Raw genomic sequence first — 142,419 nt, forward strand, 5'->3', positions numbered from 1 at the left:
GCTCAATGCCACTGCCTCCCTGGAGCAGGAAAAGGTTGAGGCTCCACATGCTCCCAGACCTCAGGCTAATCCCAACGCTGGACCAAGTGCTGGGGAAGCAACCACTTCAGAGCCACGGGCCCCTCATGCCAGCAGCCGAGAAGGAGTACACAGAGCTGGTAAGGGGTTAGGGCCAGGAAGGCCTGCAGTCCTCAGCCCACAGCAACCTGGGGAAGCAGGATGGACACATGGCTGGGTTCCTTAAGTTCCTCAAGTAGTGGGACTGTAGCATGCCAAGTGCATGTGGATGTCAATTGTATGACTAACCCTTCAGTCAGCATCTTTCTCCCTTGGACAGCAGCCTCACTTACAGGTGGACCACATGGCTCAGAGATGCTCACAGCCACACCTGCAGTCTCTGTGGTCCTACTTGGACCCCCCAGCTCTCAGAAGGGCTTGAGTGCATAGTGGTTCAGCCCTGTGTTCTTACCTCTGGCTTGTCACCTATTCCTCCCCGCACCTTAAGGTCATTCTGCATCCTTCAGATTGGCCCTCATGGTCTCTCACCTCCTTTTTGCCCACTGAGAACCCCTGCTCCCTGCCCCCAAAGTGCTCTGCTCGCCTCATCTTTTGGGATGCCATTTGCTCATGAGGTCACCTGCCTTTGCAACCTCTTTCCAGTCTCAGCTCATGGGAAGAACCACATATTCTATTGGCGCCTGTGGGGTGCAAGCGTGCCTGTGCGCGTGCACATGCTCCCTCCCTCCTTCCGTCCCTCCCTCCCTCCCTCCCTCCTCTCTCTCTCTCTCTCTCTGGGAAAAGACGTTTCCAAAGAAATATCCTCCTTATTCTGTAGTGCAGTCTGATGTTCTCTTCCTGGTTTTTTAATTAAAAAATATTTCTTCTGGGAAGCATTAAAATTGACCTCATGGGCCTCTGCTGGGTGAAAACTGAGCCTTGGGAATAGTCGCGACTTGCCCCTTAGAAGTGTCCTGAAATACAAGAGGTCAGTTATGGGCTGAGTGTGGGACTCTGTGCCTCACAGGAGCTAGCCTATGTGATCATATAGGGGCATCTTGTCAACCTCTGGCCTCCCCAAGTTCTTGTGCCTCCAGGCAGCATGTGCCCTTCTCCTGTGTCAGATGCCAAGCGGGGATGATTGTGGGAGGATGTGGGGGCGGGGTAAGCATCAAGTTAAATGAATGAGAGCCCAGGCACACTATCTGCAGAGGCTGGAGTCCAGCAGTGCAGGACAGGGTCAATCCTGCAAGGATTGCCCTGGGGGGCAGAGGATGGGAGCCTGTCAGGAAGGAGCACCCAAGGACCATGTGTGGAGAGTGGACGTGGGCTGTCATGATGCAGGAGGACAATGCTGCCTGTTGGTGGCAGCTGACTAGCATCGACTCCGGCTCTGCATCCTGTGTACTCGGCCCGTCCCCTCCAGTTAGTCCTGCCACCCTGGCATTTGTGTGACTCCACAGTATCACTTGACACTGTGTTCCAGCGTGTGATGTCATCCACCGGACCTTTGCCTCTTGGGGTGGGTAGACACAGAGTGGGGCTGTATCTTTGGGCAAAGGTTTGTGTTAAATTACTTCTCTCCATGACTGTAAAGAGGTGGTGTCTTTGTGGCCTCGGCTGCTGCCATGCAGATGCTGAGACTATCTCTTGCTATACCTGGGGGGTTAGTGCGAGGTTCCTTTTGGTCCCTGGGTGATAGGTCTGAGTGATGGGGTACCACCTCCAGTCCTGGTCAGTTTGTTCTGTAACAGACTTTCTCAGACCACCAGCCCCCAAATCATGACACGAAGACTTCTCATTAATTATGAAAACCCAGCCTTTAGCTTATGCTTGTCCCACTAGCCCTTATAACTTCATTTAACCTGTTTCTCTTCATCTACATTTTGCCTTGGGACTTTTTACCTTTCTTTCATTCTGTATGTCCTACTTTTCCTGCTGCTTCTGTGTCTGGTTGGCTGGTGGCTGACTAGGTGTCTCCCTCTGGTTCTCCCTGGAGCCTAGATTTCTCTCCTACTTATTCTCTCTGCCCACCAGTCCTGCCTATCCCTCTACTGCCTAGCTATTGGCTGTTCAGCTTTTTATGAGACCAATCAGTGCCTTAGGCAGGCAAGGTGAAACAGCAACACATCTTTACATAGTTAAACAAATGCAACATAAAAGAATGCAGCACAAACAAATATATCTTTACATAGTGAAACAAATGCAGCAGAAACAAATGCAACACACCTTTACACAGTTAAACAAATGCAGCAGAAACAAATGCAACACATCTTTACACAGTTAAACAAATGCAGCAGAAACAAATGCAACACACCTTTACACATAGTGAAACAAATGCAGCAGAAACAAATGCAACACACTTTTACATAGTGAAACAAATGCAACAGAAATAAATGCAACACACTTTACATAGTTAAACAAATGCAGCAGAAACAAATGCAACACACCTTTGCACAGTTAAAGTCATATTCCACAACATTGTTCTGCCACCTTGCTGCAGCTGTTGGCATTTTCTGTTTTTTTCTGAGAAAGGCCAGCAGTCCTCAGTGACCGCTCTAACCCAGCAGCACCCCCCCCCAGCACCTGCTGAGTCCCTTGATTAGTGGCACGCACCCCCGTGTCTACCACTGTCTGCCAGCCTGTCCACAGATCGCAGCCTGGTGTTTTAGTTCCTGAATCAAGGGACCAGATCTTCTGGCTGCCTCCCTGGCAGAGCTGAAGGGCTTCCAGCCTGCTTGACTGGGGCTAAGGCTCCTGGGTAGCTAACACTGCCTGGCCAATGTCACCTTCAGCTGTCCTGTGCTCTGGCTCTTTGCTTTATAAGTCCTCTTAAGAGATCACTGTGTCCCTCAGCTTTGCCTCCAAGGCAGTCAAGGCCTGGCCCCAGATCCAAGCCCAGCGCCAAATGCCACCCACCCCTTCTCCCTGATATCGTGTGACTCTGGGGGCAGAGGCCATGGCCGGAAAGCTGGGTTTCAGTGTGGGTATCTGAGTAAAAGGCCCAGATCGCTGTTTCAGATACCACCAGGAAGCAGGTGTCAGCCATGTTTGCTCTGCCCACAGTGGCACTGGGAACAGCCAGCCAGGAGGGACAGCAGTCTGGAGGTTCCAGTTCTTAAAAGTTCAAGCTTCAACTCTCCTGTCCCTGGTCACCGATGTTGGACAATAGACCCCACCCTGCTGGCAGGGGCATTGGGGCCTAGAGTTCCTGCCAGGGAGAGTTCAGCTAGTTGGCTAACATGTCTTCAGGTTCACTGAGCATCTGCTAAGATACAGATGTGTAACTACAACATGAGGCTTTACCTAGTAACTCTTTAGGCCTGGACTGCATCGGCCCCTCCCCCACTACAAGCCTGGGGTCGGGCACTCACCTACTGCCGTCTCCTTTCTCAGATGAGAAAGCAGATGGAGAAAGAAGCTGTGGCCCCGGGCCCCACCCAGCTGGGGTAGGAGACATGGGAATTAGGAGTAGTTTGATTTTATACTTACCAGTGGGCTACCAGGGACTTGGTAGCCAAGGACAGAGGACATACTGTGTGCCTGCTGAATTGAGTGCATTGTGCCAAGGGAACATTCACCAAGTCAGTCATCTGTCCCCAGAGTGGAGCCTGCCAGGCTTTGGTGACAGGGTCCAAGGCTCATGACTGCCCTGTAGGACCCTTCCCAAACCTGTGCTGCATGGTGACAAATGAGGGATGGCATCCTTGGCGTTGATCTCAGTGCTGGGGACTTTGGTTGTAGCCCCTGAGGGAACCTGGGGTAAAGGTATCATCTGAATTGCCTTTCAAAACCTGGGGCATGGCCCAGCGCTCTTAGGGGTCCCCACTCTCCAGCTCTCCTCCAGATTCCCTTCTGGTTCATAGAACTCTGCTAGAACACTCACACTCCTGGCCCTGCTGGTAGTCCTGGCAAGCCACCTGCCATATGAGAAGGTGCCCTGCCGGTGCTCATGGCTGGTCTGGGAGGCTCTGGGGGTGCCTAGGGACTTCTGAACAGAGATGTGTCAATTCTGAAGGTTGAGTTTTGCCCCAGCAGTGTGTCCAGGTCACATACGACTTGTGTCCAGCTGTGCCCAGCCAGTCAGTCAGCAGGAGCTCATAGCCACATAGCCCATAGGTCAGCACAGGAGCCCAGCGCCTCTTCCATAGGTGTCCTGGGCTTCAGGCCTCAAGGGTCAGTCCTAACACTCGCTTCAGCAGAAGCCTAGAGCCTGGTCCTAATGACCTAGGTGGCCTAAGCGACTCAGTGGACACAGAGGGCCGGGGACTCAGTGTGGTCTGCCGATGCTATCTGTAACCCTGCCCGTGTGCCCCTCTGGTGGCAGAACTGAATAGACTTGCTCCTGGGTTGGGTTAAGCGACACTGGTCTGGGCCTGTTGGAGACTTCGGACTGTCATGCTGCCTAAGGCCCCTGGCCTGGTGTGACAGGAGGAAGGAAAGTAGACTGCATGGACCTGCAGCCCTGGCCCAGGTGCACCCGGGGTCAGACGCAGACCTCTAGGACAGAGGCCATCTCGGTCCCAGCCTGGTTACAGCCCTTTCTCTTCACCCCTCTGGGCCTCTTCTCAGAAGCCCCTGGGCCTCACAGGGCTTCTGGTAGAACCATGGCTATTTAGGTGTGAGGAGCCAATGTAGAATTGGGTGTGGGACCCTGCTTCCCTTAGGTCACACAACTGAGCTCTGGTCTCAGAGTCTCATAGTTTAGGAAGCAGCAAAGCCTCTGTTCCTCCTGGCCCGGCCCACGGCCTTGAGTACACACTGACCCTGTGCTTCAGTGGCCGTGTCGTGTCGTGAGGCCACCCCCGATGGTCCCTGTGTCTTCTGGAAAGCTGGCAGCGTGCCTCTGTTTGTTACTTCCAGTCTCTGGTTGCATTCCAAGCCTCTCATGTCAGCCTCTCCAGGGAGTCTCTCCAGGCAGGGCTGTTGTCTCCAGTGATCATGTCACCTGAGCTGACAACATGGCTGTTCTCCATGGCTCTCCTCACTGGCTCTCAGAGTGAGCTGTGACCATGGCTCCTTGGCTTAGTAACGTCCGCTGGGTGGGTGACAGGGGCCAAGTGCCTTAGCCTGTTCAGGCCACCAAACAATAGTTGTCTTTGTGCCTTTCCTATGGCTCTGCCAGATAGAAGGATGGCGTCGCTGCTGTCCCACATATGCTGAAGAACCCCTCCTCCCAGAGTGATCCTGATTGCCCCATTGGGAGACTCTATCAGTTCTTTGTATCCCCATATCCCTATGGGAGACTCCTCAACCTGGCTATCCTACATGGGAAAGAGACTCCATTGGTCTAGGGTGTCCCCAGCTACCCTCTTTGTTGTGGAGCCCCCACATACCCAGGTAGCCTTGACTGTCCAGTGTGGGAAAACCCTAGTATACATGATCCTCTGCTCTGGCCACAAGGGTGATGTGACCCCAGTGCCTTTGCCATTCTTCTCGCCCATCAACATAACCCCTTCTGATGGATGGACAGAGAAATGCTGGAGGCCAAAGACCCAGGACCCATGATGAGGAAGTGTGACATGTTAGAGACAGGATGCTGTCTCGGATTTATTGGTCGTGTGTTTATAATTGTGTTCTTCTAAGGGTGTTTAACATGCTATAGGAGGTTTAAGCAATATTAGGTATAAGATGACTCGGTGGTGTGGAAACAGAGGTTGCCTCTGGGAGTGCTTGGTGTACAGTCAAGGTTGGGTAGAGAAAAATGTCTGAGGCTGTTTGGCAGGCAGCACCACAGTCTCCAGACCGTGAGTGCTGGGCGGGTGTGCTGAGACGTGTAGGCCAGAACACTGCAGACCTACACGCACCTACTCCCTTTGTCGGCCCGGTGCACTTAGCCCTGTTTGTTCTGAGTTCGCTGAGCTGTACTGCTGGAAGCTGGGGCATGGAGACCAGTCAGACCTAGTGCAGCGGACCACACCATTGCACTGCTGGGGACTGGGATGGATGAAGGAGCTGGGGCCAGCAGAAAGGACAGTGTACCACGGGGGTTCTCCTCCCCAAGATGGTCAGCAGGACTGCCAAGTTTGCATGCCGTGCAGGACTCTTTCAAGTACATGGAGCCTGTGGAAGAGCAGCAGCTGAAGAGAGGGCAGGGCCCTGTCCGTGGGCTCACAGAGGTCAGGACCTTCACAGAATTGTATGAGCTACTCATGACTGATTACCTATGACTAGACAATTGGAGTTAGTTAGGAACCTCTCAGTTGCAGAGGACAGAAACCCAGCACGCACTGGCAGGAACAAGAGTGGGGGACAATGGCAAGGACCCCTTCCTACCTCCCTCCCTCCCTCCCTCCCTCCCTCCCTCCCTCCCTCCCTCCCTCCCTCACACCCACCAACCCACCCAACAACCCAACCAACAATCCTTCCTTTTCTCCTCCTTCCCGCCCTCCCTCCTTCCTTCCTTCCTTTGTCCTCCCTCCCTCCCTTCCTTCTTTCCTTCCATCCTTCCTGAGTATGTGGAGTGTGGCATGATGTGTGTGTATGGGGGGGGGATTGTGTTGAGTGTGTGCATGTGATTGTGCAGATGTGCACACAAGAGGCCAGAGGAAGATGTTGGGCGCCCTCCTCTATTGCTCTAATTCCCATGAGACAGGTTCCCTCATTGAATTAGAAGCTTCATGTTTTGGCTAGATTGGCTGGCTGGCTGGCCAGGATCCCTCTTCCTCTGGTCTCTAGTTCTGGGGTTGCTGGCATTCACAGCCATGATTAGCTTTTTCATGTGGGTGCTAAGGATTTAAACTCAAGTCCTCACTGCTTGTAGGGCAAGTACTCTGAACTTAACCCTCTGCACTATCTCCCCGCCCCGGACCATATACCATAGAGACTCTAGCTTTCTACTCCAGGTGTTCATGTACTGTCACTAGGAGGTATCCTCCCCTTTACTCCCCTCTCCACTCTGCTCTGCCTTCCTGTGGTGTCCTCTCTCTCAGGTAGGCTCTTTCCATAGGGTACCCCACCACAGAGCCGATCTGGCATGAGAGGAAGGCTGTTCTTACAGACCCAGTACAAGACACCATTGGCTTGACACTGTCCATCCCTGAACCATGCACTTGTTTGGGGATGGGAAGCGCCAGGTGGACTTGCACGCATTTCTCTACAGCCCCTGACGAGGTTGCTGCTTATTTCTTATTGGAGTGTGATGAGATCATGAGGGTAGAGTCTGATAAATAAGATTGGTGCCCTTATTAAATAAGTCCAAGAGCTATCTTGCTCCTTCCAGACAGGGCAAGGTGCCACCATGAGCTATAAACCAGATCCTGAGATCTGTCAACTGGCACCATGAACTCGGACTTCTCAACCCCCAGAACCCTAAACGATAAACTCCAGATTGTAAATCCTCAGCTCACAGCATTTTTCGGGGCAGCCTTGACAGTGAAGACACCCACCCTTCAGAATAAAAGTGCCCGTCAAAGGTGTCCTCCAAAGCCGCGCTGCCTGCTGAGCACAGGTGTGCATTCTCTTTAAGGCCTCTCAGACTGCAGCCCTGTGAGTGGATTGGAGCTGAAGGGCGAAAGTGGGACTCAGGTCTGCACCCCACTCCCAGTCCTCACACCCACAGAGCTCCTAGTGACAAACACCCCTGGTACAGAACAGCAGCGTCGGAAGGCAACCCGCTGTCTCCCAGGCTCCCTCTCTGTCCCAGCCTCATCTCCTGCCTCACTGAGAATCAGTGGCAGAACTCCTGAAGCCTGGTCCCGCCGTCCCTCATTCCACTGGCGGGTGTAAGGTCTGGCTGTGTGACATTCTGATTTCTCCTCATGTTCAAGGTCCTGTGAAAGCAGATGTGGAGATCCCCTTTGAAGAAGTCCTGGAGAAAGCCAAGGCTGGAGACCCCAAAGCACAGACAGAGGTGAGGACCAGCATCTGGGGTGGGGAGAATCTTAGAATGTGACCCCAGCACAGTGAGCCTGACTTGGTGCCCTGTAGCTCATAGAGCAGGGTTTTCTGTGGGGAACTAGTGTGGTTATGTAACCCTCCATATTGGTTAGTTTGGGGTGGTTTTTGTTTGTTTTTGTTCCTTCAGTACCTTCTTGGTGCACCTATGTTCCCCACTCTCATCCAGCACACACATCCTGACTTGGGCATGCACTTCTCCAGGGCACCCTCTCTCCTTCTTCTTCCAGCTGTCTGCAGCAGGCTTGCTCCTAAGGAGGGCTTGCCTCAGCTGTAGACTCACCATGTCCAGGGCACGGGACAGGAACGTCGTAAGCAGAGGAACACAGACAGGACAAGCTTCCTGAGTCTCAGAGACCCAGGTGACAGGCCATCATTTCTGTCCTCAAGATGCCCTGGCATGTGGAAATCAGATGTCTCACGCTTTGGCTGCAGTGGAGGCCAAAACAGTTTTGTCCCCTCCTGTCGGTCTTTTTGCACTGTGCAGGCAGCCAGACCAGTCCATGCTCCCTGCTATTTCCCATCCCTGGGTCTAGGGTGCCCCACTCTGCCTTCAGCCTCACCTCAGCTAACCCTACAGGGAGGTCACTGTGATGTAAGGGACCGAGAGTGACCTCTGACCACCTGACTTCCATGTTGTAGCTCAAGCAAGTGACTCCTGGAGTCTCCCACCCTACTACCCTCAAAGAAGAGTGAAAGTCTCTATATAGAGGCACAAGGAAAATTTTCTGTTTGTATCTGAGGGGCCAGTTGGACTGTGAAGTCATCTCCAGCCCGTGCCCCGTGCCTCCAGAGGCTAGTGAGCATCCATGGAGCTGGTTGGGTTGTGAAGTCCTCCCCAGCCTCCTGAACTCAGGGAGCATGCCCAGTTCTTTCCTGGACTATCTGTGGTTTTGGCTTCCCTTTGCCCATCTGTAGAGTAGGACGATTGGACTGGGTTAGTGAGCATTTTTGCATAGGGCCAGAGAGTAAATATTTTGGACTCCTCAATCTGTCTAAACTAATCAACATTTCCATGACAAACAGAAAACCTGTCATGTCAGCATGTAAGCAAGCAGCCATGGTTATATTCCAGTAAATCTGTCAGGGCTGGCGAGATGGCTCAGCAGGTAAAGGTGCTTGCAGCCCCAAGCCTGGTGTCCTGAGTTCGAGTCCCAGAACCCACATAGTGGGAGGAGAGAAACAATTCCCACGAGTTGTCCTCTCACCTCCACGTGTGTGCTCTGGCATCCATGCACACACATGTGCATATGCAATAAATGAATAAATGTAATGTTTTTTATTTTAAAATTCTATATAAAAATAAGTAGTAATCTGGCCTAGGACCAGGGCTTCTCCTGGCTGCTTTTCTCCAGCTTGAGCTGCTGGAGAGGCAGGAAATGGACTCAGCCATTTTCTGCCTCTAGTTTTCCGACCATAATGGGGTTCCAGCACCCAGCAGGCGTGGAGCAAGGGAAGGAGCTAGGCACAGTGGAGAGCCCACATCCTGTCATCCTGCCCCATAGTGAGGAGAGCAGGGTCCTGGAAGCTGGAGGGTGACGGATGTCTCTGCTCTCAGGTGGGCAAACACTACCTGCGGCTTGCCAATGACGTTGACGAAGAACTCAACAGCTGCTCGGCCGTGGCCTGGCTAATCCTGGCAGCCAAGCAGGGTAGGCGGGAAGCTGTGAAGCTGCTGAGACGCTGCCTGGCCGACAGGAAAGGTGAGACTGTGTGGGGCCTTCAGCCCCTGCACGCCGGGTATGTGGTGTGCCGTGTTGGCCATGTTATTGGGAAAGAGAGGTCTTTTTGTTGCCTCCTTGCCCTGAGAGGTTTTTGAAATCTGCCAGGTACTTCACAAGCCAGGCCAATTCCTTGTCCTTCGTCCTGTGCTTGGTGTCTGCAGGTAATTAGTAATCAATTATTCTCACTTCCCTTCTGGGTTCTAGTCCAAATCGGGAAGTAAATCTTAGAGTCAGGAGGAGGCAACTGTCCCAAGTGCCCCGGAGTGTGAGTGTCCTGTAGCCTCCGAGTCTGTGGAAGGTGACATGGGGGTTTCACTGAGTTTCTGTTGTGGTTGCATAGTTCGATATTTGTTTTTAATTGTAGATTTTTATGCTTGCTGTATAAAACTTGCAATATATAGAAGCCACAAGGGTACAAATTACTCATAACCAAAGTCTAGGGAGGCACTCTGTATTTTTTCTTCTGGTATAGATCAGTGTTTTCAAAGTTACATTTGGTATGTAATTTTTTCTCTTTGGCAACTAGACTGGTCATTTGTGGGAAAAACAAAATAAAACAAGAATGGTTTCCCCATTAAGTTCTGTCAGCCAGGGTGTTCTGCCCAGGCCACTGCAGGCAGAATAACCTAGAGCTGTTCATGTTAGACTGTGGCCTGGAGCCAGTGGTTCCCAGGGCTGCCTAGGAGCAGGGGCAGGCACACAGCCCTGGAAAGTGGGAAGGGGAGGCAGCACAGGCTCACCCACTCTGCCCTGCTCTGCAATCCTGCCCGAGATTCCTGGGCAGGTAAAAAGTCCAGTCCTCCTGAAGAGAGGCCATATCATTTTGCCACTGCTGCCCATGTTTCTGCTCACCTCACTCCCCTGGGCCATCTGGAATTCTTTCTTTGTTCTGTGTGGAAGAATCCATGTTCCCAGCTACCCTAGGTAGAGTCCCAGCCCAGGAAACACTGTCGGCACAGGGATGCCCCTTCATGCCACAGTTCCACTGGTAATTGCAGAGGTTCTAACCCAGATTCTAGGTGACTTGTTCCTCTTCAGACTTGGGCCTGCAGCACCTTTCTTTGTACCTTGTTCCTGCTGTAGTCCCTGCTGAGGGTCCCCTGAGGACAAGATGTGAGAGGGAACAAGCCAGGAAGGGCTGGCAGCTCTGTGCTGCAGTGGACACTCAGGCATTGCCAGACCAGTCTGGCCTCCAACCTGGAGCATGGGTGCCATCAGGGATAGGCTCAGATACACTTTGGGGACAGGTATCCACTCTACCCTGAGTCAAAGAAGCCAGTCAGATCCCTCATGACCCTGTGCCCAGCCTCCTGGGAGTGCCTTTGGGAGGTGCTATGGGGCATGGCTTTGCCTAATGCTTCTGTCTGTTTGTCTGTCTGTCTGTCAGGCATCACTTCTGAGAATGAGGCCGAGGTGAAGCAGCTGTCCTCTGAGACTGACCTAGAGAGGGCCGTGCGCAAGGCTGCCCTGGTCATGTATTGGAAACTCAACCCCAAGAAGAAGAAGCAGGTGGCTGTGTCCGAGCTGCTGGAAAATGTCGGGCAGGTCAACGAGCAGGGTAGGCCAGCCACATCACCAACAACTCCATTTGCCTTTCCTATGGGGGTTGGGGCCTATGGTTAGGAGGTGACTGGCATGTTGGCAAAGACTGTAAATACCGTCTATTGTTCACTTATTCATCGGAGGTATCTTGGTCTGCTTCTGGTTTAAGGATCAGAGATACAGAGAGTGACAGAAGCTTGGTCCTTACCCCAGGGTGAGGACTAGTATATGATATTGGCTAAAGGTTGTCAAGAGCTGGCAGTGCCAGCCAAAGAGGGGAAGGGTGGGTAGGGTGTGTTTATCATTGAGTAGAAACAGCCCCGAGCACGCTGGTCCTCCTTGTGAGATGGTCCAGAGATAACTACCTAGGGATATGGCCCTGGCATATGATGGGACCCCAAGCCCTGTGGTCCCTGAGCATATAATAGCTCAGGATCCTGAGTACATGTGTTTGGTGGGCTATGGGGCATGAAGGGACAACTTGGCAACCCCAGCTTCCAATCCTCTCTGATCCTGCAGATGGAGGGGCACAGCCAGGCCCGGTCCCCAAGTCCCTGCAGAAGCAGAGGCGCATGCTGGAGCGGCTTGTCAGCAGTGAATGTGAGTATGGTTGCCCATCCTGCTATCCACTGTCTGCTTCCCGTCCACCACCCAGATCACCTTCTGCCTTTCCTGTGCATCCTAGCCTGGCTTGCCTGTCAGGGTCTCTAACTTAAATGGACTTTCATTCAGTCACTTTGAGGGACAGTGTTTTTGTCCCTGGGACTTGAGCCTTGTACACTGAGAGCTCAGACTACAGTGGGAAACAGATTACAGGGTGACAGTCCTCAACCCGGTGAAGGCCAGAGTCGGGGCTGGAACCCGAGTGAGCAGAAAGTTCAGTGAGGGAAACAGGAAGGAGAAGGGGACCAGGGAGTGTGTGGGGGATGTGTCCCATGTGGGCACTTATGATGAGGCAGAAGTAGAGTGTTACAGCATCCATGTAGGAGAGAGGCTGGGGACACACAGAGCTGGAGGTACTCTTGGAATGTCTAGGATCAGAATTTGAAGGCACCAGACCATCCCTCCATGTGTGGTGGTGGTGGTGGGGGGTTTGAAATCTGTAGTTCAAGGGCCCCAGGCTCCCATCCTTGAGAAGATGGACATGTCAGGGAGGGTGCTTATGGCTTCTCATCGCTGAGAGGAGAGCCCAGTGGGTGGGACAGGGGCTCACAATTGTGACTTGTCATTATTAACTCAGAAGCTAGCCTAGTGGGAGCTTCCAACATGGCCATGGCTCTTTCTGACTCCCTGCCAGCATCTAGCCTTTGTCTTCCCTGAAGGCTGGGAGCCCAGCCTTTGACACAGGCTGCATTTCTTTCACCTGCCCCCAGTGTTTCCCAGAGCTTAGGAAAGCAACCAGTGCCTAGCAGGCTCTTGGCAGACACAGGTGGGTCCTCGGGGGATCCCGGTGGGGGTGGGGCAAAAGGCAAACTTAGATCCTGTGAGATGAGAGCTTGGTGGACGCATGGTAGGCCTTGTTGGGTGGAGGAGTTATTGGGTGTATAGTAGGTCTTTTGGGGGGTCATGATGGACAGGGGTCAGAGAGTCACAGGCCCCCGGATCCTGGGAGTGGCTAGTCCTCAGCACCTTGAGGCCCCGCCGGGTGGAAAGGATGGAAGGACATCAGAGGGTACCAGGGATGCAGGCTGACGGTTTAGCAGTAGAGCTTGGCTTGAGGGGCTAGGGGGACTTCAGGCATTAAGGACTGGGAAGGCAAGTCACTTCACATAGGAAGTCACCTAGGTCAGAGACAGAGGTGGGGTAACAGAGGGTAGACCCACCACTTCCTCCCCACCACCTTTTTCCCTGTGCCCTTGCCCCAGGAATGGTCCTATGCCTAAACCCATCTGGGCCCCAAGTTGCTATCCGGCATCACCTGTTATCAGGGTCACAGTGATGCGGTTTGCAGAACTTGGTATCTTTTCCCCTTGCTTCAGCCAAGAACTATATTGCTCTGGATGACTTCGTGGAGCTCACCAAGAAGTATGCCAAGGGCATCATCCCCACCAACCTGTTCCTGCAGGATGAGGATGAAGATGAGGATGAGCTGGCAGGGAAGAGCCCCGAGGACCTGCCACTGCGCCAGAAAGTAAGTGCGGCTCCTGCCCAGCCAATGGCTCCCCTCCCAGAAGGCGGGGTCATGCAAATATGCTGGGGTGGTCTTCACCGGGTGCTTGTGGCTCTTCACAGTCCTCGTGTCTGGGCAGATGTGCGTGGGCAGCAGGCCGAGGCACTGGAGCCGCACTTTCACTTAGAGTCACTCTGTAGCGATGTCGGTGGCCCAGGACAGAGGCCACATTCTAAATATGCCTTCCCAAAGCCCAGTGTGCTAGGGTCTGGGGCCAGCTGAGTCAGGGACACTAAGAATGAACTGGGAGAGCAGACACACTGGAGGGAGACATGAGGATAAGAGGGACATAGAAATGCACCCTGCTCTGACAAGACCATTGCAGAGTTGCCCCAAGTCAGCTTATGAAGCTGGGCCAGATGTCTCCATATCTTAATCTGCAGGAATACAAGCATCACTGGGTACTGGGCAGTTTGATCCAGGTAAATGGTTTAGTACAGTGTGGCCACAAACCCAAGGCCCACACAAGGACCTGTCACCAGAGGAATTGTCACGTAGCAAATAGCTTATGCGTGCCGCAGTCCAGTGTTTATGACCAAGAAGAGATGAACCACGCGTGATGAGTAAGATGGGGCAAATAGGTCAGAATGGGGACAACAACATGACATGGCTTAGCTGGATGAGCTGGCATGAAGTAACTGGAAAGTCTCCACAGGGAGCTGGAGTGCGGAGCAGGTCGCCGCAGGGGACAGGGAGACAGGACAGACAGAAAGATAGAAAGCTGGGAGCAGCTCAGTGCATTCCAGAGAGATGAGACCCATGTGTGAGCCATGGCCCCGGGTTGTTGACAGGGAAAGCCTTACTCTCGCCACTGAGGACAGGTAGCGGTAAGAGCAGAAAGGACTGTTACCCTGGAGGTGCTGAGCATCAGTGTGGCACAGAGGCTCATTGCTGAGAGGAAGGTCCACCCAGAGCTGGACCGGATTGAGCATGTTCACAGACAGGATGCTCAGATGGCACTGCTACCATGAGAGGAGGTGGCTGGGGTACATATGGTTATTGGCAAAGAGGAGCCCCCCCCCCCATAACACTCTTGCTAGTGAGGTCAAGCTGAAAGGATGAATTGGAGAAGACCCTCAGGCCAGAGCGACCCAGCTTGCACTGCAATGCCTCCTTCTGCTGCTTCCTAGTCTGAGTGTATGTCCTGTCACTTCCCAGTGACCCGAGTCTGAACTGTGTGAGGTCAAGAAGTCCTTTTAAGGAGAGAGAGATTTAAAGTCTGTGACGAGATACTCCATGTCGTAGTGTTTGGAGCCATCCCGGCCCTTTTGTCTCTTCCCACCATGTCACTGGGAGTCTTGTACAGAAAAAAAGCAGTGAGCCCTCACGCGATTCTCCATACGCAGGCTGCCTCAGCCCTCAGGGCCTTGCCTTGCAGGGGAGCAAGAGATTCCTGAGAGAGTAACAGGAGCCTTAAACCGATGACTCCCACAAAGAATGTTCTAGCTGCCGAGCAGCTTTCCTCAAGACTGAGGAAGCAGAGTAGCCTCTTAAAAGCAAACTTAATGTTTTAAAATCCTAATATGTTTTACATTAACTTGTGGAAATTCTGACATGGACATTTTCTCTCAGATTTCAGCTTCCTCCCTCTTGCCTCGGGCATGCCGGTTAAAGGCGGCCATGCTCCGTGCCAGCTTGGGTTGCGGCCCTCTACTTTGGTTTACAGTCTCAGTGGGAGGACTGGGTGCTGAGCTCTCCAGAGCTCACCATCCTTCCTCACTGCTCATGCTGCCATCTCTAGTGTGTGGTGTAGCCTGGTGAACTCATGGTTATTGTCCCTTTGACAACTGAGGAAACAGACTCAGGGAGTTGACATCCATACCCAGGAGAGTGACACACCTCTGACGGGCGGCTCAGTGCTGTTGTATATCAAAGCAGGAGGCCTGAGGAAGAGGGGGAGCTAGGGACCCATGTGCCTTCCCCTAGATATGGTAGGCATGTGCAAATAAATCCCTGATCACCCTAGCAGAAGGTGGGTGTCTCAGTTACTGTTCTACTGCTGTGAAGAGACACCATAACCAAGGCAACTTACAACAGAAAGCATTTAATTGCTTACAGTTTCAGAGGGTAAGCCCGTTCTCACAATGGCAGGAAGCATGGCATCAGGCAGGTAAGCCTGGCACCAGAGCAGAGCAGTAACTGAGAACTTATATCCTGATCTGCAAGTTGCAGGCAGAGACAGAGAGCAAGACTGGCTCTGATGTGGGCTTTGGAAACCTTAAAGCCCACCTCCAATGACATACTTCCTCCAACAAGGCTGCACTTCCTCCAACAGTGCCACACCTCCCTTCCTAAACAATTCCCTTATTGGGAACAAGCCACCCAAATATGTGAGCCTATGGGGTCCATTCTCATTTCAAACAACACAGTGGGAAGGTGTACCTCAGCATGGAGGTCTAGGGCTCAGAAGAAAGTAGACCCCTAGGCACTGGAGCATGGGGAGCACTAGAGAGTGTCCATGTCGGATGGCAAGGGGCTCTTGTCCTGGTTAGTTCCAACTGCCTATCTCGCCCTAGGTGATGAAGTACCCTTTACACGCCATCATGGAGATCAAAGAGTACCTGATCGACTTGGCCTCCAAAGCAGGCATGCACTGGCTGTCCACCATCGTGCCCACACATCACATCAATGCCCTCATCTTCTTCTTCATCATCAGCAACCTAACCATCGACTTCTTCGCCTTCTTCATCCCCCTGGTGGTCTTCTACTTGTCCTTTGTGTCCATGGTCATCTGCACCCTCAAGGTGTTCCAGGACAGCAAGGCCTGGGAGAACTTCCGCACTCTCACCGACCTGCTGCTGCGCTTCGAGCCCAACCTAGACGTGGAGCAGGCGGAAGTCAACTTCGGCTGGAACCACCTGGAGCCCTATGTCCACTTCCTGCTGTCGGTCGTCTTCGTCATCTTCTCCTTCCCCCTGGCCAGCAAGGACTGCATCCCCTGCTCGGAGCTGGCCGTCATCTCCATCTTCTTCACGGTGACCAGCTACATGAGCCTGAGCAGCTCTGCCGAGCCCTATACCAGGCGGGCCCTGGTCACGGAGGTGGCTGCTGGCTTGTTGTCCCTTCTGCCCACCATGCCCGTGGACTGGCACTTCCTGAAAGTGCTTGGCCAGACATTCTTTACCGTGCCCATTGGCCACTTCATCGTCCTCAATGTCAGCCTCCCCTGCCTGCTCTATGTCTACCTCTTCTACCTCTTCTTCCGAATGGCTCAGCTGAGGAACTTCAAGGGCACTTATTGCTACCTGGTGCCCTACCTGGTGTGCTTCATGTGGTGTGAACTGTCCGTGGTCATTCTGCTCCAGTCAACCAGCCTGGGCCTGGTCCGCGCCTCTATTGGCTACTTCCTCTTCCTCTTTGCCCTCCCTATCCTGGTGGCTGGCCTTGTCCTCATGGGCATGGTGCAGTTTGCCCGATGGTTCCTGTCACTGGACCTCACCAAGATCATGGTCACCACGGTGATCTGTGGCGTGCCCCTGCTTGTCCGATGGTGGACCAAAGCCAACTTCTCAGTGGTGGAGATGGTCAAGTCCCTGACTCGGAGTTCCATGGTCAAGCTCATCCTGGTGTGGCTCACGGCTATCCTGCTCTTCTGCTGGTTCTACGTGTACCGCTCAGAAGGCATGAAGGTCTACAACTCCACACTTACCTGGCAGCAGTACGGCTTCCTGTGCGGGCCACGGGCCTGGAAGGAGACCAACATGGCACGGACCCAGATTCTCTGCAGCCATCTGGAGGGCCACAGGGTCACGTGGACAGGCCGCTTCAAGTATGTCCGAGTGACCGAGATCGACAACAGTGCTGAGTCGGCCATCAACATGCTCCCGTTCTTCTTGGGTGACTGGATGCGCTGTCTGTATGGCGAGGCCTACCCATCTTGCAACCCCGGCAACACATCCACAGCCGAGGAGGAGCTCTGCCGCCTCAAGCAGCTAGCTAAGCACCCCTGCCACATCAAGAGGTTTGACAGGTACAAGTTTGAAATCACGGTGGGGATGCCATTTGGGACCAATGGCAACCGCGGCCACGAAGAAGACGACATCACCAAGGACATCGTTCTGCGGGCCAGCAGCGAGTTCAAGGATGTGCTGCTGAACCTACGCCAGGGCAGCCTCATTGAGTTCAGCACTATCCTCGAGGGCCGCCTGGGCAGCAAGTGGCCCGTCTTCGAGCTCAAGGCCATCAGCTGCCTCAACTGCATGGCACAGCTGTCCCCAGCCCGGCGCCACGTAAAGATCGAGCAGGACTGGCGTAGCACGGTGCACGGTGCCCTCAAGTTTGCCTTCGACTTCTTCTTCTTCCCATTCCTGTCCGCCGCCTGAGAAGTGTCCGCTCCTGGAGGAGGCTTCAACGCATGTTGCCGTGGGGCCCTCCCCGCGTGGCCACCCAGCCAGCTGGAGCAGTGCTGTGCTGAGCATGTGCCTGAGTGTGTGTGTATGTGTGTATGCGTCTCTACTCTGCTCTCATGTGGGTAGATCCCACGTGCAGGGGCCTTGTGCCCACCTGTAGACTGCAGACCCTGCTGGAGAGTGGCTCTCTTTAGCTCTGTCCACTTTGAATGCCAGGTGTCAAGAAATTGCATGCTTTTCTTCTCTCAAATCCTGCCCTTTTCCCACAAAGCTGGAGCTCTGGGCCTGGCCCCAAAGAGCCTCCGCCCCCAAGAGCACTTTACAGATAAGAGTCTCCCCCTCAGCTCTTCATGCCTTCCTGCCCTCCCTTTTTGTGTGTGTGTGTGTTGGATTTGTTTTTCAAAGAACCAAATACGTGTCTGTGTAGACTTCATGGTAGTTTCCTTATTTATTTGGTTGCTGCTAATCCTTGACAGTAGCTGTCCCCAGTGGTCACGTCCTGCCTGGCTTCCTGCCTGGGGATAGCATGTCCACACTGGGCTCTGAACACTACAGCCTGCCTTGGAGCTCTTCCGGCCCTGGAGCGTGGTAGGGAGTTTGTGAGGTCACCTCTTCCGCATCTCCCAGCACCTGGGAAACGGTGCAGGAGTGTCCCTTTCTGTACACAGGTAAACTTGGCCATGTTTGGTATGGCAGAGCTGAAAGCAAGGTTCTAAGGCAGCCGAAATAAAAAAGCTTTGAAACCCACGCCCCTTCCTCCTGGTTTGCTTTCAAGGAGTTTTATTCGCTGTGTGTGTATCGGAAGATGTCTGATTGGGTGAGATAGTGCCCCTTGGGTTTCTGAGGGCAGAACTGTTGTCCACATAGTTGACCCCATCTGCTGAGTAGCAGGCTGGACCTACACAGGTGTGAGTCCCCGAGGTCTTAGCCACAATCCCAGACACCTGGTATCAGCATGTGGGCGTCAGCTCAGCTGTTGACCGACTTTTGGGTGAAAAGTGCTTTGTAGCAATGGTCACTGAAACCCAGGTTGCACCACTGACAGTATGCAGTCATGAACAATAATTCCACAGGAGCATAGTCAGAATTTGTCATGGGGCTTGGACAAGTTAGGACGCTGTGCTGGTTTCATTGCTGTGGCAAACACCGTGACCAAAAGCAACGTAGGGGAGGACAGGGGTTATTTACCTTATATTTGCAAGTCATAGTCCGTTGCTGAGGAAGGGCAGGGCAGGAACTCAAGGTTGGCCTGTTTGGTATTCCTCACTCACAGCCAAGGAAGCAGGAACCATGGAGGAACTGTACTTGGTGGCTGGCTCTCTGGCTCACTCACAGACCCACACTTAGCTCATTTTCTTATATAGCCCTGCACCACCTGTCCAGGGAATGGCGCTGCCCACCATGGGCTGGGCCCTCCTACATCTGTTGACAGTCTGGACAAACCCCGTAGACATGCCACGGAGCACTCGACCTGGGCGATCAGTGGAGACTCCCCCTCAGGTGACTCAAACCTGTGTTAAGCTGACAGGGAAAGCTAACTAGGATATGCTCCGTGTAGACATGGGCCCCTCTTCGATGCTGTGTTTTGTTTTGTTTACCTTAATAGGATCTCACTGTGTACATATCTCAGAATGGCCTGAAATCCACTGTTAGCCTAGGCTGGCCCCAAAGTCAGTGATCCTGCTACCTCAAACCTCCCAATTCCTGAAAGTACAAGGATGAGCCACCAAGCTGCCATTTGATTCCTATGACGTCATCACGCCACTGATTGTATGAGACTCTAGGACCAAAGCACAGATAACCTCCATTCATCTTTGCCTGGATGGGAGTTGTTGAGAAAGGCAAGGGTCAGAGAGCCAGGAGGTTCAAATAGGCTTGCCCCTAGCCACCACATTGCTGCCGTCACCTCATGACTGGTATCCTCTGGGAGAACCCCAGCCAGTCATGGATTCTGGGTACCACTTCTCATTCCTGTGTGGCCAAGAGTCCTGCCAGGGCAGCTGCCCACAGCCTCTATGTCCCACACCTTAGCAATGAACACTGTACAGAAATGGAATGTCATTCAGCACCCTGCTGTATAGCTAGAAGCATTGCCTTCCAGTCTGGAGGCAATGTTCCCAGCCCGTGGGCAGCTGCTGAGCCACATGCTTGCTCCCTCCCAGTGGAGCAACCTGAGCAAATCCCTGCAGCATCGACCTCATAGGCTGCTTTGAAGGGGGAGAAAAGTTGATTGTCTGGGAAGGTGATCACAAAACCTCAATAAACCCTCATAAACAGGGATCCTCTTTGAAAAGGAGAACATTCCTGAATAGCTAAACCTTGGGCCAGAGGCACTGTGCCGTCCTTGCTGGCTCCCTATTTAAAGCTGAAAACAGCAATGTTTAGATTGGAGCTGAGCTAAATGACAAGATCCAAACAGAGGACCTGGCTCCCAGCTGTCTGCACGCAAGCAGCCCTCCTTCCTCCTGGCCACGTATCTGTGTCTTACTGTCTGAAATATTCCTTGTCGGCATTAGCTAGATGCCTGAATGCATCCCATCAACATTAGGGAGCCCTGAGAAGAGGTGGGGCTCATGGCAGGGTCCCCTATCCCCAGCTCTTGCCCTCCCCACTCTAAAACATCTTTGGTTCTCTTCTTTGCCTGCTGTCCTTGGATGTGGGTTCTGACCCCAGTGTGCGGCCTGAGGACCCCCAGCCAAAGCAGGGTCTCTGGCCCAGGCCTCATTCCTCTTGTTTGGGAGTGCAGTCTCCTTCACTCAGACCTGCACAGCCCTGGTCCTGCTGCCCAACAATCCAACGGCCCCACACCCACGGGCAGATCGACTGTAGAGCTGTCACGGGAGGACTGTCATCAGGATGCTCACTCTTGGCCCAGAAGCTGACGCATGCTCCATCCCGAGGATCAGAGTTGTCAGGGGCAGAGCTTGGGTCCTGCAAGCCCTCACTACCCAGGCCTAGGCACCACCCTCCATAGGCCGATTAAACACACAAGGAATAGAAAGCAGAGAAAGGGGGTTATTTTATGTGGCCACATTGGAAAGAGATGATGCCTAGTGACACTCCTCCCTAAGTAACTCTAAGGGAGTAGTAGTTCTCAACTCGTGGATTGTGACCCTTTTGGAGGCTGAATGGCCCTTTCACGGAGGTCCTCTAAGACCATTGGAAAACACAGAGATTTACATTACGATTCATAACAGTAGCAAAATTATAGTTATGAAGTAGCAACAAAAATAGTTTTATGGTTGGGGGTCAGCACAACATGAATTGTATTAAGTAGAGGGACAGAGCTATGCATAAGTCCTGGTCAGGGTGCCCCACTCCTTGTCTCAGCTCCAGTTTCTCTTGCAAGGCGATCCGACAAATCATCAGAATCTTTCTGGGGAGACAAGCGCTCCCTCAGGCTGGCATCATGGCCCTGGCCTTTCGTTCTTCCTATTTCTCCAGGCCCGTTGACTCCGTAGTCTGTGTCTCTCCCAAGCAGGCATCACAGCTCTGACTGCCCTCTAGCATTTGGTCATAAACCACGGGGATTGAATCTGCCTTCCCCAAACATCCTGCTGCAGCTGCTGGGATCCAGCTTGAAATCCAAGATTTGTGGGAGTCCTGGGGTGCAGCACCCTAGTGAACAGAACCATTGGCCTGTCAGAGGCAGGAACAGTGGGGTAGGTGACCCCAAGGGCCCCTTCTTCCATGGTTGTGAGGACCTGGTTTTAAGTCAGCTTTATTGTTGCCCAAGAATAATCTCATAACCCAGTTGCCCCCGTGTCGATGTAAAACCCAGCTCTTTCTTGCTTCAAAAGGAATCAAAGAGAGTTTATTATGAGCTCAATATGAGTAACTGGGCCTGGGGCTATGACCATTTCAGGGTGTCCTCAAAGACCTATTCTACCTGGAAGTGGTCACTTGAGATTGAGTTAGTTGCAGAACAAAGTCAGAAACAAAGGCATTGTGTGTGGGACGGGAGATAGGCAGCCCACAGCCAATGGGGAAATCTGCTACAGGCTTCAGATTGCAATCTGATGAAATGCTTGGCTTCCTGGTTGATGGAAGCTAGCAGTCTGCTAAGCATGTGTTCTGAAGGATTTATCTGGCAGTCATAAGGATGTTAGGTAGGGCACCGAGGTGGGCCATGAACAGCCAGTAAGGGAACTTCAAACATTCCATGATAATTTGGTTCGGAGCTGCAACATTCTAACGCTCCACAATCATAGAGTTCTAATTGCTCAGCCAACCCTGTAGAAATGTCAGCTCAGGCCTGTGCCTATCCCCCACCTCAGGGACCTTTACACCTGCAGCTCCCTGTGACCAGGGAACTAGTGGGAATGGACAGAGTCAGTGTCTAGGTCATACTGCTGAGGGACAGAGGACCTTATGCTCACACATCGTTACGGACCAACTGTCGGGACGAAGACAAACCTCAGCAGCAGCAAAGAGCTGAGTCACAGGGCTGACGTGGTGTCTCACAACCAACAGCACTCATCTTCCAGCCCTGGGAGACGCCTCACACCCCCAGTCCAGACCCAGCAGAGCGGGGACATAGTGGCAATGACCAACAAATACCCGTGGCCAGATCCTGCATTGGCAGATGCATATGGACGCCGTAGGCCATTTTCAGTTGGCACTGGCTCCAGGCTCCAAGTCAAATCCCCTCTCCCCTGTCCTGTACCCTCTTCCTGAGTCCCCCCCGCCACACACACACACACACACACACACACACACACACACACACACACACACTGTCCGCAGCCTCCAAATCCCAGCGTGCACTACAGACGGTCTCACTTTTTTCTGGGACAGTTGGGACCTACGTGGTGAGATTACAGGGGTCAGGCACAAGGTAGGGGGAGCAGCAGCCCCTCAAGGCAAGGTTTTGAGGTCTGCAGACAGGAACAAGAAATGGTAGAACTCAGCAGGTCAGAGTGACACCCTTCAGGTCCACAGCTAGTGTTGACCCAAGTTCCCTCCCTGTGTTGCGCTCAGTAGGCCCCGAGGACAGGTGTTGGATGAACAGCTGGGTAGTGGCAGACAGACACGTCCCCAAGGGCACTGCCCATCGTCCATCCCTTCATAGTGTTTCAGACGATACCACGAACACTCACTGCTCTGACCACCCTGTCCATTTCCCAAGTCTGGACTTTGGGGATTCGGATTTGATAGTTGAGCTTCCCACCACTCTTTTTAATACAGACTCCCAGCTTTCTCTCTGAGACCCGTCAAGTCCTGGCCATGTGGCTGACTAATCCTGACAGTGACGGGAAAAGATAGCTGTTCCAGGGACGTCATGGAAACAGTCATTCTGCACTCCAGTGATGATTCCCCGCTCTGAACGCTTGGGTTGCTAGGAAACAGTGCCGGAGGCCCGGAAGCTTTGTTTCGTCTGTGCGTCAAGTGGTTGAACTTGAGTAGTGTTGCTTTGAAAGGTAGACTGGGTGAAAAGGAACCAAACTAGGGAAGGGCTCGGGTGAGCAGGAAAGGAAGGAACCAAACGCAATGGACTTGGGCTTCATTCTGACTAGAGGATTTTTTTTCAGATAGTAACAGAGGTTCATTTCTTCCTATTTTAATATATGTGTGCATATATACATATATGTGTATGTATAACATATACATGCAGGTATATATATATACATCCACACATACATATATATAATTTGTGTGTTTTGCCTCCATCTGTGTATCTACAGTGCATGTGAGCCTGGTGTCTGCAGAGGCTAGAAGAGGGCACTGGGTCCCCTGGACCTGCAGTTACAGATGCTTGTGAGCCACTATGTGTCTGCTAGGAACTGAACCTGTGCCCTCTGGAAGAGCAGCTAGTACTCTTAACTGCTGAGCCATCTTTCTAGCCCCCATCTTCCTATTTAATCATCAGAACTAGCTACTATGTGGGACACTGTAGCCCAGGGGTTTTCTTCCATATCCCTGGGCTGATCTCATCCTGGAACACCAAGTAGCTTGGTGCTGGGTCTTGAAGGCTCCTAACAGAATCAAATGTGTCCTGCGGCTGGTGTCATATGCCACCATCCTTGCAGAGATGAAGTCATTCTAGAGAGACCCTTAGCACCCCTCCTTCTGCTATGAGATTCTTGAAACAATGGTTTCCAAGCTATGGGAACTGCCCAGGAATCTCATGTTGGGAGAAGGAAAAGACTGGAGCCTGGTGCCAGGCGGAGGGGAAATTTGTCTCCCGGAAAGAGATCTTACACGGTTCTGACAACTTGTCAGACCGTGATGCAGAAGATACTGGAGCTGAGACAATGATGGTACAGCGATGGGCAGGACCACACCTTGACCAGGACGGTTCCGTTATGCAGACCTCTTTCTCTCTACTTAAAACTAACTTCATGACAGAACCCTGAACATGGACTCGGTGGAGGGGGATGTCACTGGACACCTTTGTTCCTCTGTCCAGTGTGGCCACCGTGAAACATCAATCTCCTTTCTCTGCTTTTTACTGTGCTTATATGTAAAATTGCCCCATAAAGGTGGGTGGCCGCCAGGGCCCACGTTGAGTGTACTAACTTGGGGCCATATGACTTGTCTCTTCTTGCTGAGGACCTGGGGTGGCCTCCAGGATGGTCCATAGTCTCCACACACCCGCAGCAATCGCGCTAGTGCAGTGGGCTGGTCTCTGAGCAGCAGAACATGACAAGGAGAGCAGACCCTTTCTAAGGGGCGGGGGCTCTGAGCAAGGCTCTGGATGACTCTATGGAGAGGCCTGCATGCTGATGGACTGAGCCCTCCAGCCAGCAGTCAGCCAAGCAAATGGAACAGCCTCCATCCATGTAATCTCCCACTCCAGAAATGCCGATTGGCTGTGACTCCCTCTGACCAGGGCCTGTCTTCTCCTGGAGCCTGGCTTTAGAACCTGGGAGGTGATGACTGGTGATACCTTTATGCTGCTTGGGGACAGTTTGTTACGCAGCAGCTAAGGACAGACTCTCCAGCGCTCCCCAGGGAGCAGCCACAGTCCTCTGGGTTCTTTTCCTCACCCCTTAGAAGTCCCCACAAAGGCTGGAGAGAAGGCTCAATGTTAAGGGCACTGGCTCACAACTGGCCATAACTCCAGTTCCTGAGAGTGCTGATGGCCCTCTTGTGGCCTCCGCGGGTACTGCACACACACGGTCCACAGGTAAATGCCGACAAGCCCCAGGAGCCTTGAATGCTTTGACCCCACAGCTGCCAACAAAGGTGAGTACCTCACCTTTTTTTTTTTTCTGGATAAATTTTGTTTTTCTAGATGTTTCCATCACTCTTGGCTCAGAGTTTGTTTATTGAAGTTTAAGGAGGCAACATTCCTGACTGCCAGCACTTGGCAGTTTTCAGACATCCTAAGGTGAAGCCACAGAATAGAGATGTGGAAGTCGTCAGTCATGTGTCCCTTACTTATCCTCCTGCTCTGACACCCCTTCAATGGGGACGGAGGTCTGGGCTTTGTCTGTCGGGGTCAGATGTGGCCTTCCCACAAGCATTCTTGTGCCTCGGAAACTGAAGTTCCCAGAGGGGAAACAGGGTTGGTTGATTAGGACTTGCGGAGTGTGGGGGCCAAGGAGGAAGCCCAGTCAGCAAAGGGCTTGCTGAGTGAGCATGGGGACCCGAGTTCAGTACCCAGCACCACTGTGGTGTGGTGGTGTAGACTTGTAATCCCAGTGCAGGGGAGGCAAAAACAGGAGCATCTTGGAGCACTCAGGGCTGACTGTGATCTACACACACACACACACACACACATATACATTAAGCCATTTGGGTTTTAGCAACAGTGGTTTTCATCAGAGTGGCCGTAGGCACTGTGCAGCAACCTTTTATGATATACAGATACGGGAAGCCGGTATACGCCCACAGAAATGGAAACACTCCCTTTGGCTCGTGCAGCTGGCTGAGCATCATCCTGCAGCTGGCAAGTGTCAGAGCAGAAAGATCAAGGTTCTGAAACAGGGAGAACATTCCTCCCATGCTCATCTCAGTTCTAGAACGTGTGCTTGCACAGGTGTCAGAGATGCAGCTTCCAGTCTGGCTGTGCTTTGCTGTGTGGCTATGGGCAGACCCCTAGGTCTCTCTGAGCCTCAAGCTCCTCCTCTCTGTAGTGTGAGGACTAACAGTACCAAGGGCAGGTTTACTCTAAGAAGAAATAAGGAGTGTACAGTGACCGGGCCCTCGGGTCTCCATCAGTGGGCACGACCGCATAGCTCCAGGCATGGCAGAAGTTTGGACAGTGGCTAAAACTTCCACCACTACACCTGCAGGCCCCATGCTGCTGGGGCAGCTGCAAAGTCCCAGAGCACAGTATGGGCATTCTGACCAGGGGCTCTGGGGGCAGAGTCTGGCACCAACATGGCAGTGAGTAGCCTTGAACAACTTTACCATCTTCTGTAGGATTGACATGTTGGTGATTGAGATATGCACACAGCCGTTAGTACTACACATGGTTCAGAGGCATCCCGCACTCTGTGTGTGTGTGCGTGTGTGTGCTCACATAAATGCACATGTGTGCCTGTGCATGTGGAGGCCAGAGGTCAACCTTGGATACTGTCCCTCAGAAGCTGCCGCCTTATTTTTTGAGCATCTCTCATTGGCTTGGGGCCAATGATCCCAGTAGCTGGCCCAGGGTGGGAACTAGCCCCAGGAATCCTCCCCGGTGCCAGGTTTATAAGCGTGTGCCACCATTATCGGCTTTTCCCCCCGGTGGGTTCCAGGCTTGCACAGCATCCATCAGATGTCAGATCCATCTCCCCAGACCCAGAGGAGTCCCTATTCTTACTGGTGACACGGAGTGAAGGGGCTGACAGGTGCAGGGATCGCCGGGGCTCACAGGGCTGTGCAGAGATTAACACACAAGCTTCTTTTCAAAGGGCAGATGGCCCTGAAAGGCTCTGGAACCCGAGTCTGAACCTGAGCACTGCTTCATGAAGGCCTGGAAAGCTCCTCCCCAGGGCATCAGAGGGCCCTGTCTGCTGTCCAGGGTGCAGTGTTACGGTAGGTCTGGCCGGCTGCCCCTCTACTGTTCAAGTTCTGGCCCTGGGATCCATTTCTCTCCAACTATGACCACTCAGCTCTTCAGGGGAGCTCCACCATCTTCCCCTTTAGGAAGGCCTCGGCGTGGTCTGGGTGGATCCAGTTCCCACCCTTGCTGCCTGCTCTGTGCTCTGCAACTTGGGCAAGTCCTGGGACCCCCCCCCCCAGCATCCTGTCTGTGAGGGAGGTGGGAATGTTCCTACGTGACCTGAGGGAAGGTTCTAGTGTGCTGGCCTGGGGCTTCTGTGACAAGGGCCACAAACTCCGTGTTTTAAAAGGAACACATATTCATTGCTGCACAGCTGGGAGGCCTTGAGTCCAATGTGGCTCTCAGTAGGAGAAGTCAAGATTGGCAGGGCTTAACTGGGGTTAGCCAGTCCTCTGGAGGCTCCAGCGGCGACACAGCTCAGTCAGTAATGCTTGCTGGACAAGCATGAGGACCAGAGTTAGATTCCTGGAACCCAAGGAAACCAAGGTGAAGCCATCGGAGGAGAAAGGAGGATTCCTGGCTGGCTACCGGGATTGGCAAGTCTCAGGCCAATGAGAGACTAGAGGCCTCCTAGAGTGGCTGAGGCTCCTTCTCCATCTCTACAGCCAGCCATGCTACCCCATCTTCACATGGTGCCTTTCTGAAGCTTTCCTTGATGTCACAGAGGGACAGATAGTCCCCCACTATAGAGAGCTCAGGAGATCTGATGGGACCACCTGGGTCATCCAGGATCGTCTCTCTACCTCAAGGGCATGGGAGCAGCCGCCGACACCAGTGACGGTGCTCTGCCACTATAGCTGAAGTTGGACTTGGTGGACCGAGGTCACAGCATCTGATGCCAGCTTCCAGGAGCATCCGCACCGTGCTAGCACTGTGGCTGTGACAGTTTGAATCCTGACCCACCACCTACTAGTTTTATCAATTCAGACATGATCCTTAGTCGCCTCTGAGCCTCAGTGTTTCCATATAGGAAATGGGTGTAGTAGTGACAGTACTCTATCCACACTCTAGAGTAGCATCCTATGGAGCCTAGGCTAGCCGATCCTGTATCACAGTCTGCACAGGGGCACCGAGCTTCCATGACAGAGCTTTTTATCTCATTAGTCAGCCAGAGGTCCTGAGGAGCCATGCTCTGTTTACACGTGTGGGTCAGAGGTCAGCCAAATGACACATGGCCAGGAAGTGACCTCATCTTGACGCCGACATGTGGACAGATGGCGATCTTAGTCCTGCCGCCCTCCTGAACCTAAAGGAGGTCTGGGCTGCAAGGAATACAGGGAGCTGGGAGCTCTGACTTCCTCCATCCAGCTGTCCATCCCCAAAGCCTCTGCAGGGTGCGGCCCACCAAGGGACTCTAGAGTTGAGGCCAACCCCAGAGAGCACACACAGCCGGGATACTAGGCTAATGCTCCTCTCCGAGCCTCAGTTTCCTTCCCTGTGTTTGTACTGAGTCATACACAGCTGCTACACGGGGAGGCAGGCTGCCTGTCATGGAACACACCTGTCATGGAACACACCTGTCATGGAACACATGCCCGGCAGAGGCTCTGGGGGCTGCATCTGGGGACCCCTCGCCCAGGCACATATATAATTGGTGTCCCTACTGACTATTTCCTCCACCTGGGTTAGGATCAGGGCCAAAAGAACGCCGCCAGGTGTGACCCCACCCCACTAGCCCCCCTCCTGGACCAGCTGTCTAATCAGCAGCCTTCTGAGCCTCGTCTTAGATGTAACATTTGTTATTTTATTGGAAAAAGCTGGTATTAACATATTTATAATTTTATTCAACAGTTGGATAGTTTGTGAGACACCGAAGAAGAAAACAAGAATGCACCTATGAGCCACGGAACCCCAAATGATTGGGCCTGACTATGTTACCAGCACGGACAAACCCAACACCCTCCAAGGGCTTTGCCCTCAGAGAAGAACCAAAGCAGAAGAGACAAACTTAAAACCCCCAACGATGTCGCGATGATTATGGGAATGCCACATATTCAAGACCAGAGAACTTAAGCAGAGTCAGGTAGCAAAGTCTGTGGCTTGCCTCTGGTCCCTCTTTCTCACACTGCCCCTCCCCCCTCCGCAGTTCTGTCCTCAATCAAGACATGCAGCAGCAGCAGCAGCGCTATCTGCAGTCTGCTCTGGACCTGGGCGATGTCCTGGGGTCCCAAAGACGTGCTTTTCTTCTGAGATCGTGTTCTGTCTCTTTTTCCTTCCTACTTTGGTACCCAACATTTCTAACATAAGTCTAGAAACGAGGGGCATATGAAAGACCCCTCCTTTTGAAGACCGTGTGAGATGGAACTTTGAAGACAGCGCGCGTGACACCTGCGATCTCACGGCAGCAACCAGCTCCCAAGACAAGAATCCTTTCTAACGCCGAACTGCAAAGGCAGGTGGGTGTGCCAGAGATCCAGGCCTGCGTGCAAGGCCCCTCTCACCTGGATTTTGGCTTCAACGAGATTTTTGTACAACTGGCCACATTCTTCAACTTCCTTTACAAGAGGGGAAAGTCGCCCGATCTTTTGATTGCTCTTTTTAATCAGGGTCAATATGTACATATAATACTGTCCAGAGTGCCTGGATTTTACAGTGATGGATAAACATTCTTCATTCACGTTGATTTAAAAATAAACTAAAAAAAAATGTAATGGACCCAGTTTCTGTGTAAAAATACATGGCCGGAAGTGAGTGTGCATGCGGCTGTGCTTTGACACACACAAGGATACCTTGATCCACTGAGGAAAAAAAGCTCCGTTGCATCTGTTTCCTGGTCGGCAGTTCAATCCATGTTGTAAAAACAAAAGCCCCTCTGCTCGCTGCTTCCAGAGTCAAAATGCCAAGTCCTGCAGTTCTGGGATTCCAGGAGGGAGGATGGGGGAGGGGTCACCAAGTGGCCACTGACCTGTGGCTCTGGGGAGGGCTGCCTGGCTGCATGCAACCTCCTCGGGGAGCAGCTGGGAGGGCGAGGAGAAAGCTGCAGGAACAATGGAGGCGAAGTGCATCTGGGAGGCATGCCCGGATGCCACTAAGCAGAGCGGGGAGCCACTACCGATCTTCTCTCCGGTGTCATCTCGTCACCGGTGTACCTGCTCGGGCTTCACCAAGTACAGATGCTTCCCTTCCAGAACCTTCCATTGGGACGCTGCTTGAACACCAGTCACCAATGTGGTGGGCCGGAAAGAGCCCATGGAAAGACCTGCATGGGACTCTAACTCAGCCCTTGGGGTGTGACTCCTTAGGCACCCCGTTTCTCTGCTTTAGTTTCCTCCTATGTACAAAGGGGATGGTAACCAAACCCCATGCCTCATGGCTTGAGGATTCTGCAGTCAGGGACAGGACCCACTGTCAGCTGCGGGAAGATGACTGGCTAGCATGGGAGGGTGACAGCAAAACCACCACAGAGTGGGCTGTGGGGATCCATCCACAGCCACTATGGACTGAGCACCATGCCCAGCGTGCAGTGGGCACTCACAAACGGACGGCAGTGAGGTAAGGGCTACAGCCACACAGGGTCCCCAGTCCTGCCTCTCAGGACCTGCCCCAACCTGGAAAAGCCACACAAGGAACCTATCCCTGCCTCAAGATTAACCCTAGGACTTCAGCTCTGCCTCTCAGGACCTGCCCTGGCCTGGCACCTAGGATACGGAATGACATCCCAAACACCCCAGTGTGGAGCTGGCATTGCCAGCACTCAGTGAAAATGCATCGTCCAAAATCCAACATGAGCCAGCAGCTCCGAGCCAGGGCACGTGGCTGGCTCCTTTGAGGACCCACACACAGATCTTGCCTGGCTTGGGAGCTTCACTCTTTCTCTGGAGCCCCATCAGGGACCAACATGACTTTCCCTGATAGGAACTGACCCACTGCAGTAAAAATCACCCCTGGACCCGAATCAAGTCCTGATAATAAACAAAGGCCCAGCCTGAGGCAGAAGGACCCTAAACAAAGGAACCCTGGACCAAGGCCTACCAGACACATCCATTTCATCACCTGCGACTGAGGCTCCTTCCTTTCCTTTGTTTAAACCGGCAATTGCCATCCAAGGCAACTCCAGCCGAGGGACTCACGTCCCCACAGTGGCCACCATGCTCATCTTGCCCTCCTACAGAGGTGGCCAGGAGGGCCACTGAGGCCAGCTAGTGCATGTCAGAATTGACCTTATCCTGGAAGATGTACAGGTTGTTGGTGGCCGCAATGGCAATGATATTCTCCGCTGGGTGCCAGGCCGTGTGCAGGATCTTCTTGGTGAAGTCCAAGCTGTCCACACTGATGTCATCACGCCGCCGCTTGCCACCCACACACACGCGCCGGGGCTTGAGCACTGCCCTGGGTTTGCTGCTCTCCCTGGAGGCCTCCAAGGTCACGTCCCGCTTGGTGTTGCGGTCAAACATGCGGAAGAAGTTGTTGTAGGCCCCCGTCATGATGACACTGGGGAGAGAAGAGGACTCGGTGTGGGAAGACCGAGGGGACACGGGCGCCCTGGAGCTATGATGTTGCCCCAACACTATGGTACCTTCCCATCATTTGTACACGGCCTAAGAGACACAAGGCTTGCTTGTAGCCCCAGGGGGCAGCAGAGACAGGGATGACACTGAGGTGTGACCGTGGCTGTCCCAGGGCCTCTGTACCTGCCAGGCCTATGTCCCCTCCACAACCTGAGTGGCTAAGCCAATGGATAGATTAGGGCTCACCACCATGGATGATACGGAGTGAGGCACATACCACGGCAGACAAGGGACCCTGGAAGCAGACTTCTGCTCCATGGACGTGGTGCTCCAATGAGACGTGGTGTAGATGCATGTGGAAAGCAGGCCTGGGCCTAGAGGAAGGATTTGGGCTTGGGCCTATGGGAGGCTGGAAAAGCTATGGGGAGAGAAGGAGGAAAAGCCCAGGGCGGGGGGGGGGGGGAGGGGGGAAGCTGTTTACCACAGAGGGCTCCACAGAGGAGGAAATAGCCACTGTTTCAGAGACTGATGAAAAACATAGGCCTACACCAGTTTTGTTTATACAGGTCGCAGAACACCACTTCCTTGTGTGTATGCATGAGTGTGTGTGTGTGGGGGGTGGTCATTCAGCCTAAGAAATTGGCAAAGGCTACATAAAGTCACTTTCCAGGGGGCTGATTCAGATGAATTCATCTGGTCCCGGTTAGGGAGTGAAATCAGTACTAGAACCGAAGCTGGGTCCCGTGCCCCGACTCAGCGATGCTGGAGGGGAATGAAGGTGCCACCTTCACTCAGGGAGCGACACAGCAGCCCTCTATGGGCCCATTTACTAAGGGGTGTACGCCCTCTTTGAGTCTAGCTGAGCTGACTGTGGTCCTCAGGCTTGCCTTAAAGGGATGGGCAATTTGTTTCTCCTCTTAGCCCTGGGCCCCTAGAATGTAGGCACTGCGGTTCCTGTCCACAGACAGACCAGGCTCGGAGGAAGGCAGAGGCAGAAGGAAGGGGCGGATTGCTCTTTACTGCCCAGAAATATGGATAGCTGTTGACTGGGCACTCTCCTGAGGTCCCTCCCACCAGACATCTCTTCCAGTGGTGGTGGGGGAAACAAGTACAGAGGTGACGAGGATTTGTCACTTCATAAATGGCGAGCTACAGGAAGAAAGCCCAGGATTCTGTGGGGCAAGGCAGAGAGCCCCAGGACAGCTTCCTGGAGGAGACGGCAGTGGAGCAAGCCTAGGTAGCATGTGCTTCAGCAGGATCCCAGAGTCAGGGAGAGTGTGTGTGAAGGAAGAAAAGGAGGCGTGGGGCACATCTATGCGAAGTATCAGGCAGAAGTGGGCTGTTGCCGGGCTTCCATCAGTCAGAGAGGCTTGCTGGGTTTTGTGCTGGGCTTAGGGACTGTCTGGTTACATGCGCCCCCTGGTGGCAACATGAAATGCAGGCAGTGGGTGGTAACTTCAGCCATCTACCCTAATATCCTGCCTTAGCATTGTCTTTCAGTGGACGCTCTGGACCACCACACGCGCGCTCTGTTCAGCACGGTTATGTCACCAGCCCCTGCAGAACTGGTGGACCCTTGCGATGACAGCAGCTCCCATGTGGGTCCTGGCCTGCTCAGACTGGCTTCCTCAGAGTGGTTCACTCGTTGTCACCACCACCCCTACTTGAGCACCACTCAGCCTTGAACACAGCCACCCTTAAGGGCCAACTCAGAAGCTCTGAAGCATCCTGCCCACCCAGGCGCAGGGCAAAGCAGATGCCACCTGTGTGGATCCATCCCCTGGATGGAGGGGAGTTTGGGCTGAGGCTCTCCTGCCACCGCTTCTCACCTGCCTGCCGATGGAGGGACAGGGAACGCGGGGAGGGAGGTGATGCCTCAGAGGCTCCAATACAAACACATGCTGGGTACTATGCTGCCCTGGTCACCTGGAGCCTCTCTCTTTCATCTGGGCGGGAGGCTATGCAGCTGTCCATCCACAGGAGACCCGGACAGGCTCACCTACCAGCCGCAGGTAACTAACTGGGCCTGAGGCCTGTGGGGCCTAAAGAAGCATGAGGGGGGACAGGGAAGCAATGTCCCCTCTCCAACAGAAAAGCTTCTGACCTGGGGGGGGGCGGGCACACAAGAGGGCAGACTCGTGGGTACGGGAGGGGAATGAGGTGGGGTGAAGGATGCAATGGGCCCATCCACATCACTGTGCTGGGTCCAGGCTGTGGTAACACAGGAGCCTGTGCCATGTACTAGGGGCTGGGTTCCAGGCTGTGGGATGGGAGGGATGCATCAATACTAGGTCACCAGTTCAAGTTGTGAGCCCCAGAGGACCTGTGTGAGGCTGCCAGCGCGATGTTAGGAGGAAAGTGTGGGTGGCCCAATGCCTTTCTGTCTCCTGGGGATGGAGATACTGGGCTACAGCCCTCCCCCGAGGGCCCGGGGTGTGGGAGGCACTTGGCTGATCCTGACCCAAAGTCCCACAGCACCCTAGGTCAGGGGGTTAAAGTGGGTGGGTGTCAGCATCAGTCACAGGGGTGAAGCAAAGCTCACTTCTTAGCCCTGAACTTGAGTCGGAGAGCTCTGCCTGCTAGGGAGGAGACCTCCCACACTGCAACCTGGCAAAGTGCAGCTCTGTGATCACAGATGACAGAAAAGACCCCTCCCGGGGTGAAGGGTGAGGGGCATGGCAGGGTGGCTGAGGCTGGGTGCCTGCAGCTGGCTCACCTGTCACTCCCATTCCACGCACACTCAAACTTGTCAAAGATGCAGTCACTCTCATACAGGGAGCAGAGCTTACTCCGCAGGTAGTCGTGGACCTGGAGAGAAGAGGGGAGAGGCTGAGCAATGGGCACCAAATAGCCCTGACACCTCCATGGGACCGATGGTCTTGGCATAGCCCTGAACACACAGCTGACCTAGAGCTGTGGAACACGGAGACTACACCAGGGAGCCGCATCCACAGAGGAAAGGGAGCGTTCGCAGCTCAGAGACCATAGAGCCTGTCACTGGGGTGGTGGCAAAGGGTGGACACTGCTGTCTACAGTCTAAGGGGCCACTCCTCCTGCTCTAGACTTTGGCTCACGGCCCTACCGTGCTGTGTCACCATCCCCATGGTCCCACCTGCCTGGGACCCCAGAGGACCAAGCCAAAGCTCTACATCTCTCTGATCCCCTGAGGCCAGCACCCAGCAGTACACTGACCAAAACCAAAGGGCCCCACGGTGCTGCCAACCCCGCCAGCAGGAGGGGTCCTTAAGTTCCCTTCCGCTCACACAGGCCCATCAGTCAGTAGCAGGTCCAAGCACAGGTGTGGCAGATTCTCCTGCGTGCCAAGCCTGGTTTGCTCCCCAGGGGAAGGAGGAGAGGCTTCAGCTACAGGGAAAGAGTGAGTACCAGACTTCCTGGGCCTGCCGTGAAGGATGTTCCATGCCTATGGACCCAGCGTCTTCAAGAACCATGGGCTGAGGGGGATGGTGAAGTCCTGGGACAACCCCACGCCATGCAGCCCATCCCAAGACTCTTTTTGATGGATGGATTAGCTCTCGCGTGTCAAGTACTGCAAGCTGGCCAAGCACAGTCCCACTATCTACAGTTTCCAGGACACAAGAGTCACCTCCAAAGACACGAGTGGGAGTAGCCATTAATCATGGCTATTTTAGAATCTGTAGGTCAGCTGTACAGAAAGCCAGGCACCGAGCTTCAGCGCTGCTGAAAACAGTAATGCTGCCACTATATGGGTCCCCCAGGCTTTCAGAGGCTCAGAGGCTCCACACTCACCCCTCCCTAAGAAAACATGTATACACGTAGGCCTGTGCTGTCTGCAGTGTTGTGATGGCCCCAGGGGGCTGGGAAGGCGCTGGTTCAGTCAGCTCACACCTCACAGGAGGTCATTTCCGACCTCAGTCTTGGGCTGCTGACACTTTCACAGGGGACACAAGAGGGCCTGTCCCTATCTAGAGTGTACAGGGCAGGACCTAGGGAAGCGGGGAGCCACAGGCCCTGCCCACTGCTAACAAAGGGGCGGATGGGTCAATGGGAGAATGTGGCTTCTAGGAGTCCCTGCCGGAAGCTTTTCCTCTTGGGTGCACCTCCTCAGCTTTGGTAGGAGAGGAAAAGGGCTGAGCTTTGGGCATGCCACCACTGGGCTGAGATGCCTCGGTCACCCTCCAACTTCCCAGTGTCCCTGTCTGCAGAACGGGCAGTCAGTATCGTCTTTGCTGGAGCAGGACAAAACACACACACAGCCCTGTGGGTGCGGGTGGGATTTCTGGTTGATTCCCTTATCTGCCAATCCAAATTCCAGGCGACCTTCAAGGCCCAGTGCAAATGCAGTTGCCTCCAGAAAGCCCTGTCCTGCCCCCCGCCACATGTGCCAGACACCAACAAGCTACACTACACATGTGTTGTTTTAACAGCAAGTCAGCTTTATCCCGTGCTCCACCAAGAGACCTGGCAGGATGAGGAATGAAGGAAGCTTCCCCAGAAGTGCTCAGAGGTCTACCCTGCACACTGACTCAAAAGACTACCCTGAGGGTCTAGAAACATCTCCCACGTGGCCACTGAACACAGTCCACACCCAGATGTTTCTGGCGGAGTCACGCTTACCTACTTAGTGATAAGGCTGTGCGTGGCATCTGCACTCTGACTTCAGGCCTGGCTTCATGCCTTTCTTTGCCTCTCCCTCCCCTCCTTTCCCAGAAACTGGGGTTCTAGATGCAGGTGGCAGTCCCATGCAGGAGCCTCCTCAGCACCAGTGTCTGTGCTGGAAGATTCTCTGCGGCTTCATCTACAATGCAGCAGAGGAAGCCCCTGTAGCTGGGCAGCCCCCTGTGGGGGTGTCAGCACAAGGAACAGGGTGTTCCTGGGAGATCTCACCCCACACAGAGGGCCCCGAGGCTGCTAGACCGCCACACACACCTGGTAGGTCTCTATGGGCCTCGCCTCCATGTTCAAGTCCCAGACCTTGACCGTGAGGTAATCCCTCGTGAGCATGTAGCGCCCACTGTGGCTGAACTTCACGTCGGACACCGAGGAGATGATCTCTGAGAAGAAAGAGCGGTTGCTGGGGTCCTCGGGCTCTTCAAAGACTGTGGAGAGAGAATCAGCGGCTGTCATCGACTGCCTTGCTCACAGTCAGAACCACACAGCCCACTGTATCAGGCTTAGCTGCCTGTCTATACCATCATCATTCATTCACTTGTCAAGCCTTTCCCTAAACACCTACCAAAGCCCTTGGCTCTAAGAACCCTCCAAAGAGGAAGAGCCCTGAAAGGGCTTCCTTGTGGAATTATACTAATTGAGTATTTATTGTACTGTGAAGGACTTCATCTAATCCCCTAATAAAAACGGCAGGGTGGTAGCCTAGTTATCCCCATTTTATATCCAAGAAAACTGAGGCTGAGAGCAGATCCACGGGCAGCTCTCAGAGGCAGATGAAAGTGGGGTATTTGAACCCAGAGCTACACCAGCTGCAATGCTCTGCTGCCCCCTACTGGCAGTGCAGAGCGGAAAGGTTCTTGGCAGTCTCTAGGCTGGGTCTGATGTGGTTCTGGTCCCAGGTCTTCAAGTCAGAAGCTGCCTCTGGACATGCACAGTGGATGCCTGAGGTCACGCCCCTAAGTAGCCCTGGTGGCAGAGCAGATAGGGACCAGGATTGCTGTGGGGCTGGCTTTAACTCCCTGGGCTCTGTGGGCAGACGGGGGTGGGGTAGAAGTGGGGTGCTGGCTGGCAGCCAGCCATGATCTAAGCATCTCCAACCTATAGAGCCAGCCTCAGGAAGCCACTGAGTGACAGCCCTGGCCACTGCCTCACTGGAAGAAGAGGGCTGGCCACAGCTCCCAAGAGACTTGGGACAGACCCTTCCTTCCAGTGGGCCCCTGGGGAATCACAGGTGGATGGCCGGCCTCCTAGGTCCCACCCCTTTGCCTCTCATCCGGGACCTACCATTGCCCTCTTGTTCAACACACATATCATTGCTGCCCTAAGCTGTCCAGAGCCCCCACGCCGAGTGCCTGTGATGCCCTGGGCTCTGTTCGAGGTACTAGGTGAGTGACACAAAGCTCTGCTCCCCGAAGCCAACAGGACAGGCTGTGCCAGGAGGCTGTGCCAAGAGCAAGGGAAAAGATGGAGGCAATCCACCCTGGAGCCTGGCCCAGTCCTGTCACCCCTCCTGAGCCTTTCCAGGACACAGGTTCTCAAGGGTCAGGGAAAGGGTTGAGAGGGAAGAAGCAGGCACCCTGGGAAGGGAAAGCCATGTCAGGAGAAAGAGGCTGCACACCTTCTTCTCCAAGCCCAGCCCCGGCATTAACTCCCAAGCAGTGGCCCAGCCCATAAGGGACGGAAGCACTCAGAAGCTGATGTAGCAAAGCTCTCTGACTACTGACAACTGTCCATACCCTGAGCAGCTTCATACAACTGGTCCCCATGAGACGAAATCTGTCCCTAGTTGGGGCCCCTCAAGAACTGACATGATTTGGCACCCATTTCTGAGTCCCACTGTCCTCATCTACTCCTGTCCCTTATACTGTAGCATGCAAAGGGCACCCCTGGGAAGATCTGGGCCTCACCCACCATGCTGCTTAAGAACACTATATTGAGAATCTTGAAGATTCTCCTGAATCTTGAGATGGGATGGGGATTTGTACTGACTGCCTAGGGGCTGGAGTGACAGCCTTGAGCTGAGAGGCATGGTGGCTTTAGCTGAAAAGGTCAAAGGAACAGCTGCTCTTAAAGGTAGCCTTGCCCACACCCGACTAGATCTCTAACCTCCACAGCTATACAGAACACGCATGTGCTGTTTTAAACCACAGGGAAGAAAGCTCTCTCACGGCTCCAGGGTGACAACTTCAGGAAGCAGAGGAAGAGCACGTGCCCTTCATGGGTTAAGGGGTATCCATGGCTCTACCCTGGGAGGCTCTGAGCGTTTGACGGTGTGCCATCCTCTGTTAGCTGCAAGTGTCCCAGCCATTTGCCATTCACGTTACTGGAGTCCCATGACGGTGAACCATCATCCCCACCCATCCTGACCAAGCGCATGCTCAGTGCTCAACCCCTCCTTCTCACAGACTCTGCTGTCAAAAGCAGAAATAACTGTCTATTCTGAAGACTCATGGATGGCTGTTTCTATGGTTACCCTGTCACGGTGCCTAGCTGACAACAACCTGGGTTTCGTCTAGAATTTCTGAGAGAGCTGAAGCCATGGATGGGAGTACAGGATAGCCAGTATACCCCAGCCTGACCTGGTTCAGACAGGTCTGAGGAGCTCCTGTGCTCCTTTGACCTTTGGCCTCCTCATCTGCTCGGTGCCAGGTATGTTGAGCACACAGTGGTCCGCAATGCTTCTCACTAAGTGAGAAGAAAGCCACAGAGTCATCCCGTTAGGAAAGGAGACTGTGGGCAGGACCCTGGGGGAGTCGCTGACAGCCTCACCCTGGCTTTTGAACATAGGAGTGGGAGGCAGAGAACCAGCCAAAGCTCCAGACTTCTTAGACAAATTCAGCTGGAATGATGGTCATGGCTAATTAAGAACGACATGTGCCTGGCCACTGGGAATCAGCTGCTCAACTTCTCGTGAACACTGAGAACAAACACTATGGATGAGACACACAGTTTAGGGACAGTTGCCCTTGTAGCAGCATCAAAATGTAAGATGTTGTGGCAAAGGGCGTGGTTTGGTGTCAGAGTGTTATCTAGAATGCTCTTGGCTTGGGTTCCATCCACTCTGGGGTTGGGAGGCAAGCAGGTGAAGATTGAGTCTGGATTCTGGATTCTGGATCCTACACAGGTGACTTAGAGGGTGAGAAAAAATCCATAAGAATGTAAAATATAGAATTAACTGCAAGAGAAAATCTGTATGAGCCTGGTCTACAAGAGCTAGTTCCAGGACAGGCTCCAAAGCTACAGAGAAACCCTGTCTTGAAAAACCAAAACCAAGCCAAACCAAACCAAACCAAAACACAAAAACAAAACCCCAAAACCAACAACAACAACAAAAAAGCCATATGATCTGGGAAGTGGTGGCATTTACCTTTAATCCCAGCACTTGAGAGGTAGAGGCAGGCAGATCTCTGTAAGTTCAAGGCCAGCCTGGTCTACAGAGCAAGTTCTAGAATAGGCTCCAAAACTACGTAGAGAAACCCTGTCTTAAAAAAACCAAAACAAAACAAAAAAACCCCAATGGAAAAACAAACCAAAACCCCTGTGTGAGGCACCGTGTTGGCTAATACTCAGGCCTAGGCTTACCTAGTAAACAAGCACTCAGGCACTGGTGAGAACCTGGCTGGCTGGGCTGGCTGGGCTGGCTTCTGGGCTATCTTAAGTTCTCCAAGGCAGGAAGACTCACCCTAACAGTGGGAGGCACCATTCCCTGAGCTCGAATCCTGAGCGGCCACAGACACCTCTCTGCGTCCTGACTGTGGATGCAATGTGGGCAGCCCCCTCAGGCTCCTGCTGCCATGCTTTCCTCGCCACCACAGACTGCAGCCCCGACCTGTGAGCCAACATGAACCCTTCTCCCGCAAACAGGTGCTTTAACCACAGCTACAGGAACATAACTAATCCAGAAAGCTGGCACCAGGGAGCCGGGCTGTTGCTGTGATGAACCTGACCTCTCGGCCCTTAGGCCTCTAGAGATGTAAAGGAGGAATGTGGAAAGCTTGGAGGTTTGGGCTGGACAAGCCCTTCAATGCTGTAAGCAGAGCTTAAGCTATTCTCAAAAGACAAGAACTCTAAGATAAATTTGGATGGTGGAGGCCCCGGCTCATGAAGTTACAAAGAGAACAAGGGCTCCATCAGGGGATGGGCTGGGGGACATCCACGTAGATTTGGCAAAGAATCTGGCTTTATATATAAATGTCTGTTGGGAGCTGCAGACCCTCAGACCCTGAACTTTCTATGACCTCTTGCCTGCGGAATAAACAATTTACTTTTCTGTGCTTGCAGCTGCTCTGAGCACGGAACCCTCATGAGTTCCTGATAACAAGGAAGTGGTTTCTGGTGGGCTTGCAGTGGGAGATCTGAGAGCTAGGGCATGGCCACTGATTAAGCTGCCTGGGAACACAATAAAATTGGCATTCTTGTCTCTGTATGCTCTTTAATCCCCAGGTCCTTGCCCGACCACTTTCCAGGTGGTGCAGGCACCACAAAGGTCAAAGTTTAAAGGTCATGAACTAATTTGTTTGGTGGAGGACATTCCAAGACAGAAAAGCATGTATGCTTAGTATGATTGTTTACTGCATTTATATAGGTTCACAATTTTAAAAAAAAACTAACAATTTGAGCATAAATATATTTATTTTTAAATGTGCAGTTTGTCAAGAAGAGAAAGAGTCCAAGGAAGCTAAAAGGTGCATCCGAGGCAGGAGCTGAAAGGTGACTAGGGCTGCTACAGAGACTGCCCCAGCTTTGCACTGGGAAAATAGAAAAATCTTCCCTAGGGCAAGACCTATCCGTCAAAGGCTCAAACTCATGAAAATGCAGAGTGTCTGATAGGAGAGTGCAACTGGAGGGGTTCCCTGCTCACTGCCAAGAGACCTTCCCCCTCTCCCACAAGGATCAGCCTACAGAATCTGATACAGCTGTGGTCCAAGGAGGCCAGGCTATACCTCACACAGGCAGCAGAACTTGGCAGCATCATCCACCAGGTACTGGTTTTGTAGGCATGAAATATTTGAGAGGTGGTCATGGAAGCTGGTGCCAAGATTCCAGAAAGCCACTGAAGTCAGACTGTGTGGTAGCATAACCTCCCCTACAAGGAGCCCCTGTAGGTCACTGTGTAAGCTCACAAGGTAAAGACAACATTGCAATGGAGACCCAAGGATACTGGAGATGCCAGGACCATGGGGCATCCACCAAGGAAAGCTATAGGCACGTAGTAGACCTGTCCTGAGAAAGAGGCTATGTGTACTGTGGGCAACAGATGAGTAGTTATGGCTATCTAAGCTCTTTGCTGCCCTGTTGAGTCCATCAAGGGTCCCAGGTACTGGGCATGGAGTGGACAGATTTGGTATTTACCCTGATAGTTTGGTCTTCCAAGAGATATCCTAACTTGCAAGGGATAGTTAGCTATCCCTTGCTATGTATGACTACACTCTTTCCCTCATTTCTCTGTGTCATTGTATGTTGGGAGCATTGGCTTATTTTTTATTTTACAGGTTCACAATTAAGAGATTACCTTGCATCTTAGATAAGACTTGGGCTTTAGACTTTTAAATGATGGCGGAATGTTAAAAAGACTATGGGAACTTTTGAAGTTGGACTAAACATAGCTTGTATTATGAGATGGTTATGAGCCTATGGAGATGAGAGATTTGTTTAAAAAAAAAAAAAGAATAGGCATACCTGTGAGGGATTACATGATAAAGTTAATAGCAATGTGAAGCCCCATCCTAAAAGTGGGTGGCACCATTCCCCAGGCTTCAGTCCTGGACTGCATAAAAAGGAGAAAGCTAACTGAACAAATGGCATTTATCTCTCTCTGCTTCTTGATTGTGGATGCAATTTGACTGGCCACCTCTTGTTTCCTCTGCCACGACTTCTCCAGTGTCAGGTCCCAAAGAAATCCAGGACAAACGTGTGGCAGACTTTGCCAGAGGTTTCAGAAATGACTCTTACTGTTTTCGTCTCTATCCTGGGCCTTGCAGACGCCCCCTGGCGAGGGTGAGCATTATATATCCTTCCTCTAAGGAGCTCTTCAGCAGCTAAAACAACCTCCCCCAACCCATGCTGGTACACCCACTTGCCAGTCCCAATATATCTAGTCCCTACCCACCCACTCCAGTGCAGAAACTTACGCTTAGAGTGCTTGTCACACAGGGCAGCTGCCCGCATGTCACAGAGCCGCAGGGAACCCTTGCTGCTGCTGTAGACAAAGAGGTTGCAATGGTGGGGATGGAACTCGGATGCTGTGATCACCTCCGTGAGGTCTTCCATGTTGGCTGGCTTGATGTCGACGATATCTGGGTTGGCGAGGTCAAGGGCAACAGTGAGGGCACTTTTGCTCTCTCCCTCCATAAGGCCCAGGGCAAGCCCAATCTGGTTTTTAAGACCCCCTACCCCAGCAACCAACACACCAGTCCCTGGTCCCCCAAATCACGCGTACTCACGTGGAAGACTACTGCCCAGCGCCCCTTCCCAATACCTGCCCACTGGCCCTGCAGAGCTGAACTCATACCCTCTCAGAGAAGAGTGACTGCCCAGCCCTGCAGTCACCATGGCCCTCTCCTGACAGCCCACCTCTCTCAACAACCAAAGAGAAAGGGTGCTGAGTGTGCGCTGTCACGGTGAGCTGTCCCCCACAGGCTTGTCCCCCACCAGATGATTGCCCTCCAGTCGCTGCTGCTTGGGGAGGGTCACTGGGGACAGGCCTTTGAAGGTAACACCTGCCCCTGGTTCCTGCCTTACTCTCCATCTCCTGGGCCACCCTAATATAAGCAGTCTCTGGCACACACTCCCACGGTCATGGACTATGCTCCTCCACCATGCCTTCCTTGCCCAGGTCAAACTGTGAACCCAAACCAACCCTTTCCTTCCATCAGGGGCTGTGGTCATGGAGACTCAGCAGGTGATGAACAGACACACCCACTACATGCTGGGCCATGGGCACCTTTGGTGAGTAATTTCACATCACTGCCCCACTGAACTGTGTCTGGACCATGTGCATAGGTTTGTTGCCCCAGCAGCTACTCTCCTTCTACCCACAGTATCAAGACTCTCCAGTGGAAAAATGTTCTCTGATCTCAGCCAGCCCCACATAGCTCTGACCTATGCCTTGGAGACTCCAGAACCTGGAATACAGGAATGCTGGGATATGGGTTCCTTGGGGTTGGGTGGGAACAGAGGAGAGGATTCTGGGGCCTGGAGTCACACCCCAGTCTCTGCCTGCAGGGCAAAAGAGCATTCCACAGTATTCAGGCTGTGGGCATTTAGCTGGCTACACGATAGTGGAGCCTAAGATTGGCCAGTACCTGTTGGGCATCAAAGTGGCCTACAGGCTGTAGGTGTCCGGCTAAGTGCATGGCTCTAGGACTCAAGGACTGGCCAGTGCCACTGCCTGGCTGCTGTCATGTGTCACTGGGATGGACATTATTATGTACTGAGGGTCTGTGCATTACTTCCCTCTCTCATAGCTTCAACAAAACACCTGGCAAGAGTAACTTGCGAGAGGAACATGAAGAGAACGCTGATATCACAGGCACAACAAACAACAGTTAATAAACTGGACCTCATGAGACTGAAAGGCTCCTGCAAGGCAAAGGACAGCATCAATAGACAAGATGGCAGCCTACACACTGGGAAAAGGATCTTCACCAACTCCACATCTGACAGAAGGCTAATATCCAAAAGACATAAAGAACTCAACAAACTAGACAGCAACAAACCAAACAATCCAGTTAAAAAATGGGGTGCAGAACTAAACAGAGAATTCTCAATAGAGGAACCTAAAATGGTTGAGAAACACTTAAATGGTCAACATCCCTAGCCAACAGGGAAATGCAAATCAAAACTACTTTGAGATTCCATCTTACACCTGTCAGAATGGCTAAGATCAATAACACGAGTGACAGCTCATGCTGGCGAGGATTTGAGCAAAAAAAGTGCAAACTTGTATCGCCACCATGAAAATCAATACGGCAATTCCTCAGAAAATTGGGAATTGATCTACCTCAAGAGCCAGCTATACCACTCTTGGGCATACACCCAAAAGATGCTCCATCCTATCAAGAGTATTCTCATCACTTTAAAAAAATGACATGAAATTTGCAGGCAAATGGACAGAACTAGATAAAAATCATGATGAGTGAGGTCACCCAGACCCAGAAAGACAAACATGATAAGTACTCACTTTTAGGTGGATATTAACTGTTAAGTAACTGATAATCATGCCACAATCCATAGACCCAGAGAGGCTAAGTAACAAGGAGAGCTCAAGGAGGGAATGGACAAATCTTCCTGGGAAGTGGAATAGATTCACAGGTGGACTGGGGGCAGTTGGGAATGGGAATAGGAGGGATCAGGTTGGGGGAGGGATGGAGAAAGAGAGTACTGGGAGAGATTACAGGAATTGGGGGGCACTTGGGGCTCAATGTGGAAACCTAGTGCAGTGGGAATTCGCTGGAATCTACAAGGGTGACCCTTGTGATGACTCCTAGTAATGGAGGACACGGAGCCTGAACCGCCTACCTTCTGCAACCAGGCAAGTCTTCCAGGGGTAGGACTGGGACACCAACCCAGGCACAAAACCTTTGACAATCTGCCTTGTTTGTAAGATCTGCTGGGGCAATGGTGGTACAGAATTTGTGGGAGTGACCAACCAACCAATGGATGATCTAATTTAAGGCTCACACCACAAGAGAGAGTCCATGCCCAACACTGCCTGGATGACCAGGAACTGGAGGCTAGATAGCCCAGAGACACAGGATAGAACCAAACACAACTGGCAGGAAAAAAAATCAATGAAAAGATTCCTAAGATATTATGCTATACTCATAGATCAGTGCCTAGTCCAGCTGTCCAGCTGTCATCAGATACTGCCTCCAGCAGATGATGGGAGCAGACGCAAAGACCCACAGTCAAGAGCGAGCCCATGTCAGAGGTCTCCATCAGGTCCCTCACCCAGAGCCCAATGAACCATGTGGAAGGAGGAATTGTGGGAACCAGAAGGGTTGAGGATACTGAGAGAGCACAGCCCATGGAATCAACTAAGCAGGGCTCATAGGGGCTCACAGAGACTGAAGCAGCAGTCACTGAGTCTGCATGGGTCCTCACTAGGACCTCTGCGTATGTTATAGTTGTTGGTTTGGTTTTTTTTTTGGGGGGGGACTCCTGATAGTTTTTAGGACCCCTTTCCTCTACTGGGCTGCCTGTCCAGCTTGAAGCAAGGGTTTGTAGCACTTCAGAGGCAGTTGTAGGCTCTGTTAATTTGAGGTCAGCCTGGTCTGCACAGCTCCAGGCTAGCCAGGGCGACATAGTGAGACCTTGTCTCAAAAGGGGAGAGGGAGTTCTGACTTTGTCCTTTTCACTCTTTCCAGGACCTGAGCCCAAGGAATGGTGTCACCTACATTTGAGATGCCTATTCCCCACCACCTCAACAGATGTACTCAGGGATTGGTTTCCATGGTGATCCTAAATCCAATCAAGTAGACAATCAAGATTAATCATTACAACATATCCCACTAACAAATGCACTGTGCACACTCTCCTTGCAGGTCGTGTCAGCGGGGCCTTCCAGATACCCTCAACTAGGACCCCTCCATGTGACAGCACTCCTGGCTTCCCCTGGTGGTCTGGAGTGCAACCCAAGTGTCCATATTAGACGCATACAAAAGAAAAACTGGCACAGAGTGCTGGGGGTGGGAGACAGGCACACACCGAGTGACTCAGTGATGGGAACAGCAGCTGCCACCAGGGACTAGAAGAGATGGTAGAGGGTAGACCACCAGAGACAGCCCTGAAAGGCAGGTGGAGCTGCAGATCAGGCGAGGGACCATCAGGCTACTGCAGAGCCAGGCTCCAGAATGACATCTGTGGTCCTTGGTCAAGGACACAGGAAATATGAGCCACACGGGCCTCCGCAGCATTGTCAGGCTGTAGGGACTTTTATAGGCTGTCCTTCATCTCCTGTCACCAAAGACACTGCCTGATCTCCCGAAGCTCAGCCTGGGTCATGTTATCACTTTGGACGGGTGAGTTGCGAAAAGAAGGGGCTGGGTGTCCCATGGCTTCCATTCACTGAGTCTCAGCATCCATGCTATGCAGTGATGGGGACTGAGGGCCACTCCTCCTTCACAGGAGAGTCTCTGCTAACCATCCACTGAGTCTGAACTGCAAGCTGGAGAATCATTGACTTGTCTAACAAAATACCAAGCAAGAAGTAGGCACACTGACCAGAGAACCAACACCAACCCCCTTCACATGGGCATTCATGGAGACACTGGGAAAGAAGCTAGGCTGGCAACGATGAACTGGGCCTCCAGACATAGCCCTGGGTATATAACAGCATGGAGCCCATCCCTGAAGAAAGCAGGGGGCTGGGGTGAGCAGAGCCACACCCAGAGCCACACGTGGAGCTGTAGAGGAAGGAGCCGGCTGCCAAACATCAGGGCAGGGCAAACCTCCCAGCAGCCTCAGCATGCCAAGGGCCCTGAGGTTGTGGCTATGGCTGTGACACCAAGGTGGATGCCAAGCACAAGCGGAGGTTTCATGGGGCTCCCAGACTGCACCAGGAAAAGCATGAGGCTCATCCGCATGTCTTCCCAGGAGCCTGCTCTCAAGACCAGATGTTGTCATGGCAACCAAGTAGTGACTGGAGTGAGACAAGAGGCAGCTCTGCCAAAACCCTGCAGAAGGGCCTCCTTTGTGGAGCGCCCCCAAGGCCTTCTGCACATAGAAGTGGTCTAAAAATAGAATCGGTTTTTCTCTCCAAATGTTCTTCAGCAGATGACCGGGCTGCAAACAAGAGCTGAGGGCACTCAAGACACAGCCTGTCAAATCCAGACCCAGGTCCTGGCTGCCACGGCTCAATGCCAAAGGTGAGTGCGTCAAGACTCAGGCATCTGGCTCTCAGAATTTTGGAAGCTAGAAGTTCACTGCTAAGGTAAGGACAGAGAGTAAGTCCCCCAAGGTCCCACTGCTGGCATTTCCAGGGGTCACCTGCTCTGTTCCCTGTGTCCTTACCCTGCTGGTGTGAGGTTTCAGCATCTCCATCACCTCTTCAGCTAAGACCACCAGCTACACTGGACCCCTAGAGCTTGATTATAAACTAACAACCCCTGAACACACTGATGGCAGATCAGCGTCATCTTGGGATTCTGGACAGGGCTTCAGAACACCAATGAGGGCCACAGTGTGACGTCAGCAGCATCATAAGTCCCTGTGCAGAATAGCTCTCTGACTTACCAAGGATCACCAGCAACCACTGAGGAGCACAGAGCAGCCTCAGAAGCCAAAGGAACCCCTGCGAGCTTGACAAGAGCAAGAAAGAAAGGGATGCAAGACCCTGGCCCTGGTCTAGCCCCAGCCCAGCTCCCTGCACTCGGTATGGCCTCCAACCCTGACCTCAGCTTCCTCCTCAGGATGAATGAGCCAGAATCCTCCAGGTGACCCCTGCTCAGAGGGTATCTCATAAGCTCAGAGCCAAACCAGCTCAGCATGAGGTCACACATCTTCTGGCCCCATCCATGCCGGAAGTGAGACATCTCCAATGACTCAGCTGCCATCAGATCTGTGGAAACACCTGCAGCCCAGAGTCCAGACCCTTTTCTGCTAAGGGAGGCTCACCAGAGCTCTGCCCCAGGTGTCTGAATCTCATCCCTCTGTGGCCTGGCATCAGTAGCCACAGGGAGGCAGCATGGTTCCCCAGTGAACCTGTCCGTCAGAGAGGAGGCTGCTTTAAATACTAGTTTTCCCTAAGCTACCTCTGGGTCTTTAGCACATGACACACACCCCTTCCTCCAGAGAACAAGCCAGGCATCTCTTGTCACCGGCTTACCAGGCACTTTCAAAATAGAGCCACACACAAGTTGGATACAGTTCCACAACAACCACGTTAGTTCCCTAGTTCCCACAGGGCCACCAGTCCACTGACTGCTCCCTGTCCACTCGAGTTCCCACAGGCCCACCAGTCCACTGCTCCCTTCCACTCGAGTTCCCACAGGCCCACCAGTCCACTGCTCCCTTCCACTCGAGTTCCCACAGGCCCACCAGTCCACTGACAAGCTCCCCTTCCACTCCCTCTCAGCAGCCCAGGTTCTCTGGTCAATAATCCCATTCACTTTCACACATGTCATCTGCTCCAGGCCCACGGATTCACATGGCAAAGGCCCCCCTTGGTTTCTTCTCTGCCAACCTGCTGCCTATGACCCACGGCATATGCTGGTCTGTGTCCAAGACCCCAGTACTGGTCACGAAAGACTCCTGCATGCCAGGGCCTTGCGTACCCAGTGCCAGTTTCAAGCATGTCAGTGGGTATTTGATAAACACCTGCGGGTGAGTGCTGTGCTCTTCAGCAAGGGTGAGCATAATTCCTGTATTCTGTGGAAAGGAAGCCAGTGACAAAGAGACAGGTCTCAGTGCTGGAGTCACTAACACTTTCCTCATTCATGACTAACTTGTTCTAATGTCCTGTGGCCACACAGGTTCAAAGACAGTTACAACTCAGCCCAAAACGATGAAGTCAACATTTTTTACTGTCTCCATTCCATAGCAGCTATGGCCTTCCTTGACCCTCACTCTCTCCCAGGAGATACTTGTCATCTATGAGCTCAGACGCTATGACTCAGGTCCCTTACTGGAAAGGTCTGGTGACAGTGTCTGCCTCACTGAGTGAGCCCAGCACGTAAAACTTGACTTTGCATGGCTGTCATTAGTAGTCCCCACAACAGTGAAAAGGTAGCAACCTGCCCTTCCTAGACTGGCCCTGACCTTCCCCAGCTTGGTGCATCCTGTAGGTGGCCCTCTCCTTAGCAGGCCGCAGGAGGGGCAGTGCTCAGTCCTTAGCTTGTTCTGACACCAGGACTCCATTTCTGCCTGGCTTCAGACACCCAAGTCTCTGATACCCCAGTTGTCACTCTACATCCAGGGTGACACACATTGGACCAACACAAGGGAATGCAACCTCTAGGCAGCTGTCCTGGGGGGGTCAGCCTCCTCTCCTCCAGGGCATGGTGTCTCTAGCTCTCTTGCTCCTTCATGGTTCTTATGGGAGACCACTGCTACCCTAAGGAGGCATGGGGTGTGACGGAGCCTTCACAGAAGCCATGTCCTTTAAGTGTTCATAAACAGACACCTTGTGATCCCACACCTTGCCTCCTTTACACTCTAGGTGGGACAGTTCTTCAGTGAGGAAGTCGCCAAGCCTGAAGCCCCAGAAGTCAGTATGCTTATAAACCAGGTCAAGCCAAGGATACTAAAGCTCCTATCAGTGATGGCCAGGTGCCAGAGGTTGATGCGCAGGTCATCCGCCGACATGTATGTCTCACAGTCGCTGTTGACTGAGATGGAGTTGATATGGTAAGTGTGGCCATTGGCAAAGATCCTCCTCGGGCTCACCTCTACCATCAGGTCCATGGGCTTCAGCACAGGCACCTGCAGAGCAGAGGCAGGCAGAGTCACGTGGGACAAGTGTCGGGAGACACATAATCTTTTTTCTCTCAAGGCAGGGTTTCTCTATGTAGCCCTGCCTGTTCTGGAACTCGTTCTGTAGATCAGGGTGGCCTTGGACTCATAGAGATCCTCCTGCTTCTGCCTCTCGAGTGCTGGAATTAAAGGTGTGTGCCACCACTGCCTGGCAGAGGACTCACTATCTTCACGGGAGACTGGATCACTCATTCGGGAGCCGGGTGCGAAATAAACAGTCACGGTGTGAGATAAGTGATCACAGATGGCAAATGGCCTTCACCTGCCCGGCTCATGCAGCATGTTCTATCTATATAGCTGTTCAACTGTGAGGTTTTCAAAGTTTCCTGGCCTGTACAAGGGGCTCAGGTGGTAAACCTGACCCACCTCACATGAACTGAAGTGCCTAGCAAGTGTGCACGCACAAGTGTACACGGACACACTCTCTCTCTCTCTCTCTCTCTCTCTCTCTCTCTCTCTCTCTCTCTCTCTCTGTCTCTCTCTCTCTTTCTCTCTCCTCTTCTCTTTCTCATTCCTTTTATATTTTATGTGTATGAGCATGTTGAGTGCATGTATGCATATACACTATGTGTGTGCCTGGTACCCAGGGAGGTCAGAAGAGGGCATCGAATCCCTTAGGACTAGAGTTATAGAGAGCTGTAACCTATAAGCTGCGGTGTAGGTGCTGGGAGCCAACCCAGGTCCTCTGCAAGAAGAGCAAGTGCTCTTAACCACTGAGCTATCGCTCCAGCCCTCAGAACTCTTTCTTGCGAGTTCCACATTCTGCTGAAGGATGCAAGCTCTAATGCCTTTTAATTAAGCAGGACAAACATCTACTTTGGCACAACTCTACAGCGCCACCTTCTGGACTTCACCGCACCAAAGATCTAGCCCAACTCCCTCCCCCCAATAATAGCCCAGGGCTGGGGAGCACTGAGCTCAATTTAGTAACTGTAGGAGAAGTGTGGCGATACACTGGGCCTCCGTTTCTCCTTTCTGTGTGGGCATTTTCTGACTTGCTATCCCCCTCAACCGCAGGTGAAGAGCCCTTCACAGACAAAGCCCACCACACCAGGCCAGTAAGGAAGCAGCCAGGGTGTATGCTGTATAGTGGATTAAAATTTTTCATCTTGGGGAGAATTCTGAAGACATAGGATATAAAAGGGAAGTGAAACAACAGGCTATTTTAGGACAGGATGCTTACAAGGAGGTGAAAGAACAGGATGTTCTAAGTTCTCGACCTCTGGGTCGACACCCCTCTGGGGGTCACATGGCCCTCTCACAGGATCACCTCAGATCTCCTGTATATCATGTATTTACATTATGATTCATAACAGTTGTGAATTACAAAATTACAGTTATGAAGTAGCAACAAAAATTAGTTTATGGTTGGAGGTCACTACAACGTGAGGAACTGTACTAAAGGTCACAGTGTGGGGAAAGTTGAGAACTCCTGGTCTAAGGGGAGGTGAAACACTTCCATCCTGCAGGAAAGCTCCTTCTGGACAGTAGATAAACAACCCATGATAGCTTCAGGAAGTCCCTGAAACTGACCAGGTTCGCCGAGTCCCTCCCTTTCCAGGAGCATATAAACAGGAAAGCCTGCCAAGAGTCGCTCTCCAACGAGCTGAGCTGCTCGGCCCAGAAAAGGCTTGGGCTGGCAGCCTGAAGAGGCTCAGACCAGCCGAGTCACCTGGAAAGGGCACCTGTCGAGCTGCCTGCAGGCTGTGTAGTGTGCTCCAGGTCCCCAGCTTTGTGAGCTGTCACCATGCTGGGGTAGACTTTGCTGAGGTATCTGTTTATCACTCATTTCTGCTCCTGGAAGTAATCCCAATAAAACTCATTGATATGGTTAGGTGTGGGGGCACATGCCTTCAACCCCAGCACTTGGGAGACAGAGGCGGGAGGATCTACGTGAGTTTGGGACCAGTCTGGCTCATAAAGCGAGCTCCAGGACAGTCAGAGCTGTTACACAGAGAAACCCTGTCTCCAAAAGCAAAACAAACAAACAAAACCAATAATAATAATAATAATCTCGTTGTTACACCATGGTGGACTTGGTAATATCGGTACTTTGGTCTGTCTTTGGTTCGCCATCTGGATATGTAGATGTTTGCTCATCACCCCAGGAAGAACGTCACAACAGTATGGCTCTGGCCCTGGCACCGAGAGTCCTAAACATCTCATGGCTTAGGAGGACATAAATGCCAAACATTCTGTTCATGAAGCTCACCTGCAGCGATGTCACCGTGGACAGGTCTTTTAATTTCCCCTCCTCATCCTTCAGGTTGTAGCCCTCTGGCCTCTTGTCTCGTTCGGTGATCTTCCATAATTTAATAGTTTTATCTTTAAGAATAGAACAGGAAGAATAAGGCACCCTGTCACAGCCAGGTCAGCCCAGCCCAGGTCTGTCACAGCCAGAGGGACAGTGACATATATGTACCTCAGGAGTCACCCCACAGCCCTGCTCTCACACAGCCAGGCTCTCCCTCCCAACGCCTTACACAGAATACCTCTGCTCTATCCTCAGCCCATCTTTCCGAGTCCCTGGCAGGGGATGTTGCTAGGTCAAAGGGCACGGTCCTTGCAAGGATCACTACTGACCTCTACATTGAGTCTGTACCACTGTGTCTTCCTGAGAGGAGGGCAGCCTCCCTGCCATTGCTAGCTCAGTGGTACCTGCCACCCAGAAGCCAGTTCCAGGAGCCTCTCTTTTCTGCACTCCTCTTACACCTCACAGGAGGAAGCGCAGGTGATGGTAACCTTATGGCTCACCTTGGCTGTGCCAGACACCATCCAAAATACATTGTCTCTTGCTAGGAAGGGTCTTTCAGATGCAACTAAAATTTAAATCCGGCAAGCAGATACGCTGCCATCAGGAGATGGGCCTTTTGTCACTGCCTCTGTCAGCAGACATCCTCCAGGTTTGAGCTGTGCGCTGCTGGCCTCACAATCACAGGGGCAAGTTCCTCTCCATCTCCCTCGTTCCCTCTCTCCTCTCTCTGGCTTCTCCAGAGAACCCTGATAACCTCAGCAGTCAAAAGAAACAACAGTTTAAGCATGGGAAGGATTGAGAGGTTTCAGACGGGGCCTTCTATAAGGGTCTTCAGTCTTCTGTAAGGACAGGGCGGAACTGGGGTATAGGGGATCTATAAGTTTTGTGGGGCTAAGAAGTGGGTGACTCCCATGGCTGGCCTTTCTTCCAGAATGGCAGGACGTTATTTTTGAAGACATATATGCATGCATGGGTGCTCACATGTGTGCATACACATGTGCGTGAGGGTACACACACACACACAAGCTTAGTACCATCTTTGCATGCGCCCGGTCCCATGTCACTATCCACCCACTCTCACACAGGACAAAGACCCCAGAGTACAGGTGTGCTGAGCTGATCCCAGCCAGGCCTCCGGGAGGCCAGCTAGATCCTGTTCTCTCAAAGCCCGGCAGAGATGCACAGACAGAATGACAAGTGTCCTGTCAAGGGATGGTCCAGCAGAGGTGAGACATCAGGACAGGCTTCACGGGGACGGAGAGGAGAGGAGGAGGGAAGTCACCACGTGAGAGACTGTGGTGGGGGTAGAAGCTGAGTCATTCTCAGGAAGCCATTGAAGCCCCCTCAGTATTAAGACTTCCTCAAGGAACGCAGAGGTGACGCCATCTTGCCAGCCCCCCTCAGGCTCACACACACAGCTTTACTCTTCTCAGAGCCGGATGGATATAAAATCTCATAGCCCCAGAAGGGAGCTGAGACCCCTGGGCAGTGCAGACCAAGGCTGATGAAGGTAAGACCACATGTCCCAGTCCACAGAGCTGGCCTGGACCCAAGTCTGCCCCACCAGACTCCTGGCCCGGGCTCATGGACTAAGGAGGGGAAGGAGGATAGCAGGGCAAGTGTGGGAACTAGGTGGTCAGGAGGGGCTGGGAGGCCTAGACCCTATCTAGAGGTGGCAGTCAGAGCTGGCATGTAGCAACAGCTTTCTGACATCACAGCATGTCTTGAAGCATGACAAAGGCCAGCCACCTGTCTATTCTCCCCACCACTCAGGGCAGCTCCAGGCTGATTTGTGGCTCTGAATGAGAATTCAGTTTGTATCTGGTGGTCTCTGGTTTCTGGCTCTGGTCCCTGTTTCTGGAATATTCAACTTCACCTCTACCTTGAAAAAAATCCTTGACCATTGTATTTACAATGAGGGGAGATTCGTGATCAGCCAGGGAAAGCTGAAGAGAATGGCCTGGTCGTCACTAAAGCTACAGAGAAAGCAGGAAGCCTGTGTGAGGTCAGGCTGGCCCCACCGCCAGGCCTCACCATTGGTGGACAGCAGCGAGTGCGCGGCATTCTGCTGCGGGAGCCATTTGATCTTGTTGATCTTCTCCTCGATCTCCAAGCTCTTCAGGTAGTCAAACTCGGGCTCGTGGCTCTGGAAGGTGCTGTATACATCGTACTCACCCTGGCTGTGAGGCGCGTTCTTACTCTGCAGGGAAACCCAAAGGTGGATGAGCCACAGGAGCAGCCAGGGCGATGGAGGCAGACATGAAACGGGGCTGAATTCGCCTTGCAGTGAGGGTGCTATCCACACCACCAAAGGAATATGCTAGTGCAAGTGTACTCGTATTGCAGGTGTGTGTGTGTGTGTGTATAGGGTGGGTATGTGCAGGTGTGTGTGTGTACACAGGGTGGGTGTGCAGGTGTGTGTGTGTGTGTGTGCAGGGATATGTGTACAGGCTGTATTGCAGGGGTGTGTGTTTGTGTATAGGGGACATGCAGGCAGGTGTATATGTGTGTATAAGGACGTAGGTATGCATGCATGTGTGTGAGCACGCATACAGGGACAAGAGACAACCTTAGATGTCATCCTTGGAACACTGTCCACCCTCTTTGAGGCAGGGTTTCTCATTATCCTAGACCTCACCAATCAGACCAGCAAGCCTTGGGGGGCCTGCCTGTCTCCGCCTCTCCAAAACTGGAATCACAGGCACATGTATTTTTTATGTCAGTTCTGGGGATCAAACTTAGGTCTTCATGCTTGTGAGGCTAGGGTTCACCCAATGCATCCACGACATGGCCACCATTCACCCTGATGAGACCAGATGCTAATGTCAAGGCTCTACCTACCCTCATCTGTCTGGCCCTAACCCTGCTCCCCATGATGGCATTTTGGGCTGCAGAGTTCCTGCTATGAATCTCCTTTCAGTGGAGAAACCCAAACGCTGAGTGTTAGACCTGCCATAAACACCGGGGATCACTTTTCCAGCAGACAAGTCAAGTTTCTATGACAACATGAAATCACAGCTGGGAACAAGTGAAAATGGCCAGCCAAGCCCGGCGTCAGGCTTTTCTGTTCATTTTGAAAGTGTCTATTTTTAGGTCCCCATCTCTGTCTTGCGTTAGGATCTGTTTGAAAATCCTTCCACGTCTTTTGCCTCCTCTTCCCATGAGCGCGAGTTGCGAAAATGTCAGCAGGACCAGCGGGAGGAGACAAACGGAAGGAGAAAAGCCAGAACCTCTGAGCTCATTTCTCTTTGCAGCGGGCAGCACCATGGCTGACGCTGATGTGGGACGGTCGCTCTGCCTTGCGACACCTGTGCGCATCAGGCTGTCCCTCGCCTGCCCTTGCTGAGCTATTTTAAGCCCTCTGTGCTGCGCTTCTTGAGCTGTCAGAGGAAGGGTGACAGCGGGTCTCTGCCTGGAGGGGTGGCAATGCGGGGTTGCATGCGCTATGAAGCACGGGGACGGCGCTCAAGGGGACAAAGATGGCTTCAGCTCCTCTCTCTAGCCTTGCCTCCCTTGAGCTTCTCCTTTCTCCCCTCCCTGGTTTCTCAACATTCAGTGGTGAGAGGCCCCTGGCTGGGGTGGTACATGACCAGGCAGCAAGAGCCTGGCAGGTTTCCATGGGGCTGGCTGCTGATTGGCCTGTCTGTAAATGGGTGTGCATCTGTACCCTCGGGGACCAGCAAGAAGGAGCCAAGGCAGAAACCATATGGAAATGGACCGCTCAGCCCAGTGTCTGCCTGAAGTGTTTCAGAAATGACCTCCTGGGGGGATGGTCTCAGGTTGTTCTTGGCATATTCAGAATGCTACTGCATAGCAACCGGGGAGGACAGAGGCACAGATGGAGACTTGCTTGAAGGGTGGAGGCCTGCGCAAAACGTGCCAGGGTCAGCAGAGTGCTGGATGGGGTGGTGGTGGTGGTTTCCCCTCCTAACACAGGCAGGGTAGGTTCTCCTGGGGGCTCGTTGGTTTGCCTGGAACTGCAGCCTTGTCAGTGAACAGTCAACAAACTCCTGTTGAGTGGGGCGGGGGTGGGGGGACTCAGAGCATAACTTTAGGAGCTGACCCAGTCCAACTGCCAGGTCCATCCTTTTCCCCGCAGCCCCAGGGACCTTGTGACAGAGGGGAGCCAGTGAGGGACTGGATGGAACACTGGGCAAGGTGGACCAGAAATTCTACTCAGAAAATGGTCTGCACCCTGCCACACCTACACCTGCCTGACCCCACCCTCACGCCCGCATTCTAGCCATCTGCCCGTCCTCTTCCGACCTCCCTCGTGACCCCTCCACACACGTACCTCAGGTTCCCGCTGGAAGATAACCACGCGGCCACCCTTGTCGCCTGTGGCCAGCAGTTCCCCAGTGTGGTTGAACTCGACAGTGGAGATGATGTCAGCTTGAGGGAGCAACACAGAAAGCATCTTCAGACCACCGCGTTATCCCACAGAGGCATCAGTACAGGGCTCTGCAGACCCCACAACCCTGGGGGCCCATGGAGCAGGCGGGAGCCCAGGTGAACAGAGCATGCTGAGGATCTCCACCCTCCTGCAGGAGTGTGTGACTCTTCCCTATACCCTGTCCCTCACACGGCATCAGGCAGGCTTCCTCCTGTGCTCAGCAGGTAACTAGTACACATCTGACACTTAGGCTGGGTTCCAGGCCCAGGGGACAGGACTGGGGACAGTGTGGGGCCTTGCTGAGGGCCTTGCTGAGGGCCTGGGGCCTGTTGGGTATCAGAGCACGGAGGCCACCACTCCACAGCCCTGGATGCCATCGGGGCCTTCCACAAGTCAGGCTTGTTCAGCCTTGGAAGGCAGGCAAGGGAGAGCAATTTGTCTATGGGGACAGTAGGGACCAGGGGTCAAGACACGATGGCTTGCTTGTGTCTCTAATGGGCACCTTTGGGGAAACTAAGGTCTAGGCCTAAAGTCAAAGCCATTGCACTGGGACAGATAAGGAATGGGTGCAAAGTTGGGGACCACCATGGCTAGCAGACTGCCTACAAACTGGGGACAGAAGGTGACATTGAAAGCCACCTGGGTTTCTTGAACCAGGCCTCATGTTCACTCCTAACACCCGTGGCAGGCAAAAAAAAAAAAAAAAGGAGCCACTCCCCCATCAGCACAGCACAGTACCTGGTAGGGGTTGGAGTGAACTGTCTGCTCTACCTCAGAGCCTCACCTCCAGGCAGGCCTCTAGAAGGCTGAACTCAGCTTGAGACCTAGAGGCCTTCCTCATGGAGTCACCCCAGTAACTGGAGTGTCTGACCCACCTATGTGTGCAGATGTCTGATTAGAGCCCACAGTGCTCAACCCAGACTCCAGCCTCAGTATCTGGGAACGAGGGAAACACCCAGTCTATTCCCCAGCCTTCTCAGACTCTATGAAAATGGAAAATGGAGTGAAAACTGGCTTGAACATCTCAGGCAGCCAGCCACAGGGCTAGGGCCATGCTTGGAAAGGCTAGCCCCTGGCCTGGCAGAAGGAAAGTTCATCATTCTAGAAAAAGCTCCAGAGTTCACCAGCCCCAAACCCAAGACTACCCTACCACCAGGCTTTACTGGAACCCCAAAATGATCTTTGTTTTTAATTTAAACATATTACTAATATTGAAAAGATGGAAGTATCTCTGTTTTTTTAAAAAAGTGTTTCCTATATATTATGAAGCACAGAAAGTCCTGCAACATTGACCCATATGCCCAAGCAGCAACTGTTGGCAGGGCAGAGCAGAGCCTACTCCTGTGAATGGGCTCCTGGTCATTCTTCACATTCCTGGCCTGGACTTTCTCAGCACCAAAATCTCTGGCCCGAACTGTGGTAACAGGACCATCTGTGACAGCCCTCCAGGGACCCCAGTGGGGCACCAGCAGGCCTCCCTGCCTATTCTACTCTTCAGATAGTCACCAGGGAGATGCCTACACCCTTGAATCTTGGCATCTTTCCTCATGCTCCATCCACGGCAGTTCCCAAACTTGGTTTTCTTCTCTAGCTATTAGCAGTAGCAAACAGCCCCTCCCTATCCCCACAGCCAGGTCTCAGCTCAGCTTCCATGACACCCACGTCCCTGTGCTGTTCCCTGTCGGTTGCAGAATATTCGTTTAACTGTGCAAAGATGTGTTGTTTTCATTTATGCTGTGGAATATTTGTTTAACTGTGTAAAGATGTGTTGCTGTTTTACCTTGTGTTCCTAAGACACCTGATTGGTCTAATAAAAAGCTAAATAGCCAATAGCAAGGGAGGAGGTACAGGCAGGACTCCTGGGCAGGGAGATAAGGAGGAGGAAGAATTTAGGCTAGGGGGTGGGGATAAAGAAAAAGAGATGCCAGGGAGATGCTGGAGACACAAAGGAAGCAGGAAAGTAGGATAGAATGAAACAAAGGTAAAAAGCACCAAGGCAAGACATAGAAACAGGCTAAATTAAGTTAGAAGAGCTAGTGGGACAAGCCTAAGCTAAGACCGAGCATTCATTATTAATAATAAGTCTCTGTGTCTTTATTTGCGAGCTGGTTGGTGACTCAAAGAAAATGGCAATCACACCTGTCATTCAAAGGAGGGCCCGGGCCCCTCCTAAATGTTCACCTACCTCACTGTGCCCCACAGGCCGCAGGGAAACAACAGGCAGGGCCCAGCAACACCATGACTGACACTCTGATGTGTCACTTCCCTGCCCAAGGCTTCCAGCAGCCTTGTACCCCACATTCAGAGCCGTCTGCAATTGTGCACGTCAGGACCCCAGACCTTCATGTCCCCTGTGCCTGCTCCCCTCTTCAGAACTCACATGCCTCCCACCTGGACGGTAAACCCCACCTGCCCTGGCCTCTGGGCTGGTCCCTGGGATTTGCTTGGGCCTCTGAGACAATAGCCGGCGAGCTGCAGCAGGGCCAAGAGGGCCTTATACACTCAGCTCTGGCCTGCTGCCTCTGCTTTTGCCAGCAGAGGGACCTGCCCAGGCCAGTCTGCCAGTCCCCACAGGAGCAGGTGCAACAGAGCTGCTGGCCAAGCCCAGCCTGGAGCAGGCCACATACAAACCCAAACTCAGCTCTCTGCAGATGCATGACAAACTGTTTGCCAGTGATAGACACCCTCTACGCCTTATCCTGTTCTACCTCACCATCATTCCATGCCTGTCCAGAAGCCTCTTCATCCCAGCTGACATCAGTGCCCAGTCTGGACACTGGGCCTGGGTGTCCTCCCTTGACATCAGTACTGCACAGTCGCCTAGAGACTTTCTTCTCATCTTGCATATGGGCAGCCTGCTCAGTGAGCCAGCGTGCCCACCTTGTTGAACCTCTCATCCTGTGCCCTCTTTCCCTGGCCCAGGCTGTATGCAGTGTCCTTGTCTGTGTCTGGTGCCTGGCTCCATGATGGCCGAGCTCTGAGATGTACTTCAAAACCTCAGTGGCACCTGTGTCCGGTATAGTGTGTGTGTCTACCTAATACGAACCTTTTGCTTATCAAAACCTTTAATTTGAGGGTGCCGGGCTAGGACCTAGGGTTTTTACAGCCCATCATTGAGCTGTATGCCCAGCTCTAATGTGTGCCCTCCAGAGGGAGCCCCTGATGCACACTAGGCCTCTGAGATAAATGTCAGTCGTGGTAGCAACCAATTAGGGCATAGACACAGGCTGTTAGCGGAACACACCCCCTTTACATTTAAATAGAGGGGACCAGGCAAGCGCCTGCTACACTGCCCACTGACCCCATCCCTCCACACAGCACCTGCCCCGGCGCAGGGATACTCTGGGCTGACCTCAACCCTGCAGTATTGGGCTCCCAGATGAAGCAGTGGCTATTGCTACTTCACGTTAAAACTCCCTAAGGGGGAAAGAGCAGAATATAAAATTGTATATAAAATGTCTTAATTATATAGACCAGTGATCACAGCCTTGTTTTAAACAAGCAAACAAGCTGAAGTGGGGGGGGGGGTTGGAATTTCCCAGAATGTCAACAAAGCTTTATGTAGGATGGATGTAACAAAATAAATTTCCCTTCCTGATTTTGTAGATGTTCTGCAATGCAGCGACATTATTTTAATAACTTTATTAGGATGTAATCAGTACATCAAACCCGGCATATTTAATGTAGACAACTTGATGAGTTTCGGTATATACATAACGCTCGTTATTTTTATGATGGGAAAATAATGCAATTAAATTAAAATGCTGACATAACCTCACTATCCAGAGCAATTGAGGTCCACCGAGGCCGGACGGTTACCACAGTAACAGACACTAATGTCTGTGGGCAATTTACAATTTGTATGTCATTTTCATGTCCACTGCTTCCTTGGCGCCTCAAAAGCGTCCCCCACCCTACCCGGGGGAGAGATTAGTGTGACTTACAGTTGGTGGCAGGAAGACAGTGCTCCTTCCACAGGCAAAGCCGTGGGAGCTCTCCATGGACCACTCAGAAGTCTGGGTTAGCATCCTAGCTCACACAGTCAGCTGTGTGGCCTAGGTGGGGATCCCTGGCTCCTCATCTGTGCCTAGGCTGTAATGTGTGGTCTTTCTTGGAACAGAGGATAGTGAGGCAACTGCAGTGGGGAGACCAGGGAAGGAGGAGCAACGAGGGTTCTGAGAAATAATGGAAGAAGAATCTGCCTCTCAGAGAGCCACAGCCTTCTGCCATCACTGCCTCTGGCTCCTAGAAAGCACAGTAGTGCTTAGAAATGTAGGCCTACAGCCCAGCCCCTCCAGTCTCTTCCCTAGATGCGGGCTCAGGATCAATGCGTGCCCCTTAGAAGGCCTAAGCTCATGCTCCCTAGCAGTCTGTGTCCGCATTACCTCTAGTCCTGACCATGGAGGGCAGCAGGGCCTGCAGCCAATCCCATCCACTTCTCCTGGGAGCCATCTGTCTCCAGGTAGTGCTGACCTAGCCCAGGAACCCTTAATAAAGCTGGGCTTTCAAGGTGACAACTGCAAGGTCTAAACCCATGACCAAATAACAAAACCAAACTATCTGTGGTCACTGGAGGGGAACCACACACTAGGAAACCTTTGGGTCAGCAACAGTAAAAAGCTCAAGGCTTAGCCTCAGAGTGGGGACCATCTATGCCTTGAGGGCAGCCACAGACATGTGGAATGCCACTAGCCCTTGGCTATTCTGCAGAGTTGGCAGGCATGCAGGAGCGAGCAACAGGGATGGGGGACAAGGGGCCACTGGTCAGCACCCTGAGCCAGCCCAGGGTCTACCTGAGAACACCTGAGAAGTGAGAGGTGTTATCTCTGGTGGCCATACAATGATAGACTATTGCACACCACAGGCAAAGATGAGCAAAGATAGTGGCATGGGTTGGATTGCATCCCCTAGAAAGATATGGCAAAGGCTTGAACTTGGGCCCTGCAGGGAGCAGACTGCTCTGAAGGGGAGTCTTTGTAGACAGTCAAGATAAAGATATCAAGCTCTAGGAAGACCAGTTCTAAGCACAAAGACCTAACATGAAGATGGAGTAGGACACAGAGGTACAAAGACATGGGGAAGGGACCACATGATGAGAAGCAGCAGGCAGACCCTAATCTACAAGCTAAAGACTAGCAACAGCACCAGAGTTAGGAAGGGGCCCAGTGGAGTCTAGCCTGGGGCCTATAGGGGGAGCACCAATGCCACCTTGTGGATACCTGGACTTCAGCCTTCTGGCCTCTAGTGCTCAGAGGGTATGTGTCATTTGTTTTAAACTGTATAGTTGGAGATGCTGGTCCTAGAATTCATTACATTCAGGCTGTGGTGAGGTTATGTAGCCACAAGCTCTGGAAAACATAGGAATCAGCATCTGTGCCCAGGTTGGTCTTCCACATCACGCCATGTGGACCTGAGATGCCCACTGAAGTTCATCAAGGCGTGGCAACCCAGCCTGAGCTCCATTACTCCCGAGCTGTGTCTCCCCCATCTCAGCTTAGACCACGCAGGTATAAAAAGAGAAACTGTCATCCTCACTTGGCCACCATGTACCTAAGGTTTACAAACAATTCAGATGTCTGGGGCTGAGTACGGTAGGCACACCTTTAATCCCAGCACTTGGGAGGCAGAGGCAGGCAAATCTCTGCAAGTTCAAGGCCAGTCTGATCTACATAGTGAGCTCCAGGACAGCCAGGGCTATATAGAAAGACCCCAACTCTAACAAAAACAAAAGAAATTTTTTAAAAAAAAAGCCAAAACAGGGATGCAAAGGAGGCCCTACAACATGGAAACCTCAGTTCACAACTGACGGCTGGCCACAGCTATGACTCCTGGGCAAGCGTCTGTTGGACAGTAGGGAACTGACAAAACACAAGAGAAGGGATTTGTGACAGAAACGGCATCCGTATCCACCTGTCAGAATGACCAGAGCAGGCAAAGTCCCTGCAGGTAGGATGTAGCCTATCATCCTTCTCACCTTCCCCAGCCTGGACTCTTGCCCACATCCTTCATGGTGGGATCCTGTAAGCATGGTAATCTTGTGCTGAGGTCAGCATGTTCTCTGCTAATTCAAAGCCCCCCTTTCTGAAGTGTGCCTCCCCCTCTGTGGTTTCCACACACTGGGAAGCCAAGAGTGCCATCTGACTCACACTCCCATCTCCCAGAAGGTTCTAGACCCCAGCAGCATCCTAGTCCAGCCCGGGAACCACACATCTACTTCGTCCCTGTGGGATCTGACTACCGCCGTTCTACATAAATAGCATCTCACGGTGCATGTGGTCTGTGAGGTCCGAGCATACTGTACTCGTTAGTACCCAGTTGCCTTTGAGACTGTAACGCTCCACTGCCATTGTGATGGTTTTAAGACACATTCCTTATCCCTCAGGGGTTTGAGACTCTGAAAGCCACCAAACCTTGATCAGGGCTGCAGTTGCTGAGGGAGCTGGTGGGAAGTCAGAACCTACTGCCCCTTCCACTTCATAAGGACAGGGTGGAGGTGGCTGGGACCCAGACAGCCAGTTCCTCCTACCCAGGCCAGATGACTTGACCCCCGCCCATGGCATGTCTGCTGGCCAGACTGGTTCAACAACAGATGGGTCTGGAAGGCAGACAGGCAGCTGTGGATTTGCCTGTGGTCAGCACCATGTGGTCACCCTGCTGTGCCTTGAGGCCAGGCTGGATGGTGCTCAAAGCAGGAGGACACCCAGCTCTGGTTCCAGCCTCATGGCCAGGTAGACTGAGGCCAGCCTCTGGCCTCGGGACAGAACAGGGTGAAGGAGATGGAGAGAACACCCTCCGCTCACCGCCTGCTTCCCTGAACTTCCAGCCCTGGGAGGGTTTCCATGGTACCCAGCTTCTCTACCAAAGAAGATCCCAGAGTCCTTCTTGACCTGGAAGGTCTGATGGGGCGTGGAATCTGCAGAGGGACAACTCTTCCCTGTGTGCTGAGACTGGAGGGGGATCATCTGGCCAGAAGCCATCGTTAGGTACAATTAGCATGCCACCACCATCACCACTGTGCTGGCTAGGTTTATGTCAGCTTGGTAGAAGTCAGAGTTACCTAAGAGGGAACCTCAACCGAAAAAACGCCCCCATAATGTCGGGCATTTTCTTAATTCGTGATTAAGGGGGAGGGGCCCATTGTGAATGAGAACACCCTTGGGTGAGGTCCTGGGTGCTATAAGAAGGCAGGCTGAGCAAAGCCATGCCGAGTAGGGAGTGAGCAGCATCCCTCCAAGGCCTCCGCATCAGCTCCTGTTTGAGTTCCCATCCTGATTTCCTCGGTTCCATGGTCCTGGTAGACCATGATGTGGAACTGGAAGACATATAAACCCTTTCTTCTACGACTTGAGTTTTGGTCAAGGATGTTTCATTGCAGTGACAGAAACCCTAAGCTAAGACAGGCACCATCAGCATCACCACATTTCTGAGCATAAACCCTACCCCATGGCCCCCATGATACTGACACACGAATAACAGACATCTGGAGAGAGATGATGTGGGATGCTGTGCTCTGCTGGGGACCTGGGTTTGAATCTAACCTGGCCCTGAGGCATGGTTTCGGTAGTCCCAGTGACTCTGTAAAGTGGTGACAACGGCGGTGGAGGATGAGGACGCCGCCCTGTGCTGTGCCAGAGGGAGGGGCTCTGGCACTGATTTGGGCTGACCACCCAGAGAGCTGATGCTGGTTGGCTGGGGCCGGCTTTAGCCCTTCCAGCACCTGCAGTCCCCACTCAGGCTGCAGCTGTCAGGAAGGAAGTGGGGACCATGCCAATCTGGCACCATCAAGTCTCATCCCATCACTGTGTCCACCAGACCTTCCCAAGGCCTGTCTGCTCCAGGGTGGATCAGGCGCTGAGCTGTGGAGCCCTGAGTGCTGAGGTCACAGTTGGCAGGACCAGCCCATCTCTTCTACGTTTCCTGCTCCAGCTCTGGTTCAAGCCGTGACCATCAGCACCCTATCCCGACTTTCCTACAGCCTTCTGTGGATCCGATTGCCTCTAGGATACAGCCCCACCCTCTCATCACCTCCCACAATGAGCTCTGTCCTATAGCCAGGTGTCCCTTGGTGCTCTAAAAGAGACAGGCCTCTACTGATCACCCACTAAGCATCCATCGCTCACCTACTAAGCGCCAGACCTTATGCTACACAAGGATTCAGAAGTGTGCCAGGTGAGTCTGACAAGCGAGGGGCTGTCCTCACATGCTGTAAGCATTCACACAGCCCGGAACAATGCTGGCCTCTGCCCAGTTCCTCCTCTTTCCCTGCTGACGCAGCCTGGCCTGACAGATAGCAATGGAGATAGTGGCTTTGGAGAGGTCCCTCACCTGGACACCAAAGGGCCTTACACAGATGCATTGCACAATACGAGCTAACCCAGGAGCGGGTGGCTACTCCCCACCTGCTGACCTCCAGGGCCAGTACCCTCAACACCACCATGCAGGCAGGTCCCCGAGCCTTTCACCATAACATGGCCCTGCACCTTCACGGAGCTCCACCACAGCACTGGGCTTCTCAAGCCTCGTCTGTGGCTGATGACCTGGAAGGCCAAGCACGACCTTTAAAACTGGTTCCAAGCCACTGTGGTTTAACAATTGCCTTTGAAAAACTGAAACAACACAGGTGGCTTCCACAGCCAGAATAAGCGGCGAGGCCCACCCAGAACATCAACCCATACTAGCTCATGGTCAGCCCTGAATGCCAGTGTCACTCTGAGTTCAGATTCTCACCATTGCAGCACCGTGCCCTACCTATGTGGCTATCGCATGACCATTACAAAGTCCCCAGGGAGCAGCCAACACCACAGACACCAGAACCAGGGAACTGGGCTGAAGGACAGTCAGACCCCCACTCCCTGCTCCTGCTATGGTCAATGGCCTGGATAATGAGGCTCAACCATGGCCAGGGTCTGGTTGGCTATGGAGGGTTCAGCTGCTTAGTGTAGAGGTACTGCTTCTGCAGTGTGGGTCTGCCAGCCTTGGGTGCAGGGCGAGGGGCCTCAGGGATCCCCTGGAGAATTCCTTCTCCATGGCTACTTTGGCTAGGGTGGATGGACAAGAGCCAGACACACACACACACACACACACACACACACACACACACACACACACACATTGCTTGTGCTGATTAATTTTATGTTAACTCGAAACAGGCTAGAGTCATCCGAGAGGACGGAACAAACTGAGAAAATGCCTCCATAGGATTGGGCTGTAGGCAAACCTGTAGGACATTTTCTTAACTAGTGACTGATGGCGGAGGGCCCAGCCCATGGTGGGTGGTGCCATCCCTGGGCAGGTGTTCCTGGGTTCTCTAAGAAAGCAAGCTGAACAAGTAAGCCATGGGAAGCAAGCCACTAAGCAGCACCCCTCCAGGACCTTTGCCTGAGCTCCTGGCTCCAGAGTCCTGCCCGGCTTGAGTTCCTGCCTGGCTTCCTTCAGTGGCGAGTTACAACATGGAAGTGTAAGGGACATGAACCCTTTCCTCCCCGAGTTGCTTTTGGTCATGGTGTTTCATCATGGCAACAGAAACCCTAACTAAGACTCTGTCCCTAACCAGCTGTGTGGATTGGGGACAGCAAGTGATCCTCTCTGAACACGGGCACTCCCCTGTCAGAGAACAGTGTCCCCTGGGCATGGCTGTGACCGTCTTCGCCTGAGCAGCTGTGGTTAACACAGGACAGAGACCCTCCCAGGATCAGGCCCCTTGGCAGTCCAGCATAGGAGGGTGCAGAGGCCCCTCAGGCTCTCACCTGAGATCCCACCTACTTCCCCCTGGCCCTTGCTCCCAGCCCTCTGTAATCCTGCCCCGGTGATAGGATTATACATGATTACACAGGATTAGTGACCGCCTCTAAAGGTGCTAGAGAGTATAGCGGGTGGGGGGGGGGAGATTAAGTGAAGGGACACGCTATTTACTCAGCTTTTGGGAGGCACTGCCCACACTGGGGTGCGTGGAACTCTGAGGTTCCACCTGTTCCAGCTGTTTTAAGGTGGCCTGTGATCGGGTTTCTTTGGTACATAGTCAGTGTCCTCTCTGGGGTTATCAGACATTTGTTCACACCTCCCAGGAAACGTTAGTTAACACAGCCCCTTCACATTAGGGTTCATGACAGGGTGAGTGACAGCGTCCATTCCTGGGGTCCTTTGAGGCTGTGATAACACAGGAAAGGATCTGGAATTCCAAGGGGTGGTGCTTGCTGCTCTCATTCCAACCGGTAGCCCGGGGAGGGAGTGGGAAAGCCAAGGTTGCCAGGCTGATGTCCTGGCCAAGGCTGTAGAGCAGGCTGGCGCGGCACACACCTCCCTGGTCTCTAACTACCTTACTGAGACTCCTCACGCTCTCCTCCCTCTGTCAGCACATCAGATTCGCCCTGTTTGTGCTACAGGGAAAGCACGGGAACCTGGAAGTGTCTCTGTGTCCTCACCTGCAGCATGGACAAGGCCTATCAACCCATAGGAGCAGAAATGCTGCAGGTGGAGGACCACAGACGGGTGTGCATGTGTGCAACCATTAGGAGGGAGCCAGGGCCCCATTAGATCCTGGAATACCAGCTGCTTGCAAACCCAAATAACCACCAGGGAAGCCCACCCCACCCTCAACTAGGCAGCCTAGCACTCTAGGCCCTTATTTTAGGCAGCTAGCAAAGCCAGGAGGCAGGAGGGCGCCTCTGAGCTAATTAGAATAACCGAACAGCCAAGGACTTCAATTATGGTGCCTGGCAGGATGGTGCCTCCCATGCAGGTGAAGATTAGGCCCACCAGGCTGGCACTCTCTGGGCAGCTAAAGGCAGGCCAGACAAGAGCAGCTTCCTAGCTAAGGTGGGTGGGGCATTCAGCGCCGCAGATGGGAGCCTGCTCAGAAACGGTCCAGAGGCAAGAGTCACAGAAGCTCTTCCTCGGGCTCTGTCTGCTGCCTCCCAAGAGTCTTGTCTGATTGAGCAAATGAATTAAAACAATATAACTCTCAGGCGCCCTGTGTGGAGGCAAAGGAGGACCTTGACAGCAACAGGGCTGCAACAGGATCCCCAGGCTAGAGGGATGTCCTGCCAAGGGTGTTACTGTCCTTGTCTAGGGAGCATCCTTTCCCCTGGCCTGGATGCTGCCTCTCCGAGCATGAGAACACAAGCCCTCTGTCTACGGCTATACCACCCTGAATGTGCCTGGTCTCATCAGGTCTACAGGATGAGAACATGCGCCCTCCCTGTTGACAGAGGGCGCCTGCCAAAAGAGCTGAGGCTGCTTCTGACCCTGCCGCTCACCAGGCCTCCGCAAATGGGGACGTTTTCACTTCTTGTGTTTGGTGCAGTGTTTGTGCCGTCGGTTGCGAAGCACCTGGGAAGCACACTTAGTCTCCTGAGGACTTGAAGGGACAGTCAGAAGTATCCTAGAGAGAGGGGGTTCTATCCAGCCAGCAAGTCAGAAGCATCTCCAGGGTCTGCCAGGAAATAAAGGACTCCGAGATCTCCAGCTGGGGAGACGGGGCAATGGGAATGGTAATTAGGAAGGGTTCCTCTTGAGGCAGGTGCGTGTGGGAGGGCCACACCCTGTAGCAAAGGTGGAAGACACAGAAAAGCCAGGTGGAGCCAAGCCCAAGTACTGAGGACGTGGGTATGACCAGAAAAAGACTCCTCCTGAGCCTCAGTCTTGCACCTGGAAGATGTCTGTGGCCAAGGATTGCTGTGCCAGAATACCTTACATAAGCCGTGGCCTTTAAATAAGCCGTTGCCTTTAAAAGGATGAAAGTCCAGGGTGGGGGAGTGTCTGCCTAAATTAAAGCCAACCAACACCGTGCCTTAAAACTGGCTGCCTCAACCCCCTTGCAGACATCACGGTCCCCACAGCAATGCCCTGCCGCTCTCAGATGCTAACGAGTGGAGGGCCTTTCTCTGTGCTATTTAATGTGCCGGGACAATTTTGGTCGTCTGGTCTGTGTGGGACGCCCAGATGAGCAGGAGTTCCAGGAGAGCTGCGAGCAGGCAGAGGCGTGCCAACCATAGACAGGACTCCCATTCTGCATGTGTCACCTTGAGCGAACCCCCGTCCTTTCCGGATCCCAACTGCCACAGCAGCCCAATATGAAGGATGCTTGCAAGATCCTCCAGAGGGCTGCTAGAAGGACTAAAAGAGGAAACAGAGGAGGTGCGCAGAGGAGCATGGGCACAAGCCAAGTGCAGCATGAAAGCCCTGTGGCAGACTGGGTGGGAGGTCACCTCTGTCCGTACCTTGGATTCTTTTAAGTCAATTGTTTAGCAACTGTTGTTACGTAAACAACATCATCTCACAGCTGAGAAAACCAAGTCAGGATGCTAAAGGGACCCCCCAGATTGAGCACAGGCTTGGTGGCCCTTCTTTCCTTCCACTCAGAACTGGTTTTCAGCAGGCAACCAGCTGGGATTTGGGGAACGAATAAATGAATGGCGGTTGATGCCTAACAAATGCCACGGGGAAGCCTACCGTTCCTTCCACCCCAAAGCAGGAGGATCCCCGATTTAATTATGAGGAAGGAAGCCGCGGGCAGCCCCATGCTGAGCCTCATCTCCAGCGCTTTCATTACAGCTCACAGCTTCCTGGGCCCATTAGCACATCCCCAGGTTCCCTGGGAGTGATCAGCTGGGGGAGGGGCCAAGCCTGCTACTCCCACCACCCCCACCCCCAGAGCCTGGGGTCCAGGAAGCGGCCACCTTCAATCCAGATACTGACTTAACATCCCAAGAACCTCGTTTGCAAATGCAAATAGTGCCATCCTGGTGGTCGTGGAAGGATGGCAGACACTGGAGCCATGAGCAAGCATGACTGTGGATGGCAGGGTCAAGAGGAGCGGGCCGAGCTCATAAAGGCTGCCAGCACGGCGACCCAGCTGTTGGCTTACTGACTGGGCTGTGCTATGTTTTCCGGCAGGGGCGCTTTGAGCTTCGTTTATCTATTATGGCCTATTGTTGTTCATCTGTTATCATCTATTATTGAGTTGATGGATACACAGGCAGTATTTAGCTACGCGGTGAAACCGGGAGGGATTTGGAGTACCTGAGGGACAGGGGTGTGGCTGTTTGGGACAGTGACAGGCTTTCTCAGTTTCCTAAATGTTCATCAAATGACCTTCTCCCCCACCCTGCCCTTTGCTGGCCTTGCTGGGAAAAGTAGCCTAGCCCCAGCCAAGGAGGGCAGTGGTATCCACTAGATAGGTGACCTGCGGTCATTTGCACATTTCCTGGATTAAAAGAACAAATTGAGAATTCCTTGCATCTCGGTCCAAAACAGAGGCTGAATGACGTCTACCCACTGAGCCCCTGAACCTGTGTGTGTGGCTTCATTTAAAAGGGGTCTTTGCAGATATAATTGAACAGAGGACCATCCAAGGAGTTTATCCTGGGTCACCCTGGTGGACCTTAAAGCATCCGGTGAATAATCTTACAGAAGACACGGAGTAGAGAGGAACAGGACGTGATGGGAAACCAGAGGAACATGGCTGCAAGTCAAGGAATGCTAGCAGCCCCGCACGGCCTTCTCTGCAGAACCAGAGAGAAGAGATTCTGGGGTTTTTAGCCACCCAATGAGCACTGACATTACCACCGTCACTGTGGAGGAATGGGCTTACTTGCGGCATATGAACGGTGATGGTGCCAGGACACGGCAAGCCAGAATGGCGAGCCTTCATCCTGCAGGCGCCCCCTGCATGTATGAGGATGTGGAACCTTACACTTTAACGTCAAATAGAAGACCTAGACAAGTGCACTGAAGACTCCTTCGATTATTCTGAGGTGAGGAAAGATGCATCCTTAAGGAAGCTGTGGTGTACATGGTGGGTAGTGGCACTAAACCTGGCAATCAAACTAGAGGTGACCTTCCTGCCTCTGCCTCCCGAGTGCTGGGATTTGGGGTATGAGCCACCATGCCCAGGGACTGCTAGATCTTCAATTCCATATGTGGTCTCAGTGCATTCCCATTGCCTAGCACACTCACACAGGCTGCTGGAAATTGATAAGCACAGCACAGGGGATTTAAATAAAAAGCTATGTGACCTCAGATTAGTTTACACATACATATCCACTATTCAGACGAAAGGAACTCCAATAAGGAGGCCGACATGCAAAGAGCCATCAACAATTTCTTCCTATAGAAAACACTATCCTGAGTGAGGTAAGCCAGACCCAAAAAGAGGAACATGGGATGTACTCACTCATATTTGGTTTCTAGCCATAAATAAAGGACATTGAGCCTATAATTCGTGATCCTAGGGAAGCTAAATAAGAAAGAGAACCCAAAGAAAAACATATAGGCATCCTCCTGAATATTAACCTTCATCAGGCGATGAAAGGAGACAGAGACAGAGACCCACATTGGAGCACCGGACTGAAATCTCAAGGTCCAAATCAGGAGCAGAAGGAGAGAGAGCACGAGCAAGGAACTCAGGACCGCGAGGGGTGCACCCACACACTGAGACAATGGGGATGTTCTATCGGGAACTCACCAAGGCCAGCTGGCCTGGGTCTGAAAAACCATGGGATAAAACCGGACTCGCTGAACATAGCGGACAATGAGGACTACTGAGAACTCAAGAACAATGGCAATGGGTTTTTGATCCTACTGCACGTATTGGCTTTGTGGGAGCCTAGGCAGTTTGGATGCTCACCTTATTAGACCTGGATGGAGGTGGGTGGTCCTTGGACTTCCCACAGGGCAGGGAACCCTGATTGCTCTTTGGGCTGAGGAAGAAGGGGGGCTTAATTGGGGGAGGGGGAGGGAAATGGGAGGTGGTGGCGGGGAAGAGACAGAAATCTTTAATAAATAAATTAAAAAAAAAAAAAAACAATTTCTTCCTGCTGTTTCCTCCAGAAGGTCAGCTCAGCCTGGACATAGCTTTTCACTGGCCACTCCCAAGCTGCCTTCAGATGATTGAATCAAGAGGTAGTGATGGGGGAGAGTCTTCTGTTTTGTGTTAATTGTATTGGTTAAATAAACAGACTGCCTCAGCCCTTTAATAGGACAGAAAATTAGGTAGGCGGAGTAAACAGAACAGAATTCTGGGAGAAAGAAGCTGAGTCAGGGAGTTGCCATGATTCTCCCACCCGACACAGCCGCAGGTTAAGATCTTCCCTGGTAAGCCACCCTTGGGCTACACAGATTATTAGAAATGGGTTAGATCAATATGTAAGAGCTAGCCAATAAGAGGCTAGAACTAATGGGCCAGGCAGTGTTTGTAAAGCTAGCCGTGTGGGTGGCTGGGCGCCAGATACGCAGCCCCACCACTCCTATTACAACAAGGTAGTCACACCCTTCTACAAATAGCCAGTCACCAGGCTTCCCAGAGATCTGAACCAATCACATTGCTCTTCTAGGAATCCAAATGCGAGGCGTGATAGCCAGGCAGGGTGGGTCTCCCTGGAGAATCAAAAAATAACATTGCCAACATAAAGAAATGGGGCTACTGTAGCCAAGGCTGATCACTGGCCAGAGGCTGCCACCAAGTGGGACATGAGGTGAGGCACCCCAAGATTCACCCCATGGATAGAACAGGGTGGAAACAAGTAGGGGTCATGTCTCTGGCCTCCATGAGCATGCTGTTTTCCCACTCTGGGACCCTCATCTCCCAAGTCCTTGCCGCCCTGGTCCCCTTCCTCAGATCCTATCTGCCTATCTGTCTTGGTCTGTTTAATGAAAGTTCCAGTTTCACTGCCACCTGAGGACTTGCCTGGTGTGAGGGTTTACAGAGACTTCGAAGGAAGTAGATATAAGCCGGGAGCCACGCCAGTGTCGAATCTACCTGACAGTCCCCGGATGCCCTTAATCTCACTGGGCTAAACTCCGCACAGCTCAGCAAGCAGGCCACGCCCACCTTGAAGCAGATTCCAGTGGGTTCATGGACCCCCCCAGGCCAAGCCCTCCCTGGGCACGGAGCTAATGAGGCTGAGACTGAGCTGTAATTACATGAGCTCACGGGCGCTCAGGGCCTGGGCAGGCGTGCGTGCTTGTTCACTCAGGGCCTAATGAGGCATCCCGTGTTCTACAAGGCTTTACCTCGGGATTTAATTAGCCCTCTGCTCTGGTTTTGCCCTCGTCGCCCACCACTCATGGAGCAGACTCCCCAGTCCTGATGGGGGAGTGGGGCAAGGAGTGAGCATTTGGATATGCTCTAGACGCTGGCATGGCCGGGGTCTCTGTGCCTGCCATGTGCCAGGGGGCTTTGGGCTCAGATTTATATAGAAGGTAGTCTTGGAATGATACTCTGGAGCGGGGGGTGCAGAGAGGTACACCTGTTGGCAAAGTCAGTGTAGGGGAAAGAGCGGAGGCTGTTTGTGCTTGGAGTGTGATATTGGGCCTTACAGGTCACTCTGGATGGTCTGCCCCGTGGAACAAACACAGCTGAGCACATGGCGGTGAGAACTGGGCAGAATCGGTGAGCCACAGCTCTACCCGGTCACATCTCAGCGAGTAAGAGGATGTCACCCCTTCAGAAGTGTAAAGCCACCCTGATGTCCTTATGAACCAAACCCATTTCGTATTTGCTACTCTTGAAATGGCATCCAAGAGGATCAGTAGCATGCCTGCAGTCACTCAGCCAGGTGTGCCCAGGTCTCCAGCCTCGGCTTTCTCACTGTTTGCTACTGTAGTCCTCACCCCCTAGGCCCACGAGGTCAGCTCTGGAGTGCAGAGGTGACTACCGGAGCTGGTGAGAGGCTGCGGAGTGACACCATCTGCTGTCCCTCCCTTCAGTGCCTGGTGATCTTCTGAAGTGTTTGCTGCACTGTGGTGTGGCTTGCATGTGCTTCCCAAGAGGTTCTGTGTTAGAAATTTAATCCCTAAACTCATGGTCAATGAGTGGACACCACCACTCACCACTCCCTCCGCTCCCTGGCTGTGGATGCAAGGTGAGCTACATTAAGGTCCTGCCACCATGCCTTCCCAGACACAGTGGACTGTACCCTAAGACTGTGAGCCCAAAAAACCCTTCCTCCCTTAAGCTGCCAGGTACACCACTGGTGCCTCATACACATTCACCTCAGCCTGAGATTGCATGTGTCAGGTGTGTGTGCATGGTAAGTGTGAGGGTGTGTTCCTGGAGTGACCATCAGAGTTTTCCCTTCAGCCTCTCAGGCAGCAAGAGTGCTACCATATTCCACTGAGAAGCCAAGACCTGTGTCTTTTATATCTAGGTACTCCAACAGCCCTGCTTTGGGCAGATGGAGATGCTAAGGGCCGAGGAAGCAGGGTGACCATAACTCTGGCCTTCTAGGTTGCCCCCAGGCTGACAATCAGAGACAGCAACCTTGCTAGCCCACCAAGGTCACCTACAGCCTCTCCCTATTCTCCCATGAGTTCTTGGTTATGATCAGGACCAGCATGCCTCTGGAGCTCCACAGGCAGCGCCAAGACAACGCCATCTACCAGATAAAAATGGTCCAGATCTACTGAGTGATGTGCAGGCATTAATATAGATCGCACACTTGTGTATGCGTGCATGTGTGCATGTGTGTGTGTGTGTAAGTGTGCTCAAATGTTGGGTGCTCCAATGAAACTAACAAAGAAACTTTCTACCTTAGGCAACTGAAGCACAATTAATAAAAACTCAGAGAAAGAAACTGGGGTTCAACCTGAAGGTCTGAAAAGCAAAACAGCCAGCCACTGGCTCTTACCTCCACCTCAGTCCGAAATGGCGATCCTGCCTCCAGGAATCTCGGAATGAGACTGTGTCTGAGAGCTGTCTTCTCCTGTTTTATAATCTCTCTAGAGCTTGGATAAAAGGCATGTATTGTCCGTTTTCTATGGCAACTAGTGTGACTACTGGGATTAAAGGTGTGTGTTACCACTGCCTGGTCTGTAAGGCTGACCAACGGGGCTGTTTAACTCTCTGCTCTTCAGGCAGGTTTTATTTACTAAAAGACAAAAGAAATATCACTACACGCTCACTACCATTTCCACAGCTTACCCATTTAAAGACCTCTCCGAGGGTTTAAACAACACTCCACAAGCCTCTAAACTATAAGATTCCCTAACTGGTCCAGCCCTGCCAACCAGGCCTAGACAGAGCATTCAACTCATGTCTCTATCCATATGAGTGATGGAGATCCCCAACACCAGTTTCTTGTCCTAAATTTCTAGCCATTTCTTCTTACCACAGATCTCTTTGATCTGCTACCAGCAATCTACACAACATGCCTAGGATCCAGTTGACCATATTACAAACAAACCCCTCCTCCACTACTCCCACCCCTCAGCCAGTTGGAGGGCTGGGTAAGGAACACTCCTCTCCTCAGCATGGGCAGTACTGACATGACGACTCCTGTGTGCTCTTGCTTGGAGTAGAAGCATTATATAAACGACTTTCTAGGGGCCCTCCCCACACTGAGGTAAGGAACTCAAGGCTCAGAGAGGTCATACAACTGAGTCAAATCACAGAGACCAAACATGGGAGCTGGGACTCGAGCAGAGGTCTGTCTCAAAGCCCCTTTACTAACCCTGAAGCCCTTAGCCTGTACATCAATTTGCCACCTGAAGCTGCCCTGCAGCTATTCCTGAGACTCCCCACATCTCCTTCCAGATGCCCATACCTGGCCCTGGGAGGGCTCTTTTGCCTCTTTCTCTTCCCCACATTCTCCTAGGAGTGATTTTTCTTTTACAAAGGAGATCCATCACCCTCCTCTTGGAAGTCACTCTGCTCTGCCCCTCCCACTGCCGGCATCCAGCACAGGGTGGATGTACCATACCAGCTGGGGGTAATAGGTCTCAAGGGTTCCCCTTGGTCACCATGCCCAGGCCAAGTACCCAGGAACAGCAATAACATGGTGACAAGGGCGACACTAGGCTCCTCTAGTTCTACTTCTCTAGTTGTTCTTCTAAGTGAAGAGAGTCATTTCCCAGAACTCTGGTAGACCCTACTAACGGAGTTGAGGGGCAGGGAGGGGTAGTGAGGATAGAAGGATAGGTAGCCTAGCTTTGGTGTCACAGAGCACAGGCTCGCTGTGGCTGGATAGCATAGCGCCTGAAGTCATTACCTCCAGTTCCATGACCTTGGGTTTGGAAATCTTCCACTGAGCCCAAGCAGCCAAGGGACCTATTGCTTTTCCCTGGGGTGACCATGCTCTGCCTTCTCCAAGGAACCACCCTCTTCTTGCCTCATGCTGAGACTGAGCCAGGCTCCGTGAATCCCAAGGGAATCCACTGATGTGTTGCCTGCCTGGCCCAGCTCCCTCTGGATGCTCCTGTTCTGGGTCTTAGTAAACACGATCACCTGCTGAGGCCCACAGAGGCTCTGAGGACCCACATCTATGGCCACACCCTAGAGCCACTGTTCTCAGGCCTCCCACTGAGCATCAGACCCGGGATGAACAGGGATACCAAGGACACCCCATCCACACTTCACTCCACCCTCATGGTAGAGTCTGGCCAAGTCACCTTGCCGGCTCTGCACATGAGGAAAGTCTGAATTCATGACTCCAATCCAGGATGGCAAACTGAAGCTCACAGGTGTGGCTCAAGAGCAGAGAATACTTTTTGAAAGGGTTGTGGGACAGCAAAACAGAAAAGTATGTCCAAGGAACTCCAGCTCCGAGTCATGATCATGGCTCAGGACAAGCCTCAACCTGCAGTTGGGAGACCAGGGATGGACAGGCAGGTCTGCACACCACCAACCTGTGGCAGGGGACAGCAAGTCCAGTGTCTCAACACAGCAGTAACCAATACTCCTCCAGCTCTGGGAATAGAGAAGCAGGGTGGCGCAGGGCAGTCCCTCTGCACATGCGGGTGGTTCCAGGCTTTCTCAAAGCTTGTTGAGTGGAGCAATTCTGTTGTAGATGCTTTGCTCTAACCTCTGCCTCTGTGCTCACATACCTTCTCATCTCTATCCTTTTCCTCTCCTCCCCTCCTTTCATAGGGATCCCAACCATAGGGTCCATCTAGCCCACTGTAGCCTCATTCTAACTGGCAACATCACTAGGAAGCCATCGCAAATAGAGTCCCATCCTTGGGAATCTGGAGAAGATCTGTAAAATGGAACACATTCTACACTGAACCTCCTATTTCTGTCTCCTCTGCAGGACTGTGTTCTCAGGATGTGGACACCTCCCCCTCCTTTCATCCACTCCCCTTACACACACACACACACACACACACACACACACACACTACTCCAAATGACAGGTGAGCAAGACTTCCCAAAGACAGGCTGTAGGGCAACCTGCAGGCTGGCATGCAGCCATGACTGTCTCCTGCTAAGTCCCACTGGCAGTATATCCTTGCACTGGGCTGACCCAGTGGCAATGAAGGTGGGAATAAGACCTCCACTGTGTGTGGCCCACCAGCATCCCGTCTGCTGTGGGGCCAGCTGCCAGCAGCTTACATAGTGTTCAGAGATGGCGCTCAGAGTCTTGTAGGCTTCTGGTTCTAAAGAGACAGCGACACTTTTTCTGCAGAACATCAGCCCTGCCCCAGCCCTAGGGTCCAAGCAGGTCCCCTCCCAGCTTCTCTGTCTGCCTCTCCATCTGATACGCTTAAATCTAGAAAAGGAATTGCCCTCTGTGGAGCTCTTGTGTGCTTGGGACGCCCCTCTAGGACTTCATATGACCTGCTCACTAGCCTGCTGCAGGAAACACTGAAGAAAAGGGTGGAGTTGGGTCCAGCACTTTTCAAAAGTGCCCACTAGCACAGTTTGAGGGTGTACCTCAGAACTCATCAGTTGGAAACATAGTCCTCAGAGCAATGACACTGACAGCTGAGGGCATCTGGATGGCTGGGTCACCAGGCTCTGCCTTCAGGAACAAATGGCTCACTAGTTAGTTACCAGGAGAGTATGCTTGTTATAAAGCAAGACCTGCCATTCTCCGTCACCCACGGGCCGCCTTCTGCTGTGTTGTGACACAGCAGGAAGGCCCTCACCAAAGAAATCTGCCAAATAAATGCATAGTGGATGCTGGCCTCTGGGTCTCCAGAACTGAGAACTGTATTTATTTTCTTTATAAGTTATTCAGTCGACAGTGTTCTGCTAAAGTACAGAAAATGGACTAAGACACGTGTGATGGTTAGCTTTAGTTATCAACTTGACACAATTTAGAATCATCTGGGAAGGGTCTCTATAGGAATTGCCTATGTTGAGTTGGCCTATGGACATGTCTGTGGGAGATTATCTTAATTGCGTCAATCGATGCGGGAAGACCCAACCCACTGTGGGCAGCGCCATTCCCTAAGCAGAGGATTCTGAGATGTAAGCATGGAGAAACCAAGCCAGGTACATATGCATTTATTTCTGTCTGTTCTTGACTATGCTTGTGATATGATTAGCTGTTTGAAGTTCTTGAGCCCGTCAGATATTCCCACCCAGCCTGGTGAACAAAAAAACTTCCAAAAAGGGTTGATAAGTGGAAATTCAGCTGCGGGCACCATGGCTGATCCTGGGAGCCATGGTAGGGCTAGATATCATGTCTGTGCTGCTGGACCTCCTGCTCTGGGGCTTCCAGGCTGACATTTTCACAGAATGCTTTTCCAGCCCTCCCTGAGTCTACGAGTCCCAGATGGAGCCAGGGTGCATCCCTCTTTCTGGCAGCTCAAATCACCCTAATGGTACCTAGGTGTGGAGTGTTTATGGGTACATGACGAACAGCTCCAGACCCTTTGCACCAGGTGTTCTGATAGCAGTCAGACACAACCATGACTGCCACATCTCCAGACCTGGCTCTACTTGGTCACTGGTAGGTGGGCCATATGGCACCAAGCTAACAGACTGACCTCAGTGGGAGCTGAGAGGAAAGGGGAAGGGTGCACAGCTGAGGACTGTACCTCCACATCTTCCCTTCTTTTTTTGAGATAGTCTCCGATAGCCCCGGGTTATCTTGAACTGGTTATGTAGCAGGAGCTGGCCTGGAACTGATCCTCCTGCCTCCGTTTCTCAAGTGCTGGGATTACAGGTCTGTGCCACCACATTGAGCTGCACCCCCACTTCTTAAAGATGGGAGAAGTCTTCCAGATTGAGGCTCTCCGGAGCAGCTCTAACCAAATAAGGCAGACACTTGTCTTCTACTGATGAGGTTGGGAACTGAGCTCAAGGTATTAGCAAGCCAGTTTCTGGGGCTTCTGTGAGGCCACTGTCCTAGGCTTGCAGATGGTGCCTTCTCTGTGTGTCTACACTTGGAGTTCCCTCAGTGTCTGGGTCCTGATCTGGACATGGAAGGAAAGCTGCCAGCCGGAACAGGGCTCATCATAGGGACCTCATTTCTCTGTGATTGTTCCTCTTTAAGAACCTGTTTCTAACCAGTTACATTCTGAGATCCTGGGAGACTAAGACTTCAACATAGGGTGTGTGTGTGTGTGTGTGTGTGTGTGTGTGTGTGTGTGTGTGATTTATATATGGTAATAATGTATAAAGTTTCACACACACACAGTGGAATCCCAATAGATGTCACACCTTCAACAACTGGCAACCACCAAGCACCTAGTCATTTCCACTTGCTGGGTATTTGATAGGCTTTATTGTTACTCACTCCTAGAACATCCCAGAAGATGCTCTGCCTCCTCCCCGGCAGGTACAGAGGAGCTGTAGAGCACCTGCACGGCCCCAGGTCCTGCCTGGGTGGTCAGCAGGAAATACAGCAAGAAACTACAGTCCAATGGCACCAGCCTCTGGGGAGGAGACCATTGCAGTAATTGTTAGGATGCTAGGGGCCCAGGATGAAGCTGAGGAGATGTTCATGAAGACTTGAAGCACCAAGGAGGCCCCCTGGGAGGAGATGGCAGAAGGAAAAGTATAGTGAGCTGACCTAGGACAAGGGACAGAAGGGAGAGGGCACACAGTTGGAAGGACAGTGGATGGTTTCACAAGGCAAGGATGAGAGCCTATGTTAAAAATTGATACTTAATGTCTTTCAAATAATTCACCGGGGAGGGGCAGAGATGCATGGGAGTATGTTGATACCTCCTACCCCCAGAGGATAGCAGAGCAGCCCCGGATTCTTTGGGCAGTGCCAATTCATTAAATACACGCCAGGGCCTCAGCAGAGGACCATCCACAGTGGTCCGCTTTGGATCAGCCGACTCAGCTGTGGATCACACCCTAGGACAGATCATGACCTCACCCTGCCTGGAATGGGCTGTCAAGCCTGGATAGGGGAAGCTTCTTCAGTATCCGGAAGGGCCAGGTGGGCCAGGCAGCACCAGCAAGTATGGGAGCCACTTACCTGGGGACATGGAGAAAGTTCTGCTCCACTGAGATCCTTGAACCAAGGAAGAGCCAAATGAGAGTCAGAGGCTTGAAAAAGTAGTGCCTCTTTATGTGACACTCCTGTCCCCAGACACTGGGGAGAACTGGTCCCCAGAATCTCCCCTCTACATGAAGAAAGGAAGACCCAGGGCCGGGTGTCTCTCTTCGTTGTGCTGACCCTCAGAAAAGACAGCCGGCCCCAGGCAGGCTGGGACAATAGTGGCCTGTTGCCAGCTCACTGAGAGCTGATGGGTTGACATGCCTACTTAGAGAAATCAAGCCAAGTCCAGGAGCCGCTGGCTCCTGCTTTCCACAAATAATGATTTTAGAGATAAGTGATCTTGCTTGCTCCCACATAAAGCACAGCAGAGGTTGAGGAGACTTCCCATGGTCCTGAAGTGCTCTGATGTCCACTGTCCACCCACTTTAAGGCCTTGGGGGAACGTACTTGGGGGTCAGATGACAGAGGTTTGTGAGCTCAAAGGACTGCCTGGCTTGGGCATGAAGCCTGGAGACAAGGCTCTAAACTTCAGCACTTACTGGCCTCCAGTGTGTGTGTGTGTGTGTGTGTGTGTGTGTGTGCTGTATATGTGTGTGTGCTTGCACATATGTATATATGTGTATATACTTGCACATGTGTGTGCTTACATATATGTATATATGTGTATGTGTGTGTACTTGCATATATGTATATATGTGTATATGACTGTGATTGCACATATGTATATATATGTGTGTGTGTATGTGTGTGTGTGTGTATGCATGTGTGTATCCCTGCCCTGCTGACCAACCACAGACCCACCTTACCTATTGGCTCATACCAAACAGTCAGCACACAGGAGCTCAAGTGAGCCAAGTGCCAACTGCTGGTAGCAGAACCATACCTCTGAGAGTGAAGTACTAGATGGAGTGCCAGCAGCTACGACCAGAACTCCAGAGAGCTCGGGGTTAGGTACTCAACCACCTAGTTAACTGGAATTCAGTCCCACATACCCTGTAACCCTGAGGGGCTGGGAAGAGATTCATGGAGAGTCTGGAGCATGTGTCCGAGGCAGGCTGGAGAGCTTTAGGAACAGATATTCCACTGGAGCCCCCAGAACAGGCCCTAAGACAAGGATCAGGGTGCAAGCAATTAATAAGGAAAGTGCCCAGAGATGCCCAGGGAGAGGATATCCTGCCCTGCAAGAGGCTCCATGGACAAGTAGGTCTCACCCAGGCCAAGGCAAGTCAGGAGCCTCTGCTCTTCTGCACCAGGAGCTGGGCATTAAGCTCCCAGCTCCCTGCAGGGAAAGTGAAGCAGCTCTCGTGCTCTGGTGCCATAGAGAGTCCCGGGTCAGGTGGAGAGCCCCACAGCCCTTGGGCTGAACCCAGCATTTCAGAGCAGAGAATGTTCCAGATGGGGGAAAGTAATAATACAGTATGTGACTACCCGCTGGATCCATCAGCCCCAGGAGATCTGGGATAGAACTCAAGTATCAAACATACAATTCACACTCCTGCGAGAAACAAAGACCATAAATAGCCTTGCGTCAATTTAGGTCGGTTTCTCTGCCAAGCATGTTCAGCAGAGCCCACGGCTGGCAGAGACTCTAGTTCCCTGACTCCCTAGAGATGGAATGGAGATGCAGGGGCTGCAGGCCTAGGACCTTCTGACATTTCCCTCTGTGATATTGATGAGTGCACCAAGCGACTCTCAATGGCCCTTTGCTTCTCCAGCCTCCCTACTCAAGGTAACGGGAGCGACACAGACCATGCCAGCCAGGGACACAGACCATGCCAGCCAGGGTGCTGCAAGGCCCCACTTCATAACAAACATACCCCCCCCCCTGTTCTTATGCCTGCCAGCAACTGCAGAAGCACACCTGGGTCACAGTGGTCTGAAGAGGAGGTCACAGTCCTTCTGCCATTACCCATGACCCTTCAAGGCCGCCTTCTGCAAAACAGCCTGATGACGTGATTGGTGGATGGGGGTGCGATCAGTACCTAGTCAAGGTCGGGTTGAATCCCACAGTTTTTCGGAAGCTGCCCCTGTCTTTCAGCAGTCCAGGGAAAAGCTTACAACAAATGCCATCCCTTACTCAGCAGCTCCTCTTTCTACAGCCCCTTCCATCTAGCTGCCGTTCTTCCCTCAAGATTAAACTCTCTAATTACTGCCCCATCTCCTTATTGGGAATTAAACAGCCTTTTATAAACTGGGCCAGATCTCCAAAGGATTCATGCTTTTGTCCCTGCCAGGTGAAATACGGTGTAGGCTTCCAGGGCTCTAAGCCAACCTTAGTCGCGCCTTGGTCCCCAGGCCAATTGCTTGTGAACTCGGGGAAGCCAGTGCCTGGTTACAGACAAGACCCGCAGCTGTTTAGACAGATACCCAAATGATCTTTTGCTGCTTCCATTTGTACGCTTATTTTCCCTTAATTGGAGAGGGCCGCGTACCAAGAAAACAGAAGGTGACTAATATATACAGGGTATTTAGGTGGCTTTTGGCTGACTAGTGTTTAGGAGTAAGAATCGTGACGGTGAAGGCACACAGAGAGAAGCTAGTTAGTTATGAGTTCAGGTGGGCCAAAGGACCTCCTGACATGCTGGGCAGATTCCGTGTAGATAAAGGATTCTCTCCTTCCGGGACTGCGCACAGGGATGTGGAAAGAGCCCAAGAAATGCCACATGTTGCTATTTTGCAGTGCCCGTTTCTAGAAAGGCCAGAATGCAGTCACAGAACACTTCTCCCTGCATGATGCAGGCAGCAGAGGCAGTTTTACGTAACGGCAAAAGCGGTCCAGAGAAATGTGCTTCGCCCGACGTGTTGGTGCTTCTCTGCTAAGATCAGCAGAAAAGACTAATTCCTGCACTCCGAGGCTCGCGAAGACAAAGTTAGACCCATCATCAATGCACGGTGTGCACACAAGTCGACCTGGCTGGCTTTGCAGCTGGTGGCGGGCACGATTCATGGTTCTCCATTTGGACGGTGGTGATTTTATTTCCTAGTGCTCTAAATGAGCCACAGATTGAACGAAAATTGGAAGTGTAACCTCAGCATGGCTCAGAAGCTCGTTCTCATCCCAGAGAAACAGGACAGAAGGACCGTGCCTCTGATGTTCTCCTAAGGTAGGGAAAATTATCTGGGCTGGTGAGAGGCTTCAGTCTGGGACCCATCAACACATCCCTCTCCTCACCCTTATGTCTGGAGAGATCTTCCTAACCTGGAAATGTGACATTATATTCTGGTGGGTTTTATTTTTGATTTTACAAAATAGACCCTCTTATATCCTGGCCTGGCCAAGGATGACCTTGAACTTCTTATCCTCCTGCCTCCACCTGCCAAGTGCTGGAATTGCATGTATGTTCCATTCTGCCTAGTTTACGCAGTGCTGAGGGGCTGGTTCAGGGCCCTACAAATGGGAGGCAAGCACTCTACCAACTGAGCTAACTCTCCTAGACCCAGGTGGAGAGCATCCCCTCAGGATGGCGTCTAAAAGCCTTAAGGGGATTTTCTGAAGTCCTGTCTAGCCAAACCCATACCCACAGCCCATCTCAGCTTGCACTTAAACCACACCTTGCCTTTGGGAACTTCTGCATCTAAGACACGAACTCACATACATTCCTCCCTCCCCCCACTGCCCTCTCACCATCCCCTTCCTGTGTGGAAGAATCACTAACCTCTGTTGCCCAGCTCAAGCCCAGTTCCCAGGAAGCATTCTGGTGTCCTCCTCTTCTCCCTGCCTTCCAGCTCTGCCACCACACCAAGGATGGCCCACCTTCCCCACCATCGTCTTCTCCACTGAAGTTACTTCCCTGCAACAGCCAGTTCAAGTTTGCTCAGGGGAAACTTAACCTCCTGTGAAACAGTGGTGGGAGGTAACTGGCCCAAAGGCTCGGTCATCAGAGACAGATTAATGTCACCATCGGGATGAGTTTACAAGAATAAGCTTGCTGTTAAAGCTTGGCCCCTCAAGCCCTTTTGCCTTCAGCGGTGAGGTGGAACAGCACATGAGTCCTCTCCACTGGCTCTCAATCCCAGATTTCCAGCCTCCCAAACCAAAAAAAAAAAAAAAAAAAAAAAAAACCTTCTGATTGCCATTTCCCAGCCCAAGTTAGGACATCCACAATGAACTAAAAGACCTATGTATCCCTGGGGCCCATAAAACAAGATGCAGGACAGGACAGGTGAGCAGATGTCGCATGGTGCTCATCCATGAAGTCATCCAAAGAGGGTGTTTACCTTTAGGGCATTACACCAAAGCATCCCAGCAAGTCTGCACCATTTCCCAGGACATGAAGGAAAAAGAAAGTGAAAATCCAAATCTTCCTAATGGCCAACTATCTGTAGGGTGATTGTGGGGGCTCAGAAGAGGCTCACTGAGGGAGACCACTGCTTCCCAACAATGGCAGTTCAGGACCTCTCAGCAGCAGGACAGGCTAGACATAGCATGTTAGCTCTGTAACGTTGCACGGAGACCAAACACCCAGGTGATGCTGATACCCAGACTGGGGCCACACATTCCCAACTGTCCGCCTCATTCTCCTGAGCCTGTACTCCATCGTTCCTGTTCCTAGACCTGGCCATATCTTCCCCAGCATCTGGGTTGGGCTCCCCTGCAGCAGACTCAGAAGCCAAAAGAGCTGTGGAGAAATGGAACCAGAGCAAGAAGACAGCCAAGCAGAGTAACTGCAACAAGTCCCAGGAGCATCTCAGAGCAACCTAGCCAGGACCCTGAAACCTGGGCTGTATTCCCACTGTTGCTGGAAGCCAGCCAGAGGATATGAACTCCCAGGATTCATAGCTGTTGAGTGAGTACACAGGCAGCATGTGCTCCAGCAGCCCAAGGTCAGACTCCTGCAGGGTGACCAGTACAGGCTCTGGAAGAGAAAGCAGCAATGGGACCCAAAGGGGATCTGCGCAGTGCTAATGATATCAGCTAGAGCCATGACCTATTTCTTCCCCGAGTCCTTCCTTACACTGCAGCCAGAGGCTTTCTCCACCTGGCCCCCATCTCTTGCTTCTCAGTTCAAAGCCCTAGCAGACTCCACCCTTTCCAACCACTGATCTCCGCTGCACGGAGCTGCACCCCTCTGCCTGCCCCAAGCCTGCACCACTCCAGCGGTGCTTGCGGCCTCACCTGTTCACCCCCACACACCTGTTCTCTTGCTTCCCTGCACCTCCGCTCATGCTGTGACCCTCCCTGGGGTGCCACCTGGCTCATAGCACCCCATCACCTTTGCTTAGCATACCCAGGACTCTGCAGCTGTATCCAGCCCTCCAGTCTGTACCCTAAGCCTCTTTCTCTCTGCTCCCTCATTGTCCCAGTAAGGCTCAAAAGGGATTTTTAAAATGTGCAGAACTGTGAGAAGGGGTGGGGGATTGGAGACTACTATGCCCAGGCAAGGTCTCACTCTGACTCACTTGTATGTCTAGGTAGGAACCACCCAGCCTCCCTCTGCAACACAGTTACAGCTCTCCGTGGTACTGCTGGCATCGGAAACAGATGCCTTGGGGCTGAAGAGCTGGTTCAGTGGTTATGAGCACTGGCTGACCTTCCAGAGGACCTGGGTTCAATTCCTGGCACCCACACGGCAGCTCACAACTGTCTGTAACTCCTGGTGTACAAAATTTGAAGCCCTCATACACACATACTTGCAGGCAAAACACCAATGCATATACAATAAAAATAAGTAAGTTTTAAAAAAGAAAAGAACTGCCTGGTGCCTGGCAGCTCTTGGCTACCAAAGCTCCCTTTCTGCCTGTGCACCTCTCATAGGCTACAAGGGAAGCAACTGATGACTGGGCAGACAGAACAAATCCAGTTTGAGCCTGAGTGTGGAGGAGAAGGGAGAGCAGATTAGGACAGCAGAGGACAGAAGAAGACAGAAAGGTGGAAAAGAGAACAGAAGAGAGAAGAAGGAGAGGAGGCAGTGAGCCACAGTGACCAGCCTGCTGTGGTCACACTGTCCCTATACCACCCAGCCATGCCTGCCACATTCTGACGTGACTCAAAGACTACCAATAGCTTGAGGACCCTGCTCTTCAAGGAGGCTACCAAACTGTGTCTAACACGCCACCTCCTGCCCCTGTTTCCAGCACTTGGACTATACTCCAGCCATCTGCCCCCAGCAGAAGGCCTCCCCACCCACAGGCTGCAGACGGCCCTCCTGCCTGGGGCTGGGAGGCATCATTGTGCCTACCCGAAGCAAAGGGCACACGGCTCCCCAACAGCCTATTTGAAAATGGCTATGGATGGAGATAGAGACAGAGCCCCACAATGGAGCACCGAACTGAGCTCCCAAGGTCCAAATGAGGAGCAGAAGGAGGGAGATCATGAGCAAGGAAGTCAGAACCGCGAGGGGTGCAACCACCCACTGAGACAGTGGAGCTGATCTATTGGGAGCTCACCAAGGCCAGCTGGACTGGGACTGAAAAAGCATGGGATAAAACCGGACTTTCTGAACATGGCGGACAATGAGGGCTGATGAGAAGCCAAGGACAATGGCACTGGGTTTTGATTCTACTGCATGTATTGGCTTTGTGGGAGCCTAGCCTGTTTGGATGCTCACCTTCCTAGACCTGGATGGAGGGGGGAGGACCTTGGACTTTCCACAGGGCAGGGAACCCTGACTGCTCTTTGGACTGAAGAGGGAGGGGAAGAGGAGTGGGGGAGGGGAGGGGAAATGGGAGGCGGGGAGGAGGCGGAAATTTTTTCAATAAGAAAAAAAAAAGAAAATGGCAGAACCCTGTGGAAAGGGAAAGGGGTCTGCTCTTAGGCAGCCGCTCCAGCTCTGGGGTCACCAATCCATGACCACAGAGGGCCACAGGCTCAGCTTAATCCAAACGGTTTCAGGCCCTAGTGTGTACCACAAAGCATGGCCTAGTAGGCTGGAAAGAGGAGACAATGATGATGATGGTGACGACAGTGGTGACTATAAAGACACCATGAGAAACTGGCGGCTGTGTGCTGAAGGTTACTCTCTCAGCAGGCCTAGCATGGAGCAACAATTCTACTACCTTCATCCTACAGAGAAAGAAAGTGGGCACAGAGAAGTTAGGCAACTTCACTGTGGTACAGGACTGAGAGCTGTGGGGCTTGGGGTGGAAGCATCCTGACTCCAGAGCCTTGGTGCTCACTAGCTCAGGATGGAGCAGCCGAATCTCCCGGGAGGCTGTGCTCAGGTGTTGTGCCTGTGGTCTCCCTTCACAATGAGGAGACCCAAGCTCCAAAAGCTCACAACCCGCTCGGTCTATGACACATGGTGCACTTGACCCTTGTTTCCCACCCCTCAGTATCCTTGAAAGCAGGACCCCGTAGAGAATCCCAGTTTCTCACCTCCCGAAGCCTCTCCCTTCCTGCCTCCCCCTGCTCTCTTCCTTCTCCCCAACTCTTCTTTTTATTCTTCTCACACCCCCGTACCTTATCATCACAAGGCTCTCACCCGCCTTCCTGGCAGTCTTCCTCTTCAGTGATGTTGAGTAGACTTCTCCCTTCCCCCAAATTTATTTGGAGAGGTTTTGTATTGCTTTTTAAGAGGCAAAGGAGCCAGGTGGTGATGTCACACATCTTTAATTCCAGCACTTGGAAGGCAGAGGCAGGCAGACTCTGTGAGTTCAAGACCAGCCTTGTCTACAGAGCAAGTTCCAGGACAGGCTCCAAAGCTACACAGAGAAAGTCTGTCTCAAAAAACCAAAAAGAGGTAAAGCATGCTTTAGGATACACACAGAGCCGCGACAGACCCAGTCTTCCTGTCTGTCTGACCACAATAAAACTGGGTACAGTCTAGACTTCCAGACAAGGTCCAGGGACACACTGGGACTGCGGTCACAGTTCTCAGGGGCCCAGGAAGTCAGAAAGCCCTAGGTTCGGATGTCACCTCTGCCACCTCCTAGCTACGTGACCTTCACCTGCAGTTGAACCGTTCTAGGCCTTCTGTTCTGGTCTGTTTAAGTATGGGCTGTGATGAGGCTCTAGAAGATGCTGGGTATTTGGCAAATGTCTTCCCTCCCCACCCTGCCCCCAGGAGTCCTAACAGACCATCTGGTCCACGGGCTGCAAACAGATGGCTCTTGGTGCAGCTTACTGGGCCGCTTCACTCAGCCCACGCAGCCGAGAGGCAGCAACCATGGGGACGCACCCTGGTCACGCACTTACTGCTTGCAGCCCTCCGCCAACAGCAGTGTCTAGGACCCCAGGCTGGTCCAAAGACCTGGTTAGGGAAGTGAGCAGGTCCCTAAGCCATAGGTGATCTCCACAGGAGGGCGAGGCCCATGACAGGAGGGTGGGGATCCGAGGGAACAGACCCGCCCACCTGTGCAGTCAAGTCTTCTGAGCAAAACATCTGAGCGTTTGACTCCATTGGTTATGAAAGCCAAGAGACTGACACTTAGGGAGGTCACATGGCTTCCCCAGGTACTTTCAAGCATCCTGCACAGACCCAGATGCTGCACCTTTCCTGTATCCTGCTATGCCAAAGACAAAGGCCTCTGCATTTCAAAGCTGCAGAGGCCTTAGTTTCCCCATTTCTTTACATGGTGGGAAGCTGTGTATGAGGGGAAGGCAGAGCTCTCCCCTCTCCCAGCACACACACCTTGCAGCGGGCTTGCTTGCTATCCACAGCGTACACAAATTTCACTGTAACTACCCTGGTAGATGGGAACCATGCCCTAAACAAAGATACAGTCCTCAAAGGTCACTTCTGGGGACATCTTCACATCCATGGCCCAGTCCATTCCAAACCCCTCTCTATACCTCTCTGGCATGACTTCTGGTCATCCCACAGCCATGGCTAAGAATGTTCCAGATAGTTGTGGGCAAGACAGAACCTGCCGGAAGCACTTGCATACATACATGTATTAGCAACCATGCACCCAGTTCCTCCAACTGGAAACTCTACAAAGGAGGTCAAAAACTAAGGCTGGCATATCAAGGGGTTTCAGCCTGCTACCTGCTAATCAAACCCTCAGAACGGTGACAGCAACGGCCCATCTGCCACACAGGTACCACTTCATAAACAAACTGATGATTGCTACAAAGTCCAAGACTTAACACCAGCTCTCAATAACCTCATTCCACAAGACAGAAGCTCTGTGTCTCTGTACCTTTCACCCTTCAGGGCCCAGAACCAAGAGGATTTCTGGGCCCTATCGCTGTATGTCCTCAATCTATGTGTACTGTCTCCTGGTTTCGATGCTTACACTAGCCCCTGTCTCAGGACCCCAAGTACCCGTGTCTCATGTGCCTCTGGCTCTGGTTCAAATCCTAGTTTTGGCTGAGCGCCACCAAGCACAGCACTGAAACTCTCTGTGCTTTACTTTGCTTGTCCTTAAAAGCCAGTAACAAAGGTATCCTTAGAGAACGTGAAGTCTACAACCAAGCACCTGGAGCAGCACCTGACCTTCAGGAGCCATTTAGAATGCATCAGTTAAAACCCCAAGACCCCAGAACTCAGAGGCATTCCTCCGGCTTCCTCGCCACCTGCTACACAGTTTCCCAACACCAAGTATCACTGGCCTTGGCAGTGCTCGAGGTCCTCCTCTTCCTCAGCTCCCAGCCCCACCCCAAGGCAGTCCAGCAGCTAGGCCATGGGGTAGTGGCAGGGGGTGGGGGACGGCGGAATCCTCAAAGACCCTGGGGTGAAGCCAAGCTGTGAGCTCAGCCAAGGTCACAGCACCTCTCTGGGCCTCAGTCCCCTCTGGACCTCAGTTTTAGGAACAACAACATCACCTGGCCTCCCCCCCCCTCCTCCCCCGCACCAGGCCCTGCAGAAGCAACAGAGATACCTAGAACCCGGAAGCCCACTGCTCATAAAGGGATGAAGGGATCCTACTAGGCTCCATTGGAGGGCACTTCCCTGCATCTTGCATTCCTGGGTGGCTTCCCTGCCTCATAGACTTCTCTGCCACTGCCCACCCAGGGCTGAGGAAATCCAGATAGCAACGAAGCAGCTCCCTCTCCACTGCTAAATTGATCCACACCAGCTGGGCGGGGCAGGCACCACGGTTCCCATTAGTCAGATGGGAGAAGTGAGGCTTGCAGAGGTTCTGCAGCACTTTCCTGGGGCGAGGCATGCCATGAACTGTAAAGATAACTCTCTGCCGATAGAAGAGAAAGGGGGGATGGGGAAAGAGCAAAAGGAGTTCTGGGAATTATCCAGTCCACGGTGGGAAAAGATTCTGAGAGAAACCAGGCCTCAAAATACAGAGCTCTAGGCAAGAGGACACTGGAAGCCTCCAATAGCCTCAACCCAAGCTGACTGAAGAAAGGGGCGATTGGCAGGTGGAGCCCAGTTTGGGGACCCCTGGGGAGCCAGAGAGAGAGAGTATAATGTAGGGAGCACCCCCCTCTCTCAGGCCTCTGCAGACACCACTGTCAAAGTAGGTCCCTCATACCCTCTGGTAGGACAGGCTGCCACTGCAACCAACTCCCTGTCTGTGGCTGAGAGGAGCCGCCCACTCTCCGTTTCCATGGGGATCCCCTTGAAATAACCCCGAAGCAATGGCTGCTATTCTTCCCTGCAGAGGAAGAGCTGGGAGGGACAGAATGGAAGGAGGCAGCACTCGCTGGTACCCAGGATGCTGTAGAAACTCAGGCCCCAGAATCAATCTCAGGTACTGGAGTCCCATCACCACTGGGCTCCCAAAGACCCCTATGAGGAGTGGTATCAGGCCTCAGAGAGACCTAACCTTTATTCCTCCAGATCTATGGGAGTCTGCTTCCTTGGCAATTTAATGGAAAAGAGGAAATTGGCGATCACACTGTAGAACTCCATCCTTCTCTCTGAGAGGACTCATGAAGCCCAGCAAGGCCACTGCCAAGGTCTCCTTCTGAGGAACACAGAAACCTCGACAAATGTTTCAGATTCTCAGGCTCTACCTAGCATCGGGCCCAATAACTCAAGCCTGCAGCTCAGAACCACAGGCTCCTCCCCGGTGGGCAGGGCGGAGCTGCCTGAATGTCCATTGTGCTCAGAACTGCAGGCATCCAACCACACCATCCGGAAAGGGGCCTAAGAAAGGTCTGGCTCCTCTTCTTTTTCTTTTCTTTTCTTTCTTTCCTTCTATTTTAATTTTTAAAACACTTTCTCAACTCTATAGCCTAGGGTAACTTGGGACCCATGCCAGTCCTCCTGCCTCAGCCTCCTACATGCTGGGACTGCAGCCACCCTGCCTAGCTTTCTATACATTCTAAGGCTTCCCAGGTCTGCCAGGCTAGTGAGGGAGAAAACTGTGGTCATTATGAAAAAGCAGAAAATATTTATTGAGCTTTTGTGCAAAGCCTTCCTTCCGTTTTCTGGGAAGGACCTCCCCGCACCCATTATTAGGGCTCCAAAGTCTCTTACTGAACAATATGAAGGTACTGAATAGTCACAGGAACGAGCCAGGAAACAGCCCAGGTGTCCTGACCTTAATCCACTAAACAGACTGCTTTGGGCCCTCCCCACCTTGACCAGGGCCAGTTGTACCCACTGAGTTCAAGCTGGGCTCTCAGGCAGACCCTGCTGAGTGCCCCCTCACACCACCCCCCTCCTCTTTCCTCCAGGAAAGAACCAGTCTATGGTTCTTCTCCACTGGATGGGGTCCAGGCACACAGTTCTCAAAGCTCTGACACTACACGATACTCTAGGGACTCCAGTAGAGAACTCCTGGGCCAAGGATCAGAACTGCCACCACCTAAGACCCTTTCATCTGCTCTTGAGTGTCCTCTCCCCACAACTGAGCAAAGGAAGCACAGCCAGTGGCCCTTACCCAAAGGGACTGGATGCAGAAGGGCACCTACATGAATCAGGGCAAGGTCTTTGCAGAAGTGCCAGTCAGTATCACTCAGAATCTTACCCTGCTGAACCCATCAGCGGGGAATCTGCAGGGGCTCCAGCCCGCGTAAGAACCTAGCTGTCCAGAGACCTGGACCAAGACGCCCTTCCGCCCCACCTTATCCTGCTCCTAGGACTCTGTCCCAGACGAACACATGACTTTCACTCAGTGTGCACGTGAGACACCAAGAGCGCAGGTATGCTGATAACAACAGGTGACTTTCGGCAGGTCTCTAGGTCCCACACACAGGCCCCTGGCAATACACAGGCTGCATCTAACCCTCTCCCATCCCCCACCCCGAGGAGTCTAGAAAGTAGTAGCTCCCCACAGGGCCAGAATGTTCTCAAGAAGTCAGACCTGGTGAGGGTAAGTTTTCAGAACCTAGCCAGGTGTGCATGGGGTACAGGCTCCCCGAGGAGGCTGGGACTCACCAGGGCAAGGGAGAATGAAAAGAGCCCTACCCACAGCCTCGAGACCCAGGGAATTCCCTGCAAGGCTTCCCCTCAACTCTCCACAAGCCAGACTTGTGTTCCCAGGATTCCCCCTAATTCTCTTTTATTCGGTCGCCTGTCCTAGATAGCTTTGAGGACTGTGGCTTCCAAGAGCAACAAAATTAGCACTGGGAGCTGCTGGGTGTGGTAGGAATCCCATCTGTGGAGCTGTCAATCAGGGTGAGCTACTCAATGCCCTACCACTATGACCATGGACCGTGCAGCCCTGAGTTGGGCCTGAGTTCCTGTGGAGCCATCGGCTCTTATCTTTAGGGTGGGAGCAGGTGCACCAACAGTGGAGGTCTATGGGGTCAGGACCAGACACACCTGGCCAGCATCCAAAACCAGTTCCTTATGGACACACAGGCACTGGCTTGCCTTCCCTGTTCTCAAAACTTCCATTTTTAACCCAAATACAGAGTCCCGCTCTACTTGGCATTGAATGTCTACCTCGTTCTTCATCTGGGTCGCAGAGACACAAAGAGGTGGTCCGGTCTCACTGTCTAAGCTAGCCAAGAGCTGGAAGGAAGTGCCAGATGACACGCTCAGCAGGACAGCTTGGGGATTCTGGCCTTCTGTGGTCAGCAATACCACCAGACCTGCCAAGCAAATAATAGAGGGGGAGAGGACCCCCAAAAGCCTGTGAGTGACCAGATGCAACCCTCACACAATGAGGCCACCCAGAGCCTCAGGGCTACAAAGCCTGTCATGTCTGAGTTCAAGTTCAGGCCCATCCATGTCTGAGCTGGGGACTCTCTCCCTTCCATCTCTGTCACTTGGAAATGACAGTCCTGCACTTGGCAGTGGCAGCATCCTCAGTCCGGGCCCTTGCCAGCCTCCCTCCATGACGCCAGGCTCCTCACTTACCCACACCCTATGCCCCGCCCCTCATCCAGAAGGCACTGTGACTTTGGGACTCTTTCTTCTTTAACAGCAGCCTCCTGCTTAACTACAGAAGGCCTGGATTCACCCCTCTAGGAAACCCTCCGTGACCTGCACTGCCCATCACCCAGGCAAATAAGACACTCCCTCTGGGCAGCTTGGCCTGTGGGAGCCTCCTTCCAGTGAGCCTGTGCTGACCACTCTGTCTGTTTGGGGACATCTCAGGACACAGACCTTGTCAATCACATCTGTTACCACAGTCTTCCTCCCTTTAAAGCCTTTGATGCGGGGTTTGCACCAGGTACCCTGCAGACCATCGCAAAAAGAAACCCATGTTATGACCAGGAACTGCTGACCCTCAGATACCTCAGACACTGTTCCTAAAACATCTAAAACCCCTAGACAAACACAGCCCCAGATAATGTCACCTTTTTTGTGGGGACCAACTCCAAGGAACACTCTGCTACTGTACACAGATTCCCTTCTGTGGCTTGTGTCTTGCATGGCTCACAGCTCTGTCACAGTGGGGACAGGCAGCAGGCAGAGCCTCCTTGGCCTCCCTGAACAGTCTGGAGGAGGCGGAGGTGATAAATCCAGCCAGGTCTGGCTGTTGCAGAAGGCACTGGCCTGCAGATAGGTTTTTATAGCTGGCTGGCTGCTTACAGAGACAACATATAATCAATCCTCAGCCTCCTAGGATGGGGTGGCCAGGGAGGCAGGAGGACAAAGGAAAGTGTGTGGGTTGGGTCGGCCCCTCCCTTCACCTGCAGTGCTCTGGAGTGCTATGTGTTGGGTTGTCTGGGACTCTATGGATACCATCCGGATGACACAGGTTCCTGCCTGAGTCTGACACCTCCCCTGAGAAGGTGAAACATGGGTATTAGGGCAGATGAGCTACTGCAGTCCACGCTTTTGGGGTCGCTGCCCACACTGGGGACACTCTGCTGCCCCTGACCCTCTGCAGAGCTTCACTCCACACAGCTACACCCTGGCTGGCTGCAGAGGAAGGCAGGTGGAAGGGCGGCTTATCTTTCTTCACAGGCTACAGAGCATGGACAGACATCTCTCTGTCATGATCCCACTGCCCACTGTAAGGACCAGCGTGGGGGAAGAATTTTCTTAGCACCGGCATGCATGATCTCTGTATGTTCTTAGCGTGACCCCAAAAGGACATTCTAGTCACTGACTTAGGCCCAAAGATGACATGGGGCTGCTGGGAGGAGCTAGGACAGGTCATGTGTGCACTGAGGAAAGGGAGCCCCAGGTTGGCCTGAGCCCCTCCCAGATGCACAACATCAGGAATCAGTGTGGGTGGAAGGACAAGCTGGAGGACTTGGTGTTAGAAACCAGGAACCAACTCTACCCAAGCCTGTCCCAGCTTCCCTTCGTGACCTGGAGAGATGTGGCAGGTCCACAGAGCAGAGAATGGCCCTCTGCAGCTCTTTGGAAGGAGCTTCACACACCACGACAGGGGAGGGACCACAAGGGCTGGAGTGGTTTCCAATAAACCTGCTTCTAAGACACTGAGCAAATTTGCTGCTGGGAAGGTCAGTGTGTCCTTCCTGGCACCATATGAGCAGGGCAGAAAGGCCAAGCTGGCTTACCTATTCACACTCTGCATTCTCCCCACAAGGTGTCCTGGCAAGAAGGCCTGCCCAGTCTCACGTTGACCACTATTATCTGAGGACCACCAAACGTGCAGGAGTGGAGAGGGTAAGGAAGGGAACTCTGTATTTGAAACACCTACGGGACTTAGGCTGTCTCCAGTCAATTCTGCCCTCTAAAGAAAGCCTCCACTCACCTGCCCTGTTCTGCATGTTTAATGAGGGATTAATGGATGCTGTCAGTATCCTTGAACTGGGATGGGGAGGGAAAAATGTGTACTTCTGTCTGGGCAGGAAGATGGATGTGCACAGCCCAGGAACCTGTCCAAGGTCAAACAGGGCTCGGCACCACCCAGGCCATTTGGGGGCTGACTGAAGGCACCAAGAGGCTTTAGCACCACCGCTGGCCCTACCTGTCTGTCCTTGCTCTCGCGCACAAGCTGGCCTCCACCCCATGACTCAAGGCTAAGTCCCCTTCAACCAGGGCTAGCCTGCAGCTCACACCAGGGAAATGACAGGGACACCCAGGATTTCTGAGAAAGTCAGGGAAGACCCTATGACCTTGACCCTGGAAAGCCAGCGACCACCTAAGGAATCCAACTGCCTTAGAGCTACGTGCTAGAAATGGTAGCCTGCCCCTCCAGAATTCGTCTTCATCACCACCGTGTGATCACCCGCCCGCCCACAGTTTATAAAGAGGCACAGCAGGCACCCTTCCGAGGGAAGACTGACAGCCTCACTTTGCCCAACCCCTCAGAGCCAGGAGGCAGAAAAGAGTGGTTGCTGCCTGCCTCACTAAGTGACTTCACCTGTCACACAGCCCTAATAACTACAGCTCTTGAAGAGAGACAGGCGTGTGCAGCAAAGCCTAGGTGTCAGTAGGCCCACCCCCATAGCTCCCCGGAGGGGTCCCAAAGTGCTTGCCTGGACCACGGGCATGGCCGTCTGCAGCAGAGACTGAGATACAAGGACATCCTTGGTTACTCTTACTCCGAACTCATTTTCTATGAGGACGTACTAGAACTACGGACGGGCCAGTGACATTCCAACTCATCAAGGGCACAGCCCCAGCCCCACCTCGGAAGACCCCACCTAGTGAGAGCGAGCACGGCCACAACCTCCATGTGGTAGAGCAGAGGCAGATGGGTATCTGCGTTCTCCAGATAACCTCCTGCCGTAGTGGTTAAAGGGCTGCCTCTCTAAAACACTCCCAGAACAAAGGCTTGTGGCCAGTGAAGTTTACTGTGGTAGACAACATGTCTAATTTTATTCAATCCTTAAGAAGCACACCCAACACTTTTAACAAGATTCAACACTCCTAGAATGGCAACATGAAGAGTGCCGGAGACACAGGCTAATAGACCTTCTCATAATGCTCAGCACACCCCAGAACGTCAGTGTATCCCACAATGCTCAGCACACCCCAGAATGCTCAGTGTATCCCACAATGCTCAGTATATCTTAATCTAAACCAGCAAAAGCTGGCTAGTGGGCGTCAACAGCAGGGGAGATGCTCTCTCCATCAGTGACGGTAAATCTTGTCAAACTGATGGGAGAATCACCATGGAAACAGTCCTGGATGTAGCTGTGATAGTTTTTCCATGAGCTGGGGTCCTGGGCTGAAGACAGAAGAAAAAGTGAGTCGAGCAGCAGCATCCTCTCTCTCTGCTTGCTGGCTCTAAACAGTGGGACCAGCTGCCCCGCCGTACACCTCTAACTAAACTGTAGGTCCAGGTAAACCCTTCCCTGGGTTACTTTGGCCATCTCTTTGGTCACAGTCAAAACAGACAACTACACCACCCTCCTCTGCAGCACCCATACTTCCCAGCCTGGGGCCTCCTACTCCACAAGGACCAGGCCAGGCAGCTCAGCTCCGCCTCCCACCAACTGGGACAGCTCTCCTTGCCACACCCCTTCCACCACAGTTTAGGATGCATCACTGGGACGTTCTGCAAGAAGCACCCACCCCATCCCACCCACCCCATCCCTCCGGAGTCCACCATGCCTGCCCAGAACCTCCAAGACTGACAAGCAATGGCTCCGTAACAGAGGCTACACCAGCTGATCCTGACCTATGTGCCTCGCACAAAATGTCCCTCCGACCTGAACACCTGAGACTCCCCCCCCTTCCCTTCTACTGTGCCACACAACTGTTGCAAGGCCGTCTCCAAGCCTGAGTACCCCAGATTACCTGGTTCCAGGCTGCAGCTGGGCCCACTGCACTCCATCGTACTGCATCAGGACCCCCTTCCTTCTGTACGCTCTCCCCCCACATCCCTACCACGGGCCCCATTAATGTGATGAGTGAATCCATGTGTAACTACTAAATGCATAATTATCTCTATTTGATGGAATATTATAGAGCCCATAAAATTGTTCACTGTGAGCACATAACAGGGGAATGTTTACAGTGTACTGAATATTTTAAAAGAAACAAAACTGTATATTTTAATCTAGGGGGGGCTTAAAACAAAATGCACACACAATGCATACAATGCTTCTAGGGTAAAATCAAGGATATATCTACCCCCCCCCCATAATGCACCTTTTTTGATTTTCTGCCTTTCTTCAAGCCTTTCTATCGTACAACAGAATACAGAGAAATACAATTAAAACTTTCCCGCTGGGGCACCTTCCCAGCCACCACCATGCCCAGCCTGACAGTGTGGGGCACAGGATGATGAACTGTGTTTTCATGACTTCCATAAAGTGCCTAACCTCTCCTCGGGGCTATGAAATATTCATGGTGTTTTTACCATCTTCCTGGTGAAGAGCTGGCATAGCAATGGCTACCACTCAGTCCACTCCAACGAGGCCATTCCACACCAGATGGGCCCAAAGCGCACAGGCTGGCAGGGGATGTGCCCACAAGAACATCAAGGAGGGAGAGCAGAGTCCCTGTCAGGGCCGGGCTGTGGGCCACATTGGTTCACAGCAAGGAAATCGGATGCCTGAGCCTCTTCAACTGCAGCCTTGAGAGGTTACTGCCTTCCTGCATGGCGTAAAACACCACCAAGGGCTCGCCCTGGAAGGGCATTTGCTGTTCCCCCTTCACACAGCAATATGGGGAAGTGGTGGTCCAGCCTAACTCAGCTCCACGTCATTTCAGCCATCAGGGAGGCGTTTTATGATTGCCCTGTGACCTTTAAACAAGACATTACGAGCTCTCGTCCTGACTGTTTGAAATGTACAGGGAAATTAGTAAGTAAGCAACTATTTATTAAGGACACTGTAATTGGGGGCAGGTGGAGTAGATGCCCAGAAAGGTCTGTGTAACCCAGCCTGGCCTTGTGCTCACAGCAATCCTCCTGTCTCAGTCTCTAGAGTGCTAAGAGGACAGGTGTGAGCCACCAGCTTAGTTTCTTTTCCTGTTCTTAAGATAAAATGCCCTGACAAAACAGTTTATTCCTGTTCACAGGTAAAGGGTGAAGCAGTAGGAACTCCTAGCAGCTGGTCACATCACAGACACAGCCAAGAAACAGAGAGCCATGAAGGCTTCCTAGTGCTGGTTCCATCTTATACAATCCAGGATGCCCCTCCCAGGAACTGCCCCACAGTTAAGAGGCTCTTCCCCCAACAGTCACACAGCCATAATACTCTCCCACAGGCATGCCCAGAGGTCCCTCTCTCCAGTGGTTCGAGACTGCAGGCTGGCAACTTCAGCTACTACCCCAGCCCTGTGCTTGGCTCAGGACACTAGACTTGAAAACACTACGGATTTTGAGAAGTCGAGTGTTTTCTTCCTTTCGCTGTGACAGTGGTTCAAGCCACACCGGCTTCTGCTTGTTGGAATCCAGGCAGTTGAACCTGAGGAAAAGGCCTTCCATGCTGGAGGGGACCCCCTTTCAAAATCTGGAGCAACGTGAGGTTCCAACTGTGACTTTCCACTTCAGGGGTACCCTAAGATACTAAACCTGGATGGGGTAGGGCTCAGTGGAAGCATACCAGCCTGGACTACCCAAAGCCCCAGATTTGAGTTTTCCCCAGGCTCACTTCCTTGGGGGTACCTCCATCTTTGGGGCACACTATTTTCCTTTTTATAGCCCTGAGTTCTCTTCATGGAGCCCTGGCTGCTGATGACCCTCTTCAAGGCCATCATCCACCTTAGCGGGCCGAGCCTCTGACCTACTCAAAGTCCTGCTTGCAGCCTTCTCTCTTCAGGGCTCACACAGAAGCAAGTGTTCCAGCACTGAGCTAGGACATCTCCCAGCCCGGCACATCTCTCCTTATGGCCCTGCTGACTGCAACGTCATCAGCCGATTCCTGTTCTGAGTTTTCCGTCTTTGTAAAGCAGCAGGTGGGGTTGTCACAGGGGAGTGCTTCTGTCCACTCGGGCTGGAATAACAAAATGCCACAGCCTGGGTGGCACTTACTTCTCACAGGACTGGGGTCTCGAAGGTCAAGGCCAATACTCCATTTGGTGATGGCTTCTGGATTCCCAGCATCTCCTCACTGTGTTCTCAAGTCAAGGTGCAAAGGAGTCCTCTAGGGAATTAACCCACTCATCAGGGCCCCACCCTAGTGACTGAAATGCCTCCCAAGACTCTTGCACAGAGGTTTGGACTGAACAGGAACTTGCAGAAGATACAAACATTCCTCCAGAGACATGGCACAATGGCCCAAAAGGTTGTCTGTGCCCAGGGTCCGAGGAGCCCTCCGAAGCTGGATGTTCTAATGTGATGATTTAGTTCCCATGCTGCGGAGAGAGTTCTGAACAGTGTTGTCCAGGACTGTGATATCTAAGCCTTATAAAGGAAATTCTCCCTGGGCAGTGGTGGTGCATGCCTTTAATCCCAGCACTGGGAGGCAGAGGCAGGTGGATCTCTGTGAGTTAAGTTCAAGGCCAGCCCAATCCAGGACAGGCTTCAAAGCTACACAGAGAAACCCTGTCTCGGAAAACCAAATACATAATACATACATACACACATATATACATATGAAATCCTCACTTACCAAAACTTCACGTATAAATGAACAACTGCTTGTCCTGGGGGATTAGGCCAGGGGGCAAGTGTGATACTTGGTAATTAGCTCGCCTGCACTGCTGAGGCCAGGTGTGAGAAGGAGCCATGTGTCCACTCACTTCCTCAGACACATGTTTTGGGACCTAGTAGATAGTAGGTGTGGAATTGGGTACAGAGGCGGCAGACATACCCCAGTGGGCATGGTGCCTGATGCCAGGGTGTGAGACAGGACCCCTGGCTCTTGCAGTAAGGTTGCTGGACTCCTGTCTTACTGCCTCAGGTGGCTCACCTCTCCCTAAGGGAACTGAGTATTTTGCCTGGGTTTCATAGTTATCAGCACCAGAAACGGACACAATCTAACACAGGCGAAGAAGGAAGTGGTGAAGGGGTTGTATGAAGAGCCAGCAGGGCCACAGAGGGAACACACACATTATTGCCCAAGTAGGAAGAGACAGAGGGGCAGGACTGGGAATTCAGTATGAGAACTCATGACTGGTCAGGTATCTGTCACTCTGAATTTATCTGTCATCTGGGCAGGTCTCAGGGGCCACTCTTCCCTCCCACACAGCTGATCTGACTCAGCTAATGTATTTTCCTGCAGGGCCGTCACTACTCATGTAGTGGTCACTCACCCACAGGCACAGTGACCCTAGATGCTGGCTTTGCCAGAAGCCCTGGCTCCTTTCCACTTGAGCCTCCACAAACTGCCTGGGCTTCCTCCCGAAATGGCTGCTTCCAAAACCCAACTGCCACAAAGAGCAGTCCCTGGCCTGATGCACAGCTAGCCTTCAAAGCCACACAGAGTCACCACACAGTCACCTCTTCTGTTGGCTTTCCTCAGAAGACAGCAACATGAGTGACCGCCTAAAATCAGATACCACGAGGAGCAAATGAGACAGCAAGGAGCTGTGTTTGCAGCCGAGGTGACAGGTGACCCGACGGACAGGCGAGGAGGGCGTGCACGATCCCACAGCTGAGTGGACACCACGGTGAGGAAGCACCTGCGAGGATGCCTCGCCTCCCCACCGCCACTTCAGAACACCGTCTCTTTATTGCCATGCTGGCAGATGTGGGAGGTTTGACTGGAGCAGGCTCTGGGGGAACTGCTGAGTGAGATTCCTGGGGAAAGCGGGGGTCCAGGAAGGTATTCCGGAACAGTACCCAGTGAGAGAAGCCCTTCACGGAGGCCTGCATGACCCCTAGCAGATGGCGCTTCCACAACACCCACTAGCCCGCAAGTCATTAAAATTCCGAGCAAGAGCCCTACCAGTGGCAACACTTGTGCCCCACCCCAGGCCTTCAGAAGGTGCCTGCATTTAGAGACAGATTTCTTAAAGAGGTGGCTGAGGTAAAAGACGCTCTTCTAGGTCAGCCCTAATCCAACGTGCCCAGTGTCCTTGCAAGGACACGGCACAGAGAGACAGCCACATGAGGACGTCAGGAGAAGGCCCTGTCCCTAGGCCAAGGAGGGCAGCTTTTGGAGGAGCCAGTCCTCCCAACACCTTAACCTTGGACTTGTCATGTCCAGCACTGTGGGCCGGTATACTGCTACTGTTTAAGCTGCCTTCCAACACTTTCCTATGGCCACATCTGCAGGCGCGGACAGAAAACTGTGCCCCTTCTAACACGAGAACTGTCAAGGTGTGTTATTAAGGGAGATCTTAAAGAGCAAAACCCAGCATGAGCACTTGATAAATAACAAAAAAAGCATGTTTCAGCTTAGACAGACTGGAGAGACGGAAAAAACATTGCTGGTTATAATAGACAGATGATGGAAGGATGGATGGACAGACAGACAGATATGGATGATAGACAGCTGATAGATGATCAACAGGTGATATGTAGGTAGATAGAGGAGAATATATATATACACCCATATAAAGGAAAATAGCCCAAACTTCTTTAAGGAGTAGGATTTCCTTTTTTCCTGTATTTTCTGACCTTCATATACATGCACATATATTTCGTGACATTGTAACAGAATTTAAAATGCTTTTCAGCAAGGACTGAGCCACCTCTATGAGACTCCTCAAGGTTGACAGTTTGAAATCCAAACTCCTTATTAGGGACATTTAAAGCCATTCACAAGTCTCTCTCCTACACCCCCCGCCAATCTACACCTCATGATCCCACAAACTGCTCCTGCAAGGATGCCCCTCCCAACCTTCACACCCACGCATCCAATGCCTGTGTCCACATCATCGTGCATCCTGGCTCAACCCTCCAGCCCTCAGCTCAGACACCCCTGACCTCCCGAGGTACTTTCTGCCTCTCCGCTCTGGCCCCTCATCACCATGCACTGAGGCAGGGGCAGAGACCAGCAGAGTTTGGGTAGGGTACCTAGTGTGGAATTATTTTGGAGGGGCGGGTTAGATAGGTCTATGTAGCTCTAGCTAACCTGGAACTGTGTAGACCAGGCTGGCCCCAAACTCACAGAGCTCCTTCTGCCTCTGCCTCCAGAGTGCTGGCATTAAAGGCGTGTGTCGCCATACCCAGAGGTAAGGAATCCTCAACAGGGCCTTTGAGAGGGAAAGCATGGGTTTTGTTTGGTCAGGTCATGTGGCAAAGATGGCTGCCCCACCAAGATCCACACTCTCTTAATACTAGCACCGTCCCTGGGCTACCTAACCATGGACTCCAGTGTCCAGCTCCCCTTACAGCTCCAGCCAATGGAATGTAGGGGGAGTGAAAAGTGTCCCTTATGAGCCAAAACGTCTGGGAGGCCAGTGAGTTGTATTTACAAACCACCTAAGAATACAAGGGATGGAGGAGCATGACAGATAGGAGGGCCTGGACGCCCCCCCCATCATGCTGCCCACCAACAAGCCAGCCACAACTGTGATGATCAGTTAATTGCCGATACACAGGATCTAGAATCACCTGGTGTCCTGGTCTCTGAACAACCAAGGGAGGGACTTTCTTAATTGTGTTACTGAGGTGATCCCACCTGAACATGGCTGGGATCATTCATGGGCTGGGCCCTGGACTGAATGAGGCACCAACATTGGGTTAAAAGGATTAAATGTACACCAGCATTTACCTCCTTTCTTCTCAGTGTAGACACCGTGTGGCCAGCTACTTCAAGCTCCCGCAGCCCTGATTTTCACACCAGGTGAACTGTACCTTGAACTGTGAGCCAGAGAATAAACCCTGTCCCCTTGAGTGATTCTCAGAACATTTTACCACAGCAAAAGGAACGACAATAAGGGACTTGATCAGAACATAGGCAGCCATGGTATTCCACCGCCGGGTCTGTGGCTTCTATGGAACTGAGATTAATAATGGTATCACTACATTCTGGAATGGGGAGTCCTCGGCATCCATACCCCAGGAGCCCATCTGTGGCTCTCAGAGTGCTGGTTCCCCACACAGTGACAGTTCTGGGGCGAGGATATCCCAGCAGCAGAAGGACACACACAGGTGGCCATAGCACTGATCCTTGTGCTGCCCTCACCCTGGGGAGGAAGATGGTTCGTCCCCCACTGTGCCAGGCCCTGGAGGCCTGTCCCATGTGTCACCCCACACAGCACTCACCACACCTCAAGAGGAAGTCAACCACACTCACTCTCCCTCATCTCCTACGCTGCCACCAGGCGTGGCCTAGCAGAGGCCCCCTTTAGTCACTAAGCAGGTCTGAACCAGCTCCTGGTGACAGGCCAGCACAAACCAGAGTCAGTGGAGGTGGCACTGTGATCTTTACAGAGCCACATCGGGCACCTTCAGCAGGTCGGCAGCTTGAAAATGGAGAGCTGCCCCGCCTGGATCGGGAAACACCTGAGAGAGGCCCAGCCAGATGCGCAGTACAGGCCTGACAGCCAGAGCTACGTCAGTCTGTGCGAGAAGTTTTTGGGGGACGTTTCAAAAACCTCCAACTGAAGCCCTGGTGGTTGGCAGCCCCTGTGCTTTGAAAACATGGAGAGTGCCTTTAGAGTTCAATGACCGCAGAATTCTAAGTGGCCACACATTGAGCAGACAGGATGCTGGGCATCTTACTGGGTGTTCCACATACCCCCATTTTACAGAGGGGGAAGCGGGGGTGTGGGCACCTGCCTAGCATCTTGAGTTTCATGAGGAGCAAAACTGGAGTTTAAATGCAGGCAGGCCATCTGCCCACAGGCCTGGCCACCACATTTAGTAACTGGGACCACCACGGCAGGGACAGCTGGCCTGCTCACTTCTGATTACACACTATGCTTTAGGAGGTTGAGTTTGAGCCGTCTGTGCAACTTGGCAGTTCTGGGCTCCTTGGAGACAGGGTCCCTGTGGTGCCGAAGGGAGGGGAGGCAGGGTCTACAGAAGCTGCAGGTTGAGCATCATCCGCTAGGCTATCAGGCTTTGGAGTCCTTCAGGCAGGACCGTCAGTCCACAGTCAGTGTTTGTGCCTGGCCGTGTCTGGACTCCTCTTCTGAGCCCAGAAGACAGTTGCCTGCTGCCCAGGGAACAGGACACACCCAAAGAGCCGTGGTAGCCCTGATCCTAGCACAGCAGAGCCATTGTCTTCCTGGAGAGGGGCTGAATGGCCTATTGTGGCAGAACAAAGGCTGCCCACAGGCTCAGGCTGGGCAGTGTGGGTTATGTCACCGGGGATGGGGTCCTCAGCTGCAGGCCATGGTCTTTCTATGCTGATGGCAGAATTCGCAGGTGATTACCACAGGGAGAACCTGGAAGAAAGCTGGGACCATTCTCGCAGAGTCGTCAGAGTGTGACGTTTAAAGTTGGGACTCTAGAGTCAAAGATGCCCAGCTACTCCAGAGGCTGAGTCAGGACAGGTGAGAGTTCAAGGCCCATCTGGGCAACTTGGTGAACTGTTTCAAAATAAAAGTAAGAAAGCTGGGGTGTGGCTCAGTGGTGGAGCGCTTGCCTCACATGTGTGGGGAAAAGGAATAGGTGGGTGTCCCTTTCTCCCTATCCCACGTCCTCACCCTTGGTTTCTTAAAGGCCATTATCTTGAGGGTCCATGTCTCAGGATGTCATTGTTTAGATCTGGATTCAGTGAGGAGTAGAGTTGGCTCCTTCAATACAGACATAGTACAAGGGGCCATGCAGGGCAGTGGGTCTCAACCTTCCTAATGCTGCAACAGTTCCTCATGTTGGGGTGACCCCATTCATGAGTTATTTCATTGCTACTTCATAACTGTAATTTTGCCACTGTTATAAATCATCATGTAAATACCTGTTATGTGATTCCCCAAAGGGTTTCACAGGCCAGAGGTGGAGAACCACTGATGTAGGGGGGCAGAGTGGTCATGTGAGGTCCACAACCCCGGACAGTGAAGGAAAGGAGCCTGTTCCCAGCCACAGCTCCTTGAACTTCCTTCCTATAACTCCAGTTCCCAAAGAAACGCTTGAAATTCCAGGACAGCACAGCTAGAACTGCACTTAGTGCAGGGTCCTGACGACTGCCCAGGGGGTGCACCAAGAGACCAGCACTGCAGCCAAGCCCTGTACACTTAGTGCAGGGTCCTGACGACCGCCTAGGGGGTGCACCACGAGACCAGCACTGCAGCCAAGCCCTGTACACTTAGTGCAGGGTTCTGACGGCCACCCAGGGGATGCACCACAAGACCAGCCCTGCAACCAAGCAGCCCTGCAGCCAAGCCCTGCACACTTAGTGCTGGGTCCTCTCGGCTGCTCAGGCAATGCACCATGAGACCAGCCCTGCAGCTAAGCCTGGAAAACCACATGACCTCATGCTAAGTTAGAGAAGCAGCTTCAGTCCTGTTTCTATAATGAGATTACTGTTGATATTAAAAACATCCCCAGAAATTAAGGCAGACAGAACGGAGGCTCGCAGACTGCTGGCATGGGCAGCCTCTCCGCCCATTTCCTCTGTCAGTTGCTACCTTCCACACCTGCTACCCTCTCCATGGAACCCCAGCATTTCACCTGGCAAAACTGCTTACTTTCCAAGGAACAGCTCTCAGCAAAATGTCCCTTAGCTCCTGGAGCTTTAAAGACAAAACCCAAAATCTAGAGGGAGAAGGTGAGAGCCGGGAGCCAGTGTGGGCATCCATCAGAACTTGTTTTGGGGGAAGAAAGGCATAAAGGTAGCAGCTGTGCCTGATCAGCTCAAAAAGGAAACCCAGGAGACAGGTGTGACAGTAGCACCTGTACCAACAGAGATACAGGCAGGAGGGCCAAGGATTTGAGGTCAGCCTCCACTACACCATGAGGCAGAGGCCATCCTGGGCTACATGGAGCCGGGTAGGTCTAGACATGGGTTTAGGGAAGCCAGAGTGGTGACTGTCTTCCCCAAGTTTAACTGGAGTATCCACATGGCACTTTGAGCATTACCACACCTGATATACCAGGCAGCATGGAGACACTGAGGCCCAGAGAGGCAGAGAGATCTGAAAGACATAACCCTGACTCTGCACACTCCCCTCCCTGGAGCCTGGTGAGACTCGCTAAGCTTTTCCAACAGAAGCAAGGGGAATATAAATCCAGCAAAGATTGGCTCTTCCTGGACTGCATGTATGTACCACTAAGCCCTCACCTAAACTCAGTTTCCCCATGGGTGGGGGTGGGACTTTGGTTGGCCAGTTTGATGAGTGTTCTGAGGGCAATTCTGGCTTCAGCCATATCTCATTTGTACATAAAGTAGGAAGAGGCCCCTGAGCTCCAGGCCCTGGTAGACTGAGAATGATTCTCCCAGTGACGAGTGGGAGCTCATAGAGACAGAAAGTCCTTGAGCAGCAGTACACTCCTCCTGGCTAATGATCTAAGCGGCAGCCAGGACCATCCAGGAAAATCCAGGGCCAGACAGCCCTGATACAAGCAGCGTGAGACACAGGAGGGCTCTCCAAAGAAGAAGCTGGTGAAAACCCCTCCCAGTTTCCCTACCTTCAGTCTCCTGAGTGTTAAAGGGTTCCTTTTGGGTTTCCTGACAGAGGGCCAGGGTAGACATCAGGCCTAGACATCTCCGTCCTGCCACCAACCTTCCTAGAACTCCAGTTCCCAGAGAAATGCTTGGAAATTCCAAGACAGGACAGCACAGCACATTGTGCAGGGTCCTGACAACAGCCCAGGCGATGCACCGCAAGACCAGCCCTGCAGCCAAGCTCTGCACACTTAGTGTAGGGTCCTGACGGCCGCCCAGGGTATGCACCACAAGACCAGCTTTGCAGTCAAGCCTGGAAAACCACAGGACCTCATGCTAAGTTAGAGAAGCAGCTTCAATCCTGTTTCTATAATGAGATTACTGTTGATATTAAAAACAGACCCAGGTATTAAGACAGACTGAATGGAGGCTCACATTCGTGCCAAGATGGTGCCAAGATGGCTATCAGAAGCCGTGCCAAGAAGGACCCCTTCCTATGTACTTTATCTTGCACTCATCCTCCAGAACTAACTCCTGCTTCCATTCTGGAAGCTGTTGGATGATGAAATTACCTTTGGATTAATCAGAGCAGTCACTGTACGTGGTATCCTAGAACGAACGCACAGGAGGGAAGGCTGGATGGATGTTGGAGGGATCAGCCTAAACACTGGCTTTTCGATGGATGTGCTAGACACATACAGGCCAGATCCCTGATCACTTTAGCCTCTTTATTCCCTCCGCTATAAAGCCAGTGCAGTTCTGGAAGGACAGACAACTCTAACATCACACAGAACACATGGGCACAGGTAAAGAGACACCTACATCCAGGAAAGGTGACCAAGGAATTCCAGGAACTAATAAGAGACCATGCTCCTTCAACACCTACCCTGTGGAACACAGAGCGATTGGTCACTGCTGGGACTGCCCCTAGGCTGAACTCCTGCCCTGAGGACCACAGCTGCATTCTGTGGACAACCCAGAAGATATGCTGGCCAATGCACGAAGAGAAGAATGGGTGGGTGAGCTAGGTCTGGTCAAGCCTGGACCAACTCAATCTAGAGCTGAGTCTTGGACTGGTCTCAAAACTGAGCCAAGCAGAATCCTTTGGGAGATGTATGTAGTTCTATAAAATGTCTGATAGACAGACACTCCCCAAGAGTACTCCATCCTGGAGCCCTGCCCCCTTTCTCAGGCTCAGATCCCTCCACTGCCCTACTAGCTTTTACTTCATTACTTATCCTCACCTTACCCCCATCCCAGAGGCCCCCTTGCTTGGGCTCAAGTCCTTCTACCACCCTACAAGCTTCTATTTCTTTTCTTATCCCCATTCCCAAGTTCTCTGTGCCCTGCACCCACAACCAAGGACCATACCAGCCCTCAACAGAGCTGAGTTCAGTCCAAAGCATTCACTAAAAAAAAACCCACCAAGCTATTCTAATGCACATCAAGGGGGTATGTGAGGGGATAGGGAGCAGCTGGATACTCAGATGAGGGTCTTGTGGCCATCCCCACCCCTCTACTGAGGATATAAATATCCAACAAACCCAGTTAGAATGATCTTTTGCACGTGGGCACAGCTGAATGTCATATAATGGCAGGTGTTTGGCTTGGAGGCTAGTCCTGGCCAACGAAGGATAAGGAGAATATGCCCAGAAAAAAAGAGACAAAACTTTGGCTCTGACTTTAGAATCAGAGGACACTAAATGAGAAGGGAACTTGCAGTCATTGAATCTGCCTTTCGTACCCTAGAAGAGAAGGTGGAGCTGAGATTTCTCCACACGGATGGCTAACTAGCAAGTGGCCACATGACTGGCGAAGCCCTTCTCCTCCGAACAGTTGAGGTCTCTACACCAACACAAAGATATAGTTTTCATCTCAGTGACTTGAGTCAAGCTGACCCAAAGAAAAGGAGTCACGGCATCAGGTCATCTGGAGCGGGGTCTCGGTACAATGTACCCTGGGCAAGGGGTCTGGGACCCAGATAGTCTGTAGAGGGACCTTCATAATTGGGGGGCGGGGACTGAATATAGGAGGTAAAAAGATGATCCAGTCAATAAAGTGGCCACCATGCAAACGTGAGGGTTTGTGTTCAATCTCCAGAAGCGACATAAAAGCCCAGCATAGGAGCGCACACATGTAACCTCAGCATTAGGAGGTAAAGACGGTTGGACTCCTGGAGTTCACTGGCAAGTCAGTCAGGCCTAACAATAAACTCCAGGAAGATCCTATCCCTCAAAAGAACAAATAAATATGGGGCTTGTGCAATAAATCATCAGTAAAGAGCACGTTCGGTTCTTCTAGAACCCATATAGGGCTCAGAAGCATGTGTAACTCCAGTTCCAAAAGATTCAGTTTCCTCTTTGGGCAACAGGCACACCTCTGGGTAGCAAAAGAACTGAGACATTGCTGGTATTATTGAGTGAGGTGGGAAGATCATTCATTCCAAAAGGGAGGAAATACTAGACCAAAGCAAGACAGAAAATCAGAGGGGCCAACTCCAAATTCTAAATCTCTATGTCCAACATCAAGTACTCCTCAGAACTCCCACTCCTTCCAGCTTTGTTGACTGTAACACACTTCTCTCTCTTGAGTTGGTTCCACACCCAGCCTGCAGTTTTCCTCAGCAGGTATAACTCCAGCATCTCCAACATCTCAGGGTTTTCAAGGTGATCCAGGCTTCTCATTCACAACTTCAAGCAGTGACCTATGCTGGCCTGCTCCATGGGGACGCCCCTGACACACACCTGGCCTCAGCTGCTTTCCTTAGCCATGGAGGAGGATTCCACAACGCCTTTCTTGCGTCCTCGACTCTAAAGCCATAATCAGTGGAAGTGCCAAAGTCTACAGCTGGATGGGGCTGGATCTTGGTCCCCTTGTTCAGTTACCTTTGCATCAGCTCTCTGTTGTTGCTTCCTTCTGTGCTTAAGTTTTTCCTTAATTCCTTTCCAAAGGTCGGAACCTTAGCTGAGCGGGGACTTGCCCTGCGGTCATCACTCCCTTCACACCATTTAGCACCACACTTTTCTTTAAACCGTTTATCTCCTTGAAAATGTCACTTGGGTCAGTTACACTCCTGATGCTTCTTTTCTCCTCAAGCTGTTCGTTTTGTATTTTTCTTTATCCGGCTTGCCTCTCATGATAGGTCTGCATAAGAGCGATTACTAATAACCACAGGACAGAGTCAACACTGGCTATCTTGAAACCTCCTCTGCAAACACCATTAATCCAAAAACTCTTCAATTTAGCTCCAGGCAGACTTTTAGGAAAAGAACAAAAAGCAGCCCCATTCTTTGCCAAAATATCACAAGAATGGTCTTTTGGCCACTTGCTAGTAATATCCTTCCCCCTCTGAAACCTCTTGAGCTGGGCCCCTGCAGTTCACACTGCGCTCAGCATTATCTTCCATGTCCCTACTAGGATGGACCATTAAGCCCTGCTTAAAGTGTTCAACTACTTTTCTACTGCAAAGCCCCAAATTCCTCCATATTCCTCTAACAAACAGCATGGAGAAGCCTGTCACAGCAATACTTTGCTCCCTTAGCCGTTTTTCTTTGCTACAGAGAGACACCATGACCATGGCAACTCTTATCAGAGAAGCCCTTTAACTGGGGCCTTGCTTGCAGTTTCAAATGCTTACTTAATCTGTTATCCTCATGGTGGGGAACATGGCAGGAATGTTGCTGGGGAAGTAGTTGATAGCTACATCCTGATCTGCAGGCAGAGATCAAGAAGGGTCTGGCACAGACTTTCGAAACCTCAAAGCTCACCTTCAGGCATACACACACCTCTTAATCCTTCTAATTCTAGTACACAGTTCCACTCCTGGGCTACCAAGCATTTGAATGAGAGCCTATGGGGCCCCTTCTCATTCAATTCACCACAGCAGGAGTGGCTAACAGAACTCCACTGTTCTAAGGCCAGTTAGGATTTACTAGGAGACTCTGGAACTTAGGCAGGGTTCTCACTAGCAAAGATGACACTGGACTGGGGATTGAGAAAGGAGTGAGGCGTTTTCCAGAGAGAACAGAGAGATAAGGCAATACCCGAGTCAGAAAATGTGCAGGGCCAGTGCTGACTTAAGGAATAGCTGTAAATCGCATGGTTGGAGTGGATAAGTGAGCAAGGACCTACCTCCACGTAGGATGGGAAGGCATGCACCTGGGTTTTTACAGAGTCTCAAAATCCACTCCTAGGACAAGAAGCTGCTGTGATTTATGAATGCCTCCAGGATGCCCAGTCCTCTCCGTGAGCACTTTACACTCTCAGGACCACGGTCATCTCAACGATCCTGAGACAGATGTCACTGTGACTTTTCCCTTTATAGAGCAGCTAACTGAAGTCCAGGGATGTTTCGTGACTCATCGGGGAAGCTCAGCAGGTGGTAAACCATACACAGAACCCGAACACAAATCAGTCTGCCAGCTGACAAATCTGTGCCTGACCTTGAACTCGAGCATAACTCTAGTGTGACTGGGATGTGTGTGTATGGGGTCCTGTCCTTATTTAGAGAGACCACAATTTTCATCACCTTCCAGAAAGAGTCTAAAGGTGCCTCACTCATTATACATCCCTGAAAGGGTAGGGATATCTGGTGGGGTTCCTCCTTGCCTGAGCCCCCCTACTGCTCGATGCCCAGAGTTCATGAGGAGACTTCCACCCAAGAGGCCCTGGCACCCAAGAGGTGCTCAATACATTTCAGCTGCCAATCACCATTTACAGGTCGAAGGTAGCCCCTCCTCACCATCTTCACCCAGTTCTCGTAGCCTGAAGGCTTGAGGGGAGGGTCTTGTTCCCTCCCGTTGTACAGATAAAACAAGGCACATGAGATTCCCCCACAGGCTACAGGGTTCCTTGCTAGATAGAACACGGGATGGACCAGGGCAGGGGGCCATCATCTAGCCCCAGCGTTGGAACCTAAAGATTCAGGGGATAGCAGCAGCAGCAGCAGCAAGAGCTGCTGAACCCTGAAGGTCCTCCCTCCTCCTGCAGACCCTGCCCAGGTGATTTTATTAAGGAAGAGGAAGTATGATGCGGATGAGAGCGACACTTTGAATTGTCTGTTCCTCTGTGAGGTGGGCATCATGAAGTTTGTGTTTGATACACATAAGCTCTGAGGCCCATTGACTCCTACCCGGTGTGCAGGTGGAAAAAAAAAAAAAGAGAAAAAAAACTAAGGCTTTCCCCAAGAAAGCCCGACCAACACTGGCCCTGGGCACGACTCCCTGCCAAGAAGCTCCGAAGCCCCGCCAGCCACACAGGCTGCCTTCTGCCACTAGGCAGGCTATGAGCAGATCATCTTCACGAAGTGCGACCCTCCTCCGCAACACCCAACGGGCGACAAAGGACTGAGTTCTGCGCCAGGGGCCTCCGAAAGCTGAGTTAGAGCAGTGCCGCCACCCAGCCCGGGCCTGACAGCCCTGCCCCCTCTTCCCGCACACCGCGCGGTAACGCGTGACTCAGCGATTCTCCCCGGAGCGCGGAGCACCGCCCTCAGCATCCACACGCCTGGGCAGCACACCTAGCTTCTGCCTCCCGGCGTCCGCGCACCCTCAGGGAGTCGCCGCGCCCGCCTCATTTCCGGCAGAGCTAGGCACGGGGGAGACCAGGCCCACGCAGGTTCCTTGGATCAGGAACCCACGTACACCGGTCCCCGGGTCTCAGTGCCAGGAGCCCTCCCACCCGGGACAGCCACCTGCTTAAGCCCTAGACACCTCCCGGTGACGCCCGCAGCCCTGGAGCAGGAGGCGCCTACACTGCCCGGGAAGGTCTCCAGCACCAGGGTGCATAGTTCTCTCACTGCAGCCGATTCACTCCTCCAGCCCCTAGCTGCGAGCTCGAGCTGTCCCCACCGTTTCTATGGCCAGGCAGGGCCTGGGGACCCCGGAAGTTACTGTCACATTAGCAAAGGGCACTTATCCTCTGCATCCCACCAGCCTTTGGTTGGGACTGACGCACAGGGCCAACTTAGGGGGTTTTAAACGCAGAGCCTGTTTGGGGTAGCATTCCCCACTTTTTCCGGAAAACCATGAAGGTCTGGCCCAGCTCCTGTCTCAGTAGCACTACCCAGGAATACAACAGTAGCTGGAACGAGCCTCCTTCCCCCTCCCACGCAGGGGATCCGCCTCTGGAGGCCAGGGAGGTGCCAGGGCAGCTGAACCCTGGAGGATCTAGCAATGGAATTTTTCCCCCTGGGTCCCTCTCCAGGGAATGGACAGTCTAGAAATTTCTGCGGGCTCTGGTCAGGCTGAAAGGGCAAATGAAGGATTTTTAAGCCTTTCCACGTCCCAGAGATTTCCACACCAGATTTGTTGCAGGCTTGGGCTTTGTAAATGATAGTCAGGGCCAGATCCAGTGCCACCCGGCGGGGGAAGGACAGCTGTGTTCCCGAGGGCGACACGGAGGAGGGCGCTGGGCAGCGGTTGGAGCCCCCGGGTCCCTCCCTCCCGGCCCGGGGTCGGGGTGGGGTGGGGGTGGGGGGACACGACACACAGCGCGCGGTCCAAACCTTCGGAGGGCATTCGGTGCGACGGCATCCCCACGCCGCGGCCGGCCGGAGGGGGTCTCAGACAACACGTACGTTACCTTCTGTCACATAGCTGTGGTCCCGCAGGAAGCTGTGGTTAATTTTCCGCGTGTCCGTGTCCTCGCCCATTGAAGGCCGCGCCCGGTGCCCTGGGCATGCCCCGCCGCTGCACACCGATGCAATCCGCAGAGGTCGCGCCGGGCGCACGGGCCATGCCGCCGCAGCCTAGCAGGGTCGCGGGCCGCCGGGGCCCGGGAGGGCGGGCATCGCGGCCGAGTGGCCGGGGACAGGCGGGCGCCGCGCTCAAGCGAGCGTGCGGCGAACAGGCGGCGGCCGCAGCGTGGGGCGGGCCGGGGCCGGGGCGCGCATCCCGGCCGCTTGGTTCGCGCTGCGTCCGGGCGCCTGGCGGTGGCGGCAGCGGCGATAAGGGGACGCGCGCAGCGCTGAGCTCGGCTGCGCCGTGGCGGGGCCGTGTCGCAGGCCCCTCCCTCCTCCGCGCGCCTCTCCGCCCTCGGCCGCGCAACCACAGCGCAGGTGGAGCTGATGCACCGAGCCCGGACCACAGCGGTCACCTCTGAAGCCTAGGACGCTACTCGGGAAGAGCACCTATCTTGAGTGGAGGCCACCTTGGTGGCCAGGTGTTCCAATTAGGGACATGGAGGCTGGAGGAGAGACTTAGGGGGATTGGAAGGATGTCGCGGCCCTTTATTAAGAAGATATAGGTTGGTCTGACAACTGCAGGGAGGGTTGGGGGGTAGAGAGGATGCCCTGCCCAGCGCGCCTTTGGGGAGCGGAAGGTCAGCACCCCCACAAGGCAGAGCTGGGTAATTTGCTGAGGGTGAGTTGTCACCGGTCCTGCCCACCTTTCTACTCACAGGTGAGATGTGACACGTGCATGGGAGCACTCTGAGGAAGGTTGAGGAAGGTTGACTGAGCTTCGTCCCTGCTAAGGGAGGGCTTCTGCCCTCTCTCCTTTTCTTCCCTTTTCCCCTCCCTCTCTCACCTTCCTCCCTTCCTTCTCCCTTTCTTCTTTTTCCTTCCCTCCTTCCTTCCCCTTTCTCCTCCTTTCCCTTCCTTTTCAATACTTCTTTCCTTCCTTTTTCTGTTCCCTTCCCCCTTCCCTACTTCCTCCTTCTCCTCCTTAGACCTTCAGGTATTTCCAGCATCTCACAAGAGCCAGGCATATGCAGGGCCCTGAGGGGGTGTGTGGGTGTCTCTTTCACCAAGTTGCCACCTCCTCCAACCTCCAGCTGACTCCTACCCTGAGGAATCTGGAGTCCTCTGTGCGGGAGGGATGCGCGGGAGGGGGAGTGGGCGGGCAGCAGTATTGATTCCTAGTCCACCTGGGTTCTCAGTGAACCCTCCTGTGACAGGTACAGCAGCTTAGCTTTCCTTGGGAGGCTGGGCACTAGGGTAAGTAGAGAGGGGCCTGGAATCTTAGGCGTTGGGCGCAAGTTGGGGCAAGTGGCTCTGAGGCTGTTCCCCTTTCCATAGCGCTGTTTCTGGTGGCCTATGGGACTCCAGGCACCCTTCTCCCCAGTGCAGTCCAGAAAGTGTTGAAAGGGAGAGGGTGGGTCGGAGGGACTCTAATTTCCTGCTGGACAATGAAGGCATCCAGAGACAGAACTCTTTTCCACAGAAAGGCCTGCTGAGGACTTGTAAGGTGGAGCAAGAGCCCCCCCCCCCCCGGGGTGCTGCAGGGTACTGGGGAGAAGGCTAGGCCACCAGAGACCTGGGGTTTGGCCTGCACTGCTTGCTGAGTGACCAGCCTGAACTCTTCCACTGTGAAGCAGGTCACCACTGCCTTCCTCCTGGCCTGCGTGCAGAGTCAGGGCCAAAACGTTCGGACAAGCTCACTCCCCATAGGAAAGTGACTAGCAAACACATGGTCTCTTCCTGACCTGGCATTCTCGCCCCTCGCCAACACCCGCTCTACTTAGATGCCCACTCCGTATCCTTACCTAGCACCCCACTCTGTAGCCTGGCCTCATCTTACCATCATGATGAGCACTCCCCCCTCACAGTGTCCCATCCCTATCCCGGTCTTAAAGGGATCCCCGCTCCCCTCTTGACTGTCCATCCAGCTTTATCTGCTTGGATGCCCTGGACCACACAGAAAGCAGCCTGCCATGACGTAATGCCACAGTCATAGCTGAGCCATGCTGAACATCCCAGCTCCCATGGGCTCCAAGCTGGCATCAGTCCCTCTGCGTTTTCAATATCCTGTTTTCCTCGGGGCTTACCTGCACTGCCTCAGTGTTGTGAGAATTTTTACTTGGGGGAGGCGGAGGGGACTAGGCAACATCTACATCCACTTCCCCCCTCCCAAGGCCCCAATGATAAAATGTTGGAGTCCACCTAAGTTCGCCCTGGGAACCATCAGATGTATTAGGGTTAGCTATAGAGCAGTGAATGAGGGGTGTGGGTGACCTTAAAGCAGCCATGCTGGGAGGTCTGCACCCAGCAGAGATGATGGAGATGCATCCTTTATTCCAAGCGGTGGTGGCTCACACCTTTAATCCCAGCACTAGGGAGGTGAAGGCAGGAAGTGAAATGGCTGGGCAGAGAGGGGAATATAAGGCAGGAGGAGCCAGGAGCTCAGGATTCAGTCTGAGTTATCTGAGACAGGATAACCAATTAGGTCTGAAGATTTTGTAGAGGTAAGGACTAGTGGCTGCTCTGCTTCTCTGATCTTCAGGCAAGCTTTATTTGTTAAAGCACAAACAAAATTATCACAGCTTCCCACTTGTACACTCTAGCCCCTCATTGAGAACCTCCATCCCTTAAGGCCATATGTAACTAGAGCAGGATTGCCCCATTGGGAGGGGCAGCCGGGTATGCAGATGAGGGTCCTGTAGCCCTCCCAGCCCTCCTAGGAGGAAACATCAGCAGTCAAGAAGCCCAGGTGGGATGATGTTTTGGAAACAGGCCCCGCTGGACCCCTGATGATGGTGAGCTTGGCTTGGAGAATAGTCCTGGACAACACTCAGGCCCTCAGAGCCAGACCTCTTCTTCCTGCCTCCTTCCTGGCACCCGCACCTCTCAGCCACAGAGCCCTCTGCCCCTCTTCTCCTCCTGTGCAGCTTCACCACTGCTCCTAGCAGAAACACGAGCCCCTGCGTCCTCTCTCCATGGACTTCTGCCTTTCTGCATTCACAGCGAATGTTCCCTATTCCTTATGTCCCTGCCGTGTAGTCATCCCCCACAGTGGCACAGGAGAACGTGAACGGCACCGATAAACACCCTGCTTCAACGGGTGATGACGATGAAGCTTAGCTGGTGCTAAGCCAGAGATGCACCTGCAAGATCCACTGGAGCCTCCCTCTCCTCCACATAAAGAGCAGCCTCCAGCCATCTCATGGTTGACGCTAGAGGGATCTACACAGATGCCTCCTCTTCCTTGACCCTCACTCGCTGCCGCAACTCTCCCATGGCTCCTTCTAAGAAACTGTGCAGTATGTGTTTTCTCTGGGTTCCTTCTGACATCCAGAATATGCATTTGTGGGTGGGGCACAAATGTGTCCCTTATCCTGAGGCCTGGATCTCCAGGCGGGGCCTTTGGGAAGGCTTAGGGTTAGTGATATGGATAGCAGCTTTACAGGAAGAGACAGAAAAGCTTGCTCAGTTCCCCAGGTGAGAGATGTGGACTACCTCCAAACCAGGAAGAAAGCCCTCTCCGCAGAATTATGTTGGCCCAAATCTCCACTTTGGACCTGATCTTGGACAGCAACCTCCAGAGCTGGGAGAAAATACATTTCTGCTGCTGAAGGCACCCAGTCGATGGTATCGTGTTATAGTTGACGAATGTCTGCAAAGGTTACATGCCCTCGGTGGGCAGCCACAAAGTGACTTGACAGACTTGCTGTGTCCTCTCTTCCGTAACCAACTCCTCTGCCAGGATGGAGATACAGCCTCTCTAGGCCTGCCCCAACTCACTCTGCCCCCAAATGTGAGTGTTCTTCCTAAGTCACCTGTCAGTCCTAAGTGACCTGTCAGTGTCAGGAGGAGGGTCTTTAAGAAGTGCAACTGGAGAGGGAGATGATTGGGTAAGAGAACTGGCTGCTCTTCCAAAGGACCCAGCTTCAATGCCCAGCAACCATATGGCAGCTCACAACTGTCTGTAATTCCAGTTCCAGGGAATCTGAAACCCTCACACCAATCTACATAAAATAAAATTAAAGTATTTAAAAGAAAACTCCCAGGTCAAAATGAGGCAGCGGAATGCTTCTCACTGTCCTGTTCTCAGCTTAGTTTCTTATACAACCCAGACCCACTGACTAGGAATGGCACTCACTGCCCATGATGGCCTGGGACCTCTTACATCAGTTAGCAATCAATAGACAAGGCTAATAGATAAGCCCCATAGCTAAGGCTATAGGCCAATCTGGTGTGCACAATTTTTCATTTGAGGTTCTCTGCTCCCAAGTGACTGGATTCTGTCAAGTTGACAACTAAGCTGACTCTGACAGGTGCCTTCGTTAAAACACCCCATAGATGACCTCAGTGTGACTTCTGACTAGTTTGGGGATTTCCTATAAACAGACTTATGGGATCTGACTGTAGTTGGCATTTTCTTTGATTGCCAACCATCTCCCAAATAAAGGCACGGGGACTGATTATGAACGCTTGGCCTTAGCTGAGGCTTGTCCCACTAGCTCTTTTAACCTGTTTCTATTCATCCATGTTTTCCCTTAAGGCTTTTTACCTTTCTTTTATTCTGTATGTCCTCCTTTTGTGCTTCCTGTCTGACTAGCTGGCCCCTGGCATCTCTTTTTCTTTCTTTTTTTTTCCTTCTGTCTCCTTTTGTCTCTGTTGAGCCTAGATCCCTCTTCCTACTTACTCTCTCTGCCTGGAAGTCTCTTCTGTACCTCCTGCCTAGCTATTGGCCGTTTAGTTTTTTTATTAGACCAATCAGGTGCCTTCGGCAGGCAAGGTAAACAAATGCAACACTTTGTTGCACCGCTAAACAAATATTCTGCAACATCCGAAGGTCTCTCTTGGGTTGTTGTGATATCTTGGAGACTCCTTCAGGCTTTTGGATACGTAGTTGGGCTTTAGTTCTTGTTTCCGCTGGGTGGTTTTCCATTACGGAGCCATGCTGCAGTCTGCCCAGTTTTAATGGGCGTGCAGGGTGGCTATTGGTTTAAAAGCTGTGTGGTCAAGTCTCCTGTGTCTCCACTCTCGCATGGTTTGTGGGTGTTTCGCTCAGCTATGGATGCTAAGCATTGAGAATTATGTTCCTGCATCCCAGCCTCCTTCAGAGGGCTGTTGCCATGGCTTATGGGGTCAGCTACTCACTGTTCCCACCGCTGAGTCCACCACCCTCTGGCCTGGCCCTCCTACCAGTCAGCATAGCCTGGGGTCATGAACTCTACATCCCATGCCTCCCCAACCATCCTCGCCCTCTTCTACACAGCCTCATAGTCTCCCAGGCTCTTCGTCCTGCTTCCCTTACTCGGGGCTGCAAACTTCCAAACGCTAGGTCTAAATTCTGGAGTCTCATAGTGTACACCACAACTTCACCTCCCTATTTGCCTCATTTCCTCCTCCACTAGACACTGGTAACTTTTGTGATAGGGTGGACCCCTCAGACTCTGCCTTTTCACAATCTGGTCACTGCCTAGCCTGCTGTCTTCCTCCTCCATTCAGAATCTACAGACTAAGTGACCTCTCCAATGGCAGCCAGTGAGCCTCAGGAAGATCTTTGGCTAGCCCTGAATATTATATCATGCTTCACGCCTCCTGTGTGAGTGCACAGTCTGTCACTTCTTGAGTTAGGTGTGACGATGAGGCACGCTTTGGACCAAGGAATGTGAATCATTCAGTGTCCTCTGACCTGGCACTCCCCAGCCTCTGTGTGCTTTACTAGTTTTCTTTTTCATGTCCAGGAATCTTAGGCAAAGTACTCATCTAGGTAAAGCCTCCATTAGACATTGAATGACTGCAGATACCAAAGCCCCTTATCACATGTGTAAGGTTAGCAAGTACAAACCTATGCAGCATGGAGTCACTAAGTCCTGGAGGCTGTTCATCTCTGCAGCACGCCTTTCCCTGTCCTGACTACTGTAGTCTTGTGCACCAAGCGGAGGCAAAGTGTTCCCACGTGCTTTCTCCTCCTGACCAATGGACCAAGTTGCACGCTGCCAGGAAAAGTTATTCAGAAGTACCTCTTAGGCAAACCACAGACCTTCATGAAGAGCTGGTTTCAAGGACGAGGAGCATAGCTTAGTTAGTGGGACGTTCCCTAGCAATATGCAAGGTCCTGCGTTTACCGTCAGCATTGTAAGAAACAAAACAAAAGGTATTACCTGCCAGTCTGACCCTCACTGTTTTTATCCAGAACTTAGGCTGGTGACAGTTCCTTTCATTTAAGACATAAGACCAGCGCTGAGGAGATGGCTCCGGCATTGAGCGCCTGCAGTGCAAGTGTGATGACCTGAATTCAACCTCCCAGCACCCATGTAAAAACACTAGATGTGGCTATGCCCCAGCACTGAAGAAGCCTGAGACAGGAGGATCACTGGGGCTTGCTGACTGCCAGGCTAGTTCCAGGATCAGTAATAGAGTTCTGGTTCAAGGGAATAGAGTTCTGATCCAGTGTCTTCTCTGGCCTCTGTGTGTAAACAGGCATGCTCACCTGCACATACGTGTGCATGCATACGACATGCATACACCACACTCTCTCACACCCTTATGTACATAGAAAGAAAGGAGAGAAAGAGAAACTGAGGCTTCTTCATGCCTTCTGGTCATACCCCCATCTTCCCTTCTTCCTAAAGGCAAGCACTGTTCCTGAGCTAGCCCCTACACTATTATTTCTATCCTTGAACATATGAACACACATTTGAATCATTTTGACTAATTCTAAAATTGACGTAAACATTGTCATACAGACTGCCCCGTGTTGCAAATTGCTTTTACCTGCCCCCACTTCAGAGCATGGTTTCTTACATACCTACATAGTTTCCCTGTTAATCTTGAGTGCAGGAAGGAAGCAGTCGATGATGTGTGTGCCACACTTGCTCTGAGAACCTTCTTGGCAGATCTGTCTGTGTGCACCCTGACTGAGTCCGTGTTCAGTAGCATCACGAGGCTGGCAGAAAATCAGCCACCATGAAGAACTTCCATCCCAGGAGCTGGCAAAAGCTACACGTTTAAGTTTTTTCTCCAGAGAGAAGGTTAAGTGTTTGTCTGTGGCCACAGAAGGCTATTGTTTCTCCAGCCTTGCTTTCACTCACCCTGATGGACATTTACCTTGTCTCCAAGCTCTCAAGGCTGCAAACAGCCTGCAGTGCCAGCCTCCCACACAGGTCCCCACACCCAAAGGTAAAGGCTTTGGGGATATAGGGGGGAGGCTCTGGGTGACTGTGAAGTGTGTATTTAACATTTGCTCCTTGCCACAATGAGAAACAGTGTCCTCCTGCTGCAGGACACGAGTCCCCGCCACAAGAACTCGTAGAAGATGCTAAGCTTCAGGCAGTGAAATTTATCATGTGTCATTTGGATATATCACCTTCTGTCTTCAGTTGGGTCCATACTCTCCATACCCTGGACTGTGAGGGAGGTCTGCAGAGTGTATTCTGTCCATGTTCACAGGTGACGACATGTATCGGAGGGTTCCATCTTAAACACTACCTACATCCCATGTGAAGAACCTAATTCCAGACCATCCATAGAATAATACGTCCCTTCCCACTTACCTATGACGTCACTTATCTTCTGCATGAGGTCCCTGTACAAATATGGGTCTACTTCTGGTCTCTGTTCTGTTCCAGTAATTTTTCTATATGATTCATATGACGGTACCACCCCGCTTAGGTAGTATAGTAGTCTCTAGTATATTGACTCATAGTAGTCAATATCTGATAGACCACAGGCTGAATCTTGGCTTTTCCCCAGAATTGTCTAAACTACTCCTGAGCTTTTTACTCTCTACATAAATTTCTAACCATTCAGAGCCCACTATGAGTGCTTTTGAGGAGCTGGAAAGATGACTCCGCAGTGACAAGCGCACACTGCTCTTGCAGAGGACCCAAGTTCATTCAGTTCCCACACGAACATCAGGCAGCTCACAACTGCCTAAGGTGTCAAGACAGAAATAAATAGACACATGTCCAGATTCTTTTTGATATTATTTCTGAATTTTGCCTCTAGGTGTAGAAGTTATACTGGTTAGGGAGTCTCTTTTCCTATGTTTATCTAGCAGGTCAGTCTTCAGGAAACCAGCTAAAGAACTTTCTTTGCACACTTTTAGGTACTGCGCAATGAAGGCCATTTTCCAAATGGTTCCCATGATGGTTGTACAATTTTACACTATCAGTCCTCAGGGCTAGAGACTCCAGTTTCTCTGCGTCTTTGCCAACACTCAATGTTCCAGGCTTCCCGCTGTGGTCATTGCAGCAGGGTCAGGGGAGCAATTCACTGCAGCTTTAGTGCCTTGTTCTGTGGCTAAAGCAGTCACCCTTTCTCCTGCCTGTCATTTGGGAAAGTGTCAGTTCTGGCATTTTACCCATTAGTGAATTAATTCATTGTTTTCTTATTATTGACTTTTGAAAGATTTCCCCCACAGTTTTAATGCAACTCACTGTCAGATATAAGCTTTGCAAAGATTTTTCTCCCAGTTCAACACTTACTTACCTTTTGTTTCCTCGTTATGGCTTCCAAAAGATGAGGCGTTTTTCATTTTTAGGAAGCCCAAGTTCTTAGGGGGTTTTTTTCTTATTTGAATCCTGCTTCAAACGCTGAATCTAAGATACATTTGGATAACTCAAGGTCACAGAATCACGAAGGTGGGTACCCTGCTTTCTTCTACAGCAGAAGCTGGCAAACTGTTGACAGCTGTTTATTCTGAGCTGTAGAGTGTCGGAGGAACGCAGCTGTCCCCATCCATTTATGCATTCCCTGCAGCCTCTTTCACAGCACTGTGACAGACGTGTAGAGAGTCACCAGCGACCACAAGACCCACAATCCTAAAATACTCCGCTCCTCTAAGAAAAAGGGTCCTGATGAGAACATTCATAGACTTATGGTTTGCATTAAGATGGATGATTCATTTTGATTTCATTTTTATATGGTGTGCAGTATGTACTGAAGCTCTTCTATATTATCTACAATCTGTATCATGAACAAAATGAATAAAAACCTAGAGACAGAAATTGAGGTTCAATCAGAAGGTCAGAAAAGCAAAACAGCCAGTCACTGGCTCTTACCTCTACCTCAGTCCGAAATGGTGATCCTGCCTCCAGGAATCTCAGAATGGGACTGTGTCTGAGAACTGTCTCCTCCCATCTTGTATTCCTCTCTAGGACTGGGATTAAAGGCATGCACCATTGGGATTAAAGGCATGCACCACCTGGTTTCTATGGCAAACTAGTGTGGCTACCGGGACTAAAGGTGTGTGTTACCACTGCCTGGTCTGTAAGGCTGACCAGTGGGGCTGTTTTACTCTCTGATCTTCAGGCAAGCTCTATTTACTAAAATACAAATGAAATATCACTACAACAATCATTTTTGTGTGTATGCATGTGTGTGTCTATGTATGGGTATGTGTGTGCGTGTATGTGTATATGCGTGTGCGTACGTGTGCATGTGCACGTGTGTGTCAGAGGTCAAAACTGAATGTCTTTATCAGTTCCGTTGTTTCTATGGACACCAACTTTCCCGTGGGTTCTGGGGATCTGAACTCACGTCCTCATCCTTGCCTTTTTCCTGCTGTCTTTCCTGAAACTCAGGTGTCTGAGGCCCCACTCTCTGTGAATCAGGACTGTTCTCATGAGGCTGATGAGAGCAGGCGCTGTCCTCAGTCAGGTGAGCCTGCGCACCATTCCCTGGGTGCCTCCGCTTCCTCTTCCAGCTTAGTAGTTTTCTCATGTGTGTGCCTGTGGCCATCAGAGAACTCAGGCTAGCCCTTTGCCATCAGAAACTCTCTCTGTTCCACCCATCTGCCTGGTGACACCCCCTTGCCCACCCAACTCAGCTCAGAAGCTCCACTGCGCTAGGTGGGTAATGTCTGCCTGGTGTTCAGTTGTTGGAGAATGATAGAAGGTTCCATACTTTGCCCTAAATTCTGCTACTAATAGTCTTTCTTGGCCAGAAGCCAGAATTCACATTCAGCTCTGAGTATGGGGAAGTCAGGCTTCCTGGTCCCTCCCCTTACCGCGTGGGATCCCAGTATCACCCCCCCAAGTGGCAGCCTCTCCAAGCCTCCTTCATTGCCCACTGAAGGTGGAAGGACCTTGCCACCAGCCCCAGCTTGGTCAGTTTTTGGGGGGTGGGATTCTGTTCTCTTAGCATATCACAGTTAATTTAATTGATTATTTGAGAAGAAAAAGAGGCCATGAGTGCTACTTGGGGATTTGTGGGGCAGAGGGGCTTTTAACTTTGCCCTACCAGGGTGTGCAAGGCACCCCCCTTTAGCCCTCCCCTGGGCTTCAAACTTAAAGTGCAAGGTATCTCTTTGTCCCCAACACACCCAAGTCAAGAAAAATAAATGGGCACATGGCTAATCCCTCCCTGAGGCTAGCCCTGGGGAAATTTGGAGAACTGGCCATTAAGTATGATCGAGCAATTTGGCCTAGAAGAGATGTGACCTCGTCTGTGCCGCTCAGGTGGTCAATAATTCACAGCACCTGCAGCCCAGCAAGCGTGGAGCCTCCACGTCAGCTCTGGCATCGTGAGCCACACTCCAGGTCCATGCTCACTCTACCCGCCACCCGGGCCTGGTGATGTCAGGAAGAAAAGAGAGGCTCTTGGGGTGGGCTCCTGAGAACTTGGTATCATGGTTCAGGAGCTAGCCTGTCATCTGTGGCCAAACTCTGTCCATCAATGAAGTGGTCACTTTGTCCAGCCACATCCAGAAGGACACTTTCTCCTGTGAGCCCTTCTTTATTACCTCAGTGCTCACAGACATTGCTAAGTCCTGGTTGAATTAATTTGTTTATTTACTTTTTAAATGATTGGTCAGCGCTAGAAGAGCGCCTGGCTCAGTGGGTAAAAGTGCGTGCACTGTTAAGCTGGTGACGTGGGACCGATTCCCACATCCCACAGCAGAGAGAGAGAGCTGATTCACTCAAGTTGTCCTCTGACTTACACACACACACACACACACACACATCAAATACATAACAAACAAATTAAAACAACAGCAACAGCCATAACAGAACCAAGGAGGTGGCTGGGGATCAGTGAATGAACGTCATAGACCATACATCGCCAAGAACGAGATGTGCCCCATCTTGGCTCAGCATCCCAGAGGACAGTGTCTGACAAGTGGCCCAGACCGAAGGGGCATGCCCACTCCATGAATGTGAAAATACTCCAACCCTCCCTCTGCCTCCAGACCCCGCATGTTGGACTCAGAATCTCCATGTCACTGATGGAAAACTTCGGCCTAACGGTGTGTGCTGACCTAACGGGTGCTGGCCTGAGGCCAGGAAACTGAATCTCTAGCGTGTGGCAGATGGGCAGGACTTGCCTATGCTTCAGTCCCTCCTCAGCACCGCCCAGCAGCCTGCTGTGCTTCAACTAACCTTCAGGGAGCAGGCTTGGGAAGAACTTGGGTCAGTGTCACCTGCTGACTTTGTGGCAGAGTTTGGCAGCACCAGAGACAACAAAAATGCTTAGCTGGGACTCTGCAAGAGAAAGAAAGGCGGTCTGAACCAGTTTAGTCAGAACGGGAACACCACAAGAAAGGCCTGAGGCTCCAGACCCTGCCCAGCACACCCGGCATCTTTCCACGTCCAGTTCTCGGGCATTTCATGAGGTCGTGAGCATGTGCAGGGCAGACCATGGAAAAGCCAGAGCCTCCATGGCAACCTCCCACCAGCCTGAACCCAGAAGATTCAGAATTGTTCCTCCCCACCTGTCTTTTGTAGCTGGCTCACTTATAAAGAGCCTCCTGCAGGCTTCTTGGTGGGACCAAGTTCCCCATTCTCTATATTGAGAACATACCGATATGTCCTGAATGAACAACCTACACCTCCAAGTTTCTGGGAACCACAAACCGTGGTGCACTGTGGAGAGACAGTAGGTGTAACCCGATCATTCGGAGAAGAGCAACTGTCCCTGAAGGCCACAGGCCCTGGATCCCAATAGGGGAACTGGACTTGGGGGTTTATTTATTTTTATTTTATGTGTATGGGTGTTTTCCCTGCATGCACGTCTGTGCACCACAAGCAGACAGTGCCTGTGGAGGCCAGTAGAGGGGATTGGGATCCCCTGGAACTGGAGGTATAGATGGTGGGAGCCTCCATGTGGTGCTGGAAATCTGACACTGGGGTCAGTGCTCTTAACCACTGGGCCGTCTTCCCAAACCCAGGGGACTAGATTTAGGAAAATTGCAGTTCCAACCTGTCAAGGTGACAATGGTCTACAGTGACTTGGGGACCCTATTGGACCTTCCCATTCCTGCCACAATGCCCCCCACCATTATTCTTCTAACACAGCATGTATGCCCTGCCTCAGGCCTTGGTACTCCTTGCCTCTAATCCCCACCCAATCTCAACCTTATCACTATTTCTTAAGTCCCTGCAAGGCTTAGTCTCCCTAAGATATCTGCAGGGGTCACCTCAGTGTGGCTAACCAGGGTCTACCACTTAGTATTCCTCTCTTTTTACTGACTTCAGAAGGCAGGGGTGGGGCTCCATGATAGAGTATTTGCCTAGCATGCCTGAGACCCCAGTACCACAAGGAAACAAACATCCTAAGACACCCTTTGGTCTTTAATCTTGGTCGCTCCTTACTGCAGTGGTTCTCACGGCACCTCTGGAGTTACATATCGGATATCCTGCATATCAGATATTTACATTACTATTCATAACAGCAGCAAGATCACAGTTATGAAGTAGCAATGAAAATAATTTTATGGTTGGGGGGAATTGCCATCACATGAGGAAGTGTATTAAAATGCCGAAGCACCAGGAAGGTTGAGGACCACTGCCTTGTCTGACCTCTCACCCCCATATCTGAATGCCAGCTTCATGTTGGGGTTGTGACTTCTATATATTTCATCATTGTCCCCAGGCCAGTCCCTTGTAGCAGCACCCTTGTCCCTGCCTGTGAATTGTGCTATGGGATGGGAGCTGTGGGTGATGCACCAATCTGGCCGTTAAAGTGACATGCTGCAGTCAGTACACTGGGGAGTGACATCAGAAACACGACACTCATTGGGTGTATTTACTGCAGAATAGAGGATAGTTCCAACACTGAGCCTTCCCAAGAAGCAGCAGCAGCGAGCTCTAGGTTACCTGGAGTTGAACGTGCCCTTGAAGGCTTGGAGGATGGGAGGGGTAGAGACCGTTCCAATTGCTTCTACCATCTCGAGTGCTCTAGGCTTCGCTGAGCCCTCCCCCACTCCCACCCCCATTAATGATTTTCTCTTTAGTCAGGAGCCATAGCTTTAAAATCACACCCACCTCGGTGTACTCTGTTGCTTAGCAACAACCGTAAATCAACAGAACATGCTGGAATGTGCAGGCAACCCTGCCTGGCTGTTAGGCGCTTTGGCTTTTTTAAATCCGAACATGTTATCCGCCCCACATCTTGGTTGCACCACTCTCCACCTCCTGGGTTCACGGAGTTACCAGAAGGTACCTTCCCAAACCATCTCTGGTCTGCTGAACTTTTCCCCCAAGAGTATTTTGTGCTTTCCCGGCATTCTGCCCAGCGCCCAGGGATGGGATGAGGCAAGCTCTCTACCATGGAATGGAAAGGCCCCTTCTTTCCAAACTGGAGGCCTCAGGTTTTGTTCTCCTATCCCAGGCTGGCCTGCAACCAAGGAGGCACACAGGGGATGCTGTTTCCTTACCACGGGTCCCAAAATGGCCCATCAGCACAGTCCATCATATGCGTGTGATATTCCTCCTTGAGTACCCAGAGATTCCTCACATAGGCCCATTCGCTCAAGCCCCCCTGCACTCATTCAGTCAGTTAACAAACAGTCTAGAGCACTTCTTGTACCCAGGACACCTCTGAGTCCTCACTTACGGAGCTTGGATCCCTACTGAGGTCAAAAACAACACTCAACACTGGTCCCCTAAGTAAGGACCATGTAGGCTAGGCTCCATGCCAGAAGTCCCACTATAGGGAACAAAACAAGTTCAGCCCTTGCCTGAGCAACCATCTGTCCAAGCCATGGCTGGTAAGCTCCCATGATTCTCAGCAGCACACGTACGTACCTGGGGCTGCAGGAGGCAAGGCCATGTACAGGGGCAGGACGAACAGAAGGCCATCCTGCTGGAAAGTGGCAAGTAGGTAGTGATCCTAGGTACAGAAAATGGAAATGGGCAACATTAGAAGGAAGTAACACCATACTTGGTCCCATGGGGTGGTGGCTAGGGAGGTGGGCCAGAGGATCATCCATGCCCTCTCTCTGGCCCTTAACCCCTTGCCTGCTTAGCCTGCCCTGCCCAGCACAGCCATCGCACTGGGCAAAGGCAGCTCCCAGCTCTGAGTACTTAAGCCAGAACCCATGTGCACCCCTTCCCTGCCATTCACACACCTGACACTCCTGAGCCCACCCAACAACAGTAAGCTGGTCTCAGCACCTCAAATGCCTCTCTGACTAATGAGGGGCTGGGACATAGGCTGAGCCACCAAACAAAGTAGCAGGGAAGGAGGACAGTGTTAGCCAATTTTCCCCTTGAGGTTCCAAAATCCCTGGCAAAAAAAAAAAAACAGCTAAAGGGAAGACAGATTTCCTTCGACTCGGTTTGAGGGCACAGACCATCATGGCTGAGTAGTCGTGGGAACCAGAACTGAAGGTGGTCGGTCACATTGTGTGTCGGGAAGCAGAGACAACACTGGCACTCACTCAGCTCGCTCTCTCTCTCTCTCTCTCTCTCTCTCCTCTCTCTCTCTTTCTGTCTGCTTTGTATAGTCTGGGACTCCGGCCCATTGGGGAAGGTGGGACCCACAGGCTATCTCTTCAGTCAAGCCTCTTTGGAAGCATCCTCGAGGTTGGAGGGGGCACTCAGGAGATGGTGATGGAGTATTGCTTTCTCTTTGGAAGGAAAGAAAGTCCCACCCTGTCTCAAGTTCTACCAAAAAATAAATCATGTGTAAATTAAGGAGCAGACCAGAAAGTCAAACAACTTTTGAAAGACATTACAGAAAACCACCACCATGACCCTGGGGTTGAACAGGACTCTGCAAACAACCCCAAAGCACAAATGGCCAAAGAAATTCACTTTCGGTCTAGCAAAGTCTCTACACACGGATGCAAAGAGCAGCCTGGAGCAGGAAGAATACGTTCACCACCCACAGAACGAGCAGCTGATGGACGGAAAACATGTGCGGAATTGTAGTGTCCAGTAAAAAATATCCAGGGAACTAACCAAAACATTTGCAGGAACTAGAGCATAGCGCTGCCCATGGAGTCAGAGAGAAACACCTAGAAACAGAGAGACAGGCTGCCAAGAATTGGAAATTATTGCCCCAGGAGAGGTTATGGGCATGCCCAGACCTGTAAGAGCTAAAGAACCAGGGCAGGGGCTGTAGCTCCCTGGTAGAGGGCTTGCCTAGCGTGGGCAGCTGCTGGCCCAGGGGGTTGAGGGCCTTCCTAGAATATGGTAACTCCAGTGCCACCGACAAGAAAAGTGCTTCCCTGCAATTTCTGTCATCACCCCCTGCCACCTCACCATCCTAGGAGGGACCTTACCATGTCATATTAAGAATACAGCTGGAGAACCAGGTGTGCCAAACTACCACCTCTCTCCCCCTCCGTCTCCCCTCCCCATTTCCCTCCCCTCTCTCTTCCACATTTAGCTTGGGAAACACAAACCAATTGGACATCACAGAACAAAGTGGACTCTGAAAAGCAGCAAAAAGTCGTGGCTGGGGAGGAGAAGGGAGGGGAGGGAGGTGCCAAGTAGCAGCTCTTCTTTTCAGACTTCCCCGCAATCCAGGGGCCCCAGCAACCAGGCCCTCCTTGTCCTCTCAGCCCAGCACTCAAAGTCAGTGGCCTGCATACTTGGCTGAATGAAAACCAACCTTGATGCCTGGAGGGTGGAGGAACTCAGTCATGGGCAAGACCTGGCCTAGAAAGAATGAGACAGATACTAAGTCCACTTCTTCCCCAGTGTCCACGTTAGGGTTTCTATTGCTGTGATGAAACACCATGACCAAAAGCGACTTGGAGAGGAAAAGGTTTATTTGGCTTACATGCCCACATCTCTGCTCATCGCTGAAGGAATTCAGGATAGGAACTCAAATGGGGAAGGAACCTGGAGGTAGGGGCTGATGCAGAGGCAACGGAGGCGTGATGCTTACTGACTTGCTCTCCGTGGCTTGCTCAGCCTGCTTTCCTACAGAACCTACAGAACATGGGCAGGACCACCAGCCCAGGGATGGCACCACTCACAAAGGGCTGGGCCCTATCCCATCAGTCATTAATTAAGAAAGTGGCCTACGGGATAGCATATAGTCCAGTCTTACAGAGGCATTTTCTCAGTGAAGGCTTCCTCGTCTCTGGTGACTCTAGCTTGTGTCAAGTTGACATAAGACTAGCTGGTACACGCTGCTAACCCCAGCTTACTATTTCATCTCTCTCTCTTTAATTGTTAATATTTTTCCTTTTATTGACAAAACACTCTTTTCTCACAAAATATATCCTGATATTGGTTTCCCCTCCCTCTACTCCTCCCAGTTCCTCCCCACCTCCCTTCCCATCCAGATCTACTCCCTTTCTGTCTCTTATTAGAAAAGAACAGGCTTCTAGGAGATAATAGTAAAACAAAATAAAATATAACAAGATAAAACAAAAGACTATCACAATGAAATTGGACAAGTCAAACCAACTGAAGGAAAAGAACCCAAGAGAAGACACAAGAATCAAAGACCCTCTCATTCAGGAATGCCATAAAAACACTAAACCAGAAGCTATAATATATACTCAGAGGACCAGGTGCAGACCCACGTTAGCCCTGTGCTTGCTGCTTCAGTCTCTGTGAGCTCAATGAGCTTTGCTCATATTGATTTAGAGGGACTTGTTCTCCTGGTGTCCTCCATCCCCTCTGGCTGGGACAGGCTGCCTCCTTTTCTGACGCTCTTAGGGGAGGGACTTGATGGAGACATCTCATTTATGACTGAGTATACCAAGGTCTCACTCTCTGTGTAGTATCTGATGCTGGGTCTCTGTATCGGTTCCTGATTGCTGTAGAGGAAACTTCTTTAATGGTGGTTGAACAAGGCCCTGACCTATGAGTATAGCGGAATATCATTAGGAGCCATTTGATCACTATTTTTGTCCTTAAGACCAGTAGTATTTGATTTCACCCTAGGTTCCTGGGCTATCTAGTCTATGGTTCTTGGTCACCAGGAAACATTTTCTTAATTGAGGCTCCCTCCTCTCAGATGACTTTAGCTTGTGTCAAGTTGACATAAAAATACACAACACATCAAGCCTCATGCCCCTTCCTCATCCTCTCTGTGGTCCTTCCATTGGTCTTCATGATCCCAACACTATCAGCCCAGCCGCAGACCGAGGCCCTTACATACACTTCCCTTCCACGTGGGAATCTCCTCCCTCTTTTCTCTGTGCTAACTTTGTCCCCTCTGGGTTCCCTGGAGCATTAGGCGGCACCTGCCCAGACTGGCACAGATCTTTCCCAGTCATTCCAGCAGACCCACGCATGCTCCAGTCGGCTCTGGAACCACACTTAGACACACTCAAAATAATGCATCCCCCAGCTCCTAGGTGCTGTTCCTTTGTGTAACCTAAAAACTGCCCCTTGAAGTCACCTCCACGCCCAGATGCTTGAACGCTCCCCGCGACTGTAATCCCCACCCCAAGTACGAGCCGCCCCCAGCCTTCTCCTCCTTCACAATACTCCCAGGCATGGCACACAGGAAGTTGCCTCTCCTCCAGCTGCCTGTGAGATTCTGAGGGGGAAGTGTGTGGATCTCTTCACTGCCACTCCAGACTGGAACTGTAAATGCACGGGGTAAGGTGTTACATGGAGAACCCTCATGAGGGCGCTGGAAGACAGGGATCATCCGGGCCTGTCCACCTCATCTCCTCAGGGCTGTGGGCTTAAACAGAGCATCATTTGGAAGGGACCCTGCCCCCATAGGACCCCTCCTGGCCCCCATTACTCCAGAAGGGACACCAATCAACTTCCTAGAGGTTACTATGTCACAAACATGTGACCAGGTAGAAGGGAGGTGTGTGCTGTGTAGATTTATGTCAGCTTGACACAAGCCCCTGTCAGTTGAGAAGCGGGAACCTCAGCTGAGATAATGTTCCCACCAGATGAACCTGTGTGCAAGCCTGTGGTGTGTTTTCTTGGTTGATGATTGATTGGGGAAGGCCCAGTCACTACTGGAGGTGCCACCTATGAGCTGGTGGCCCTGGATGCCATAAGAAAGCAGGCTGAGTAAACCAGTGAACAATACAGCTCCATTGCCTCTGCATCAGCTCCTGCTGCCAGGTTCCTGCCATCCTTGAGTCCTGCCCTGACTTCCTTCGGTGATGGACTATGACGCGGATCTTTGAACAAATTAAACTCGTTCCCAGTCGCAAGCTGCCTATGGCTGTGGCGTTTTATCACAGCCATAGAAACTCCAGCTAAGACAAGGTGTGTTTAAGCTGAGCGCTGGAAGCCTCTGCACCCACCCACCCACCCACCCACCAGTGACAAATAGCCTGAGGGCCCCGCACGGCACACTTTCTCCGGACACCCCATGGGGAAAGCTTCGAAATCCCAGACACAGGATAAATTGCTCTAATTTAGGAGATCATCTCTAATTCTGCAGGGCCCTGGGGGAGCCGGGTTTAATGGTGACAGAAGCTGATGCTGGCAGAATGGTCACATTAACAACAGTCAACCACAGGCACACACGCACATCCTTGCGCGTTGGGGGCAGACGTCAGCAGGGAAGGTGGGGGCGCTCTTCCTCGCTGCCTTCCAGATGAGCAGGACGTGTCTATGCAACTCTGGAGGAGGAATAATCACTGCAAAGGAGGCTTTTTTAAGCTGGGATAGTGAGCTATAAATTATTCAGCGATCCGGATGCTATTTTCTGACAAACGCTCAGACTCAGCACCTCCCTTGCACAGGCCCCTGAATGCTGGGCTTCGGTGCTGTGCCTTGTCTGCCCAGGGGCTGCCATAAAATGTAATTGGCTGGTCCTAGAAACAGAGGAAATAATTACCATGAGGCATGGGAGTGTCTCTGAAAGTAACATGGTAGCAGGACAGAATAAACTCCCCAAGCTCATGAACCCCATCTACACCAGGAACACCAGACAGACAGAGTAGGGGTAAAGCTAGAGTCCCATGTTTCCCTCTGCAAATGCTTACAAAGCCCCACAGAGTGGCCCAGTCCTGTTCTCAGGACTTTGGCTTAGATACCAAATCCACCCCCCTGAGTATTTTAGGTCACATGTGCTCCTGCCACCAACCCTGTGACATTCAGTCATGTAACCCTTCCCAGATATTGCTGGCACTGGCCTATGTACTACAGATCCACAGTGTAGGAGAGACCAAGTGCTCATCCCCAGCAGGAAGGCATGTCATTGTCCTACTTTAGATTGGGGAAGTCAAGGCCCAGGCGGCATGCAACGCTGAAGAGTCACCCACGGTCTCACTGCATTGGTCCCCTGATGCACCCTGAACCTTGGGAGATGTTGGGCTCTAGAGTGGAGGGCACATGGGGCCCAGGTCTCATTATGAGTCATCAAAGTCGTGACTGATGTGGCTCCCAGGGGAGAGTGACTGGAAAGTTGAATGTTTGGGTCTCCAGAGCTCGGCACAGAGCCTGGATCAGGACTCTCCTGATGAACAGAAAAATTCAGTGTCAAAAATACCAAGAGGATGAGTCCAGGAAATGTGTAAATGGAGACCGCTTTTTGGTTTTCCAGCCACGAAGACCTAAATAATCCCAAAAACTTTATTAATTACAACGCAATGCTTCAGGCATATATGTTCTTAGCTAGCTTTTACATCTTAAATTAGCCCATTTCTATTAATTTATGTTTCTCCATGAGGCTGTGACTTACCAGTAAGGTTCCAGTGTCCTTCTCCTTGGGCAGCTACATGGTGTCTCCCTGACTCCACCTTCTTTCCTCTTCTATCTCTGCTTGGATTTCACACCTTGCCATATGCTGTCCTGCCATAGGCCAAAGCAGCTTCTTTATTAACGAATGGCAATAAAACTTATTCACAGCATACAGCTGCAAATCCCACATGGAAGCGAATGTTTTCCATGGTAGAAGGGGCACTACTGCAATCACGGGTCTACATCCAACAGCTCCTCGTTGGGGAGCCCAGGCATCCGATTGCTGGGGACCATGGTGCAGTGGTGAGTGGATACTGGCTGTTTTAGTTACTGTGGTATAATGCTGCCTTGGTATTTTTGTATTTTGTATATCTGTTTCTGTGCAGAGACCCCATGACCAAGGCGCTTTATAAGTGAAAGCATTTGATTGGCTTGCCTACAGTATCAGAGGGCTGGTCTATGACCGTCATGGCAGGGAGCATGGTAGCAGGCAGGCACAATACTGGAGCAGTAACCGAGAGCTTCCCTCTGATCCTCAAGCAGGAGGCAGAGAAAGAGACAGAGACAGACACACACACACGCACAGAGATAGAGACAGACACACACACACACAGACTGAGCCTGGTGTGGGCTTTTGAGACCTCAAAGCCCACCCTTAGTGACACATCTTCAACAAGGCTATACCTCCTAATCCTTCCAAAACATTCTGCCAACTGAGGTATACATGAGCCTACAGAGGCCATTCTCGATCAAACCACCATACCAGCTGTGAAGGAGAGTGAGCGTCCAGGAGTGGTGAAGTTAGCTCAGTTTGGGAAATAACCAGGCCAGCTAAAAGATAACACAATTCTATTTTTATTGATTATAAGGGGAAAACTCAGCTGTGCTGCGAGGGAACCACACAGAGAGAGGGCACCTGTGTATGCCATGTTTCTCCAGATCCCAGAAAGCCACATCCTAACTCGGCCACACCTCTTAAAGATAATTGGTTGGCAAAGATTCCCCATCACAGGAGTCTGTCCCAGGAGCAGCACTAAGGTGTGGTTTTGTCTGTGAAGAGCCTTTGTTAAGTCTTGGGAGAGAGAGGTCACTGGTCTCTAGCCTGAGGCTAGTGGGGCACAGGGGAACTTGTCCTAGTTTCGATTCTGTTGCCCTGCTGAAACACTGTGACAAAAAAAAAAAAAAAAAAAAAAAAAAAAAAAAAAAAAAAAAAAAAAAAAAAAAAAAGACAAAAAGCAAATTAGGAGAGGAAGCATGTTTTTTTAGCTCACGAGTTCATTGTTGGGTGTAATTCAAGGCAGGAACCTCAAACAGCTAGTCGCATGACACTCACTTCAAGAACAGAGAGAAACGAATCCACATTAACTGTCTTGTTTGCTTGTGCTCAGCTAGATTCCACCTCTCTTACACAGTCTAGGACACCAAGCCTGGGGAATGGTGCTGCCCATGGTGGGCTGAGTCTTCCCATACCAATTAACATAAAGACAGCCCCTCACAGTCATGGCCACAAGCCAACCTGATCCAGACAATTAATTTAGACTCTCTTTCCAGGTGATTCTAGGCTGTGGCAAGCTGAACAACTTAAAACTAGCCGTCACAGGCCTGAAGCCTAGAAAGGCCCGTCCTCCTAGGAGATGAGCCTCGTGTAACTGCAAGGAGGCTGGTTATTGGCCTCAACGGAGAAGCTAAGTGGAGCAGTTAGCCCAGTTGGGCACCTCTTTCCTGAAACCTGGAGGGGAAATCCAGGGGGGTGAATATGAAAGTGAAGTCAGACCTGAGCGTGGAACAGACAGAATCCACTTATCAGGGAATCCTGCCACACCAGGGTTCCCAGCTCCATCCTTCAGTGACGCAGTCTCTGACAGCAGGTGTACAGAGTAGCCCCCAGGAGGCCTGGAGTGGGTACCCAGGCAGGCAGGCCAGGAGGGCATCCCAAACCCCCTTCTCCCTGCTTTGATTTGCGTGTGTGGTCTCCATATAGGAAACACCTTCCCTGAAGTTACCACCCGCTAGTCTCTGGAATGAATTGTTTTGGATCAAAACAACTTGGGAAAATATTTCACAAATCCCTGGTGACAGTAAATTAAATCAACATTAGTTCTGAGGCGTGCTAAAAATATTCCAATACAGATGGGGTGTAGAAACCAGGCCTCTTAGACTAGGCAGCTGGGAAATACAAAAGCAGCCACACGAACGAGCCCCAGATTCACTTTATGGAAGGAAAAACTCATTTTCCTCCTTTTCACATTTTTTTTGTCTTTTCAGGAAACACAAAGCCTGTTATAATTGGATTATTCTTGTCCTATTTATCTAAGTATCAGGTGGAAAAATATCCTGCAATTAATCTTTTCAATTCTCTGAACCTATGATTGTAAGAGAGATTTAATTTCATTTACTGAATGAAACAACTGGAAGGCTCGGGATTCTGTTCAATTAAAGAAGTATTTATCCCAGGCTGGAGAGATGGCTCAGCAGTTAAGAGCACTGGAGTTTAGTTCCCAGCACCTACACCAGGCAGCTCACCACCACGTGCATGTAATCCCAGCTCCAAGGGCTTTGACACCCTCTCCTGGCTTCTAGGTACTGCATACATACGGCATATATTCACATGACACACAGAAACATAAATAAAAGATACAAATAAATCTTTACAAAAGAAAACAGAAGTGTTTACCAGCCATCCTGATGACCCAGGCCTGCACTCTTGTTTCAAGAACTGAGGCAGGAGGATTGAAAGTTTAAGGCTGGTCTGAATGACTTAATGAGACTCTGTCTCAAAAAGTAGAACAAACCAGGCGGTGGTGGTGCACACCTTTAATCCCAGCACTCGGGAGGCAGAGGCAAGCAGATTTCTGTGAGTTCGAGGCCAGCCTGGGCTACAGAGTGAGTTCCAGGACAGGCTCTAAAGTTACACAGTGATATGGGATTCCCCTCTGTTTGCTGTGAATACCATTGGTTAATAAAGAAGCTGCTTTGGGCCTATTGCAGTGCAGAATAGGGCAAGGTGGGAATTCCAAGCAGATAGAGGAGGAGAGAGTAGGCGGAGTCAGAGAGAAGTCATGTAGCCATTGAAGGAGACAGACACCCTGGAACTTTGCCACTAAACCACAAGCCCCATGGTAAAATATAAAATAATAGAAATGGGTTAATTTAAGATATAAGAGGTAGCTAGCAATATGCTTAAATGATTGGCCAAGCAGTGTTGTAATTAATACAGTTTCTGTGTGATCATTTTGAGTCTGGGCGGTTGGGAATGAACAAACAGCCTCCACCTACAATACAGAGAAACCCTGTCTCAAAAAAAAAAAGAAACAAACAAACAAACAAAAAGTAAAATGAAGACTGGGAACAACTGGACTAGTCTACAAAGATCCTATATCTAAATTATGACTCATTTACAGGTATTAGGAATAGGACTTACCAAACCATTTGAGGGCATGTTGTTCAACCACACCAGATGCTAAGTAGATGGTGCTGCTTGGGGACACCTCTTGAAGGAAGTGACAGTCTTAAATATTAAAGGTAGCATCCAGTCAGTCCTGTTTCTATAGATGCAAATACTAGGACTCTCCTAAGATCCAGAACCTTATCAGGCCTGGGAGAGCAGCAGACAAGTCTTGATGGCCAGCATCACTTGAGTGCCTGTCTTGTGTGGGGCACCAGGATGGAGGGGGAGCTGCACTGTTGAGCAGCAATGAACATGATTTTAGCTGAACAACTTGGTGTGGCTTGGGGCAAGAAACCCAGCTCCTCCTGTTGGTTTACTCGAGCATAACCTGAGAGACACAGCAGATCTCATCTCCAACCACCGATTATGAGTTAAAGTTAGTGCAGCTAGGGAACTCACAGGGATGCCTACAAAGTGTGGGAAACAGGATGGATTCTGCCAGAGAAGTTAGCTGGGACCCCTACTCAGCTCACACTTACCAAGCCTGCCACACATCACAGAATATCAGGGGCTTGTGACTATGTCTGTATATTGGAAAACAAGGTGTGGGCTGGACCACATCTCTCTGACTCCTGCAGGCCTTTCTGGCACATACGGGCAGTGGCAATCCTTGGCACTCTCTGACTGGTAGCCACAGCTCAGCTGTCTAGCTCTCTGATCGTATGTGTGTCTCTCTCTCTGGTGTCTCTTTTTCTGAGGTCCTCACCCCTGTCTCACTCTCACGACGTCATCTTTACCAATCATACCTGCAGTGACTCACTTCAAAACAAGTTCAAAACTCTGAGGTCTGAGGATCAAGGACCATAACAATATACCTTTGGAGGACACAATTCATGCTATATAAGTATTGGGAACATTTTTCTGGCAGGTGACCTTAGGACTTAGTTGCTTCATGGTCCCAATGCCTTCCTCCAGTGTCCTGCCCCAAGAGATCCAAGACCCTGGGAGCATCTTTTGATTCTTTGGTCCGTGAAGAGGATAATTAGAAGGACATCTTGTCAGAAAGCTGAGTCAGAAACCTCAAATCCCTACTGTTCCTCTTCCAATCATCAACAACCCTGCCTGGTGGAGATGGCTACCCTACTTGTAGATGAGTTGGCTGCATCTCAAAGTCAGACCTTCAAGCCTGTCATGCATGGGATCCAGCCCAGTCCAGTTCCCAGCCACACCTACCCTCCATCTGTCTATCCTGCAGGTGTGAGTAGCACCCCAGACTTCAGCTTTAGGAAATCTCCTTGTGAGGCACATTCTGTCTGTCCTAGTTTGATTTCTGGTGCTATGAGAAAAACACTGGGGGAAAATCAGCTTGGATAGCAAAGGGTTTTGGTGCGGGAGAATTGTCCGTATTATGTCAATCATGTTTTAAATAAACGCTGATTGGCCAGACAGGAAGTATAGGCGGGTCAACCAGATAGAAAGTAGAGGCAGGGTGATGAGAACAGGAGTGTGCTGAGAAACAGGAAGCTCCCTCCACACTCCTGCCCAGACCACCAAGATGCAAGATGTAACCTACCTGGCTGAGAAAGGTACCAAGCCATGTGGCTAACATAGTTAAGGATAATAGGGTAATACAAAGCCTGGGCTAATGGGCCAATCAGTTTATAACCTAATGCAGACTCTCCATGTGATTTTCTTTGGGACTTGATGGCTGTGGAGAACTGGGCAGGACATAAACCCCAACAAGCCTGACTCTCATGTTACAGGGATTATTTGGCCTAGAGGTCATAGTTCATCATCAGTGGGAGCCACGGCAGAAATTCGTGGTGGGAGTGTGAAGCCATAACCATGGAGGGATGCTGTCATAGGCTTGCTGCCTCTGGTTTGCTCATATCCTTCCCCTAGCCCAATACCATCTTCCTAGAGATGGAACCCTAGACTTGGGCTAGACACTCCCCACATCAATGAGGAAGGAAGAAAATTCCCCACCGACCAGTCTGAGGAAGGCAATTCCTCAGTTGAGACTCCTTCTCACCTCACGGGCCTCTGGGTCAGGCCCCCCGGCCAGACCACACTATGACAGACATTATGAATCAGAGAACATGGATCCTAACACTTCAGGCAGAAGTAATTGAAAAGTCATTTAAGAAAGCTCTGTCAAGGCACCCGTGTGCAGACAGACCCCTGAATGACAACAAATGACTGGAGCCACTGGACACTGTCACTCAGAATTGCTATGCTAAACCGACTCTGCTCACAAGGTGCTTCAAACGTGTGTGCGTGTGTGTGGACAGCCAAGTGTGCCGGGTGCTCAGCTCAGGAGAGGCCGAACCACTGTCCAGTGTCTTCTTTTCCCCACCAAGTCCATTTTGTGTTGTCCAACTCTGCATGGGAGCAGAGCCTGCCTGGTCTTCGTCAGCTTACCTGGAGTCACGTTCCCAAAGAACGCTGACCCTGCTTCTCCCAGCGGCTGTCAACTGCCAGTAACTCCTCAGCTGGTGGTGGGAGTCTGCTCTCATCTCCCTACCCACTCTCCATGCTGGGGTTCTTGACTGACTTGAGCCCGTTCAACGCTGGGTGGGGAAGGAGGTAAGATGGAAAGAATGGCTGTGGGAGGAGTGTGGGAAGTAAATACGAGCAGAGTTCATTATATGGCGTTCTCAAAGAATTAATAAGAATGTTCTTAGATTACTATCCAGAGCTAGTGAAATGGCTCCGTGGATAAAGTTGCTTGCCACCAAGCCCGATGACCTGAGTTTGACTCCTGGGACTCGCACCGTAGAAGGAGAGGACAGATTGCTGCAAGTTGTCTTCTGACCTCCACGTGCATGTTGTGGTGTCCTCACAGGCACACACAGACCCATGCACAACTATGTAAACGCAATGAAGAAAAAAATCACCATAAGGGGCAGGAGAGATGGCTCAGTAGTTAAGAGCACTGAACGCTCTACCAAAGGATCCAGGTTCAGTTCTCAGCTCCCACATGATAACTCACAACTATCCACAGCTTCAATTCCAGGGTGTCCGACACCGCCACATGGACATTCATGCAGGCAAAACACAAATGTACATAAAATAAAAATAAATAAATTTTTTAAAAAAGAAAAAAAAAGAGAATCACTGTGCCAAATCTTAATAAAACTAATCTGAACTCTGACACAATCCTGTCTTTTCATGATAGCATGAGGCTCAAGCAAAAAGCAAGAGTCCAACTGAGAACTCAAGAACAATGGCAATGGGTTTTTGATCCTACTGCACGAATTGGCTTTGTGGGAGCCTAGGCAGTTTGGATGCTCACCTTACTAGACCTGGATGGAGGTGGGTGGTCCTTGGACTTCCCACAGGGCAGGGAACCCTGATAGCTCTTTGAGCTGATGACGGAGGGGGACTTGATTGGGGGAGGGGGAGGGAGGCGGTGGCGGGGAAGAGACAGAAATCTTTAATAAATAAATAAACGGAAAAAAATTAAAAAAAAAAGCAAGAGTCCACAGAAGAGGTTGTGGGTGGGGTGGGGGCCCTGGATCTCATCCCAGGTTTGATTCCAGACCTGGGGGTGCTGTGACAGGTCATTCTTTAAAGCCTCAGTTTCCTTCCACTGAAAACTGAACACAATGAGCCCAGATATGCTTCCATCTGGAAATCACCACATGGATTCCAACAAGGTGTAATAATAAAATCAAAGCAACTGGCCATGCATCTGCCGCTGGCTGCTGCAGAACCCCATAGTAGGAGTTTTCCCAGGAGACTCAAGAGGTGCAGAGACTTGAGCCTCCCCACAGCAGCATACACTCAACTGGTGGCTAAATGATAAGGGTGCTGGGGGGAATAGTAGCAATTGTTGCTGACTTAGCATCAAATAAGTTCATGGCCACAGTACTCAGAACTGCGCGACCTCACCCATGCAAATCCTGCAAGGCCCATGCAGGCAGAAGCAAGGATCACAGTGCAAGAGACTTCACTCATAGTCAATGGAAGATCACAGGTGAGATAAGGTTGGCAGGCATCGCCTCTCCTGACTTCACACATGAGAGGACATCCCTGGAAGACTCTTGACACAAAGGACATGCTCAGTAAGTGTTGACTGATGTCTCTGTCCCATCAGGTCCCCACAGTCATTAAGTACCAAAGAAATCACACAGAGATCTATATTAATAATAAAATGATTGGCCTAGTAGCTCAGGCTTCTTATTAACTCTTATACCTTATATTATCCCATAATTCTTTTTTTGTTTGTTTGTTTGTTTGTTTTTTTTCGAGACAGGGTTTCTCTGTAGCTTTGGAGCCTGTCCTGGAACTAGCTCTTGTAGACCAGGCTGATTTTGAAATCACAGAGATCCACTGCCTCTGCCTCCCAAGTGCTGGGATTAAAGGCATGCGCCACCACCGCCCGGCCATTATCCCATAATTCTTGTCTGTGTTAGCCACATGGCTTGGTACCTTTTTCAGCGAGGCAGTCACATCTTGCTTGGTCTGTGTCTAGATGATGACTGCAGACTGAATCTTTCCTCTTCCCAGAATTCTCCTGTTCTCGTGGTCCCACCTATACTTCCTGCCTGGCTACTTGCCAATCAGCATTTTATTAAAATACAATTGACAGGGTACAGGCCATTGTCCCACAGCAAGGAAGCACCATGCATGGTCATAGAGACATAAATGACCACATTGAGAGATCACCCCACCCCACACAACCTCAATGAGATTCATAAGAATGCATTAAAATGGCTATCCTGGGAGCTGGAGAGATGACTCAGAGATTAAAAACACATACCGATCTTCTGGAATATCAGAGTCCAATTCCTCATTGCAATAATCTTGCAACCATCTGGAACTCCATCTCCAGGAAGACCCAACTCCTCTGGTCTCTATGGCACAATACTCAAATGCACGTAACCTACACACAGTCGCACACATATACAAATACTTAAAAATAATAAAATTAAAACATAATGCAGTCATTCCCATCTTACAGACCATAATATCAAGGATCAGAGTGGTACTGTAACTAGTCTATAGCCACACAGCTGGTGAGGGCCAGTTCCATCCAAGACTCTCAAGGTATGCATCCGTCACTAAGCATTTCAGTGTCCCTTCTAACCTTAGTAGTGCAAAAGTAAGGGACCACAGATACTTGATAACTTGGTAATCTAAGATGGTTTTCTTTTTAACCTAAAAGTGTGTTTTCAAAGAAGGGGGAATGAGGATGAAGGCCCCAAGAGTTCATGGGATCTGTAAGGGTCTCCGTGCAGGATTAGAATTTCAGCACCAAGAACAGCGCCTGTCTACAACACAGCGCCCTCTGGTGGCAGACATAGGGACAGGCAGGATGAGACATGAAAGGAGAGTGGGAAAGAAAAGTGGGGGAAGAGGAACAGAAAATGGTGCAAGGCACAAGGACAGAGGCCTCTAAAAGCACCCGAAGGCTCACACTCTTCAGAGACCCTGGTGGTAGAAGCTTGCACAAACCAGACTTGGGTTTACACCGTCGGTCCTCTGTGAGGGTCAGCTTTAATAATTGACTCAATGCATTCTAGAACCATCTGGAAAGAGTCCCAGGGAGGGATTTTCTTCATTGAATTGCTCTGTGGAGATTATCTTAATTAAATCAATTGAGACGGAAGAATTGAGATAGCACCATTCCCTAGGCAGGGGACCCTGGAATGTGTAAGAGTAGAAACGTGGAGTAGAGCAGTCGAGCAAGCAAGCAAGCACACATGCATTCTCTCCTGCCCTTGACTGAGGGTGTCAGGTGTCTCAGGCTCCCGTCGCAGCATTTGACTAGCCCCATTTTCCCTAAGTGACTTGGTGTCTGGTATCTTCACCGCAACAACAGAAGCACAACTATGACCTTCTTCAAGCGCACAGATCACTGTGGTGACCCTGCCACACTTGCTCCACCTGTGCCACCCCCTCCTGCCTATGTCAGGCTCCTGTGCTCCAGAAAGTAAACACAGGGCTCTCTGTACATAACCACAGCATGGCTGACACTCTAATAAGCAACAATAGCTCTTTGTTCTCATCCGCCAGAGGCCCTGACCACTAGACGATGGGCCAGCAGACACCGAGTGTTCACGAGGAACAGTTTGGGTCACTTGCCTCATCTATACAAAGAATTCCTGCTGGGAGAACAGGGTGAGATTCCACGTAATAAAACCCCTTCTTGGGACTGGAGAGATGGTTCAGTGGTTAAGAGCACTAAAGCTGGGCGGTAGTGGCACACACCTTTAATCCCAGCATTTATGAGAGAGAAGCAGGTGGATCTCTGGGAGTTCAAAGCCAGCCCAGTCTACAGAGCTAGTTCCAGGACAGGCTCCAAAGCAACACAAAGAAACCCTGCCTCAAAAACAAAACAAAACAAACAAACAAACAAACAGATGAGCACTAGCTGCTCTTGCAGAGGACCCAGGTTCAATTCCAAGCACCCACATGGTGGCTCATAACCACCTGTAACTCCAGTTCCAGGGGCCCTCTTCTGACTTCCACAAGCACCATGCATACATATAGCAAACAAATATGCATGCAGACAAAACATTCATACACACAATAAATAAATACAAATATTAAAATAATAAAACCCCTTTAGACTCCACATTACAGAATGCAGAGAAGCCTGGGAGACTGTTGACGGAGGCTGCTAATTCATTTCCTGTCTGCCCAGACTCGAGATAATTCCACTGAAACTATGTTAATTGCAATACTGATTGGCTGATAGCGTAAGCATATTTCTAGCTCTTACATCTTAAATTAACCCATTCCTATTATTTTATATTTTTTCATGAGGCTTGTGGCCTACCAGCAAGGTTCCAGCTGGCGGCTCACGTCTTTCTCCTCTGGCAACTACATGGTATCTCCCTGACTCTGCCTTCTCTCTCTCTCTCTCTCTCTCTCTCTC

At 51.8% G+C, this 142,419-nt stretch overlaps 2 protein-coding genes across 3 annotated transcripts in view; one reads left to right on the top strand and one right to left on the bottom strand.

The window, feature by feature from the left end:
- Positions 1-18,425, top strand: part of Wfs1 (wolframin ER transmembrane glycoprotein) — a 25,472-nt gene extending 7,047 nt beyond the window's left edge. Inside the window, exons 2-8 of the mRNA XM_050141227.1 lie at positions 1-158; positions 7,767-7,849; positions 9,452-9,596; positions 11,005-11,175; positions 11,679-11,759; positions 13,139-13,290; positions 15,846-18,425. The exon at positions 1-158 is cut by the window's left edge and continues 94 nt beyond it. Of these exons, the coding sequence (XP_049997184.1) occupies positions 1-158; positions 7,767-7,849; positions 9,452-9,596; positions 11,005-11,175; positions 11,679-11,759; positions 13,139-13,290; positions 15,846-17,651 (2,596 nt within the window). The 3' untranslated portion in view covers positions 17,652-18,425. The remainder of the gene's footprint in view (positions 159-7,766; positions 7,850-9,451; positions 9,597-11,004; positions 11,176-11,678; positions 11,760-13,138; positions 13,291-15,845) is intronic.
- A 9,974-nt stretch (positions 18,426-28,399) lies between these two features.
- On the bottom strand, positions 28,400-112,550 carry Ppp2r2c (protein phosphatase 2 regulatory subunit Bgamma). Of its 2 annotated transcripts, none has more exons than XM_050140854.1 (9): positions 112,211-112,550; positions 55,796-55,893; positions 53,536-53,701; positions 51,460-51,572; positions 49,019-49,196; positions 41,906-42,070; positions 36,033-36,202; positions 33,841-33,932; positions 28,400-31,107 (listed from the first exon to the last, which is right to left on the bottom strand). In XM_050140854.1, exons 1-9 carry the CDS (start codon positions 112,278-112,280, stop codon positions 30,816-30,818), a joined length of 1,344 nt encoding a protein of 447 aa, XP_049996811.1. In that variant the 5' UTR covers positions 112,281-112,550; the 3' UTR covers positions 28,400-30,815. The 2 variants fall into 2 exon arrangements, with proteins under 2 accessions (XP_049996811.1, XP_049996812.1); XM_050140855.1 differs by having other exon boundaries at positions 112,134-112,237.
- Positions 112,551-142,419: the final 29,869 nt, after the last annotated feature.

The sequence above is a fragment of the Alexandromys fortis genome, unplaced genomic scaffold, assembly GCF_014885135.2.
Source record: "Alexandromys fortis isolate MF-2015 unplaced genomic scaffold, M_Fortis_MF-2015_v1.1 scaffold_7, whole genome shotgun sequence".
In the NCBI taxonomy this organism is placed as follows: Eukaryota; Metazoa; Chordata; class Mammalia; order Rodentia; family Cricetidae; genus Alexandromys; species Alexandromys fortis.

Excerpts from the sequence above, each read along its gene's own strand:
- Ppp2r2c (XM_050140854.1), bottom strand. The coding sequence starts at position 112,280 with ATGGGCGAGGACACGGACACGCGGAAAATTAACCACAGCTTCCTGCGG. Across the intron at positions 51,573-53,535 it reads CTCGCTGCTGTCCACCAATG|ATAAAACTATTAAATTATGG; the intron begins GTGAGGCCTGGC and ends CTATTCTTAAAG. Across the intron at positions 31,108-33,840 it reads GCGTGGAATGGGAGTGACAG|TGTCATCATGACGGGGGCCT; the intron begins GTGAGCCAGCTG and ends TTCTCTCCCCAG.